Genomic DNA, 144179 nt, shown 5'->3' with positions numbered 1-144179 from the left:
GTATTGCCTCTGCAGGTCAGAGCCCATCAAAAGAAGGGAATATAGCATGCCATCGCCAAGGACGTGCGCCCGGGGGGTCTACGGCAGGCGGAGCACCCACTGTCAGAAATGGGGGGGAGGACCGTAGACGCTGGGCATGGAATACCGCAGAGGCCCAGCTGGGAATGGCCTCCCAACGAGTAAGGGGTGCCTATCGAACCCTGACCCCCCCTGATGGCCCGCATACTGGTGGTGTCCTACCCTGAGCTGGATGGGCACTTGAGGGCATCACAGCAGCCACAAGGGGGTGAGTACAGTGGCTATCATTACAACTTATGGCTGGTGGGGTGGTATCCGGTGGGGGATGTGTTTTAGTGGCTGCCCCTAAGGCCAGGCCAGACATAGCAGCGTAGGTCCTCTGGAGGTTAAGGTTGAATGGAAAATACTGGTTACCTAGCTTGTTAGTATTCACTTCTAGGCAGGGCTGCGTGGGTCCCAGGTGTGCTGCAGTTGCGGTGTGTGCCCCTTCTCATGTCTTGGTGACTAGCCATTTCACTGGTAGTGCAATGCATAGTACGTAGGCCTGTTCCCTGTGTGTGAGGGTGCTGTGTACGTCAACGGTGATGTTGGTGCAGTCATTGACCCAGTGTATCCTTTGTCTCTCTCTCCCCCCCTTTCCTGTTTTGTCATCCAGTCCTTATGTGCATTAGCATCATCTGGCAGAGGAGCAGAGGCACCAGTGACAGAGGGAGCTGCATCCCACAGGACCCTGAAGGCAAAGTCCACCGACGTTGAGGGAACCAGTGGGATGGAGGGCGAGGCGAGCACCACCGCGGAGACTGGAGGGGACAACAGAGACTCTGATACTTCCTCTGATAGGAGCTCCCTGGTGGTGGTGGACACCTCTGTGACCACTCCAGCTGCAGGTACAGCCACCACCCCTGTACCAGCACCAACCTCCCAATAGCACCTTAGTGAGTTGTACATGCCCGCTCACGCAGAAAGGTGGGCATCTCCTTTGCCCCGGGCACCTCAGGCCCTGCCCCAGTGAGCCCTGCTGCCCTGAGTGAGGAGGATATTGACCTCCTAAGATCCATCTCTGTAGGGAAATCAACCATTGTGAATGCCATCCAGGGGCTGGCATCCCAGATGCAGCAATGCAATGCATTCTTGGAGGGCATTCACAGTGGATTTGCGGCCAAACAGAGATCGATTCAGGCTCTGGCCTCCTCTCTGATGGCAGCCATTGTCCCTGGTTCAATCGTGCCCGCACCAACTTCCACTACCCAGTCCCATTCTCCTCAACCCCAACCCATTCCAAGCGCACAGTGTAGGAGGCTGGACTGGCTTGTAGTGAGTACCAAGGGGTACTTGCACCTTGCACCAGGCCCAGTTATCCCTTATTAGTGTATAGGGTGTCTAGCAGCTTAGGCTGATAGATAATGGTAGCTTAGCAAAGCAGCTCAGGCTGAACTAGGAGACGTGTGAAGCTACTACAGTACCACTTAGTGTCATATGCACAATATCATAAGAAAACACAATACACAGTTATACTAAAAATAAAGGTACTTTATTTTTATGACAATATGCCAAAGTATCTTAGAGTGTACCCTCAGTGAGAGGATAGGAAATATACACAAGATATATATACACAATAGCAAAAATATGCAGTATAGTCTTAGAAAACAGTGCAAACAATGTATAGTTACAATAGGATGCAATGGGGAAACATAGGGATAGGGGCAACACAAACCATATACTCCAAAAGTGGAATGCGAACCACGTATGGACCCCAAACCTATGTGACCTTGTAGAGGGTCGCTGGGACTATTAGAAAATAGTGAGAGTTAGAAAAATAACCCTCCCCAAGACCCTGAAAAGTGAGTGCAAAGTGCACTAAAGTTCCCCTAAGGACAAAATAGTTGTGTTAGAGGGAAAATGCAAGGAAAACACAAATCAGCAATGCAACAACGATGGATTCCTGACTGAGGGTACCTGTGGAACAAGGGGACCAAGTCCAAAAGTCACAAGCCACTCGGAGATGGGCAGATGCCCAAGAAATGCCAGCGGTTGGTGCAAAGAAGCTCTTACTGGGCTGAAGAACTGTGAATACTGCAGGAACGACAAGGGCTAGAGACTTCCCCTTTGGAGGATGGAGCCCCCACGCCTTGGAGAGTTGTGCAGAAGTGTTTTCCCGCCGGATGGACGCCAACAAGCCTTGCTACACGCAAATCGTGCGTTTGGCGTTTTTGGACGCTGCTGGGGCCCAGGAGGGACCAGAAGGTCGCAAATTGGACCTGCAGAGAGAGGGGACGTCGAGCAAGACAAAGAGCCCTCACTGAAGCAGGTAGCACCCGGAGAAGTGCCAGAAACAGGCACTACGAGGATGCGTGAAACGGTGCTCGCCGAAGTTGCACAAAGGAGTCCCACGTCGCCGGAGACCAACTTAGAAAGTCGTGCAATGCAGGTTAGAGTGCCGTGGACCCAGGCTTGGCTGTGCACGAAGGATTTCCGCCGGAAGTGCACAGGGGCCGGAGTAGCTTGCAAAGTCGCGGTTCCCAGCAATGCAGCCCAGCGAGGTGAGGCAAGGACTTACCTCCACCAAACTTGGGCTGAAGAGTCACTGGACTGTGGGGGTCACTTGGACGGTGTCGCTGGATTCGAGGGACCTCGCTCGTCGTGCTGAGAGGAGACCCAAGGGACCGGTAATGCAGCTTTTTGGTGCCTGCGGTTGCAGGGGGAAGATTCCGTCGACCCACGGGAGATTTCTTCGGAGCTTCTGGTGCAGAGAGGAGGCAGACTACCCCCACAGCATGCACAAGCAGGAAAACAGTCGAGAAGGCGGCAGGATCAGCGTTACAGAGTTGCAGTAGTCGTCTTTGCTACTATGTTGCAGGTTTGCAGGCTTCCAGCGCGGTCAGCGGTCGATTCCTTATCAGAAGGTGAAGAGGGAGATGCAGAGGAACTCGGCTGAGCTCATGCATTCGTTATCTAAAGTTTCCCCAGAGACAGAGACCCTAAATAGCCAGAAAAGAGGGTTTGGCTACCTAGGAGAGAGGAAAGGCTACTAACACCTGAAGGAGCCTATCAGCAGGAGTCTCTGACGTCACCTGGTGGCACTGGCCACTCAGAGCAGTCCAGTGTGCCAGCAGCACCTCTGTTTCCAAGATGGCAGAGGTCTGGAGCACACTGGAGGAGCTCTGGACACCTCCCAGGGGAGGTGCAGGTCAGGGGAGTGGTCACTCCCCTTTCCTTTGTCCAGTTTCGCGCCAGAGCAGGGGCTAAGGGGTCCCTGAACCGGTGTAGACTGGCTTATGCAGAATTGGGCACATCTGTGCCCAACAAAGCATTTCCAGAGGCTGGGGGAGGCTACTCCTCCCCTGCCTTCACACCATTTTCCAAAGGGAGAGGGTGTCACACCCTCTCTCAGAGGAAGTTCTTTGTTCTGCCATCCTGGGCCAGGCCTGGCTGGACCCCAGGAGGGCAGATGCCTGTCTGAGGGGTTGGCAGCAGCAGCAGCTGCAGTGAAACCCCAGGAAGGGCAGTTTGGCAGTACCAGGGTCTGTGCTACAGACCACTGGGATCATGGGATTGTGCCAACTATGCTAGGATGGCATAGAGGGGGCAATTCCATGATCATAGACATGTTACATGGCCATATTCGGAGTTACCATTGTGAAGCTACATATAGGTAGTGACCTATATGTAGTGCACGCGTGTAATGGTGTCCCCGCACTCACAAAGTTCAGGGAATTGGCTCTGAACAATGTGGGGGCACCTTGGCTAGTGCCAGGGTGCCCTCACACTAAGTAACTTTGCACCTAACCTTTACCAGGTAAAGGTTAGACATATAGGTGACTTATAAGTTACTTAAGTGCAGTGTAAAATGGCTGTGAAATAACGTGGACGTTATTTCACTCAGGCTGCAGTGGCAGGCCTGTGTAAGAATTGTCAGAGCTCCCTATGGGTGGCAAAAGAAATGCTGCAGCCCATAGGGATCTCCTGGAACCCCAATACCCTGGGTACCTCAGTACCATATACTAGGGAATTATAAGGGTGTTCCAGTAAGCCAATGTAAATTGGTAAAAATGGTCACTAGCCTGTTAGTGACAATTTGAAAGTAATGAGAGAGCATAACCACTGAGGTTCTGGTTAGCAGAGCCTCAGTGAGACAGTTAGGCACCACACAGGGAACATATACATGCACACCTATGAGCACTGGGGCCCTGTGTGACAGGGTCCCAGTGACACATACATATAGGCCACAAACCTATGAGCACTGGGGTCCTGACCAGCAGGATCCCAGTGACACATAACAAACATACTGAAACCATAGTGTTTTCACTATGAGCACTGAGGCCTGGCTATCAGGATCCCAGTGAGACAGTGAAAACAGTGACAAACACCCTGACATACACTCACAAACAGGCCAAAAGTGGGGGTAACAAGGCTAGAAAGAGGCTACCTTCTCACACAACCCCCCCCCAAACGAAGGACAATAAGGCTAACCTTGGCCAGTTGAGACTTTATTGTCTAAGTGGTGATAAGTAGAGAGTAGCTCTGCAATAGACTGGTTACTCCCTTTATCATCCACTATATGGTTACTTCCCTGTGGGGATGTAAACCACCCTGTTTGAAGTTTTTTAGCTAAGCAACAATGTGAAGATGTATTTTCAGAGTTTCTATCAGTAAGTTTTAGTTTAGAGCAGTGGGAATTGTCCACTGAACCTATTTGTAGTGATGGAAATGCCAGACAGGGATGCTGTCTCAGAAAAGCCATAGCTGGGCAAAAACTTTGTCCATATGGCTGGAAGAGAGAACAGGGATGCTGTTTCTCTTGGGTTGGAGCAGGGCAGGGATGCTGTCCTATCAGCTCCACACTAGGGCAGGGATGCTGTCCTAAGTGTTGTGAGGCAGTGCAGAGTTTCTGCACTAAAGTTTCTCTGGGAGGGTTGGAGGGATGCTCCATGTTAACTAAAATGGTGCTCTTTTTCTCATCAATGTTAGTTATCCCACAGAGAGGTACTTCCACCTCAGGGAGTCCAGCTTTGCCAGCTGATGATTCCCTTGGAACAGGTGCCACCCCAGGAGAGGTTTCTCCCACCACAGGAATAGTATCCTGAATGGTAGGGTGGTTAGGGGATACTGTGATACCCTTTTTACCTGTTGATGGAGAGGGATCCTGAGTTTTCAGGCCTTCTCTCCTTTGCTTTTTCATTTCACTTGAAATGAGAGGGAACAATTCCTCAGGGATGCCCAGCATGACTGCATGGGCATAAAACTCTACATCAGCCCAACCTGAGGCCTCTAGGTCATTACCTAAGAGACAGTCTACAGGTAAGCTAGGTGATACCACCACCTGCTTAGGGCCAGTAACTCCACCCCAACTAAACTGAATTATAGCTAAGGGAAGAAACTTAGTGGAGTTATGGACATCAATAATCTTATACTGTTGTCCAATGATGTGTTGTTCAGGAGGCACTAGGTTTTCAGTCACCAAAGTGAAACTGGCACCTGTGTCCCTGTAGGCCAAGGCCTCAACACCATTTATTGAAACTGTCTGCCTGTACTTATCCATTGTAAGGGGACAAGCAGCCAGTGTGGCAAGGTCAATGCCACTAGGTGTGACAGAAACTGTCTTGGGACTGATTACATCAGTTTCCACTATGGACCCATAAGTGAACCCAACTACACCCTTTGCTTGACTGTTGCCAGCAGTCCCACCACTAGTACCACTACTGCTACGGGCACTAGAGCTTGATGTATTAGTGGTGGTAGGCTCAGGGGGTTTACCTGGACAGGACTTATCCCCTGGCCTATGGCCTCTATTTTTACACACAAAGCACCAAGGCTTTTTAATGTGTGCAGGTTGGGAAGAAGAGGAAGAATTTGTTTTATCCCCACCCTCTGAAGAGTGTTTAAGATTTGAAGTGGGATCTTTGGTTTTACCCTTATCCCCATGCTTATCTTGAGATTTTTCACCATCTTTCTTCTTATTGCCATCTTTGTCACCCCCTGTATGAACTTTTCTGTTCACCCTTGTTCTGACCCATTTGTCTGCCTTCTTTCCCAATTCTTGGGGAGAGGTCAGATCAGAGTCTACCAGGTACTGGTGCAACAAATCAGACACACAATTAGAGTCTACCAGGTACTGGTGCAACAAATCAGACACACAATTATTAAGTATATGCTCTCTCAGGATTGTGTTATACAGGCTTTCATAATCAGTAACTTTACTGCCATGTAACCACCCCTCCAAGGCCTTCACTGCCTGGTCAATGAAATCAACCCAGTCTTGTGAAGACTCCTTTTTGGTCTCTCTGAACTTTATCCTGTACTGTTCAGTGGTTAAGCCATAACCATCCAGGAGTGCATTCTTAAGAACTTGGAAATTATTGGCATCATTTTCTTTCACTGTAAGGAGCCTATCCCTACCTTTTCCACTAAATGATAGCCATAGGATAGCAGCCCACTGCTTTTGAGGGACATCCTGTACAGCACAGGCCCTCTCAAGTGCAGCAAACCACTTGTTAATGTCATCCCCCTCCTTATAAGGGGGAACTATCTTGTGCAGATTCCTGGAATCATGCTCTTTTGCAGGATGACTATGGGGAATACTGCTGCTGCCACCATGGGTATCTAAACCCATTTTCTGTCTTTCCCTCTCTATTTCTAAAGACTGTCTATCCAAATCCAGCTGTTGCTTCTTGAGCTTCAGTCTGGTTTGCTCCACTCTCAATCTATTGAGCTCCCTTTCCAACAATCTGTCATCAGGGTGGGTGGGAGGGACATTTCTAGACACAGAGGTATGATGGGAATGAACAGAAGGAGACCTGTCCCTTACAGAGGGCACCCTAACAGCTTGGCTACCAGTATAATGTGAGAGCACATCATCAGTATGATGTGATTCAACCTCTGTACCAACTATGCTAGACTGTCTAGTAATGGGCAGGCTGAGAAGTTTCTTTCCTGAACCTTTTCCTGGGGGAGTCCCTGGATCAGATTGAGAACCATTAGCTACTTTTTCTACAGATTGGGCACTTATGGCCTTATCCTGTACTCTAAGCATATTAATTAACAGTTCTAAGGAAGGATTCTTCCCTACACTCAAACCTCTCTCTATGCAGAGACTCCTTGCTCCTTTCCAGCTAAGGTGATCATATGCAAGTTTGGACAGTTCAACTTTTTGGCCTGTGCCAGACATTTTTAGAGAGAGTTAAAGTGATAGACAAAGAGAAAAAAGTTTTCAGAACTTTTTGGAAAGACAGAAAAAATTTTTTTTAAACTTTTAAGAACTTTTTGAAAGTTTAGAAGTACTTTTCAGCACTTAGAAAAGAGTGAAAAGAGGAAATGCAAAACTTTTTGGCTATGTGTATATACACTGACCTTGTTTTGTATATTTTTCTCTTATGAAAAGTACAATGACAAGAGTGGTAAGTAGTCTCAAGCACTTATCCCACCACTGCACAACCAATGTAGGAGGCTGGACTGGCTTGTAGTGAGTACCAAGGGGTACTTGCACCTTGCACCAGGCCCAGTTATCCCTTATTAGTGTATAGGGTGTCTAGCAGCTTAGGCTGATAGATAATGGTAGCTTAGCAAAGCAGCTCAGGCTGAACTAGGAGACGTGTGAAGCTACTACAGTACCACTTAGTGTCATATGCACAATATCATAAGAAAACACAATACACAGTTATACTAAAAATAAAGGTACTTTATTTTTATGACAATATGCCAAAGTATCTTAGAGTGTACCCTCAGTGAGAGGATAGGAAATATACACAAGATATATATACACAATAGCAAAAATATGCAGTATAGTCTTAGAAAACAGTGCAAACAATGTATAGTTACAATAGGATGCAATGGGGAAACATAGGGATAGGGGCAACACAAACCATATACTCCAAAAGTGGAATGCGAACCACGTATGGACCCCAAACCTATGTGACCTTGTAGAGGGTCGCTGGGACTATTAGAAAATAGTGAGAGTTAGAAAAATAACCCTCCCCAAGACCCTGAAAAGTGAGTGCAAAGTGCACTAAAGTTCCCCTAAGGACAAAATAGTTGTGTTAGAGGGAAAATGCAAGGAAAACACAAATCAGCAATGCAACAACGATGGATTCCTGACTGAGGGTACCTGTGGAACAAGGGGACCAAGTCCAAAAGTCACAAGCCACTCGGAGATGGGCAGATGCCCAAGAAATGCCAGCGGTTGGTGCAAAGAAGCTCTTACTAGGCTGAAGAACTGTGAATACTGCAGGAACGACAAGGGCTAGAGACTTCCCCTTTGGAGGATGGAGCCCCCACGCCTTGGAGAGTTGTGCAGAAGTGTTTTCCCGCCGGATGGACGCCAACAAGCCTTGCTACACGCAAATCGTGCGTTTGGCGTTTTTGGACGCTGCTGGGGCCCAGGAGGGACCAGAAGGTCGCAAATTGGACCTGCAGAGAGAGGGGACGTCGAGCAAGACAAAGAGCCCTCACTGAAGCAGGTAGCACCCGGAGAAGTGCCAGAAACAGGCACTACGAGGATGCGTGAAACGGTGCTCGCCGAAGTTGCACAAAGGAGTCCCACGTCGCCGGAGACCAACTTAGAAAGTCGTGCAATGCAGGTTAGAGTGCCGTGGACCCAGGCTTGGCTGTGCACGAAGGATTTCCGCCGGAAGTGCACAGGGGCCGGAGTAGCTTGCAAAGTCGCGGTTCCCAGCAATGCAGCCCAGCGAGGTGAGGCAAGGACTTACCTCCACCAAACTTGGGCTGAAGAGTCACTGGACTGTGGGGGTCACTTGGACGGTGTCGCTGGATTCGAGGGACCTCGCTCGTCGTGCTGAGAGGAGACCCAAGGGACCGGTAATGCAGCTTTTTGGTGCCTGCGGTTGCAGGGGGAAGATTCCGTCGACCCACGGGAGATTTCTTCGGAGCTTCTGGTGCAGAGAGGAGGCAGACTACCCCCACAGCATGCACAAGCAGGAAAACAGTCGAGAAGGCGGCAGGATCAGCGTTACAGAGTTGCAGTAGTCGTCTTTGCTACTATGTTGCAGGTTTGCAGGCTTCCAGCGCGGTCAGCGGTCGATTCCTTATCAGAAGGTGAAGAGGGAGATGCAGAGGAACTCGGCTGAGCTCATGCATTCGTTATCTAAAGTTTCCCCAGAGACAGAGACCCTAAATAGCCAGAAAAGAGGGTTTGGCTACCTAGGAGAGAGGAAAGGCTACTAACACCTGAAGGAGCCTATCAGCAGGAGTCTCTGACGTCACCTGGTGGCACTGGCCACTCAGAGCAGTCCAGTGTGCCAGCAGCACCTCTGTTTCCAAGATGGCAGAGGTCTGGAGCACACTGGAGGAGCTCTCGACACCTCCCAGGGGAGGTGCAGGTCAGGGGAGTGGTCACTCCCCTTTCCTTTGTCCAGTTTCGCGCCAGAGCAGGGGCTAAGGGGTCCCTGAACCGGTGTAGACTGGCTTATGCAGAATTGGGCACATCTGTGCCCAACAAAGCATTTCCAGAGGCTGGGGGAGGCTACTCCTCCCCTGCCTTCACACCATTTTCCAAAGGGAGAGGGTGTCACACCCTCTCTCAGAGGAAGTTCTTTGTTCTGCCATCCTGGGCCAGGCCTGGCTGGACCCCAGGAGGGCAGATGCCTGTCTGAGGGGTTGGCAGCAGCAGCAGCTGCAGTGAAACCCCAGGAAGGGCAGTTTGGCAGTACCAGGGTCTGTGCTACAGACCACTGGGATCATGGGATTGTGCCAACTATGCTAGGATGGCATAGAGGGGGCAATTCCATGATCATAGACATGTTACATGGCCATATTCGGAGTTACCATTGTGAAGCTACATATAGGTAGTGACCTATATGTAGTGCACGCGTGTAATGGTGTCCCCGCACTCACAAAGTTCAGGGAATTGGCTCTGAACAATGTGGGGGCACCTTGGCTAGTGCCAGGGTGCCCTCACACTAAGTAACTTTGCACCTAACCTTTACCAGGTAAAGGTTAGACATATAGGTGACTTATAAGTTACTTAAGTGCAGTGTAAAATGGCTGTGAAATAACGTGGACGTTATTTCACTCAGGCTGCAGTGGCAGGCCTGTGTAAGAATTGTCAGAGCTCCCTATGGGTGGCAAAAGAAATGCTGCAGCCCATAGGGATCTCCTGGAACCCCAATACCCTGGGTACCTCAGTACCATATACTAGGGAATTATAAGGGTGTTCCAGTAAGCCAATGTAAATTGGTAAAAATGGTCACTAGCCTGTTAGTGACAATTTGAAAGTAATGAGAGAGCATAACCACTGAGGTTCTGGTTAGCAGAGCCTCAGTGAGACAGTTAGGCACCACACAGGGAACATATACATGCACACCTATGAGCACTGGGGCCCTGTGTGACAGGGTCCCAGTGACACATACATATAGGCCACAAACCTATGAGCACTGGGGTCCTGACCAGCAGGATCCCAGTGACACATAACAAACATACTGAAACCATAGTGTTTTCACTATGAGCACTGAGGCCTGGCTATCAGGATCCCAGTGAGACAGTGAAAACAGTGACAAACACCCTGACATACACTCACAAACAGGCCAAAAGTGGGGGTAACAAGGCTAGAAAGAGGCTACCTTCTCACACACAGGCAGACAAGCATGCACAAAAGACAAAACACAAGAGTGGCACAGGCAAACACAAGCACCACACTTCATCCCACAAGCACTCACACAAACACCATACAGTTGCAGACATAACAACATCTACTGCCTCCACTCTCTCCCCCTCTACCTCCACCTCCACCTCCCACCCTGTTACGTCCACACTTACACATGCAAGCACTACATTAATATCCACTACCAGCATCACCAGCACACCAAGCAGAACACACACCTCACTGGCAGACACCTCCACAACATCCATTCACGGGTCCCCTGTGTCCTCTCCCACCCTGTCTGTCCCCCCCAAAGGACACAAACGCAAGCACTCAGACACCCAACAGCCATCCACCTCACAACAGCATACAGCGCATGCACCTGCACCCAAATCCAGCAGACATACACCTCCGAAAATCACTCCCTCATCCTCCACTCCCATTACTTCTCCCTCCTCCCACTCCAATGTCCCTAAAAAGCTTTTCCTTTCCCAGATTGACCTCTTCCCCATTCCTTACCCCCATCCTGCACGTATGGGCAGGTTACCAAGGACACAGCCCAGCACCTCAGCCAAACAGTCCACGGGGACAGTGGTAGCACCACCTAGTCATGATGGTAGGGATACCAGACCAAAAACACTGAAGGGGAAGGTGCCAGCACAACCTATGATGAAAGGGAAGAGTCCGGCACCAGCTGTGAGGAAGGGGAAGGCGCCTGCACCACCTGGGATGAAAGAGAAGAGTCCGGCACCAGCTGTGAGGAAGGGGAAGGAGCCTGCACCAACAGGCAGAGAGGGGAAGAGCCCATCCACCCCTGCCAAGAACGATAAGTGACCCCCAACCCAAGGGGACAAGAGGCACTCTGCGCCAGCGGAAGCTGTCAGGCAAACACTGCCACCACCAGCAGCTGTCACGGGGCCCCCACAGCCAGCTGTGGATGTGCAGCTATCAGTGAGTGCCAGGGCTGCCCAGGATCCTCCCCCAACATCCACCACCATGCAGCCATCAGTGAGTGCAGGGGCTGCCCAGAAGCCTCCTCCAACAACCAGCACAATGAAGCCATCAGTAAGTGCAGGGGCTGCCGAGGAGCCTCCCCCAACAACCACCACATGCAGCCATCAGTGAGTGCAGGGACTTCCCAGGAGCCTCCCCTAACCACCACCAGCATGCAGCCATCAGTGAGTGCAGGGGCTGCCAGAATCCTCCCCCAACCACCACCAGTAGGCAGCCATCACCACCGTCGGACGCCATATAGTCCTCCCTCCAGGGGCTACTGTGTGGGCTTCCCCCTCACCCACTCCAGAGACTGTGGCCTTGCACTCCCTAGGACTAAGAGCCATGGGCTTGTTGCCCCACTCCAGAACCAGTGGGAAAGACACCCACTCCAGAGACTGTGGCCTTGCACTACCCAGGACTAAGAGCAATGGGCATGTTGCCCCCTCCAAAACCAGTGGGAAAGACACCTACTCCAGTGACTGTTGCCTTGCACTCCTCAGGACAGAGCAATTGGCATGTTTCCCCTTCTGTAGGAGGCTGGCCTGGCTTATAGTGTAGAATTACAATAGGATGCAATAGGTGAACATAGGTCTAGGGGCAACACAAACCATATACTCCAAAAGCGGAATGCGAATCATGAATGGACCCCAGACCTATGGGAGCTTGTAGAGGGTCGCTGGGACTGTAGGAAAACAGTCAGGGTGTCCAAGATACCTCACCCCAAGACCCTGAAAAGTAGGAGTAAAGTTACCCTACTACCCCAATAGGACACAATAGTCGTGATAGGGGGATTCTGCAAGAACCACAAACACCAGCAAAGCACTGAAGATGGATTCCTGGACCTGAGGACCTGCAAGGCAAGGGGACCAAGTCCAAGAGTCGCAATAGTGTCCGGGGGGGCAGGTGCAAAGAGGCTGCCTCCAGGTGGAAGAAGCCAAGGATTCTGCAACAACGAAAAGGGCTAGGAACTTCTCCTTTGGAAGGAAGATGTCCCACGGCGTGCTGGAGGTTGCAGAAGTGTTTCCACACAGAAATACCGCAAACAAGCCTTGCTAGCTGCAAGGGTCGCAGTAGAGGTTTTTGGGTGTTGCTGGGGACCAGGAAGGACCAGGATTTCGCCCCTTGGAGAAGGAGACAGAGGGGGCACTCAGCAACTCAGAGAGCCCCCGCAGAAGCAGGCAGAACCCGCAGAAGTACCAGAGCAGGCACTTGGAAGTTCTGTGAACTCAGAGTCACAAAAGGAGGGTCCCACGACGTCAGAGTCCAACTCAGAGGGTTGAGCACTGCAGGATGGAGTGCTGGGGACCCAGGCTAGACTGTGCACAAAGGAATCCTTGGAGTAGTGCGCAGAAGCCGGAGCAGCTGCAAATCACACAGGACCCAGCTCCTGTGTTCCAGGGACCGTGCTCGTCAGGATGAGAGGGGACCCAGAGGACCAGTGCCTGCGTTAGCAGGGGGAAGATTCTGTCAACCCACTGGAGATTTCTTCGGGATTTCCAGTGCAGGGTGAAGGCAGACAGCCCCCAGAGCATGCACCACCAGGAAGCAGTCGAGAAAGCGGTCAGGATTAGGCACTGCAATGTTGCTGGTAGTCGTCTTGCTACTTTGTTGTGGTTTTGCAGGCATCCTGGAGCAGTCAGCGGTCGATCCTTGGCAGAAGTCGAAGAGGGAAGTTCAGAGGAACTCTGGTGAGCTCTTGCATTCGTTATCTGAAGAATACCCCAGAGGAGAGACCCTATATAGCCAGAAAAGGAGGTTTGGCTACTAAGAAAGGAGGTTTGGCTACCAAGAGAGGTAAGAACCTATCAGGAGGGGTCTCTGACGTCACCTGCTGGCACTGGCCACTCAGAGCAGTCCAGTGTGTCCCCAACACCTCTGAATCCAAGATGGCAGAGGTATGGGACACACTGGAGGAGCTCTGGGCACCTCCCCTGGGAGGTACTGGTCAGGGGAGTGGTCACTCCCCTTTCCTTTGTCCAGTTTCGAACCAGAGCATGGCTGGCGGATCCCTGAACCAGTGGAGACTGGCTTCTGCAGAGATGGGCACCATCTGTGCCCATCAAAGCATTTCCAGAGGCTGGGGGAGGCTACTCCTCCCCAGCCCTTCACACCTATTTCTAAAGGGAGAGGGTGTAACACCCTCTCTCAGAGGAAATCCTTAGTTCTGCCTTCCTGGGCCGGGGCTGCCCAGACCCCAGGAGGGCAGAATCCTGTCTGAGGGGTTGGCAGCAGCTGCAGTGAAAACCCCAGAAAGGCAGTTTGGCAGTACCCCGGTTCTGTGCTAGAGACCCCGGGGACCAGAACGGTATTGGGGTGACAATTCCATGATCTTAGACATGTTACATGGCCATGTTCGGAGTTACCATGGTGACGCTACACACAGGTAGTGACTTATGTGCAGTGCACACGTGTAATGGTGTGCCCGCACTCACAAAGTTCGGGGAATTTGCCCTGAACGATGTGCGGGCACCTTGGCTAGTGCTAGGGTGCCCACACACTAAGTAACTTGGCACCTAACCTTCACCAAATGAGGGTTAGACATATAGGTGACTTATAAGCTACTTATGTGCAGTGAAAAATGGCTGTGAAATAACGTGGACGTTATTTCACTCAGGCTGCAGTGGCAGTTCTGTGTAAGAATTGTCTGAGCTCCCTATGGGTGGCAAAAGAAATGCTGCAGCCCATAGGGATCTCCTGGAACCCTAATACCCTGGGTACCTAGGTACCATATACAAGGGAATTAAATGGGTGTACCAGTGTGCCAATGAGAATTGGTAAAATTAGTCACTAGCCTGCAGTGACAATTTTAGAAAGCAGAGAGAGCATAAAAACCGAGGTTCTGGTTAGCAGAGTCTCAGTGATACAGTTACGTACCATACAGGGAACACATACAGGCCACAAACTTATGCGCACTGGGGTCCTGGTTAGCAGGATCCCAGTGACACATATCAAACACACTGACAACATAGGGTTTTCACTATGACACTGGGCCCTGGTTAGCAGGATCCCAGCGAGACAGTAAAAACACCCTGACATATACACACAAACAGACCAAAAGTGGGGGTAACAAGGCTAGAAAGAGGCTACCTTCCTACACAACCCCACCCCCCCAAAATGAAGGACAATAAGGCTAACATTGGGCAGTTGAGTCTTTATTGTCTAAGTGGTGATAAGTAGAGAGTAGGTTACTCCCTTTATCATCCACTATATGGTTACTTCCCTGTGGGGATGTAAACCACCCTGTTTGAAGTTTTTTAGCTATCCAACAATGTGAAGTCATAATCTCAGAGTTCCTATTAGTCTGTTTTAGTTTAGAGCAGTGGGAATTGTCCACTGGACCTATATCAAGTGATGAGAATGCCAGACAGGGATGCTGTCTCAATAAAGCCATAGCTGGGCAAAAACTTTGTCTATATGGCTGTAAGAGAGAATAGGGATGCTGTTTCTCTTGAGTTAGAGCAGGGCAGGGATGCTGTCCTATGAGCTCCACACTAGGGCAGGGCTGCTGTCCTAAGTGTTGTGAGGCAGTGCAGAGTTGCTGCACTAAAGTTTCTCTGGGAGGGTTAAAGGGATGCTCCATGTTAACTAAAATGGTGCACTTTTTCCTCACCAATATTAGTTATCCCACAGAGAGGGACTTCTACCTCAGGGAGTTCAGCTGTGCTAGCTGATGGTTCCCTTGGTACAGGTGCCACCCCAGGAGAGGTTTCTCCCACCACAGGACTGGTATCCTGAATGGCAGGGTGGGTAGGGAATACTTTGATGCCCTTTTTACCTGTTGTTGGAGAAGGATGCTGAGTCTTCAGGCCTTTTTCTCTTCTTTGCTTTTTCATTTCAGCTGAAATGAGAGGAAGCAATTCCTCAGGGATACCCAGCATGGCTGCATGGGCATTTAACTCTACCTCAGCCCAACCTGAGGCCTCTAGGTCATTACCTAAGAGGCAGTCTACAGGTAAGCTAGGTGATACTACCACCTGCTTAGGGCCAGTAGCTCCACCCCAACTAAAGTGAATTATTGCTAAGGGAAGGAACTTAGTGGAGTTATGGACATCAATAATCTTGTACTGTTGTCCAATGATGTGTTGTTCAGGAGACATTAAGGGCCAGATGTATGAAACTTTTTTGCACTCGCAAACGGTGCGAATCACAAAAATCTGGCTTTTGTGAGTGCAAAAACGTGGTCTGCGAAGCATGAAAGGCTCTGGTTTTGCGAGTCGCAATTTGCGATTCGGTATTTCCAGTAGGAAATTGCGAGGCGCAAAATGCGATTCGCAAAATCCAAGTCGCAATTCGATGCTGCCAAAAATAGCAAATTGCGATTATTCGCAGAATGGCATTTTGCACATGCAAAATACCACTAAGTAAAACCAGGTGGTAACCAGGTGCAACCTATATAAAGAGGCCCAGAATGCCTCAGACTCTTTTCCACAATGGCTGCACTCTACGTCATTGCGAGGAGGATGAGGATCTTGGCAGGTTTCAGGAGAGGGAGGAGGAGACAGGAGCGCATTTTCAGAGGGCGCATTACACTTTTTAACCTGACAGAGGAGGAAATATATGAGAGGTATAGGTTGAACTCAGCCATGATACTTGATCTGTTAGCTGAACTACAACCCATACTGCAGCGCAGAACACTAAGGACTCACAGCATACCCACCCATGTGCAGGTATTATGCTCCCTCCACCTACTCGCCTCAGGGAGCTATCAAGGGGTCATAGCAGCAGCTGGAGGGGTCTCACAGAGTACCCTCTCCAGATTTTTCAATGCATTTATCAACGCCATGCTGAGCAAACTACACCAGTACATCAGATTCCCCCACACCCCACAGGAAATACAGCAGACAAAAATTGTTTTTTACCAGATAGCACAGTTCCCCCACGTCCTAGGTGCCATAGATGGGACACATGTTGCAATCTGTCCACCATCAGCCACAGAGTATGTGTACCGCAACCGTAAATGCCAACATTTCATGAATATACAGGTGATATGCAATGCCTCATACATCATAACTGATCTTGTGGCCAGGGACCCAGGGAGCACCCATGATTCATACATCTTTCGCCATAGCGGCATACACACAAGACTGCTAGCTGGGGAGTTTGGAGAAGGATATCTATTAGGTATTATCCCTCTATACAATGGCGCATTGATGGCGTGCTGATGTCAGATGGCTCAGTTACTCATCATACCCTCTGTCCCTTCCAGGAGACAGTGCATACGCAGTGCGCACCTACATGATGACGCCCTACCTCAATCCTGCAACACCTGCTGAACGGAGATACAATGCAGCACACAGGGCGACCCGCAACATGGTGGAGCACACATTTGGACTGCTGAAGAGTTGCTTCCGGTGCCTCCACAAAAGTGGAGGGACACTACAGTACAGTCCAGAGACCACATGTAGAATAGTGGCTACTTGTGCAATCTTGCACAATATAGCTACCACCAGGGGCATACCTGTGGAAATATGTGAATCTGAATCTGATGAGGATGATGATCCCATACCACCCCTACAGCCAGCAGACAGGAGCAGTGCAGCAGAGGGAAGGCAAAGGCGTGCTGACATCACACACAACCATTTCAGATGTAAGTATGAATGACACAAATGCACTGACAACTGTACCTGTAGTGAATTAAATTTATTACCTTAATGTCAGGTAATGTTCGTTCTACGAATAGCAAAAAAAATGAAGTGAAAAACTAGAGACAATAGAAGTCCAGAGTAATGCACTATTACGTCATAGTGAACACATTACCCCTCTGTTCGCTACAGTTATTTTTTGCGGCCACGCACACCACTCGGGTGCCCAGTTACCTCACTGGCACCTCTATTGTCCGCCTCAGTGGCAGTGCTGTGCCTGGCACTGCGCCATCTGGTATCCAATGCTGGTACAGCTACACTGCTGAGGCTGGAACTGTCCTCTGTGTCCCCCAGTGCAAGCTCACTAGGTGTGGCTGACCGTTGTCCCAGGATGTTATCAATCACATTAGTGATTTGTACCAGTCCAGTAGCCACATCCCTGCTGCTGTGTGCTGCCTCCACTTGTGCAGCCACTGCACGATGTGCAATCAGTGACGTTGCAGTGGCCACCCTGTTCACAGAGCGACAGAAGCCCCCGAACATGTTAAGGAATCTGCGCTCCTGTCTGCGGTGGTTCACCCTCTCATGGCGCAGCTCCTGGCATCATTCACGCACAGCACAAGTGAGCTCTCTGGTGTCCTGTGATGCCTGCACCTGTCCCTCATGCAGCAGTTCTATGTTAGAATTGAGGGACTCAAGCTGGCGATGCAGGCTCCCCATGTTGGTGTTATGTTGCTGCATATTTTTTTGTAATCCAAAGATCCTTTTGTTTTGTAGGCGCTGCTGCTGCAACATAGCAGCTTCCAGCCCACCAAAGAAGGAGGGACTCTCACCTGTCTCAGTCTGCTGTGCACCAGCATTTGTCGCCATCCTGCGGGGTGCTGTGGTCTGCTGACAACTGGCTTCCTGCATCTGGCTGCGCCTGCCTGTTGGGGATGGTGTAATTGGCCCTTCCTGCTGCTCATCTGAGTCTTGGCTGAGCTCTGGCAGTGGCAGTGCCCTGGGCCTGCGTCTGACAGGCGCAATGGTGAGAGACCCACTTGTGTTGGAATCTGAGGCTGGATGGGTGTCAGTCTCGCCTACACTGGCTGATGCTGTGGCTGCTGGGCCTGGCCCACCTGCAACGACAATATGCAGCATGTCAGTTATGTTTGTTGCAAGTAAGGTCACACAATGGTAATAAAGGTACAGGTACTTCTCTTCACTGTTTTGTGGGTGTTGTGTTCCTCTGGGTGTCGCTCTACTTAAATACATTGTATGTGCTACTTTCAGCTCTGGGTTGTGGACTGCCACTCCCATAATGCATTGTTGTGCTGCTTCTAAGATGTGGCATGGACTACGTCTCAAAATGTTTTACATTACTTGCTAATTCCTAAGGGGCTTTTGTGCATACACATATGGGGTTACAATTCAATATTGCACTTACCTTGGCTGGTACTTGGTGTGCTGGAGGTGTCTATCTCTGTGACCCCAGTCACAGCTTCAGGGAGGAGTGTCAACTCCACTAGGTCCTCTAATGGGGTGGATGGTGCCTCTGTGGATGGACCGCCTCCTGTGCCTCTGGCCTCCTGCAGTCTTCTTGCCACCCTCTCCTTCGCACGGGACCGCAGGTCATACCACCTCTTCTTTATCTCATCGACCGATCGCTGTGCCACTCCAATTGCGCAGATTTTGGATTTAATATCTGCCCAGAGTCTCCTTTTCTCACTCTCCGGCACCTGGAGTGAGCTTTTCCCAAAAAGGCCGTCATGGCTACTGACCACCTCCTCTGTCAGCACCTCAAGCTCTTGCTCGCTGAATTTGAGCTTCCTCTTTCTCTCTCCTTTCCTTGGGCTGAGGTGTCCATCCTTGCTCAGGTATGCTGCCTCCTTCAGAGTGGTGCTCAGTGTTGCTGGGCTGCTCTCTCTCTGGATGCTGGTTTGGGTGTGGCACCTGAAACTGCCTGGGATGACTCACTTCCTGCTTGTGATATCATCAGGCTTCTCCAAGTGTGCCTTCTCAAAAGTTCTCGCAATTTGCGATTTTTTACCCATTCGGTAAAAAGTCACAAATTACGAAAATGCAAATTGCGATTCGGTAAATGGGCCTCGCAAACCACGAATAGCAAATTTTAAGAAATCGCTAATTCCGATTCACAATTTTGTTACATGGCCTATTGCGACTCGGAAATAGCGATTTCTTAAAAATAGTTATTTGCGATTTGCAAGGCAATTTTTTCATACATATGGCCCTAGGTTTTCAGTCACCAAAGTGATACTGACACCTGTGTCCCTGTAGGCCTGAGCCTCAACACCATTTATTGAAACTGTCTGCCGGTACTTATCCATTGTTAGGGGACAAGCAGCCAGTGTGGCAAGGCCAATGCCACCAGGTGTGACAGAAACTGTCTTGGCACTGACTACCCCAGTTTCTATGATGGACCCATAAGTAAACCCAACTACACCCTTATTTTGACTGTTGCCTGCAGTCCCACCACTATTACCACTACTGCTAGGGGAACTAGAGTTTGATGTATTAGTGGTGGTAGGCTCAGGGGGTTTACCTGGGCAGGACTATGGCCTTTATTCTTACACACATAGCACCAAGGCTTTTTAATGTGTGTGTGTTGTGAAGAAGATGAAGAAGTTGATTTATCCCCACCCCCTGAAGAGTGTTTAGGATTTGAAGAAGGATCTTTAGTTTTACCTTTATCCCTATGCCTATCCTGAGATTTCTCACCATCTTTCTTTTTGCCATCCTTGTCACCCCCTGTATGAACTTTTCTGTTCACCCTTGTTCTGACCCATTTGTCTGCCTTCTTTCCCAATTCTTGAGGAGAGGTCAAATCGGAGTCCACTAGGTATTGGTACAACAAGTCAGACACACAATTGTTAAGAATATGCTCTCTCAGAATAAGATTATACAGGCTTTCATAGTCAGAAACTCTACTGCCATGAAACCAACCTCCCAAGGCCTTCACTGAACAGTCCACAAAATCTGTCCAGTCTTGAGAGGACTCTTTTCTGGTGTCTCTGAACTTAATCCTGTATTGTTCAGTGGTTAAGCCAAATCCATCCAAGAGTGCATCTTTCAAAACTTTGTAATTATTGGCATCACTTTCTCTGACAGTAAGGAGCCTATCCCTACCCTTTCCAGTGAAAGATAGCCACAAGATAGCAGCCCACTGCCTTTGAGGGACCAACTGTACCATACAGGCCCTCTCAAGTGCAGCAAACCACTTATTAATGTCATCCCCCTCCTTGTAAGGGGGGACTATCTTATGCAGATTCCTGGAATCTTGCTATCTAACAGGATTGCTATCAGAAATACTGCTGCTGCCACCATGGGGAACTAACCCCAATCTCTGTCTGTCCCTCTCTATGTCGAGGGATCCCCTATCTAAGGCCAGCTGCTGCTGTTTAAGCTTCAGTCTGGTCTCTTCTACCCTCAGCTTTCTGAGTTCCCTTTCCATTAAGTTATCCTCAGGGTGGGTGGGTTGGGAATGTTTGGACACAGCGGAAATGTGTGAATTTTCAGAGAGAGACCTGTCCCTAACTGGCTGGACCCTAGTAACCTGGCCTCTAGGAGTGAAAGATGTCCTACTGATGTGTGACCCTCTAACACTACCAGTGTCACTAGGTGCCCAGCTAGGGGGCAGGACTTTGTAAGAACCCTCCCCAGCTTCTTCGGGGAACTCATCTGAGTCTGACTGGGAAGCTTCCCCTTTTTCTAACCTCTCCTGAGATGGGCCAGACTGGTTCTGGTCATCTTCAATGAGCATGTTAAAGAGAAACTCTTTTGTTGGATTCTTACCTATACTTAAACCTCTATCCAGGCAGAGACCCCTCAAACTTTTATAGTTCAAACTCTCATATGTTGCATTAACAGTTTTGGGAGTGGGCTCTACTACAGACATGAAAGAAAAGGTTTAAGGATAGTGAGAGAAAAAGTTTTAGAACTTTAGAAAGCACAGAGAAAAACACGTTGTCAAACTTTATGAAAACTTTTAGAAGTTTTCAAAACTTTTCAGAAACTTTGTTAAAAGTTTTAGAGTAGAAAAGTAAACAGTTTTGGTTAAGTGCACATATACTGAACTATTTGGTATATGATTTTCTTATGAAAAGCACCAAATGACAAAGCGGTAAAGCAGTTGCAAGTACTTATCCCACTGCTGCACCACCAATGTAGGAGGCTGGCCTGGCTTATAGTGAGTACCTTTCACCCTGTGCCAGGTCCAGTTATTCTTTATTAGTAGAATAGAGGTGTTTCTAGCAGCTTAGGCTGATAGAAGGTAGCTATGGCAAAGCAGCTTAGGCTGAACTAGGAGACATGCAAAGCTCCTACTATACCACTTATATCATATAGTACAATATCATAAGAAAACACAATACTCAGAGTTACTAAAAATAAAGGTACTTTATTTTTATGACAATATGCCACAAGTATCTCAGTGAGTACCCTCAGTTAGAAGGTAAGTAATATACACAAGTTATATGTACACAAACCCAAAACAGGTAAGTAATAGTAAGAAAAGTAATGCAAACAGTGTAGAATTACAATAGGATGCAATAGGTGAATATAGGTCTAGGGGCAACACAAACCATATACTCCAAAAGTGGAATGCGAATCACGAATGGACGCCAGACCTAAGGAAGCTTGTAGAGGATTGCTGGGACTGTAAGAAAACAGTCAGGGTGTCCAAGATACCCCACCCCAAGACCCTGAAAAGTAGGAGTAAAGTTCCCCTACTACCTCAATAGGACACAATAGTCGTGATAAGGGGATTCTGCAAGAACCACAAACACCAGCAAAGCACTGAAGACGGATTCCTGGACCTGAGGACCTGCAAGGCAAGGGGACCAAGTCCAAGAGTCGCAATAGTGTCCAGCGGGGGCAGGAGCCCAGGAAACCCCGGATGAAGGTGCAAAGAGGCTGCCTCTGGGTGGAAGAAGCCAAGGATTCTGCAACAACGAAAAGGGCTAGGAACTTCTCCTTTGGATGGAAGATGTCCCACGACGTGCTGGAGGTTGCAGAAGTATTTCCATGCAGAAATACCACAAACAAGCCTTGCTAGCTGCAAGGGTTGCAGTAGAGGTTTTTGGGTGCTACTGGGGACCAGGAAGGACCAGGATGTCGCCCCTTGGAGGAGGAGACAGAGGAAGTACTCAGCAACGCAGAGAGCCCCCGCATAAGCAGGCAGCACCCGCAGAAGTACTGGAGCAGGCACTTGGAAGTTCTGTGAACTCAGAGTCACAAAAGGAGGGTCCCACGACGTCGGAGTCCAACTCAGAGGGTTGAGCACTGCAGGATGGAGTGCTGGGGACCCAGGCTAGGCTGTGCACAAAGGAATTCTTGGAGCAGTGCACAGAAGCCGGAGCAGCTGCAAATCACGCAGTACACAGCTTTGCTGTCTGGCGTGGGGAGGCAAGGACTTACTTCCACCAAATTTGGACAGAAGGGCCACTGGACTGTGGGAGACACTTGGACCCAGGTCCTGTGTTCCAGGGACCATGTTCGTCAGGATGAGAGGGGACCCAGAGGACCGGTGATGCAGTCTTTTGGTGCCTGCGTTAGCAGGGGGAAGATTCCGTCAACCCACAGGAGATTTCTTCAGGATTTCCAGTGCAGGGTGAAGGCAGACAGCCCTCAGAGCATGCACCACCGGGAAGCATTCGAGAAAGCCGGCAGGATTAGGCGCTACAATGTTGCTGGTAGTCGTCTTGCTACTTTGTTGCAGTTTTGCAGGTGTCTTGGAGCAGTCAGCGGTCGATCCTTGGCAGAAGTCGAAGAGGGAAGTGCAGAGGAACTCTGGTGAGCTCTTGCATTCGTTATCTGAAGAATACCACAGAGGAGAGACACTATATAGCCAGAAAAGGAGGTTTGGCTACCAAGAAAGGAGGTTTGGCTACCAAGAGAGGTAATAACCTATCAGGAGGGGTCTCTGACGTCACCTGCTGGCACTGGCCACTCAGAGCAGTCCAGTGTGCCCCCAACACCTCTGAATCCAAGATGGCAGAGGTCTGGGACACACTGGAGGAGCTCTGGGCACCTCCCCTGGGAGGTACTGGTCAGGGGAGTGGTCACTCCCCTTTCCTTTGTCAAGTTTCACGCCAGAGCAGGTCTGGGGGATCCCTGAACCGGTGTAGACTGGCTTATGCAGAGATGGGCACCATCTGTGCCCATCAAAGCATTTCCAGAGGCTGGGGGAGGCTACTCCTCCCCAGCCCTTCACACCTATTTCCAAAGGGAGATGGTGTAACACCCTCTCTCAGAGGAAATCCTTTGTTCTGCCTTCCTGGGCCAGGGTTGTCCAGACCCTAGGAGGGCAGAATCCTGTCTGAGGGGTTGGCAGCAGCAGCAGCTGCAGTGAAAACCCCGGAAAGGCAGTTTGGCAGTACCTGGGTTCTGTGCTAGAGACCGGGGGGATCATGGAATTGTCCCCCCCAATACCAGAATGGTATTGGGGGTGACAATTCCATGATCTTAGACATGTTACATGGCCATGTTCGGAGTTACCATGGTGACACTACACATAGGTAGTGACCTATGTGCAGTGCACGCTTGTAATGGTGTCCCCGCACTCACAAAGTTTGGGGAATTTGCCCTGAACTATATGAGGGCACCTTGGCTAGTGCCAGGGTGCCCACACACTAAGTAACTTGGCACTTAACCTTCACCAAGTGAGGGTTAGACATATAGGTGACTTATAAGTTACTTATGTGCAGTGAAAAATAGCTGTGAAATAACGTGGATGTTATTTCACTCAGGCTGCAGTGGCATTCCTGTGTAAGAATTGTCTGAGCTCCCTATGGGTGGCAAAAGAAATGCTGCAGCCCATAGGGATCTCCTGGAACCCCAATACCCTGGGTACCTAGGTACCATATACAAGGGAATTATATGGGTGTACCAGAGATTGGTGAGTAAGCTTCTAGTTTCTTTACTATTATCAGGAATGAACGAGCAGCATTGCTTCAAAATTAAGCATTTTACAAACTCCGCCATCCTTTTCTAAAAGAATGTCTAACGCAAGGCGAGTCATAGCTCTTTCAGCAGCTAATTCTGTATCTATCAGGATCATGGCTCCTGAAAAATTTGTCAGCATGCTATCCACAACAGTAGACAACTTTTGAATCTTTATCGAATTCAGAACAACTTCTACTGAGGGAATCATTGCTCCAGAGATATCTCCCACTATACCAGAAGGAGCCTCTCTCCTTTCTCTACCGCGATGTAATTCAGTAATTTTCAGAAATTTCTTTAAGTCGTCTAGTTGGAAAATGTTTGGGAAAACTATCCCCAAATAACAAGTACCATACCATCCTCTTGGAAGACGGTAATAAGCATTAGGCCCACAGATGTAATATATACCAAGAATCGCGGGATCCTGCCCATTCAACATAAATGTCCACTTGCTCTGAAACAAACACACATGTCTACATTCACTCGTTCCTACAAACAAAGTGTTAGCACTAGATTTAGGCCTATACACACACACAAGCTTCCCTACGTGTTGCGCAGCTAAAGCTAATTTCCCTTGTGTTTTTATTGCACTAAAAGCATAATCATTTCTAAAAGCCCTTTTCTCTAAGGCCTTTTCTGCTTCGACTTCAATGCCTCTCTCCTGTCATCTGTGTGATCTAAGAAGCTCTTATCTAAAGGTGTAAGCAAGCATGTCAGGTTATTTCTGTGTGCGTAAGCTGTGCTAAATGTTAACGTAGGCTCGAAGAAACCCCTCACTGATACTATGTCATTATCCTTAGCTACTCTACTCAGGTACCTAATTATAGGGACAAACGAAAACACAACATCATGATTGGAGTAGAAATACTGAATGTACTCCTGATTATACAATTTTGTTAGTAACAGACTACAACTTATCCCATAAGTTAGAGGCAAACTATGATAGTTAACTCCTTCTTCAACTGATGAACGAATCTGCCTACACACAAAACAATTCTTTGCATCTATCATCTCCACATACCATTCAATAAGCTATAGAAGACATTAGAAGAAAGTTCCCCTTGTATGTTATCTACTTTGTAGGAAGCTGACTCTGTATATACCATATCAAAATGGGATATAGGCCCTCATTACAACCCTGGCGGTCGGTGTTAAAGCGGCGGTAATACCGCTAACAGGCCGGCGGAAAACAAAATGGGATCACGACCATGGTGGAAACCGCCAACACAGACAGCCACTTTAACACTCTGACCGCCACGGCAGGTAGAAACAAACACCAGGCGGAAGACAATGTACCGCCCACTGTATTACAAGGCACCAATCCGCCAGGTTTTCCGGGGCGGTACCAACGCCATCAAAAGTACGGCGGAAACAGTACACAGAAGGGAAACCACTCACCTCTCGACACCCTACGAGGAATCAGGACGCCATGGAGCCCGAGTTACAGGTGCTACCAATGCTGGTTTACCTCCTCTTCTACCAGGAGCAGCAAAGACGGCGGTGATGACCACGGTGAGTACTGCACCTAGCACTCAGGGGAGGGGGGGAGGAAAAAGAGAGTGACACACACACACACCCCCACCCTCACCCACAGCACCATACACACAAATACATGCAACAACATTACATATACACCCCGTAACCCTCTGGAAGAGCGCAAGGACAAAAGGAAATGATTGTAACAAGTGTAATCATCAAGAATTCAGATATGGAAACAGGTCTGTAACAGATCATTATATACAAATATGTACAGCAACTACACAAGTCCGGATAGTGTTCCAATCATTGTCCGTGGACCAGTGGTCCCAAAATGCATGGGCGAAGCCCACACATGATACCTGCCTCTAAACGGAGAGAACACTGCTGGAGCATCAGGTCAAAAATAAACAGGCACCTCAGGGGGAAGGGAAGGAGGGGCACCTTAGCCGGATGAAGGGATGAAGCCACTGCTCCACGAGGGGGCTTCATTCCCACAGAATGGTCCTGGGGAGTGCAAAGCCACAGTCTCTCGAGTCTCTCAAGTGGGTGGTTTGCCCACTGATTAGTCCTGGGGAGTGCAAAGCCACAGTCTCTCAAGTTTCTCAAGTGGGTGGGTTGCCCACTGATTGGTCCCGGGGAGTGCAAAGCCACAGTCTCTCAATTCTCTCAAGTGGGTGGGTTGCCCACTGATTGGTCCTGGGGAGTGCAAAGCCACAGTCTTTCAAGTCTCTCAAGTGGGTGGGTTGCCCACTGATTGGCCATGGGGAGTGCAAAGCCACAGTCTCTCAAGTTTCTCAAGTGGGTAGGTTGCCCACTGATTGGTCCTGGGGAGTGCAAAGCCACAGTCTCTCAATTCTCTCAAGTGGGTGGGTTGCCCACTGATTGGTCCTGGGGAGTGCAAAGCCACAGTCTTTCAAGTCTCTCAAGTGGGTGGGTTGCCCACTGATTGGCCATGGGGAGTGCAAAGCCACAGTCTCTCAAGTTTCTCAAGTGGGTGGGTTGCCCACTGATTGGTCCTGGGGAGTGCAAAGCCACAGTCTCTCAATTCTCTCAAGTGGGTGGGTTGCCCACTGATTGGCCATGGGGAGTGCATATCCACAGTCTCTCTCGTGGATGCTTTTCTCTACTGGTTCAGGAGGGGGCTTTGTGCCCAGAGTGCTTCATCCTGCCAAGGACTGGGTGAGTGGATGCTGTTCTCCACTGGTTCTGGAGGGGGCTTGGTGCCCAGAGTGCTTCATCCTGCCAAGGACTGGGTGAGTGGATGCTATTATCCACTGGTTCTGAAGGGGGCTTGGTGCCCAGAGTGCTTCATCCTGCCAAGGACTGGGTAAGTGGATGCTGTTCTCCACTGGTTCTGGAGGGGGCATGGTGCACAGAGTGCTGCACCTGGGGTGTGGCAGTTCCCATTCCCTCACCTGGGTGTGTGTGCCACAAGATTTCCTGAAAACAGGTAGCATGATACTCCATGGAGTCAGAGACACACTCCACCTTGCTGCAACTTTGCCTGCCAACTGCTGGTACTAACAGTGCTGGTTGTGGTGCCTCATGTAGTCTGAGCAGAGTCCAGGACGTCTCCTGCAGCCTCGGACGGCTGCCCACTGGGAATGTTGTCCATGTCGGCTGTGGTGGCACTGTCTATGCACGTCGCGGGGCAGGTGGCGGTGGTTGCGGCGGTGTCTGTGGCGGAGATGGTGCTGGTGGTGCATGTGTCAGCACCTGTGGAGGGAGACAGCAGGACGTCTCCTGCAGCCTCGGACGGCTGCCCACTGGGGATGATGCTAGGGACTGTTGCTGAGGCAGCAGACGTGCAGGTGGCGGTGCAGGTGGCGGTAGTTGCAGCGGTGTCCACCGCCGTACAGGTTGCTGTTCTGTTTGGCAGAAGGGGTGACACCAGTCCCTCAGCCGGAGGCTCCGTGCCCTGAGCCGACTTCCCTTTAGCCTTGTGTCCCTTCCCCACCTTGGAAGTCGCTGCTGGGACCTTGGCACTGTCCCCTTCTGTCTTGGAGGAGGCCTTGCTGGGTGGTTGTTGCGGCTTTTCCCTACGGCATGTGGGCCTCTTCTTCACCTTGGCAGCTGGTGGAATAGGGTGATCCTTGGCCTCGCTAGGTGGCACACTGGCAGCCCTGATGGGTGCAGCCCGCGATGTTACAGGACTTGCAGGGACCACAGTGCTGGTGGATTTGGTGGATGAGGTGCTGGGCTGGGATCTGGACATCCTGGCCCTAGGGGAAGGATGGGGGAGAGGAGGTGTAGCGAATAGGTCAATGTTAGCCAGGAAACGTTTTTTAGACACACTGGGACGGGAAGATGGAGGGGGTTTGGGAGTGGAGGAAGAGGTAGTGGTTGTAGGAGGTGTACGTCTGCTGAGTTTGGGTGAAGGTGCATGGGCTGGAGGCTGTTGTGAGGTGGATGGCTGTTGAGTGGGTGTGTGTCTGCGTTTGTGTAGTTTGGGAGGAGGGCCCCCAGACACACTGGGAGAGGACACAGGGGTCGTGTGAATGGTAGTGGGGGTGGTGGTTGCATGTGAGCGGTGTGTAGTGATGGGGGGCTGGTGATTAGGTAGTGGCTGAGGATGTAGTGCATGCAGATGTGAGTGGAGACGAGACTGGGAGGGAGGAGGAGGATGTGGAGGAGGGGGACACAGTGAAGGCAGTGGATGTTGGTGTGTCTGCATGGGGATGGTGCTTGTGTGAGTGCCTGTGGGATGTGTGGTGCTTATGTTTGCTATGTCCACTCTTGTGTGTTGATGAGTGTGCATGCTGGTCTGATGGTGTGCTTGGGATAGGCTGAGGTAGAGGGCCTGGGGACTGGGTAGTGGAAGTTGGAGGGCGGAGGCTGGACACAGGGACAATGGCTGCCATCAGTGCTGAGGCCAGAGCCTGAAATGCTCTCTATTGGGCTGCCACGCCAGAATGAATGCCCTCCAGGTATGCATTTGTTTGTTGCAAATGCCTCTAGACACCCTGGATGGCATTCAAAATGGTCGATTGCCCAACAGTGAGGGATCTCAGGAGGTCAATAGCCTCCTCACTGAGGGCAGCAGGAATGACTGGGGCAGGGCCTGAGGTGCCTGGGGTGAAGGGGATGCCCACCCTCCAGGGTGAGCAGGCACGGGAAACACGCTTAGGGACTGCTGGGAGGGCGGTACGGGTAGGGGGGTGGTGGTTGTACCTGTTGATGCGGTGGGCACAGAGGTGCCCGCCCCCGCAAGGGAGCTCCCATCAGAGGAGGAGTCGCTGTCGCTGGTGTCTCCTCCTGTCCCCGTCGTGGAGCTCCCCTCGCCCTCCATCCCAGTGGTGCCTTCAGACTCCGTAAATTCACCCTCCAGGGCCATGTGGGTTGCAGCTCTCTCCTGCTCCGGTGCCAATGCTCCTACGTCAGATGATACTAATGCACACAAGGACAGGGTGACAAAACAAAAAGGGGAGGAAAGACAGAAGAGACACATGGTCAATGCCTGCAATACCACTGCCGTTGGCGGACACAACACACAAGGAGCAGCCCTATGCACTAGCCCATGCACTAACAGTTCAGGGGAAAATCACATGCCCATGGGGGACTATGCCTAGACCCATTTGATGCACAGCTGGAACCCACAGGAGCCTGACTAGGTGTAGAGGGCCACTACCACTTTTGGGTTTGGGTTGCCACTGAGCCTGCCAAACAATGGATCTACCTTGGCGTGTCTGCCCTGGCCTAGGGGAACCCACAGCCCACTTCCCCCACCCAGAAACCTCATAAAGCGCTCAGAGTCAGCTGAATGAGACTGTACTCACCCCCTTGTGGCTGCTGTGATGCCCTCAAGTGCCCATCCAACTCAGGATATGCCACCGCAAGGATCCGGTACATCAGGGGGGTCATGGTGCGATGGGCACCCCTTCCACGTTGGGAGGCCATCCCCTGCTGGGCCTCCGCCGTCTTCTTGGTCCAGCGGTGCAAGTCCTCCCATCTTTTCCAGCAGTGGGTGCTCCGTCTATGGTAGACCCCCAGGGTCCGCACTTTCTTGGTGATGGCACACCAAATACCTTTCTTCTGGTGGGCGCTGACCTAGAAGAAAAGTGAAGTAAGAATGGATGTTACTCCCCCGTCCGGTTCTTCTTACTCATTGGACACAAACCTCCCACCCTGGCCCAGAAAAACATACACTCACCATCCTCACATGCTGGCTTCTGCCCCCTCTGTATCTTCCATCCACGCCACTCCATACATTCATGTGCCATGCGTCATGCTCACAGTGTACTCACATGTTTGTCTGGAGGACCGTAGAGTAGCGTGTACTGGGGGAAGACCCCCATCCACCAGCTTGTCCAACTCCTCCCAGTGAAGGCAGGGGCCCTTTCCCCAGACACTGTAGCCATTGTCGCTTCCAGACTCCGGTCACAGCAGCACTTGCAGTGTAGGTCCTCTCCTGTTGAAGGTCAGGTATCAAGTGAGTGAACAGATAGAAAATGGCGGTCATGTCCACAGCGGTGCGTACCACCGTCACCGCCGGCGTACATCGTCATTGGTTCTGGAACCCATAGGGCCCAATGATAACCAATGCTGATTTGCGCCGCGGTCTTCGCCCGCCTACCGCGACGCTGCACAACGCCAGCACAGTTACCTCATTTCCCCTTGTCCCTTCTTACAGGTCAGGCAGTCGTCATTTCAGGGGGGCACATGGCAGGGCAACTAACTGCGTCACAGCACTTTTGGGCAGGAATACGGACAGACAGACAGACAGCGCCACACACTGATTACATCACAATTGTTCTAAACACCCTTGTGAAACCTATGTGGTGTATGACCCTCTGCTCACCCTTCTCCTCCATAGGGCACTTCCGCTGGGGCAGCATATGAGATGGCGTCACCCATCGGTATACAGACCCCTGGTGGACCTGTCGACAATGGAAGACAGACACATCATTATCACCTACAGACTTGATCGTGCCACAATCCATGAACTGTGTGCCCAGTTGGAGCCAGACCTGATGTCAGCTATCCGCCATCCCACAGGAATCCCCCCTCTAGTGCAGGTCCTGTCAGTACTCCATTTCCTGGCCAGTGGGTCCTTTCAAACAACAGTGGCCATGGCATCAGGGATGTCACAGCCAATGTACTCTAACGTGTTGTCCAGAGTGTTGTCTGCCCTGCTGAAACACATGCGCAGCTACATCGTTTTCCCCCAGGTGGAGGATTTGCCCACAGTGAATGGTGACTTCTATGCCCTGGGACATATCCCCAACATCATTGGTGCCATTGATGGTACACATTTGGCATTTGTCCCCCTCGCAGGAATGAACAGGTGTACAGAAACCGCAAAAGCTTCCATTCTATGAATGTGCAGATGGTGTGTTTGGCAGACCAGTACATCTCCCATGTGAATGCCAAGTATCCTGGCTCAGTGCACGACGCTTAAATTTTGAGGAATAGCAGCATCCCTTATGTGATGGGGCAACTCGAGAGGCACCGTGTGTGGCTAATAGGTGAGCCCAAGGTCCCAACACAGTTGACATAGGTGTCTGGGTATGGGAGAGTCCCTAAGGGTTGGAGGATGTCTAACAGTTGTCCCTCGATATTTGCAGGTGACTCTGGTTACCCCAACCTGTCATGGCTACTGACCCCAGTGAGGAATCCCAGGACAAAGGCAGAGGAACTCTACAATGAGGCACATGGGCGAACTAGGAGGATAATAGAGCACACCTTCGGCCTCCTGAAGGCAGATTCCGGTGCCTCCATCTGACAGGTGGCTCCCTATACTACTCACCCAAGAAGGTGTGCCAGATCATCGTGGCATGCTGTATGTTGCACAACCTGGCTTTGCAACGCCAGGTGCCTTTTCTGCAGGAGGATGGGCCTGATGTTGGTCTTGTGGCAGCTGTGGAGCCTGTGGACAGTGAAGAAGAGGAGGCAGAAGAAGAAGATATAGACAACCGAAACAACATCATCATGCAATACTTCCAGTGGGACACAGGTAAGAGACTGGCACTGCTCCTCTCATATCATACTACTGTTGGACATTGCCTGAACTTGCCTTTTTACCTTTGCGTGTGGACCTTGACATGTCACTTTGGCTTTCCATTTCACAGATCTGGGTCACATTTTCTGCCTTCTGCTATGTTTACTGATGCCCAACAACTGTTGAACATTGGTATGTGAACATGTACATTGACATTGCTATATTTCTGAGAGGTTGCAATTACACATTTGTGAAAGTACCGACTGACTCCAGATTGATTTGTGATTCAAGGGTGTTTATTTCAGTGCTAATAAGTGGAGGGGCTGTGCAATGGGCTGGGGTGATGGTGGAGGAATGTCCATGGTAGAGTCCAGTCTCTTTGTATCACAGGTGCATTGTCCAAGGGGGCATAGGAAGTGGAGTAATGGCAGTTCAAAGTTGTCAGGGTGACAAAGTGGTACAAAAGGGTGACATTCAAGAGAGTGTTATTTCCTGGCGGGGGTCTTGTCAATGTTCTTTGTCTTGTTCCTGGATCTCAGGGACCGTTTGCGGGCTGGTTCTCCTTCTGCAGTGGGTGGGGTGCTGGTGGCCTGTTGGTCCTGTGGCAGGACCTCCTGTCCACTAGCGCCAGCGGAGGTGGAGGACTGTTCATCATTCAGGCTAGTGTCAGGGACCCGTTTGTGTGTCACTGTGTCCCTCATGGTATTGGCCATGTCTGCCAGCACCCCTGCAATGGTGACCAGGGTGGTGTTGATGGACTTCAAGTCCTCTCTGATCCCCAGGTAGTGTTCCTCCTGCAGCCGCTGGGTCTCCTGAAACTTGGCCAGTTCCGTGCCCATGGTCTCCTGGGAATGATGGTATGCTCCCATGATGTTGAAGAGTGCCTCGTGGAGAGTGGGTTCCCTGGGCCTGTCCTCCCCCTGTTGTGCAGCAGTCCTCCCAGTTTCCCTTTCATCCTGTGCCTCTGTCCCCTGAACCGTGTGCCCAATGCCACTGACCCCAGGTCCCTGATTGTCTTGGGTTGGTGGGTTTGCTTGGTGTCCCTGTAGTGGTGGACACACTGCTGATTGACGTGTCCTGGGGACAGAAGGATGGGCCCGCTGGGTAGGTGCTGTGGTGGTGTTTCCTGAGGGGGGAGGTACAGTGCTGGTTTGTGACTGTGGCAGGGGAACCGACTGTCCAGAGGTCCCTGATGGGCCGGGCTGGTCATCTTGATCCAGGCGTGCAGAGCTGCTGTCATCACTGTGGGCTTCTTCTGTGGGGGAACTGGATATGTCTGGCACCTCCTGCCCGGTGACGTTGGGTGTGGGTCCTGTTGGGGTGTAAATGCATAGTTATTATATCTGTGTGTGCCATCTTGTGCAATGGGTGAGTTTCCCTCTACTCCTGTGCTTGCATTAATGTGTTTTCCCTTGGGTGATTAGTGATGTTGGGGTCTAGGTGGGTATCTGTACTGGACATGCTTTAGTGATGGGGTCTATGCATAGGTGTTGCATGCAGGGCTTGGTATTGGGATGGGTGGGTTGTGATGGTGGGGCATATGTGAGGTGTTGGAGTGATGGGCTGAGGGTGAGGGTGGGGGTATGTAATGGCATGCAGGTGGGGTGGGGACATAGTAGTAAAGATTTGACTTACCAGAGTCCAGTCCTCCTGCTACTCCTGTGAGGCCCTCAGGATGCATGATTGCCAAGACTTGCTCCTCCCATGTTGTGAGTTGTGGGGGAGAAGGTGGGGGTCCACCGCCAGTCCTCTGTACTGCTACCTGGTGTCTGGATACCACGGAACGCACCTTACCCCGTAGGTCGTTCCACCTCTTCCTGATGTCATCCTGTTTTCTGGGGTGCTGTCCCACTGCGTTGACCCTGCCGACGATTCTCCGCCATAGCTCCATATTCCCAGCAATGGATGTCTGCTGCACCTGTGATCCGAAAAGCTGTGGCTCTACCCGGATGATTTCCTCCACCATGACCCTGAGCTCCTCCTCAGAAAACCTGGGGTGTCTTTGAGGTGCCATAATGTGGTGTGGGTGATGTGTGAGGTGCTGTTTGTTATGCTGTATGATGTGTTGTGTTGGTGTGTGTTCTTTGAGGTGCATGGATGTTGTATGACTGATGGTGTTGTGTGCCTGTGGATGCTGGTGTTGTGATTGCTATTGTCTCTCTCTGCTTTTTGAAAAAATGTTGTTGTAAGGGGTTGTTGGTAATGTGGGTGTGTGTTTTATAGTGGTGTGAGTGTGTGGGTGTGGTGTATGTATGTGTATCAGGTGTGTGTATTTTTAATTGTCCAATGTAGTTGTGTTTTGTAAATGTGTGTGTATTTTGAGCGTGGCGGTGTGTACCACCAATGAATTACCGCGGTTGAAAGACCGCTGCGTTGATTCATGGGTTGTGATAGTGTGGGCGTATTACTGTTGGCGTGACGGTGTAGGTTTTGGTATCGCCAGTTTATCACTGACCTTTGGTGTGGCGGACTTGTGTGGGTGTCTGTATTGTGGCGGATTACCAGATGTGGGTCATAATACCTGTAGCAGATTCCCGCCGCGGCCACGGTATGTTGGCGGCCTACAGCACGGCGGTAAGCGGGATTTACCGGCAGGTTTGTAATGAGGGCCATAGTGTGCACAGATTCCAGGAGTTCCCCAAGAGGCTTGACAGAGGGAATAATAGATAATACTAATGCTCTATTTGTGGTAGTGTGGTCGAGCAGTTAGGCTTATCAGAGGGTAGTGTTAAGCATTTGTTGTTCACACACAAGCAATAAGTGAAAACACACACTCAATGACTTAACTCTAGGCCAATAGGTTTTTATATAGAAAAATATTATTTTGTTAATTTATTTTTAAAACCACAAGATTCATTTAGCAGGTAAGTACATTAAATGAAAGGTACTTTGCATAGTAATAGTTGAGACTTTGAATAGATTCAATATTGTACACAGTTTTCATTAAAATGGCAAATAGCTATTTTAAAAGTGGGCACAGTGCAATTTTCAACAGTTCCTGTGAGAGGTAAGTACAGTACAGTTTCAGAGGTAAGTACCACACTTACTGGTTCAGTCTCTGGGGCATAGGTAGCCTACCGTTTGGAGTTCAAGGCTACTCCAAGCATCCAGCACAAGCAACACTGGACCGGTCGGGTGCAGAGGTCAAACAGGAGCCAAAATAATGTGCCGCCTATAGAGACAGGGGGCACTCTGGTTCCAATCTGCTTGCAGGTAAGTACCCACATTGTCGGAGGGCAGACCAGGGGGTTTGGAGGAGTACTGGAGGGGCCCAAAGTAGGCACAAAAACCACACCCTCAGCGGCACGGGGGAGGTCGGGTGCAGTGTGCGGACAGTGCGGCGGGTTGTCATTAGAACTCTATGGAGGGAACCGGGGGTCACTTAGGCGCTGCATGCAGGGCACAGAGTGGCCTCTCGGGTAGCCACCAACTGGGCAAGAGTGAGGGCCACCTGCTGGTCGTTGCCGCACTGGCAGTCGGTTTCTTATGGGCCTGGGGACTGCGGGTGCAGTGCTTCTCCAAGCGTCACATATCTTCGTCGGGGGCAGTGACGGTCAGGGAGGTCCTCGGGATTCCCTCTGCAGACGTCATCGTGGGGGTGCACAGAGGTCCGCCCAGGGTGGACACGTCGTCAAAGTCAACTGGGGGTCCTCTCTGGATGGTTAGTTTCTCTGGAAACGGGCCGGGCGTCAGGTGCAGAGTAGGGCGGACTCACGCTTCTAGAGTGAGGTGGGAGTCCCTTTAAAAATGGATGTCTTTTATTCTGGTTGGGCAGAACCGCAGCCCATCGGAGTTCCTGGTCCTCGGTTTTGCAGGCAGTCCCCTGTAGGCTTTTCAGGGGTTGCCTGCCCTGTGAACACGTTGCTTTTCAGTTGCAGGGTCTTTGAAGCAGGAAACAGGCCGCTAGGGCTGGGGCCAAGTCAGTTGTCATCTCCTTCTCTTCTCTGAGGGGTTTTCAGCTAAACAGTCCTTTTTCTTTTGTGAGGTCATCAGGACTCTGATGATCTGGGTTCAGGGTCCCCCTAAATATAAAATTTAGGGGTGTGTTAGGGTCGGGGGATGAGCCAGTGGCTACTGTCCCTGAGGGTGGCTACACCCTCCTTGTGCACAATCCCTCTGGGGAGGGGGGGCACATCCCTATCCCTATTGGTCCTAATCCTCCAAAGAAAGATGGAGGATTTCTCAAGGAGGGGGTCACTTCAGCTCTGGACACCTTAGGGGTGGTCCTGGCTGAGGGGGTGACTCCTCCTTGTTTTTCTCATTATCCCTCTGGACTTGCTGCCAAAAGTGGGGGCTCGTACAGGGGGAGGGCATCTCCACTGGCTGGAGTGCCCTTGGGGTATTGTAATACCAGGCCTGAGCCTTTGAGGCTCACCACTAGGTGTTACAGTTCCTGCAGGGTGGAGGTGTGAAGAACCTCCACCCAGTGCAGGCTTGGTTTCTGGCTCCAGAGAGAACAAAGGCTCTCACCCCAGGGGGTCAGAAACGTGTCTCTCAATGGCAGGCTGGCACAGACCAGTCAGTCCTGCACTGAAGGATTGGGTAAAATACAGGGGGCATCTCTAAGATGCCCTCTGCGTGCATTTTTTAAAATAAATCCAACACTGGCATCAGTGTGGGTTTATTATTCTGAGAAGTTTGATACCAAACTTCCCAGTATTCAGTGTAGTCATTATGGAACTGTGGAGTTCGTTTTGACAAACTCCCAGACCATACATTTAATAAGGCCACACTGTACCTACAATATCTAAGAATGGTCTCAAACACAGTAGGGGCATATTGTGCATGCAGCTATGCCCTCACCTGTGGTATAGTGCACCCTGCCTTAGGGCTTTAAGGCCTGCTAGAGGGGTGACTTACCTATGCCACAGGCAGTCTTTTGTGTGCATGGCACCCTGAGAAGGATGCCATGTCGACATTGCCTTTTTCTCCCCACCAACACACACAATCTGCAATGGCAGTGTGTATTTGGTAGGTGAGGGTTTCCTTAGGGTGGCACAACACATGCTGCAGCCCTAAGGGACCTTCCCTGGTCACAGGGCCCTTGGTACCACTGGTACCTTTTACAAGGAACTTATCTGTGTGCCAGGGGTGTGCCAGTTGTGGAAACAATGATACATTATTGGTGAAAGAATACTGGTGCTGGGGCCTGGTTAGCATTGTCCCAGCACACACTCAGTCAAGTCAGCATCAATATCAGACAAAAAGTGGGGGGGTAACTGCAACAAGGAGCCATTTTTCTACACACGTGCAGATACCATTCATCTAACCTAAACCTCTCTATTACTTTTAATGCAGTAGTTTTTCCTCTAAAGCTGAAGTATGGATGGCTTTACTCTTGTCAAGAACAGTCATACCCACAACTAATGTCACACACAATATTACACACACAATTGCCAAACCAACACTCTTATATTTACAGCACCTGTTCTTCCTACCCTACTGGCTAATGTTACTCATGATCTGTAAAGAATCAGAAAGTAGAAGAGAAAAAATTAGAACTTATGCAGCAAAAATCAAAAACAAAAATCTTCTTTCAGCAGTTATATACATCTTTCAGTCTCACTTCCAGGATCCTTTTTCCAAAATCAGTAAGCTTGTCAAAATTGGTTTAGCAACTAGTCAAATCAGGGTAGCTTGTCTTCTCAAGTTACTTTTAACAGTCTCTTTTTCTTCGTAATTTTCTCACTTTGTCTCAAAAGTTCAGTTTGTTAATTTACTTCAAGTACCAAAATATTGACCTGGAATGTCTTGATCAAAACATAAAGACAAAAATTATCTCTGCCATTCACTTGTTTTTGCATACCCCCATTCAGGACCTGCGTAACTTCAACTTGCTATCCTCTTTCTTTTCAACTTTCGATCTCCATTCAATTGTCCTTCACTTAGATCTCTCCTAGTCATATCTACTTCTTCCTCTATTGTTATCACAACAACTACTTCCTTTCTCTTTGCTTGTGACTCCAGCCACTTATCTCCTTTCAGTGGAACCTTTGTCAATGCTCTTTTCAGTGTTGAACTTGAAACTTCTTCTTGCTCTGCAGGATTTTCTCTTAACTGACCTGCAACTGGTTCAGGAGGAGTCAGACCACATTGGCTTTAATCTGCCTCAACTCCTTCCCCCTCGGGTATGGCAGTTGCTCTGTTTGTCTCTCAAATTCGTCTACTTCTGGGAGAGCCCTCCTCTGGCTAGACTCTCCTTCATCTCTCAAAGGAGTGACTAAACCATCCTCAATGAGTTCAGATCCAGCTTCAGATCCTCTTTCTTCTCTTTCCGGCTCTGAGGCTTATCTGGTCGTTGTTGGTACTCTCAACAACTCCATTTCATCGTCCAAAGGACATGCCACTTTTCTTGTGTGGCTTCCATAAATCCAGTTCGGAACTCCAGCACACTTCACAGCTGTGGTAGTAATCAAAACTACCTGGAACGGGCCTTTCCAGCGAGGCTCCAAACACGTCTTCCGCATGTGTTTCCGGACCACCACCCAGTCACCCGCCCTCAGGGTGTGTCCTTGATCTTGGATCGGTGGCAGTGTGGTGGCTTTCACCTGCTGAGACAAAGAGCAAACCACATCAGCCAGACCTTTGCAGTAGTCCGACACCATATCATCTGTAAAGTTCGCAAGTGCATTTGCAGGCACCGCTGGCAACCTCATTGCTCTGCCCATGAGGATTTCATGCAGTGAGAATCCTGTCTTCCTGTCTGGTGTGTTTCTCATCGTCATCAGAACTAAAGGCAGTGTGTCAGGCCATTTCAGATTTGTGGACGCACACATCATTGCCATTCTTGACTTCAAGGTACCATTCATCTGTTCTACTAGTCCTGATGCTTCAGGGCGGTAAATACAATGCAACTTCTGCCCAATGTTCAATGCTGCAAACAGTAATTTAACTACTTCATTGTTGAAGTGACTTCTCCTATCTGATTCTAAAGAGATCGGAAACCCAAAACGTGGTATCAGTTCCCTACTAGTAATTTCACAACTGTGAGGCTGTCATTTCTCTGTGTAGGGTACGCTTCAATCCAGTGACTAGAGATCCAGACAATCAACAACACATATCTCAAACCTCCACACACAGGCATCTCAATAAAATCCATTTGCATTCTGCTGAATGTACCTCCTGCTCTTCCAGTGTAGCTCAAATTAACCACTGTCTCTTTTCCCGCGCTCATTTGCTGGCAAATGACGCAATGATGGCAAACTGCTTCAGCAACTTGTCTAAACCTTGGATTGAACCAATTATGCCTGAACAGACGAATCTTGGCATCCCTCACAACCTGTGCTTGACCAAGATAATATCTAGCCATTTGGGACAACAGACTGTTGGGCAAAACCAATTAACCCTCTTCTGAAACCCACAATTCATCTTGTCGCTGTACGCATTTCATCTTGCTCCATGAACGTTTTTCTTCCCTGTCAACATTATTCTGCAATGTTTTCAATTCTTCCAATGTATCTATTACTTTCAATGCAAAACTTGGACATGTTTCATCTTCTTCGGGTAACAATTCCCACTTATCTTTGGACGATATGCAGTTCAATGCGCAAAACCTTGCGACTTGATCGACATATCCATTTCCCATTGACACAAAGTGTTGCGATTTCAGATGTGCACTGCGTTTCACCACGGCAACCTATTCAGCCATTTGGATAGCATGCAACAGCTCTTTAATTCTCTCACCATTTCTCACTGGTGAACCAGAAGAGGTCATGAAACCTCTCTGTGACCACAAGTGGCCAAAGTCATGGACCATTCCAAATCTATACTTGTTATCCATATAGATGGTAACTGTAAACTGAGCAGAAACATGGCACGCTCTAGTAAGATCTGCCAGTTCTGCTACTTGTGCAGAATATACTCCTCGAAGCCAAGACGCTTCGAGGATACCAGTAATTGTGCACTGTGCATATCCTGCCCTCTGTGTTCCCATATTGTCTCTTAGACATGAGCCATCAAAAAAGATAATTTGATAATTTTCTTCTAATTGGTGTCTCTAATATCAGGTCTCGGTTTTTTGCACAGATCAGTTACTTCAAGACAATCATACTCAATGTCTTCCAATTTTTCAATTTCAACATTTTCATTTGGAAGTAAGGTTGCAGGGTTAAGCACTGTACATCATTTCAATGACACATTTGGTGACCCCAAAATACTCGTCTCAGAACGGGTCAATCTGGCACCTGTTAGGTACTGGGTTTTTGTTCCATCACAATGTCTTCACACTGTGCGCGGGATCTGTCCAACCACTGCAACTGCACGCAAACTGCCTGGTAAAGCTGCTGTGACTGGTTCCAAAGTAGCTCAAAAATATGCTACTGGGCCTCCATGGGCCTGCGTCAAGACAGACAAAGAACATGCATCTAGCTCATGACAAAACAACGTGAAGGACTTAGTGTAATCAGGCACACCTAAAGCCGGAGCTTTACACAGACTCTCTCTCAATTCAGAAAACGCTTTCATGCATGCCTGGTCTAACACTAGGGGATCAGTAATCTCCTTATGGGTCAGCTTCTGCAAAGGCTTGGAAATGACTGAAAACTTGGGGATCAATTGGCGGCAGTAGCCTACCATCCCTAAGAACATCCTGACATCTCTCTGTGTGACTGGGAGACTCATCTGCAATATAGCTGTAACCCATTCTCTGGATATTTTCCTCGACCCCTTCTCAATCTTGTGACCCAAGTATTTCACTTCCTTCTGACAGTGTTGCAATTTAAGTGGAAACACTTTATGGCCCTTCTTTCCCAAATGGTTCAGTAAGGCAATCTTGTCATAGTTGCACTCGTCCCTTGTTTCGGACGCAATCAATAAGTCATCAATGTACTGTACCGAAGTTGATTGGAAAGGCAATTCCAACAACTCCTAATTCTTTTTCAAGATCTGGTTGAGTATGGAAGGTGACTCTGAAAACTCTTGAGGAATTCAACACCAACAGTAAACTCTGTCTACAAATTTCAAGCAAAATAGAAATTGTCTGTCCTCATGAAGAGGCACAGAAAAGAAGGCTTGTGACAAGTCTATGACAGTGAACCATACAGCATCACATGGCATCTGAAACATAATCATGGCTGGATTTGGCACCATGGGGCAACATTTGATCACAATGCTATTTATTTTTCTCAAATCTTGGACAATTCAAACTTTCCCACAGGGCTTTTTCAATCACATTATCGGTGAATTACACGGGCTGCTCAACATTTCTTTCAAAACTCCTTGTTTTACAAATCCCGCAATTATTTGGGCAACCTTTATAAGCATATCCGGTGGCATGTGGTACTGGGGTATCTGGGGGAAAACTCTGTTTGGCTTTACAGGAACTTTAACTGCCTCAACTCCCTTTATCAGGCCAATCTGCTTCCCTGTCAGATTCTACACTTTCTCTTTAACTGTTCCCTGTAAATCATGAGGAAGCTCCTTCACTGTGAACACTGGAAAGAAATTTATCAGGGGGTACTCCTCATTTATTGTTTCACACTCTGTCTCTGGAATTGGGTCATCTTCATCATCACTGTTCGTCTGTATCTTGATTCCATCATTTGAGCAAGTAATCGAGCACCTTGTTTTACACAGCAAGTCTCTACTGAGTAGGGATATCAGACTTGAATCACAGACTACGAATTTGTGCAATCCTTTAAAGTTCCCAATTTTGTCCTATACTGGTTCTGTAATGAGTTGGTCACATATTGATTTGCTACTCCTACAATCTGGACTGTCTTTACTGAAAGGGGCAAGCTTGGAACGTCTGCAGCTCTTACTGTAGAGTGTGTAGCTCCTGTGTCAACCATGAATGAAACTTTGTGACCCATTTCCTTTCCTTTCACATATGGGCCTTTCTGGTCTACTTCTAACAAAGCTGCAAGCGCACATTTCTCTTCATCTGAACTCTCGCTCACCCAATCATTGTTAATCCATTCTCACTGTGTAACGGAAATTGGTGTATAGTGTTCTTACTTTGGTTAGACCTCTGACCAGTTGAGGAAGCATAACCTGCTGCTGTTCCATTCGGGCTTGAGGTATTTGAATTTGCTGTCTAGGTACCATTGGAACCTGCTGTTGCATTGACTGCATCTGTGCCATTTGTACACGTGGCATTTGCACCTGCTGCATGGGATCAAAATTCTGCATTTAATTCACATTATTATGAACATTCGGATTATGACATCTCACTCTCAGTCCTCTCATGTTTTGAAACAAGTTGATGTCATTTGTGTGCTGAATGACACCTTCCTGAACCATCGTCGGACACTCCCATTTCCAATGTTTGAGCACTCCGCAAGTGTGACAAGGCAACACCCTCTTAATTCCCTGCACATCATTCTGAACCACTACAGTATTCAAATCAGGACTACGGTTTCCATTGTCTCCGTGACCTCTACCTCTCATCTGATTTTGAAATACCACATTTCCGTGCTACTGCTATGGAAAATTTCCCTGCATCCCTGTCTGTGCCACTTTAATATGCATCACCATCACCTTTTCCTTCAACTTTCTCTGCTTCAACTTAATCTCGTCACTACAGTACTTTGCACACTATAACACCTCATCAATCGGCTTTGCTTGCCAGCAAATCAAATGACTCTTAATCATCTGGCTAATTTCAGGTCTCAATCCTTCCACAAACCTGAACACAAAATTAATCATATCTTTCAATTCAATTGTCTCTGTACCACTGTAATGCTTGAACGCCTGCAACAATCTCTCATAATACGGATGTACTGACTCCTTTGCCTCCTGAGATGTCCTGTCTATTCTCCGCCAATCAATGTTTTTGGGCGAAAGTCTCGTCTTCAAAAATGCAATCACTTTATAGTAATATTTCATTACCCCAGGAGACGGTGCACCCGTAACCTGATCTCTCACTGGTTCTTTTGTCGGCCAATCTATACTCCTCCACAGATCAGCTAGAACTACTATCTCTAATAGAGTGTTCAAGTCCTCCCACAGGCACTTCACAAGTTTCACAGACCTGTCTGTCTGCTGGTACCATTCTACTGGCTTCTCTATCAACCTGGGATAATCATTTATAAAGGGCAGAATATCATTTCTGCACCATCTGGTTATCGTGTGGGCCGCTGGCTGCTGGCTCCCCCGCTGTGGGTGTTAGCATGGCTGCCGCCGGCTGTCACAGATGTTTGATTGGCTTGGTCTGCAACCTGGTTCCAGTGTGGTACGATGGCTACCCCGCTGTGAGCCGTGGGTTAGCACAGCTGTCGCCGGCTATCGCGGCTGTTTGGTCCACCATTCGGCACCCCATCCAAGCCCACCCACATCCCATGTGGGAACTGAACATCGGATATCGGAGCTTGGTGCCTGGCTGGCAGCGAGGAGCCCCGAGCAGCCCCGAGCAGCCCTGAGGAGCCCTGAGGAGCCCTGAGAGCTCTGAGGAGCTGTGAGGAGACGTAGGAGCCACAAGTAAACAGAGGAGTGCGCAGAAGTGTGGATCTAGGTGTGGCCACAGTTTCTACAGCCATAACACCCACAACATCCATAACAGCGCCCCGCAGTGTGGTGCACCTGATATCGGGAACCGGCGGCAGGGTGATTCCGAGGTGCCCTGTCTTTGCTGCCACGTGCCTGCACTTTCCTCTAGCTGGTCGTAGGTGGATCTCACAGCAATGTTGCCTTCTCCTGCTCCACTCTGCTAGTTGGGCACTGGACCGGCATCAGTTGCTGAGAGGAGGTTGTTGGCCATCGCACTAGAGGGGAACTACTGGAGCAAGAGGTGGAAATTCTCTCGCCTGTCTATTTACCTGCATCTGTTTCAGCTCCTGTGCCTGCCTTTTTCGGTGCTTCCTGTTCACCCATGCTATAAGGTACTGTTGACTCGTCAGTTCATACTGCCTCTGTTTATTTTTAATGGCAACTTTGTTGTGCTTCTCTCACTTAACTGATATCTGTGACCCAGGCCCTCCACCAGAGTTTCGCGCTTATTGGATCTTTTTTTGGTGTGGCCCAAGAAAAACATCTATTAAAACCTTGTAAGGCATAATGACTGCTAAAGAATTGAGATCTGGCCGTCTACGGCCGGGGAGATCTTGTTCGCAACAAGGGAGCAGCCGTGCCAGGCCTAATTTGCAGAAACCAAGGCCCATATTTATACTTTTTGACGCAAAACTGCGCTAACGCAGTTTTGCACCAAAAAAATTAGCGCCGGCTAACGCCATTCTGAAGCGCCATGCGGGCGCCGTATTTATTGAATGGCGTTAGCCGACCGGCGCTGCCTGGTGTGCGTGAAAAAAAACCACGTACACCAGACAGCGCCGGCGTAGGGAAAAATGGCGTTTGGGCGTCCAAAAATGGGGCAAGTCAGGCTGAGGCAAAAAAATCATCTTAACCCGATTTGTGCCATTTTTTTACGACGCCCATCCCCCATTGAAATGACTCCTGTCTTAGCAAAGACAGGAGTCATGCCCCCTTGCCCAATGGCCATGCCCAGGGGACTTCTGTCCCCTGGGCATGGTCATTGGGCATAGTGGCATGTAGGGGGGCACAAATCAGGCCCCCCTATGCCACAAAAAAAATAAAAAAAATACTTACCACAACTTACCTTCTCTTCCCTGGGGTGGGTCCCTCCATCCTTGGGTGTCCTCCTGGGGTGGGCAAGGGTGGCAGGGGGTGTCCCTGGGGGCTTGGGAGGGCACCTCTGGGCTCATTCTGAGCCCACAGGTCCCTTAACGCCTGCCCTGACCCAGGCGCTAAAATCCGGCGCAAATGCGGGTTTTTTAGTCCCGCCCACTCCCGGGCGCCATTTTTGCCAGGGAGTATAAATACGACGCATATGTAACGCAGTCATTTTTTAAGACGGGAATGCCTACCTTGCATATCATTAACGCAAGGAAGGTGTTCACGCAAAAAAATGACGCTAACTCCATGAACTTTGGCGCTAGACGCGTCTAACGCCAAAGTATAAATATGGAGTTAGTTTTGCGTCGAATTTGCGTCGAAAAAAATGACGCAAATTCGGTGCAAGCGGAGTATAAATATGCCCCCAAATTTTCTCTCTGTGGGACAAAGAGAAGGCTCCCCCTAACCTCTCCAAGCCTGGATCTCTGGATTTTACCATCAGGAGAATCTCTTCATCTTAGTCCTCGCCCTAAGGAGTCAGCACGTTTCAATGTTTTGGAAGAATCAATCCGAGGCTCTTCCACGCCCCTAACATCTCCCTCTAATATCGAGGTTCCTGCTTCCTACAAAGCTGCCTCGTGGTATCCTAATGCAATCCTTCCTTCAATCTATGACTCCACCTGTTCGGCCTCTGCAAGGGAGGACTCACCTCTCGGAACTATTAATAAAACCCCTCTACAATATATTGGCCTGGAAAACCCTCTGGTTGGCTTTGCCCTTCCTGATTTACACTTGGAGCTTTTTAAAAGATATGGGTCTTGTCGAGGAGGGAAATCTCTCTCGCCCCCCTCCCTTCTTCCATCCACGGGTTTGCAGCTCTTTAGTAGCACTCCATCCAACTACACTTCATTATGTTCACATCTCTCAGTAACTCCCAATTTGAGCTTAAATGTTAATCCCCTAAGTAATCCCCCTGACCAAAACATGTTGGTCTCGTCCTCCCTTTAAAGCTTGGAGCGACTTTTATCCTACATTTTAAATCTTTTAGAAAAAATGGTTGGGGATCTGACTATCTTCGACTCCGTAACAGCCATATTAAAAGAACTAATCAACGGCAAAGGAGTTAACTCTGAATTATCTGCACCACAACGGAAAGATCCATTAGCACAGCCATGTGCTTCTGTGGACACGGATATATTTCTCTGTACTGACTTTTGTTCCCAGGCTGGTGCACCCCACATTGATATACCGCCTAAGAATCTAGTTTTCTCAGAGAGCCCAGTATACTCCATTAGATTTTTATTGAGCGATTTCTCATCAGGGAAAAGCCCAGATCTAGATCTTCAAAGCTCAGAGCAAGATATGTTTCCCATCTTCAAAGCTCGACCAAAGGCAAAATCTATGATCGGGGTCCCTTGACTTTCAGAGCAAATGCTAACATGTAAAAGGAAAAAACCTCAGAGGGCTAAAAAAACAATCCTAAGGTTCTCCAAAAAAGGTCGGAGAAAGGTGCGATTCTTTGAGGATTACTTTGAGCCATAAGAACCTCTTACCCCGGAGGCTCCAGTTCTACAACATCACGCCGCAATTACTGACTCTAGAGTAATGGACGTGCCTTTACATTCCACTAGCATGCCAGATCAGGATGACTCAATTTTGATCCAAGATTTGTCCATATCTCAATCAAATAGGCTACCTTTCAATCCCCTAGCACAACCTTTTGGAGTTCCTCCTGGGCTGAATTTTAAGCCGGTTTTGTCACAACACTCAAAAAGGGAAAAGAGACGAAATTCTAAGGATACTTTGATTCTAGATTTAATGTTAATATTTGATACAGATCTTTTTTTTAAAAGATCTCAATTGTTAAAGTGTTTTTCAGAGATAGAACCGCTCAGATTGAGTGAAAGTAGTGATTTATACGTGGTTACTCTGGAGGATTTGGGTTTTGGTCCCAAGTTTAGAGTGTCCTTTCATTCAAAACTGATTGTTAACAAAATTATAAATAATTCAGAATGTTTGCAATATAAAGGTATCGATGTGGTACCTGTCTTGAGTGATATGGGAAGCATGTTAGCCGATAGGGCCTCACAGCATCTTTACGATGGTGTGAGGAAACGAAGCTTTATGTTTATTTCCACCAGATAATTTTGACAACTATCCCTCTGATAATCAGGGTTTAAAAATCTTCTTGGGGGAATATTGCCGGGAAGTGTGATTTACGGATCCTCCAACGCGTTCCGTCTATTATTTAAGTATTAATTCCTATTCTTGGAACTGGCTACTGGCTGCATTAAGTAGCTCTGTCACAACTCCTCATCCAGCAGCACTATCACAGTAGCAATGAGCTTACCATCGTATCCTGGAACACAGCAGGTATAAACGGTAAGGGGGAAAAATTGAATTTTTGAACTCTTTAAATGCTGACCTAATTTGCCTCCAAGAAACTTGGTCCACTGGGGAGTTACTGTGTGATAAATATTACTCTCTCTGTTGTAATGCTACCCCCTCAAAGAGAGGTTATGCTAAGGGTGGGGTAGCATGTTTGCTGTCCGATAGGTTTCATTGGCAGTATGAATGCCATAGAGACCCCATCAATCTGTTTTTAGCAATAATTCTACACAGCACCGGTGAAGGAGCTGAGGTAATTTCACTGGCATTGATAAACTCTTATGTCCCCCCAGGTATCCCTTTTGACAGCCTCTTAGCTAAGGTATTTTGTTTTATTAAGGATTTTTGTGATAGGGAGCCAGCTATGCGAGTTATTATGGTTGGTGATCTAAATTGTAAAATGTCTAATTTAGTCCTCTCATCTTTCTGGGACAAGGAAAAAGAGGATGCAATTGGGACACCAACCTGTATTTTCCCCCATAAAATAAGGTCTGATAAGCGTGGAAAGCTTTTCCTTGAGCACCTGAAGGTACATGATTGCATTGTAGCAAATTATAGATTTCCATCTGATTCTCCAGCCCACTTTACGCACAAATCTCCTGGGGGTGCTGCTATTTTGGATTACGTGGTAACGAGGTATCAGGCATTTTCCTTGGTACAGGACATAAAAGTATTAGAGACCACTCTTAGAGTTTATAACATTTTGGTTGTTTCTCTTGACTTGAAGGTCCTCCTTGTTGATCCCTGGAGTTTGGAAGGGCAGAATTCTTAGTTTAATATAAAAATGGGCAGAATGCATTGGTTCCTCGGCAGGCTTGATGGGCTTAAAGAAATCTTAGAGACCATCTTGAATGACCTTGGTAATTGGGTAGGAAAAGTTTTGGAGAGATTCACTGTGTTTATGCAGCAGCTAACTTTGACCACCAGTCAGAAGACCCAGAGAAAATATATGGTAGAATCTCACCCTCTACTTTTACTTTTACTTGTTAAGGAAATGAACAATTATCCTCCTAATTGTGGCACATGTTCAATACAGATCACATTGTGAAGAGCACATGTTTTGGCAGTTACAGTTGAGACAAGTTTAGCAGGTGGAATACAATGTGTAAAATCAGCCAGCATTAGTTATAATAAATGAGACATTTAACAAAGCATTGGTTATTGCAAACTTGATGTTCAAGGATGTAATGAATATTCCCAAATAAGTCTGAATGTTGCAAACAACAGCACCTGAAATCGATGTCATGGATGTGCTAGTGTACCCACAACAAATACTAACATGTGCCCGTGTGCAAAACCCACATTCCAGAAGGCACAAAAGTGGTTTGTGACAGGAATTTGTACCCGTGTGGGATTCACCAAAGAGGTCTGATAGAAGCACTAACTTCATGTTGTGAAGTCAATTTGGATTGAGTGTGGAGTAACTTATAAGTTCTACCACCTCTATCACCCCCAAACCATCAGTCTTGTAAAGAGACTGTGGAGGGCATGATAATTGGCCTTCCTGAGCCCATGCAGCGTAAGTGGGATGTCCTCCTGTCATGCCTTCTCACAGCGCATCCAAGGCTCCGGTCTTTGCATCGCAAGCCCTCATCGATGGGGTGTTCCATAACGATGCAGCAGGACCTCGCACCACATCTCAGAACTGCCGCCTCACTGTGGTTGCGAGACGAATCTTCGATGTGAATCCTCGCAAGGCTACTCAAACCAGGATTGAAGGTACTTTGTTCAGCAGGCCTAACTGGATCCATGTAGCCGATCCGCGCTCCATCACTGTTGGCCTGCACTTGTGTCATTGTCACAGTGTGGCAGCACCAGATATCTACAGGTGGTGCTTTATACTTTTTAGTACTATTCTTACTAAAATCTTTAAAATTTTACACCTTTTAGTACTATTCTTACTAAAATCTATAAAATTGAATATCTCTGGTTCTACTAATTAGAGTTTTGTCATTTCGGTCTTGTTTTATTTAATAAAAAATACTCTACTTTTCTAACTCTGATGTGGGCTACCTTTTTGGTGGGTTTTCTCTGTGTTACTGTTTAAAGCGTTGCACAAATATTTTACACATCACCTCTGAGTTAAGCCTGACTGCTCTATGGCAAGCTACCAACAGCTGAGTACAGGTTAATTAAGGGCTTGCTTATGCCGTCACCCTGAGGAGAATTGTGGTTGCTTCTTGAGAAGGGTTTCACCCCACCCCTAACTAATAACCCAATTGATTATGGGAGTTAAACAGGTTATGTCTAAAAAAGGTCATAGAACCCATCCTGTGCACATTCCAGCTAGAGTTACTCTTAGATGAAGGATCCTTGAATTCATTCCCAAAGTGTGCAGGAGTCACCAAGCACATAAGCACAGCAAACGCAAACACGAGCACTACACTGGTCCTGTGTACAGGTATCGCCACTTCGGCTCTAATAACCTCTCCAAGACCATTCTCTCACCAGCTACATACAAGTTTGGACAAATATCAACACTCCTCTACCTTTGTGAAATATCAACACCCTTCCACACGATAATGTTTACAGAGTGGACGCATCAATATTGTTTTAAAAATAGCAACAGGAGGATCATGAGTAGTCAGCATCAGATGAGGGTAAGTACTTGGAAGTTTCTTATAGCCTCAGTACCTTGCCACACTAACTACATTCATTAGGTTGATTTATCCAATTTATAAGCATGTTGCACATTATAATAGACAACCTGATTGAGACCAATTGATGATGTTACCTGATGGCAACCATAAAGTCCATTCTGCAAATACTTCTTATGAAACGCACAAACAGTGAAATGGCTTTGACTAAGGATCTCATCAACAACAATAGGATCTTCGATAGATTGACCTGACATATAATTGAGAGGCAAGGTAGCCAACGTTCCAAACAATAGTGTCATAGTGATGATGAAGGACGAAGTTTACCACATAGAGGGGAGCAGTTTTGGAGCGAAAGGGAGAGCGGCATGGTGATTTTAATTTTTAATTTTGACAGTGACTGCACAGCTGCTGTTTTATATATATATATGTATAAATATATATATAAGTTCTGTGGCTTACTGGCATGCTGCCTGAACGTCAAATGCCCTTCAACATTTACCACTATTCTCCACATCAGGAGAAAGCCTGCACTCGAAATCTTGAGAATTTTCCATTTATTTGTAGACAGCACTTGAAATAGGAATGGTTTCAGCTGTTCAAACAGCCTTTGTCAATCCCAAAAAATATATATAGATAAATAAATACATACAATATATATATATTTCGCACCCTCTCCATACACTGCTAATTACCCCAGATATTACAGCTCTTATGACAACTTCTATATCATCATTAAAAATGCAGGGCACAAGTTATAGTTACCTTAGGGCGCAAGTTATAGTTACTTGAAATAACTATAACTGCAGAATATCTATGGGATTTTGTGTAAGTAACTATAACGTCCTTGTGACCTTTGTTTTTTTCAGTGAAATAAGAAATATATATATATATATATATATAAAACCAAAGGTTACAGGGTTGTTATAGTTAGATTCAGATTTTTCATACAGAAAACCATAGAAATTCATCAGTTTTAGTTGTAGTTATCTCAAGTAACTATGGGCCAAATGTAGGAAGCCTTTTGCGCGTCGCAAACTGCGAAAAACGCAGTTTGCGACGCGCAAAAGGCTTAACGCGATGCACAACCTCAAATTACGAGTCGGTACCGACTCGCAATTTGAGGCTGCGACACGCAAATAGGAAGGGGTGTTCCCTTCCTATTTGCGACCGCATCGCCATGCTGAGTTGGTTTGTGACCGCGAATGCGGTCGCAAACCAACTCACAGTTACCATCCACTTGAAGTGGATGGTAACACATTTGCAAAAAAACAGCCTATGGACCACTGCCTGCTCTGAAAAAAACGAAACCAAATGGTTTCGGAAGTTTTTCTTTTTGCAGCTCGTTTTCCTTTAAGGAAAACGAGCTGCAAAAAGAAAAAAAAAAACTGCTTTATTAAAAAAAGCAGTCACAGACATGGTGCTCTGCTGTCTCCAGCAGGCCACCATCCCTGTGAGTGCAGGGACTCGCTATGGGGTCGCAAACTACGACCCACCTCATGAATATTCATGAGGTGGGTCTTTGCGACCCCATAGCGAGTCGCAGAAGGTGTCTGAGACACCTTTCTGCATAATATTTTGCGAGTTGCAATTTGCGAGTCGCTGTGACTCACAAATTGCAAGTCGCAAAATATTGTTTTGCTACATCTGGCCCTATAACTTGTGACCTAAGGTAACTATAAGTCGCGCCCCCACCAAGCATAGTTTTCTCACCAATAATTTCACTGCAAATGTTGTAGTGATATTATCAATGATGTCATAGAAGATGTCATGAGTGATGTAATGTGGGGTAATTAGCAGTGCATGGCGAGGGCATGAGTTATAGTTACTTATATACGTACCTATATGTAGAAAATGTAATTGAAGGTCTGCTGACTGTAGTCCTGCATGTGAAGAACAACAGTGATGAAGTGCATGCTGGGGAGGTGGTCAGGCCTGAGTGTGAGGCCGATATTGGTGGAAGAAAACTTGTGATATTGGCAGACTCTGGTTCCCCATTTACCATGATCGAGAACAAGTTGTGGGATGACAACTTTCCCAATGAGAAATTACTTTCTCCAGATATCAACTCTGTTAGTTATGGTGACACACACATTGATGTGGTGGGTTACGTCGTAAAAAGGATCGAGTTCAAGGATAGGGAAACCATTGGGAAGATCTTTGTGGCCAAAAGAGGGGATAACCTCTTAGATTAGAGGCATCAAAAAGATATGGTGATTATCTTAAATGCCAATGCAAGGAATGCACATGACCAAGTCATGCTGATTGATGAGTGTGGAGGAGGGGAACATTTTTACAAAGAGTTTCTGGAGGCATTCAGGGGTAAGTTGTGGCAACTCAATATGCTGCTTAAACCGTTGAAGGAAGAGTTGGACAGGTTATTGGGCTTGAAGGTTATCAAAGAGATTGAATCATATGAGTGGTGGCACCAGTGGTTTTGGCACCCAAGGATGGAGGGAATCCATCGGGACATGTGTAGACTTGAGGGGTTTCAATAAGTGGATTTGGGTAGACCTCCAACCACGCCCCAACATCTCAAAATCTATTACGATGTTGAAGAGAGCTGCCGATGCGCAGAGGGAATCATGATCGCCACGATTTTTAATTAACCTTGCCCCAATTAAAGATAGCAGCCACACGTCATGCACAATTACATCAGCATCATGACGAGGCCGTCCTTCTGTCAAAAGTCTTGTCACTGAGCGTGCTGGATTGTGCAGACTCCAGGAAATCTGTTGTTGATCTAATCATGTCTCCAATGAGTTGGATCATGCAGACGCCAGTGCAAGGAAAACAGCTGTTGAGCTCCTTGTTCCTCCAGTGAGTGTACCGTGATGGCACCAGTAGTACAGTCAGCTAAAATCACTCAATTTTAAGGTAAACATTCCTCAGTCAGACCTTCCTTCCAGTGCTGTAATTTTCCGATTAAGGCCTCCTTTCAGTGTTCTCTTCTGTGGATGCTAGGACTTAAGTTTAGTTCAAAACACATAGTAGTCCATATGAAAATTCACTCATGGCTCCTTAGGGGAATTGGTGGTGTGTACTTGTCCCCCAAGCTTGTCACTCATCTCCAGTGTAAAAAGCCAAAATCAATATAGATTTCATGAAGTATTTATTGGATGAATCGTACACCTCAAAGGACGTCAGCCTGTCAGTGCAGCTCCCAGTCTCCAGCTGACACTTAACGGAACTACATTTCTATGGTGTTGGAGTGTGTCTTTTAAAATTAATATTAATATGAAAAGCTTGCAATATACTGTGTAATGAAACTGCATAGAAAATGTGTTAACATAAAAAATAATGCACATGTTTGAAATGTGCCCAAGGGGAGTGGCCACCAATGTAAACGAAGACTAATGAAACTTATTAATGATTAATTAATTATGTACTAATGTTTGAATTTGTATTAGCATAACAGAATTAGAGTTATGTATTAGGGTTTTGCTAAATTAATTACTAGGCCTTAGTTAGCAAGGGTCTGGGCCTAGCTGCCTGGTCTCATATTAAACTGTGTTTTTCCTAACGTGCAATGTGCTGTCTTCCTGAAGCACACGAAACTGTACTTTTCCAGAAGCTAGAGATGTGTGTGTAGCCATAGTAAATTATTTCTCATTGGACCCGACTTGCTCAAGGAGACATTCTTGCTGAATGCAACAGTGTAATTTGTAACAGGTACAAGGCTGCCTGGAGTACTGACTGGAGCGTAAAGTGTAACTTTTCTTACCTGACATTCCACCTGATAACGCGTCCAGCCCTTATAAATTACCTGTACCTGGACACGTTGGAGGTCGGTGAACCTTTTTAGCCGAGTTGGGCTCTCCTCATCCTTGAATAGTCGGGTCACTTAAATCAATAATCAATAACTTTTGTAACCGATAACCAATACTCAATTAATAGATCGAAATAACATATTAGGAATCAATAACAGTTGGTATTTTGACGCACCATGACCTTTCAGTCATGAATAACCACACCGGTTTATTAAAAGTTAGTGAATTTATTTCCCTATATTAACAAAGCTAGCACAATGTATATAAGTCTCAAAACCAAATGATATATGTATACGAACATTACTAGCTGTCCATAACGGCGGAAGAAACGCAATCTACGCAAAATCTGAATTATGATACATTCAGTTATGGCAATGCAAATCACTAATATGAGTAACTGTATTTGACTAATCTCGTACATTGGTCAGCATAACAAGACTTCAATTCGACATGGTGCATCAAGTTCATACCTCGACTAACCTCTAATTAGCATTAGCATGTGGGGCTTCATGCAAAACGAATTTAGTCAACACAAATTTGGAAAACTTCTAGGTTGGGCCCTATCAAAATAGCAGTTGGTACCTAAAAGGAAAAACACAATGCATAATACAATTATCCTTTCATATTTACCAATTACATTCAGCATTCAAGAAAGTCTTCGTCCTTCAGGTACCGGTTCGACAGCATGGGGCAGAATTTCAAAAGGGCAAAGTTAAGGGCAAGTTTCCTTGCAGCAGCAAGGAGAATGGGCAAGGTTACTGCATGGGCAAGATGGGGCAAATTAAGGTTAAAGTCTCTAGGGTGAGAATTCTCAAAGTCTCTTTCTCAGTAATAGAGAAAAGGGCATCAGGATGTCGTCTAAGATGGCGTCTGGCGTTTGGCTTCAAAGATGGCATCAAGGAAAAATGGCTGACTTCCCTTTGTCCGGTGGGTTTAAGTAAGAAACATTCCAAATTCTGCAGGGTCTTCCATTGAAGGGTTCATAGGGTAGCTTCAAATTGACCAATGAAAAATGTCTTTCTACAAGTACTCTTTTATGCATACATTGTCCTTGGAGCCTTGGAACGCAAGCTGCAACATGGTTTGCCAATTAGTTTGATAACTGTACCCTCATTGTCCGCACCTGCAGACTGACCTTGGATCAGAGGGGATGAAACCGGCCTAGCACGAAACCTTGGAGATAAGTGTATTAGTCATCTCTACTGGAAAAATACAACTTTAAGCAAGAATATATGGTACATTAGTTCAAGGAAAAGCCACACAGTCAGAATTTGAGACCAGGCAACTAGGCCAAAGCCTCTACTAAATTTAAGCTAAGCACAAACAGTTTTAATAAGAAATCATGGCACACATTTACAGTTATGACGGATTACTACACTTTTCAATTCTTCATGATTAATAAAGCACGTTTATAATATTGACGAACTACTCCGAGGGCACAATTTCCCTCGTACATTATTTTCTTTACTAAAATCACACTACATTACACGATTTTGGCTATATGATATGTGAATATATGTAGGACCCTGTTTTTCTGCGTCATCAATCCCTCCTCTGATGACTAATTACGTCATCACATCAAATCTTCCCACAAATTTTATCCCATTAAAATTCTGTTTAGTAATTTGGCATTTCAGTTAATTCCCTCTTTCTTTTGGTTCCCTTTGATTTTTCTCTGTATATTTCTATTTTGTTTTCTATTTTCTCTTCTCTTTTCCTTTCGTTCCTTGCTTTCAACATTTTGATAGCTTTCCATATTCCCCAAATGCCTAATACACAAATTAATATTATTAATATTCCCTTTATTATTTTCAGTAATAATCCGTTCCAAACGTTGCTGAGCCAATTTCCCACCGAAGCAAATCCTTTTCCAACCTTCTCCCATACTCCTGGTTCTTTCAATTCCTTTAAATCTGTACTTTCGTTAGTTAAGTTAGTAAGCATCTTTCTAATTCGCCCACTGCTGTCTGGTATATATGTACAACAGTGACGAGTACCAAGCATTTTGCAAACGCCGCCATCCTTTGCTAAAAGAATGTCTAAGGCAAGCCGATTTTGAAGAGCCATAGCTCTTTCTGCAGAAAGTTCAGCATCCATCAGGATTATAGCTCCTGAGAATTTTGTCAGCATGTTATCCACAATAGTAGACAACTTTCGTATTTTGATTGAATTCAATATGACTCCCACTGAAGGAATCAAAGCTCCAAATATATCTCCTACCACACCAGTGGCTGTCTCTCTCTTCTGAACATGATGTGATTCAGACAGCTTTGGAAATTTCTTTAAGTCGTCTAGTTGATAAATCTTTGGGAACACTATTCCCAAATAACATCTCCCATACCATCCTTTAGGAAGACGATAATAGGCGTTAAGTCCACAAATGTAATATATCCCTGGAACAACTGGGTCTTGTCCATTCAGCATGAACGTCCATTTAGGTTGAAACAAAAACGTGTGTTTACATTCACTCGTTCCCACAAAAACTGTCTCATAATATGATTTATGTCTATGTTTACAGAATCTCCCTATGTGTAATGTATCTAAAGCTATTTTCCCTTGTGTCTTTATCGCAGCAAAAGCATAGTTATCTACAGATGTCCTTTTGTGTAATTCCCTTTCCAATTCCTCCTTCATTTCTTTCCTCCTATCGTCAGTGCGGTCTAAAAAGTTTATCTCCAGCGGTGAAAGCAAGCATGTAAGGTTCTCTCTATGTGCGTGAGCTGTGTGAAAAGGTGACAACGGCTCAAAGAAGTCCCTCATCAATTTTATATAATAATCTCTGGCTACTTTACTCAGGTACTCGATTATGGGGACATATGCAAATGTAACATCATAATTAGAGTAAAAATAATGAATGTACTGCTGACCATAAAATCTGGACATTATTATACTACATGTAATTCCATACGTAAGAGGCATGCTATGATACGTCACCCCTTCCACTACTGAGGTAGGTATTTGTGTGCACACATAACAATCTTTCGCATCCATGGTCTCAACATACTCACTCAACAAGAGATAGAAAACATTAGACGAAAGTTCCTTTTTATCATCCAGATGCCTTTCATCTTGTTTGAGTCTCTTTAAAGCTGTTAGTTCAGTAGTAGTAGCAGGTCTAGAAGTATAAGCATCATTCGTCCCTCTCTCATCCTTTCCATGCATTCCAAGAACTATTGCTACAATTATTAGTACGCATGCAGTTATTAGACCTATACACATGTATTTACAACACCTTATTTTATGCCCCTGTGTAGTGTAGCCTGCCATGATCTATATAGAATCAGAAAGTTGAAGACACTTTATCAAATTGGATTTGCGGATATATACAAAGCTGAACGAGTTCAATGTTCACACAGTTTTCTTTAGCAGCTTCGTCTTTTATCGGTTAGCAGCTTTGTCTCAAAATCAGTTTCAAAGTCAATCAAGTTTAGCAATGTCTTAGCCGGTTTTAAAAGTCAATCAGGTTATCAAATTCTTATTCGATACAATGCGTGGAGTTTCACTTCTCAAGCGCCAAAGTGAAGTTCTACCTCTTCGTTCTCGAGACTGAGGGATACAAATTCATCTGACCAATCGTTAGCGGCTATGTATGCCCACTCCGGACCAGAATACCTTCTGCTCGGTATTCTTTTTCTTTTCAATTTTGCATCTCCCTTTGATTCTCTCTCACGGGTGCTTTCTTCCTTGGTCAGGTCTTCCTCTTCACTTGGTGTTGCTATTGCGACAGACACTTCTTTTCTCTTTCAACTTTGGCTCTTCATTCTCATTCGGTATTTCTTTAGTCCTTGTTTCACTGGTGATATACTTTGCCTCCGTTTCGCACTGTTTTCACCTGAGGGACCTGCAACTGGTTCCAGAAGGGGTTGAGCGATTTCACTTTGTCCCTCCTCTTTTATTTCCTCCAGGAGGTCGATCAGATTTTCCTTTTCTTTTCCTGTATCGTCCGCTTCTGGGAAAGCCCTCCTCTGATCAGGCTCTCCTGCTTCTTCACTTGTTGCAGGCTCTTTGTCACCCTCAGGGTCTCCGTCACTCTCGGATGTCTCTCCTCCGTTCTCCTCAAATGGATCGGCTGTTTCTTCCTCAGAGAGTATCTCTCCCTCCTCTAATTCTGCTTGTTCACCTCTAGGTTCTCGTTGCTTTGTCTCGGTGCCTGATACTTTCTTGTCAGTCACTGGTGATTTCAGTGCTTCAGCTTCCTCTTCTGTGGGGCACGTCACCCTTTTCGTGTGACTGGCGTGAATCCAGTTGGGAACTCCTGCACACTTCACAGCTGTAGTAGTCGTCAGAATCACTTGGAAAGGCCCTTTCCAATGAGGTTCCAGACACGACTTCCTCACGTGCTTCTTTATCACGACCCAGTCGCCTGCTTTCAGGGCGTGTCCTGGACCTTGGATCGGTGGCAAGGTGGTTGCCTCCACCTGGTGAGAAAAAGAGCGCACCACATCAGCTAGACCTTTGCAGTAGTCCAACACCATATCATTTGTAATATTCAAAAGAGCATTTGCTGGAACTGCTGGAAGTCTCATGGCCCTGCCCATGAGGATCTCGTGCGGGGACAGTCCAGTTTTCCTATCAGGGGTGTTTCTCATAGACATTAATACCAGGGGCAATGCGTCAGGCCATTTCAAGTTTGTTGATGCACATATTTTCGCCATCCTTGACTTCAATGTGCCGTTCATTTGCTCCACTAGACCTGAGGCTTCAGGGCGGTAGCTACAATGCAACTTTTGCTCAATGTTCAGCGCTGCACACAGTAATTTTATTACCTCGTTATTGAAGTGACTTCCCCTATCTGATTCTAAAGAGATCGGAAATCCGAAACGTGGTATTAGTTCCCTCAAGAGTAATCTGGCAACTGTGAGACTGTCATTTCTACGTGTGGGGTATGCTTCAATCCAGTGACTAAAAATACACACAATCACCAACACATACTTCAAGCCTCCATGCACAGGCATTTCAATAAAATCCATTTGCATCCTGCTGAATGGACCTCCAGCTCTCCCAATGTGGCTAAAATTTACTACTGTTCCTTTCCCCGCGTTCATTTGTTGACAAATGACGCAACGGTGGCAAACTGCTTCAGCAACTTGACGGAATTTGGGGTTAAACCAATCAGTTTTGAATAGCCTGACCATGGCGTCCCTTCCAAGATGAGCCTGTCCATGGTAGAACCTGGCCAATTGTGTCAACAGGCTGTTAGGCAGAACCAATTTCCCTTCACTTGAGACCCACAAATCATCTGGTTTCTTTACACATTGCAATTTACTCCATGAGAGTTTCTCATCTCCACTAACGTCGTTCTGTAAAGACTTCAATTCATCTATTGTATCTACAACCTTTAGAGCAAAGGCTTCGCTTGGTTCAAGTTCTGGCTCATTTATCAAGTTCCATTCGTCCCTGAGCAATATACAGTTCAATGCGCAAAACCTTGCGACTTGATCTGCATACCCATTTCCCAAAGAAACATAGTCTTGTGATTTTGAGTGTGCACTGCATTTTACCACTGCTACTTCTCCTGGCAACTGAATGGCATGTAACAACTCTCTTATTCTTTCACCATTTTTCACTGGTGATCCTGAAGAAGTCATGTAGCCTCTCTGTGACCACAATTGTCCAAAGTCATGCACTATTCCAAATCCGTACTGGCTGTCAGTATAAATGGTGACTTTCATCAATGCGGAAAGTTGGCAAGCTCTAGTAAGTGCTACCAATTCCGCTACTTGTGCGGAGTAAACTCCTTGAAGCCAAGATGCTTCCAGAACACCTGTTATCGTACATACAGCATATCCTGCTTCAATATTCCCAGTGCATCTCTTAAACATGAACCATCGACAAAAAGGACTTGATCATTTTCTTCCAACCGGGTGTCTTTAATATCAGGTCTTGGTTTTGTACAAAATTCAGTCACCTGAAGACAGTCGTGCTCGACGTCTTCAGCGTTCTCAATTTTGACATTCTCACTGGGAAACAAGGTTGCTGGATTCAACGTAGTGCACCTTTTCACCTGCACATTTGGTGAACCCAAAATTATTGTCTCGTACCTTGTAAGCCTAGCACCAGTCATGTGCTGTGTTCAAGAACGTGTCAAAAGTATCTCCACTGAGTGAGGGACCATGACTGTTAAAGGATGTCCCATCACTATTCCTTCACTCTGGGTTAGGCTGATACCAACTGCTGCTACGGCACGCAAGTACCCTGGCAGTGCTGCTGCGACCGGATCCAAAGTAGCTGAAAAATATGCTACTGGTCTATTAACGCCACCATGGGCTTGAGTCAAGACAGACAAGGAACATGCATCACATTCATGACAAAACAATGTGAAAGGCTTTGTGTAATCAGGCCTACCTAACGCTGGAGCCCTGCACATGCATTCCTTTAATTCAATAAAAGCATCCATCTCATCTCCCTTCAACTCTATTTCATCCAACGCATCTTTCTGGGTCAGTTTCAATAAAGGTTTTGCTAGAGTCGAGAAATTGGGAATCCACTGGCGACAATAGCTCACCATTCCCAAAAACTTCCTCACCTCTCTTCTCGTCTTCGGTGGACTCATCTGAAGTACACTTGTTATTTTTTCTTTCATAATTCTTCGCAACCCTTTCTCTATTTGGTGACCCAAATATTTCACTTTATTCTGGCAGAATTGTAATTTCGAAGGGGACACTTTGTGTCCGTTCCTTCCCAAATGGTTCAATAGGGCAATGGTATCTGGTGTACAGTCACTTTGGGCCATATTTATACTTTTTGACGCAAAGCTGCGCCGCCGCAGTTTTGCATCAAAAATGTAACCGCCGGCTAACGCCATTTCGATGCGCCGTGCGGGCGTCAAATTTATACTTTGACGCACGGCAGCGCAATCAACAGGTGGGAGTCATTTTTTTTTACGCACATCGTGGCATCAAGTCGTAAAGGAAAACGACGTTAACGCGACGTAAATGACTGTGGGTCGATTTACGACACCGCAACCCGGATATGCGCCGTTTTATTTGACGCAATAGCGTCAAAAATACCCGCGAACACTGCCCTTTCAGCAGAGGAGAGCCAAAATGGATCCCAGATGCCACTACAGACCCCAGGAAGATGACAGCAGACCAGGAACCAGCCAGGATGATCCATACATGAACCAGGACATATATAGAAAAAAAAGGAAATTGTCGCTTCAGTGCAGAGGAGCAGGAAATCCTGGTTAAAGAGGTAACGGAACACCAGCACCAACTGTTCATCACCTCTAAGTTGCCAATCAGTAGGAGAGAGGCCATATGGCAACAAATTGTTGACAAGATCAACAGTGTGGCTGAAGTACGCAGGACAGTCACCGAGTGTAAGAAACGCTGGCATGACTGCAAACGTAGGACAAAGGAAAAAATGGCCAGGAACAGGAAGGCAGCACTGCAGACTGGAGATGGGAGTCCAGCACACCAGGAGGCCCTGGACCACATGGAGGAGATGGTCGCAGCCGTCATCTCTGAGGAGATTGTCACAGGGATTCAAGGACAGGACAGTGCAGACTACCACGAGACAACACACATGCAGGGTAAGTTGCATGGGGATTTAAAATACAATAATGTTGACTGTAAGCAGGGGGGAAATACCTACTACACATTGCATGTAAGTCAGCATATACATGGAGTGGCATGGGTAAAGGGGTATGGCAGGGGGGCATGCCCTGCACATACAGAAGCTGGGGCACAACATAACACAACACCAACAACAGTCCCATGGGGGCATCCTGTCATGACAACAATGGAGCTAAGGGAAAGCCTCGACAGGAGGGAAGGCCACTACGTCAAACTTCCATCCTGGCACTCGTCAGCCAAAATATCTCCTACATTAACTAGGGCCCTATCAGCAATCCTCTAGCCAAAACAACAACTGCAATGTAACTGCAACAACAGTTGACACTAACACCTCTGATCTCTGTGCAGCTATAGTAGCCAATGGCAGTAACCTCCCCATGGAACATACATACCTAAATTAGGGGGTGATGATGACATCTGCAACAATCTCCTGAAACAAGACAAAGGCCCCAGTACACTCATATGTCAATGCCCATAGTTGTCACATACATCAGCCAAAGTAAACAGCAATAGGAGCGACACAGCACTAAGGACACACACATGCTGCATATGTCAGGGTCCTTCACGTGCCTGGCTAACAAGGCAACATCACAAATGTCATACTGCTCAGACAACAGCATTGAGGAGGGGACACATGCAACTGGTCAATGAAATACACCTGCACAGTCAGAGGACCAAATAGGACATTGATACGATAAACAAGGCAATCCAATGTAACACACATTACCCAACATCAGCAGGGCACATTAACAATGTCTACATCCATATCACATCATAACATTGCCATGCATAGGATATGCCACATGTCAATTACATTTAAGTCAATGTGAACAATCAGGGATTGGGGCAGGTCCTGAGAGGCAAGTGTGCTGCCAGGGCAATCAGAACACCCACAGCCAGTGAAAGGTCTCACCATAAGAATGGTTATACACGGAGGGTCGAGTAGGACAAAAAGATGGCTATTCCCTATTTGGTACAAAGCAACACCTAGAGGCGATTAGGCAGACAAGTCTGATAACTCAATATCATACATGTGACACACAGGTGGGCCATAGGCCTATAACAATGCCCATATGAAGGGCAGCAGATACCAATACCAAACAAGATCACAAAGTAAATTCATCAAAAGGCTGGCATGTTACGTAAAAATTGTCACAATACAGACACACTAATTGTACCCTGTTTCATTGCAGAGGAACATGGATCTCCTGCCGATATGCCTGTCCCTGATTTCCCTGATGACATGGATGACGAGTTGCAATTTGCGAGTCGCTGTGACTCACAAATTGCAAGTCGCAAAATATTGTTTTGCTACATCTGGCCCTATAACTTGTGACCTAAGGTAACTATAAGTCGCGCCCCCACCAAGCATAGTTTTCTCACCAATAATTTCACTGCAAATGTTGTTGTGATATTATCAATGATGTCATAGAAGATGTCATGAGTGATGTAATGTGGGGTAATTAGCAGTGCATGGCGAGGGCATGAGTTATAGTTACTTATATACGTACCTATATGTAGAAAATGTAATTGAAGGTCTGCTGACTGTAGTCCTGCATGTGAAGAACAACAGTGATGAAGTGCATGCTGGGGAGGTGGTCAGGCCTGAGCGTGAGGCCGATATTGGTGGAAGAAAACTTGTGATATTGGCAGACTCTGGTTCCCCATTTACCATGATCGAGAACAAGTTGTGGGATGACAACTTTCCCAATGAGAAATTACTTTCTCCAGATATCAACTCTGTTAGTTATGGTGACACACACATTGATGTGGTGGGTTACGTCGTAAAAAGGATCGAGTTCAAGGATAGGGAAACCATTGGGAAGATCTTTGTGGCCAAAAGAGGGGATAACCTCTTAGATTAGAGGCATCAAAAAGATATGGTGATTATCTTAAATGCCAATGCAAGGAATGCACATGACCAAGTCATGCTGATTGATGAGTGTGGAGGAGGGGAACATTTTTACAAAGAGTTTCTGGAGGCATTCAGGGGTAAGTTGTGGCAACTCAATATGCTGCTTAAACCGTTGAAGGAAGAGTTGGACAGGTTATTGGGCTTGAAGGTTATCAAAGAGATTGAATCATCTGAGTGGTGGCACCAGTGGTTTTGGCACCCAAGGATGGAGGGAATCCATTGGGACATGTGTAGACTTGAGGGGTTTCAATAAGTGGATTTGGGTAGACCTCCAACCACGCCCCAACATCTCAAAATCTATTACGATGTTGAAGAGAGCTGCCGATGCGCAGAGGGAATCATGATCGCCACGATTTTTAATTAACCTTGCCCCAATTAAAGATAGCAGCCACACGTCATGCACAATTACATCAGCATCATGACGAGGCCGTCCTTCTGTCAAAAGTCTTGTCACTGAGCGTGCTGGATTGTGCAGACTCCAGGAAATCTGTTGTTGATCTAATCATGTCTCCAATGAGTTGGATCATGCAGACGCCAGTGCAAGGAAAACAGCTGTTGAGCTCCTTGTTCCTCCAGTGAGTGTACCGTGATGGCACCAGGAGTACAGTCAGCTAAAATCACTCAATTTTAAGGTAAACATTCCTCAGTCAGACCTTCCTTCCAGTGCTGTAATTTTCCGATTAAGGCCTCCTTTCAGTGTTCTCTTCTGTGGATGCTAGGACTTAAGTTTAGTTCAAAACACATAGTAGTCCATATGAAAATTCACTCATGGCTCCTTAGGGGAATTGGTGGTGTGTACTTGTCCCCCAAGCTTGTCACTCATCTCCAGTGTAAAAAGCCAAAATCAATATAGATTTCATGAAGTATTTATTGGATGAATCGTACACCTCAAAGGACGTCAGCCTGTCAGTGCAGCTCCCAGTCTCCAGCTGACACTTAACGGAACTACATTTCTATGGTGTTGGAGTGTGTCTTTTAAAATTAATATTAATATGAAAAGCTTGCAATATACTGTGTAATGAAACTGCATAGAAAATGTGTTAACATAAAAAATAATGCACATGTTTGAAATGTGCCCAAGGGGAGTGGCCACCAATGTATACGAAGACTAATGAAACTTATTAATGATTAATTAATTATGTACTAATGTTTGAATTTGTATTAGCATAACAGAATTAGAGTTATGTATTAGGGTTTTGCTAAATTAATTACTAGGCCTTAGTTAGCAAGGGTCTGGGCCTAGCTGCCTGGTCTCATAATAAACTGTGTTTTTCCTAACGTGCAATGTGCTGTCTTCCTGAAGCACACGAAACTGTACTTTTCCCGAAGCTAGAGATGTGTGTGTAGCCATAGTAAATTATTTCTCATTGGACCTGACTTGCTCAAGGAGACATTCTTGCTGAATGCAACAGTGTAATTTGTAACAGGTGCAAGGCTGCCTGGAGTACTGACTGGAGCGTAAAGTGTAACTTTTCTTACCTGACATTCCACCTGATAACGCGTCCAGCCCTTATAAATTACCTGTACCTGGACACGTTGGAGGTCGGTGAACCTTTTTAGCCGAGTTGGGCTCTCCTCATCCTTGAATAGTCGGGTCACTTAAATCAATAATCAATAACTTTTGTAACCGATAACCAATACTCAATTAATAGGTCGAAATAACATATTAGGAATCAATAACAGTTGGTATTTTGACGCACCATGACCTTTCAGTCATGAATAACCACACCGGTTTATTAAAAGTTAGTGAATTTATTTCCCTATATTAACAAAGCTAGCACAATGTATATAAGTCTCAAAACCAAATGATATATGTATACGAACATTACTAACTGTCCATAACGGCGGAAGAAACGCAATCTACACAAAATCTGAATTATGATACATTCAGTTATGGCAATGCAAATCACTAATATGAGTAACTGTATTTGACTAATCTCGTACATTGGTCAGCATAACAAGACTTCAATTCGACATGGTGCATCAAGTTCATACCTCGACTAACCTCTAATTAGCATTAGCATGTGGGGCTTCATGCAAAACGAATTTAGTCAACACAAATTTGGAAAACTTCTAGGTTGGGCCCTATCAAAATAGCAGTTGGTACCTAAAAGGAAAAACACAATGCATAATACAATTATCCTTTCATATTTACCAATTACATTCAGCATTCAAGAAAGTCTTCGTCCTTCAGGTACCGGTTCGACAGCATGGGGCAGAATTTCAAAAGGGCAAAGTTAAGGGCAAGTTTCCTTGCAGCAGCAAGGAGAATGGGCAAGGTTACTGCATGGGCAAGACGGGGCAAATTAAGGTTAAAGTCTCTAGGGTGAGAATTCTCAAAGTCTCTTTCTCAGTAATAGAGAAAAGGGCATCAGGATGTCGTCTAAGATGGCGTCTGGCGTTTGGCTTCAAAGATGGCATCAAGGAAAAATGGCTGACTTCCCTTTGTCCGGTGGGTTTAAGTAAGAAACATTCCAAATTCTGCAGGGTCTTCCATTGAAGGGTTCATAGGGTAGCTTCAAATTGACCAATGAAAAATGTCTTTCTACAAGTACTCTTTTATGCATACATTGTCCTTGGAGCCTTGGAACGCAAGCTGCAACATGGTTTACCAATTAGTTTGATAACTGTACCCTCATTGTCCGCACCTGCAGACTGACCTTGGATCAGAGGGGATGAAACCGGCCTAGCACGAAACCTTGGAGATAAGTGTATTAGTCATCTCTACTGGAAAAATACAACTTTAAGCAAGAATATATGGTACATTAGTTCAAGGAAAAGCCACACAGTCAGAATTTGAGACCAGGCAACTAGGCCAAAGCCTCTACTAAATTTAAGCTAAGCACAAACAGTTTTAATAAGAAATCATGGCACACATTTACAGTTATGACGAATTACTACACTTTTCAATTCTTCATGATTAATAAAGCACGTTTATAATATTGACGAACTACTCCGAGGGCACAATTTCCCTCGTACATTATTTTCTTTACTAAAATCACACTACATTACACGATTTTGGCTATATGATATGTGAATATATGTAGGACCCTGTTTTTCTGCGTCATCAATCCCTCCTCTGATGACTAATTACGTCATCACATCAAATCTTCCCACAAATTTTATCCCATTAAAATTCTGTTTAGTAATTTGGCATTTCAGTTAATTCCCTCTTTCTTTTGGTTCCCTTTGATTTTTCTCTGTATATTTCTATTTTGTTTTCTATTTTCTCTTCTCTTTTCCTTTCGTTCCTTGCTTTCAACATTTTGATAGCTTTCCATATTCCCCAAATGCCTAATACACAAATTAATATTATTAATATTCCCTTTATTATTTTCAGTAATAATCCGTTCCAAACGTTGCTGAGCCAATTTCCCACCGAAGCAAATCCTTTTCCAACCTTCTCCCATACTCCTGGTTCTTTCAATTCCTTTAAATCTGTACTTTCGTTAGTTAAGTTAGTAAGCATCTTTCTAATTCGCCCACTGCTGTCTGGTATATATGTACAACAGTGACGAGTACCAAGCATTTTGCAAACGCCGCCATCCTTTGCTAAAAGAATGTCTAAGGCAAGCCGATTTTGAAGAGCCATAGCTCTTTCTGCAGAAAGTTCAGCATCCATCAGGATTATAGCTCCTGAGAATTTTGTCAGCATGTTATCCACAATAGTAGACAACTTTCGTATTTTGATTGAATTCAATATGACTCCCACTGAAGGAATCAAAGCTCCAAATATATCTCCTACCACACCAGTGGCTGTCTCTCTCTTCTGAACATGATGTGATTCAGACAGCTTTGGAAATTTCTTTAAGTCGTCTAGTTGATAAATCTTTGGGAACACTATTCCCAAATAACATCTCCCATACCATCCTTTAGGAAGACGATAATAGGCGTTAAGTCCACAAATGTAATATATCCCTGGAACAACTGGGTCTTGTCCATTCAGCATGAACGTCCATTTAGGTTGAAACAAAAACGTGTGTTTACATTCACTCGTTCCCACAAAAACTGTCTCATAATATGATTTATGTCTATGTTTACAGAATCTCCCTATGTGTAATGTATCTAAAGCTATTTTCCCTTGTGTCTTTATCGCAGCAAAAGCATAGTTATCTACAGATGTCCTTTTGTGTAATTCCCTTTCCAATTCCTCCTTCATTTCTTTCCTCCTATCGTCAGTGCGGTCTAAAAAGTTTATCTCCAGCGGTGAAAGCAAGCATGTAAGGTTCTCTCTATGTGCGTGAGCTGTGTGAAAAGGTGACCACGGCTCAAAGAAGTCCCTCATCAATTTTATATAATAATCTCTGGCTACTTTACTCAGGTACTCGATTATGGGGACATATGCAAATGTAACATCATGATTAGAGTAAAAATAATGAATGTACTGCTGACCATAAAATCTGGACATTATTATACTACATGTAATTCCATACGTAAGAGGCATGCTATGATACGTCACCCCTTCCACTACTGAGGTAGGTATTTGTGTGCACACATAACAATCTTTCGCATCCATGGTCTCAACATACTCACTCAACAAGAGATAGAAAACATTAGACGAAAGTTCCTTTTTATCATCCAGATGCCTTTCATCTTGTTTGAGTCTCTTTAAAGCTGTTAGTTCAGTAGTAGTAGCAGGTCTAGAAGTATAAGCATCATTCGTCCCTCTCTCATCCTTTCCATGCATTCCAAGAACTATTGCTACAATTATTAGTACGCATGCAGTTATTAGACCTATACACATGTATTTACAACACCTTATTTTATGCCCCTGTGTAGTGTAGCCTGCCATGATCTATATAGAATCAGAAAGTTGAAGACACTTTATCAAATTGGATTTGCGGATATATACAAAGCTGAACGAGTTCAATGTTCACACAGTTTTCTTTAGCAGCTTCGTCTTTTATCGGTTAGCAGCTTTGTCTCAAAATCAGTTTCAAAGTCAATCAAGTTTAGCAATGTCTTAGCCGGTTTTAAAAGTCAATCAGGTTATCAATGTCTTATTCGATACAATGCGTGGAGTTTCACTTCTCAAGTGCCAAAGTGAAGTTCTACCTCTTCGTTCTCGAGACTGAGGGATACAAATTCATCTGACCAATCGTTAGCGGCTATGTATGCCCACTCCGGACCAGAATACCTTCTGCTCGGTATTCTTTTTCTTTTCAATTTTGCATCTCCCTTTGATTCTCTCTCGCGGGTGCTTTCTTCCTTGGTCAGGTCTTCCTCTTCACTTGGTGTTGCTATTGCGACAGACACTTCTTTTCTCTTTCAACTTTGGTTCTTCATTCTCATTCGGTATTTCTTTAGTCCTTAGTTTCACTGGTGATATACTTTGCCTCCGTTTCGCACTGTTTTCACCTGAGGGACCTGCAACTGGTTCCAGAAGGGGTTGAGCGATTTCACTTTGTCCCTCCTCTTTTATTTCCTCCAGGAGGTCGATCAGATTTTCCTTTTCTTTTCCTGTATCGTCCGCTTCTGGGAAAGCCCTCCTCTGATCAGGCTCTCCTGCTTCTTCACTTGTTGCAGGCTCTTTGTCACCCTCAGGGTCTCCGTCACTCTCGGATGTCTCTCCTCCGTTCTCCTCAAATGGATCGGCTGTTTCTTCCTCAGAGAGTATCTCTCCCTCCTCTAATTCTGCTTGTTCACCTCTAGGTTCTCGTTGCTTTGTCTCGGTGCCTGATACTTTCTTGTCAGTCACTGGTGATTTCAGTGCTTCAGCTTCCTCTTCTGTGGGGCACGTCACCCTTTTCGTGTGACTGGCGTGAATCCAGTTGGGAACTCCCGCACACTTCACAGCTGTAGTAGTCGTCAGAATCACTTGGAAAGGCCCTTTCCAATGAGGTTCCAGACACGACTTCCTCACGTGCTTCTTTATCACGACCCAGTCGCCTGCTTTCAGGGCGTGTCCTGGACCTTGGATCGGTGGCAAGGTGGTTGCCTCCACCTGGTGAGAAAAAGAGCGCACCACATCAGCTAGACCTTTGCAGTAGTCCAACACCATATCATCTGTAATATTCAAAAGAGCATTTGCTGGAACTGCTGGAAGTCTCATGGCCCTGCCCATGAGGATCTCGTGCGGGGACAGTCCAGTTTTCCTATCAGGGGTGTTTCTCATAGACATTAATACCAGGGGCAATGCGTCAGGCCATTTCAAGTTTGTTGATGCACATATTTTCGCCATGCTTGACTTCAATTTGCCGTTCATTTGCTCCACTAGACCTGAGGCTTCAGGGCGGTAGCTACAATGCAACTTTTGCTCAATGTTCAGCGCTGCACACAGTAATTTTATTACCTCGTTATTGAAGTGACTTCCCCTATCTGATTCTAAAGAGATCGGAAATCCGAAACGTGGTATTAGTTCCCTCAAGAGTAATCTGGCAACTGTGAGACTGTCATTTCTACGTGTGGGGTATGCTTCAATCCAGTGACTAAAAATACACACAATCACCAACACATACTTCAAGCCTCCATGCACAGGCATTTCAATAAAATCCATTTGCATCCTGCTGAATGGACCTCCAGCTCTCCCAATGTGGCTCAAATTTACTACTGTTCCTTTCCCCGCGTTCATTTGTTGACAAATGACGCAACGGTGGCAAACTGCTTCAGCAACTTGACGGAATTTGGGGTTAAACCAATCAGTTTTGAATAGCCTGACCATGGCGTCCCTTCCAAGATGAGCCTGTCCATGGTAGAACCTGGCCAATTGTGTCAACAGGCTGTTAGGCAGAACCAATTTCCCTTCACTTGAGACCCACAAATCATCTGGTTTCTTTACACATTGCAATTTACTCCATGAGAGTTTCTCATCTCCACTAACGTCGTTCTGTAAAGACTTCAATTCATCTATTGTATCTACAACCTTTAGAGCAAAGGCTTCGCTTGGTTCAAGTTCTGGCTCATTTATCAAGTTCCATTCGTCCCTGAGCAATATACAGTTCAATGCGCAAAACCTTGCGACTTGATCTGCATACCCATTTCCCAAAGAAACATAGTCTTGTGATTTTGAGTGTGCACTGCATTTTACCACTGCTACTTCTCCTGGCAACTGAATGGCATGTAACAACTCTCTTATTCTTTCACCATTTTTCACTGGTGTTCCTGAAGAAGTCATGTAGCCTCTCTGTGACCACAATTGTCCAAAGTCATGCACTATTCCAAATCCGTACTGGCTGTCAGTATAAATGGTGACTTTCATCAATGCGGAAAGTTGGCAAGCTCTAGTAAGTGCTACCAATTCCGCTACTTGTGCGGAGTAAACTCCTTGAAGCCAAGATGCTTCCAGAACACCTGTTATCGTACATACAGCATATCCTGCTTCAATATTCCCAGTGCATCTCTTAAACATGAACCATCGACAAAAAGGACTTGATCATTTTCTTCCAACCGGGTGTCTTTAATATCAGGTCTTGGTTTTGTACAAAATTCAGTCACCTGAAGACAGTCGTGCTCGACGTCTTCAGCGTTCTCAATTTTGACATTCTCACTGGGAAACAAGGTTGCTGGATTCAACGTAGTGCACCTTTTCACCTGCACATTTGGTGAACCCAAAATTATTGTCTCGTACCTTGTAAGCCTAGCACCAGTCATGTGCTGTGTTCAAGAACGTGTCAAAAGTATCTCCACTGAGTGAGGGACCATGACTGTTAAAGGATGTCCCATCACTATTCCTTCACTCTGGGTTAGGCTGATACCAACTGCTGCTACGGCACGCAAGTACCCTGGCAGTGCTGCTGCGACCGGATCCAAAGTAGCTGAAAAATATGCTACTGGTCTATTAACGCCACCATGGGCTTGAGTCAAGACAGACAAGGAACATGCATCACATTCATGACAAAACAATGTGAAAGGCTTTGTGTAATCAGGCCTACCTAACGCTGGAGCCCTGCACATGCATTCCTTTAATTCAATAAAAGCATCCATCTCATCTCCCTTCAACTCTATTTCATCCAACGCATCTTTCTGGGTCAGTTTCAATAAAGGTTTTGCTAGAGTCGAGAAATTGGGAATCCACTGGCGACAATAGCTCACCATTCCCAAAAACTTCCTCACCTCTCTTCTCGTCTTCGGTGGACTCATCTGAAGTACACTTGTTATTTTTTCTTTCATAATTCTTCGCAACCCTTTCTCTATTTGGTGACCCAAATATTTCACTTTATTCTGGCAGAATTGTAATTTCGAAGGGGACACTTTGTGTCCGTTCCTTCCCAAATGGTTCAATAGGGCAATGGTATCTGCTGTACAGTCACTTTGGGCCATATTTATACTTTTTGACGCAAAGCTGCGCCGCCGCAGTTTTGCATCAAAAATGTAACCGCCGGCTAACGCCATTTCGATGCGCCGTGCGGGCGTCAAATTTATACTTTGACGCACGGCGGCGCAATCAACAGGTGGGAGTCATTTTTTTTTACGCACATCGTGGCATCAAGTCGTAAAGGAAAACGACGTTAACGCGACGTAAATGACTGTGGGTTGATTTACGACACCGCAACCCGGATATGCGCCGTTTTATTTGACGCAATAGCGTCAAAAATACCCGCGAACACTGCCCTTTCAGCAGAGGAGAGCCAAAATGGATCCCAGATGCCACTACAGACCCCAGGAAGATGACAGCAGACCAGGAACCAGCCAGGATGATCCATACAAGAACCAGGACATATATAGAAAAAAAAGGAAATTGTCGCTTCAGTGCAGAGGAGCAGGAAATCCTGGTTAAAGAGGTAACGGAACACCAGCACCAACTGTTCATCACCTCTAAGTTGCCAATCAGTAGGAGAGAGGCCATATGGCAACAAATTGTTGACAAGATCAACAGTGTGGCTGAAGTACGCAGGACAGTCACCGAGTGTAAGAAACGCTGGCATGACTGCAAACGTAGGACAAAGGAAAAAATGGCCAGGAACAGGAAGGCAGCACTGCAGACTGGAGATGGGAGTCCAGCACACCAGGAGGCCCTGGACCACATGGAGGAGATGGTCGCAGCCGTCATCTCTGAGGAGATTGTCACAGGGATTCAAGGACAGGACAGTGCAGACTACCACGAGACAACACACATGCAGGGTAAGTTGCATGGGGATTTAAAATACAATAATGTTGACTGTAAGCAGGGGGGAAATACCTACTACACATTGCATGTAAGTCAGCATATACATGGAGTGGCATGGGTAAAGGGGTATGGCAGGGGGGCATGCCCTGCACATACAGAAGCTGGGGCACAACATAACACAACACCAACAACAGTCCCATGGGGGCATCCTGTCATGACAACAATGGAGCTAAGGGAAAGCCTCGACAGGAGGGAAGGCCACTACGTCAAACTTCCATCCTGGCACTCGTCAGCCAAAATATCTCCTACATTAACTAGGGCCCTATCAGCAATCCTCTAGCCAAAACAACAACTGCAATGTAACTGCAACAACAGTTGACACTAACACCTCTGATCTCTGTGCAGCTATAGTAGCCAATGGCAGTAACCTCCCCATGGAACATACATACCTAAATTAGGGGGTGATGATGACATCTGCAACAATCTCCTGAAACAAGACAAAGGCCCCAGTACACTCATATGTCAATGCCCATAGTTGTCACATACATCAGCCAAAGTAAACAGCAATAGGAGCGACACAGCACTAAGGACACACACATGCTGCATATGTCAGGGTCCTTCACGTGCCTGGCTAACAAGGCAACATCACAAATGTCATACTGCTCAGACAACAGCATTGAGGAGGGGACACATGCAACTGGTCAATGAAATACACCTGCACAGTCAGAGGACCAAATAGGACATTGATACGATAAACAGGGCAATCCAATGTAACACACATTACCCAACATCAGCAGGGCACATTAACAATGTCTACATCCATATCACATCATAACATTGCCATGCATAGGATATGCCACATGTCAATTACATTTAAGTCAATGTGAACAATCAGGGATTGGGGCAGGTCCTGAGAGGCAAGTGTGCTGCCAGGGCAATCAGAACACCCACAGCCAGTGAAAGGTCTCACCATAAGAATGGTTATACACGGAGGGTCGAGTAGGACAAAAAGATGGCTATTCCCTATTTGGTACAAAGCAACACCTAGAGGCGATTAGGCAGACAAGTCTGATAACTCAATATCATACATGTGACACACAGGTGGGCCATAGGCCTATAACAATGCCCATATGAAGGGCAGCAGATACCAATACCAAACAAGATCACAAAGTAAATTCATCAAAAGGCTGGCATGTTACGTAAAAATTGTCACAATACAGACACACTAATTGTACCCTGTTTCATTGCAGAGGAACATGGATCTCCTGCCGATATGCCTGTCCCTGATTTCCCTGATGACATGGATGACGAGTTGCAATTTGCGAGTCGCTGTGACTCACAAATTGCAAGTCGCAAAATATTGTTTTGCTACATCTGGCCCTATAACTTGTGACCTAAGGTAACTATAAGTCGCGCCCCCACCAAGCATAGTTTTCTCACCAATAATTTCACTGCAAATGTTGTTGTGATATTATCAATGATGTCATAGAAGATGTCATGAGTGATGTAATGTGGGGTAATTAGCAGTGCATGGCGAGGGCATGAGTTATAGTTACTTATATACGTACCTATATGTAGAAAATGTAATTGAAGGTCTGCTGACTGTAGTCCTGCATGTGAAGAACAACAGTGATGAAGTGCATGCTGGGGAGGTGGTCAGGCCTGAGCGTGAGGCCGATATTGGTGGAAGAAAACTTGTGATATTGGCAGACTCTGGTTCCCCATTTACCATGATCGAGAACAAGTTGTGGGATGACAACTTTCCCAATGAGAAATTACTTTCTCCAGATATCAACTCTGTTAGTTATGGTGACACACACATTGATGTGGTGGGTTACGTCGTAAAAAGGATCGAGTTCAAGGATAGGGAAACCATTGGGAAGATCTTTGTGGCCAAAAGAGGGGATAACCTCTTAGATTAGAGGCATCAAAAAGATATGGTGATTATCTTAAATGCCAATGCAAGGAATGCACATGACCAAGTCATGCTGATTGATGAGTGTGGAGGAGGGGAACATTTTTACAAAGAGTTTCTGGAGGCATTCAGGGGTAAGTTGTGGCAACTCAATATGCTGCTTAAACCGTTGAAGGAAGAGTTGGACAGGTTATTGGGCTTGAAGGTTATCAAAGAGATTGAATCATCTGAGTGGTGGCACCAGTGGTTTTGGCACCCAAGGATGGAGGGAATCCATTGGGACATGTGTAGACTTGAGGGGTTTCAATAAGTGGACTTGGGTAGACCTCCAACCACGCCCCAACATCTCAAAATCTATTACGATGTTGAAGAGAGCTGCCGATGCGCAGAGGGAATCATGATCGCCACGATTTTTAATTAACCTTGCCCCAATTAAAGATAGCAGCCACACGTCATGCACAATTACATCAGCATCATGACGAGGCCGTCCTTCTGTCAAAAGTCTTGTCACTGAGCGTGCTGGATTGTGCAGACTCCAGGAAATCTGTTGTTGATCTAATCATGTCTCCAATGAGTTGGATCATGCAGACGCCAGTGCAAGGAAAACAGCTGTTGAGCTCCTTGTTCCTCCAGTGAGTGTACCGTGATGGCACCAGGAGTACAGTCAGCTAAAATCACTCAATTTTAAGGTAAACATTCCTCAGTCAGACCTTCCTTCCAGTGCTGTAATTTTCCGATTAAGGCCTCCTTTCAGTGTTCTCTTCTGTGGATGCTAGGACTTAAGTTTAGTTCAAAACACATAGTAGTCCATATGAAAATTCACTCATGGCTCCTTAGGGGAATTGGTGGTGTGTACTTGTCCCCCAAGCTTGTCACTCATCTCCAGTGTAAAAAGCCAAAATCAATATAGATTTCATGAAGTATTTATTGGATGAATCGTACACCTCAAAGGACGTCAGCCTGTCAGTGCAGCTCCCAGTCTCCAGCTGACACTTAACGGAACTACATTTCTATGGTGTTGGAGTGTGTCTTTTAAAATTAATATTAATATGAAAAGCTTGCAATATACTGTGTAATGAAACTGCATAGAAAATGTGTTAACATAAAAAATAATGCACATGTTTGAAATGTGCCCAAGGGGAGTGGCCACCAATGTATACGAAGACTAATGAAACTTATTAATGATTAATTAATTATGTACTAATGTTTGAATTTGTATTAGCATAACAGAATTAGAGTTATGTATTAGGGTTTTGCTAAATTAATTACTAGGCCTTAGTTAGCAAGGGTCTGGGCCTAGCTGCCTGGTCTCATAATAAACTGTGTTTTTCCTAACGTGCAATGTGCTGTCTTCCTGAAGCACACGAAACTGTACTTTTCCAGAAGCTAGAGATGTGTGTGTAGCCATAGTAAATTATTTCTCATTGGACCTGACTTGCTCAAGGAGACATTCTTGCTGAATGCAACAGTGTAATTTGTAACAGGTGCAAGGCTGCCTGGAGTACTGACTGGAGCGTAAAGTGTAACTTTTCTTACCTGACATTCCACCTGATAACGCGTCCAGCCCTTATAAATTACCTGTACCTGGACACGTTGGAGGTCGGTGAACCTTTTTAGCCGAGTTGGGCTCTCCTCATCCTTGAATAGTCGGGTCACTTAAATCAATAATCAATAACTTTTGTAACCGATAACCAATACTCAATTAATAGGTCGAAATAACATATTAGGAATCAATAACAGTTGGTATTTTGACGCACCATGACCTTTCAGTCATGAATAACCACACCGGTTTATTAAAAGTTAGTGAATTTATTTCCCTATATTAACAAAGCTAGCACAATGTATATAAGTCTCAAAACCAAATGATATATGTATACGAACATTACTAGCTGTCCATAACGGCGGAAGAAACGCAATCTACGCAAAATCTGAATTATGATACATTCAGTTATGGCAATGCAAATCACTAATATGAGTAACTGTATTTGACTAATCTCGTACATTGGTCAGCATAACAAGACTTCAATTCGACATGGTGCATCAAGTTCATACCTCGACTAACCTCTAATTAGCATTAGCATGTGGGGCTTCATGCAAAACGAATTTAGTCAACACAAATTTGGAAAACTTCTAGGTTGGGCCCTATCAAAATAGCAGTTGGTACCTAAAAGGAAAAACACAATGCATAATACAATTATCCTTTCATATTTACCAATTACATTCAGCATTCAAGAAAGTCTTCGTCCTTCAGGTACCGGTTCGACAGCATGGGGCAGAATTTCAAAAGGGCAAAGTTAAGGGCAAGTTTCCTTGCAGCAGCAAGGAGAATGGGCAAGGTTACTGCATGGGCAAGACGGGGCAAATTAAGGTTAAAGTCTCTAGGGTGAGAATTCTCAAAGTCTCTTTCTCAGTAATAGAGAAAAGGGCATCAGGATGTCGTCTAAGATGGCGTCTGGCGTTTGGCTTCAAAGATGGCATCAAGGAAAAATGGCTGACTTTCCTTTGTCCGGTGGGTTTAAGTAAGAAACATTCCAAATTCTGCAGGGTCTTCCATTGAAGGGTTCATAGGGTAGCTTCAAATTGACCAATGAAAAATGTCTTTCTACAAGTACTCTTTTATGCATACATTGTCCTTGGAGCCTTGGAACGCAAGCTGCAACATGGTTTGCCAATTAGTTTGATAACTGTACCCTCATTGTCCGCACCTGCAGACTGACCTTGGATCAGAGGGGATGAAACCGGCCTGGCACGAAACCTTGGAGATAAGTGTATTAGTCATCTCTACTGGAAAAATACAACTTTAAGCAAGAATATATGGTACATTAGTTCAAGGAAAAGCCACACAGTCAGAATTTGAGACCAGGCAACTAGGCCAAAGCCTCTACTAAATTTAAGCTAAGCACAAACAGTTTTAATAAGAAATCATGGCACACATTTACAGTTATGACGAATTACTACACTTTTCAATTCTTCATGATTAATAAAGCACGTTTATAATATTGACGAACTACTCCGAGGGCACAATTTCCCTCGTACATTATTTTCTTTACTAAAATCACACTACATTACACGATTTTGGCTATATGATATGTGAATATATGTAGGACCCTGTTTTTCTGCGTCATCAATCCCTCCTCTGATGACTAATTACGTCATCACATCAAATCTTCCCACAAATTTTATCCCATTAACATTCTGTTTAGTAATTTGGCATTTCAGTTAATTCCCTCTTTCTTTTGGTTCCCTTTGATTTTTCTCTGTATATTTCTATTTTGTTTTCTATTTTCTCTTCTCTTTTCCTTTCGTTCCTTGCTTTCAACATTTTGATAGCTTTCCATATTCCCCAAATGCCTAATACACAAATTAATATTATTAATATTCCCTTTATTATTTTCAGTAATAATCCGTTCCAAACGTTGCTGAGCCAATTTCCCACCGAAGCAAATCCTTTTCCAACCTTCTCCCATACTCCTGGTTCTTTCAATTCCTTTAAATCTGTACTTTCGTTAGTTAAGTTAGTAAGCATCTTTCTAATTCGCCCACTGCTGTCTGGTATATATGTACAACAGTGACGAGTACCAAGCATTTTGCAAACGCCGCCATCCTTTGCTAAAAGAATGCCTAAGGCAAGCCGATTTTGAAGAGCCATAGCTCTTTCTGCAGAAAGTTCAGCATCCATCAGGATTATAGCTCCTGAGAATTTTGTCAGCATGTTATCCACAATAGTAGACAACTTTCGTATTTTGATTGAATTCAATATGACTCCCACTGAAGGAATCAAAGCTCCAAATATATCTCCTACCACACCAGTGGCTGTCTCTCTCTTCTGAACATGATGTGATTCAGACAGCTTTGGAAATTTCTTTAAGTCGTCTAGTTGATAAATCTTTGGGAACACTATTCCCAAATAACATCTCCCATACCATCCTTTAGGAAGACGATAATAGGCGTTAAGTCCACAAATGTAATATATCCCTGGAACAACTGGGTCTTGTCCATTCAGCATGAACGTCCATTTAGGTTGAAACAAAAACGTGTGTTTACATTCACTCGTTCCCACAAAAACTGTCTCATAATATGATTTATGTCTATGTTTACAGAATCTCCCTATGTGTAATGTATCTAAAGCTATTTTCCCTTGTGTCTTTATCGCAGCAAAAGCATAGTTATCTACAGATGTCCTTTTGTGTAATTCCCTTTCCAATTCCTCCTTCATTTCTTTCCTCCTATCGTCAGTGCGGTCTAAAAAGTTTATCTCCAGCGGTGAAAGCAAGCATGTAAGGTTCTCTCTATGTGCGTGAGCTGTGTGAAAAGGTGACCACGGCTCAAAGAAGTCCCTCATCAATTTTATATAATAATCTCTGGCTACTTTACTCAGGTACTCGATTATGGGGACATATGCAAATGTAACATCATAATTAGAGTAAAAATAATGAATGTACTGCTGACCATAAAATCTGGACATTATTATACTACATGTAATTCCATACGTAAGAGGCATGCTATGATACGTCACCCCTTCCACTACTGAGGTAGGTATTTGTGTGCACACATAACAATCTTTCGCATCCATGGTCTCAACATACTCACTCAACAAGAGATAGAAAACATTAGACGAAAGTTCCTTTTTATCATCCAGATGCCTTTCATCTTGTTTGAGTCTCTTTAAAGCTGTTAGTTCAGTAGTAGTAGCAGGTCTAGAAGTATAAGCATCATTCGTCCCTCTCTCATCCTTTCCATGCATTCCAAGAACTATTGCTACAATTATTAGTACGCATGCAGTTATTAGACCTATACACATGTATTTACAACACCTTATTTTATGCCCCTGTGTAGTGTAGCCTGCCATGATCTATATAGAATCAGAAAGTTGAAGACACTTTATCAAATTGGATTTGCGGATATATACAAAGCTGAACGAGTTCAATGTTCACACAGTTTTCTTTAGCAGCTTCGTCTTTTATCGGTTAGCAGCTTTGTCTCAAAATCAGTTTCAAAGTCAATCAAGTTTAGCAATGTCTTAGCCGGTTTTAAAAGTCAATCAGGTTATCAATGTCTTATTCGATACAATGCGTGGAGTTTCACTTCTCAAGTGCCAAAGTGAAGTTCTACCTCTTCGTTCTCGAGACTGAGGGATACAAATTCATCTGACCAATCGTTAGCGGCTATGTATGCCCACTCCGGACCAGAATACCTTCTGCTCGGTATTCTTTTTCTTTTCAATTTTGCATCTCCCTTTGATTCTCTCTCGCGGGTGCTTTCTTCCTTGGTCAGGTCTTCCTCTTCACTTGGTGTTGCTATTGCGACAGACACTTCTTTTCTCTTTCAACTTTGGCTCTTCATTCTCATTCGGTATTTCTTTAGTCCTTAGTTTCACTGGTGATATACTTTGCCTCCGTTTCGCACTGTTTTCACCTGAGGGACCTGCAACTGGTTCCAGAAGGGGTTGAGCGATTTCACTTTGTCCCTCCTCTTTTATTTCCTCCAGGAGGTCGATCAGATTTTCCTTTTCTTTTCCTGTATCGTCCGCTTCTGGGAAAGCCCTCCTCTGATCAGGCTCTCCTGCTTCTTCACTTGTTGCAGGCTCTTTGTCACCCTCAGGGTCTCCGTCACTCTCGGATGTCTCTCCTCCGTTCTCCTCAAATGGATCGGCTGTTTCTTCCTCAGAGAGTATCTCTCCCTCCTCTAATTCTGCTTGTTCACCTCTAGGTTCTCGTTGCTTTGTCTCGGTGCCTGATACTTTCTTGTCAGTCACTGGTGATTTCAGTGCTTCAGCTTCCTCTTCTGTGGGGCACGTCACCCTTTTCGTGTGACTGGCGTGAATCCAGTTGGGAACTCCCGCACACTTCACAGCTGTAGTAGTCGTCAGAATCACTTGGAAAGGCCCTTTCCAATGAGGTTCCAGACACGACTTCCTCACGTGCTTCTTTATCACGACCCAGTCGCCTGCTTTCAGGGCGTGTCCTGGACCTTGGATCGGTGGCAAGGTGGTTGCCTCCACCTGGTGAGAAAAAGAGCGCACCACATCAGCTAGACCTTTGCAGTAGTCCAACACCATATCATCTGTAATATTCAAAAGAGCATTTGCTGGAACTGCTGGAAGTCTCATGGCCCTGCCCATGAGGATCTCGTGCGGGGACAGTCCAGTTTTCCTATCAGGGGTGTTTCTCATAGACATTAATACCAGGGGCAATGCGTCAGGCCATTTCAAGTTTGTTGATGCACATATTTTCGCCATCCTTGACTTCAATGTGCCATTCATTTGCTCCACTAGACCTGAGGCTTCAGGGCGGTAGCTACAATGCAACTTTTGCTCAATGTTCAGCGCTGCACACAGTAATTTTATTACCTCGTTATTGAAGTGACTTCCCCTATCTGATTCTAAAGAGATCGGAAATCCGAAACGTGGTATTAGTTCCCTCAAGAGTAATCTGGCAACTGTGAGACTGTCATTTCTACGTGTGGGGTATGCTTCAATCCAGTGACTAAAAATACACACAATCACCAACACATACTTCAAGCCTCCATGCACAGGCATTTCAATAAAATCCATTTGCATCCTGCTGAATGGACCTCCAGCTCTCCCAATGTGGCTCAAATTTACTACTGTTCCTTTCCCCGCGTTCATTTGTTGACAAATGACGCAACAGTGGCAAACTGCTTCAGCAACTTGACGGAATTTGGGGTTAAACCAATCAGTTTTGAATAGCCTGACCATGGCGTCCCTTCCAAGATGAGCCTGTCCATGGTAGAACCTGGCCAATTGTGTCAACAGGCTGTTAGGCAGAACCAATTTCCCTTCACTTGAGACCCACAAATCATCTGGTTTCTTTACACATTGCAATTTACTCCATGAGAGTTTCTCATCTCCACTAACGTCGTTCTGTAAAGACTTCAATTCATCTATTGTATCTACAACCTTTAGAGCAAAGGCTTCGCTTGGTTCAAGTTCTGGCTCATTTATCAAGTTCCATTCGTCCCTGAGCAATATACAGTTCAATGCGCAAAACCTTGCGACTTGATCTGCAAACCCATTTCCCAAAGAAACATAGTCTTGTGATTTTGAGTGTGCACTGCATTTTACCACTGCTACTTCTCCTGGCAACTGAATGGCATGTAACAACTCTCTTATTCTTTCACCATTTTTCACTGGTGATCCTGAAGAAGTCATGTAGCCTCTCTGTGACCACAATTGTCCAAAGTCATGCACTATTCCAAATCCGTACTGGCTGTCAGTATAAATGGTGACTTTCATCAATGCGGAAAGTTGGCAAGCTCTAGTAAGTGCTACCAATTCCGCTACTTGTGCGGAGTAAACTCCTTGAAGCCAAGATGCTTCCAGAACACCTGTTATCGTACATACAGCATATCCTGCTTCAATATTCCCAGTGCATCTCTTAAACATGAACCATCGACAAAAAGGACTTGATCATTTTCTTCCAACCGGGTGTCTTTAATATCAGGTCTTGGTTTTGTACAAAATTCAGTCACCTGAAGACAGTCGTGCTCGACGTCTTCAGCGTTCTCAATTTTGACATTCTCACTGGGAAACAAGGTTGCTGGATTCAACGTAGTGCACCTTTTCACCTGCACATTTGGTGAACCCAAAATTATTGTCTCGTACCTTGTAAGCCTAGCACCAGTCATGTGCTGTGTTCAAGAACGTGTCAAAAGTATCTCCACTGAGTGAGGGACCATGACTGTTAAAGGATGTCCCATCACTATTCCTTCACTCTGGGTTAGGCTGATACCAACTGCTGCTACGGCACGCAAGTACCCTGGCAGTGCTGCTGCGACCGGATCCAAAGTAGCTGAAAAATATGCTACTGGTCTATTAACGCCACCATGGGCTTGAGTCAAGACAGACAAGGAACATGCATCACATTCATGACAAAACAATGTGAAAGGCTTTGTGTAATCAGGCCTACCTAACGCTGGAGCCCTGCACATGCATTCCTTTAATTCAATAAAAGCATCCATCTCATCTCCCTTCAACTCTATTTCATCCAACGCATCTTTCTGGGTCAGTTTCAATAAAGGTTTTGCTAGAGTCGAGAAATTGGGAATCCACTGGCGACAATAGCTCACCATTCCCAAAAACTTCCTCACCTCTCTTCTCGTCTTCGGTGGACTCATCTGAAGTACACTTGTTATTTTTTCTTTCATAATTCTTCGCAACCCTTTCTCTATTTGGTGACCCAAATATTTCACTTTATTCTGGCAGAATTGTAATTTCGAAGGGGACACTTTGTGTCCGTTCCTTCCCAAATGGTTCAATAGGGCAATGGTATCTGCTGTACAGTCACTTTGGGCCATATTTATACTTTTTGACGCAAAGCTGCGCCGCCGCAGTTTTGCATCAAAAATGTAACCGCCGGCTAACGCCATTTCGATGCGCCGTGCGGGCGTCAAATTTATACTTTGACGCACGGCGGCGCAATCAACAGGTGGGAGTCATTTTTTTTTACGCACATCGTGGCATCAAGTCGTAAAGGAAAATGACGTTAACGCGACGTAAATGACTGTGGGTCGATTTACGACACCGCAACCCGGATATGCGCCGTTTTATTTGACGCAATAGCGTCAAAAATACCCGCGAACACTGCCCTTTCAGCAGAGGAGAGCCAAAATGGATCCCAGATGCCACTACAGACCCCAGGAAGATGACAGCAGACCAGGAACCAGCCAGGATGATCCATACAAGAACCAGGACATATATAGAAAAAAAAGGAAAGTGTCGCTTCAGTGCAGAGGAGCAGGAAATCCTGGTTAAAGAGGTAACGGAACACCAGCACCAACTGTTCATCACCTCTAAGTTGCCAATCAGTAGGAGAGAGGCCATATGGCAACAAATTGTTGACAAGATCAACAGTGTGGCTGAAGTACGCAGGACAGTCACCGAGTGTAAGAAACGCTGGCATGACTGCAAACGTAGGACAAAGGAAAAAATGGCCAGGAACAGGAAGGCAGCACTGCAGACTGGAGATGGGAGTCCAGCACACCAGGAGGCCCTGGACCACATGGAGGAGATGGTCGCAGCCGTCATCTCTGAGGAGATTGTCACAGGGATTCAAGGACAGGACAGTGCAGACTACCACGAGACAACACACATGCAGGGTAAGTTGCATGGGGATTTAAAATACAATAATGTTGACTGTAAGCAGGGGGGAAATACCTACTACACATTGCATGTAAGTCAGCATATACATGGAGTGGCATGGGTAAAGGGGTATGGCAGGGGGGCATGCCCTGCACATACAGAAGCTGGGGCACAACATAACACAACACCAACAACAGTCCCATGGGGGCATCCTGTCATGACAACAATGGAGCTAAGGGAAAGCCTCGACAGGAGGGAAGGCCACTACGTCAAACTTCCATCCTGGCACTCGTCAGCCAAAATATCTCCTACATTAACTAGGGCCCTATCAGCAATCCTCTAGCCAAAACAACAACTGCAATGTAACTGCAACAACAGTTGACACTAACACCTCTGATCTCTGTGCAGCTATAGTAGCCAATGGCAGTAACCTCCCCATGGAACATACATACCTAAATTAGGGGGTGATGATGACATCTGCAACAATCTCCTGAAACAAGACAAAGGCCCCAGTACACTCATATGTCAATGCCCATAGTTGTCACATACATCAGCCAAAGTAAACAGCAATAGGAGCGACACAGCACTAAGGACACACACATGCTGCATATGTCAGGGTCCTTCACGTGCCTGGCTAACAAGGCAACATCACAAATGTCATACTGCTCAGACAACAGCATTGAGGAGGGGACACATGCAACTGGTCAATGAAATACACCTGCACAGTCAGAGGACCAAATAGGACATTGATACGATAAACAGGGCAATCCAATGTAACACACATTACCCAACATCAGCAGGGCACATTAACAATGTCTACATCCATATCACATCATAACATTGCCATGCATAGGATATGCCACATGTCAATTACATTTAAGTCAATGTGAACAATCAGGGATTGGGGCAGGTCCTGAGAGGCAAGTGTGCTGCCAGGGCAATCAGAACACCCACAGCCAGTGAAAGGTCTCACCATAAGAATGGTTATACACGGAGGGTCGAGTAGGACAAAAAGATGGCTATTCCCTATTTGGTACAAAGCAACACCTAGAGGCGATTAGGCAGACAAGTCTGATAACTCAATATCATACATGTGACACACAGGTGGGCCATAGGCCTATAACAATGCCCATATGAAGGGCAGCAGATACCAATACCAAACAAGATCACAAAGTAAATTCATCAAAAGGCTGGCATGTTACGTAAAAATTGTCACAATACAGACACACTAATTGTACCCTGTTTCATTGCAGAGGAACATGGATCTCCTGCCGATATGCCTGTCCCTGATTTCCCTGATGACATGGATGACGAGTTGCAATTTGCGAGTCGCTGTGACTCACAAATTGCAAGTCGCAAAATATTGTTTTGCTACATCTGGCCCTATAACTTGTGACCTAAGGTAACTATAAGTCGCGCCCCCACCAAGCATAGTTTTCTCACCAATAATTTCACTGCAAATGTTGTTGTGATATTATCAATGATGTCATAGAAGATGTCATGAGTGATGTAATGTGGGGTAATTAGCAGTGCATGGCGAGGGCATGAGTTATAGTTACTTATATACGTACCTATATGTAGAAAATGTAATTGAAGGTCTGCTGACTGTAGTCCTGCATGTGAAGAACAACAGTGATGAAGTGCATGCTGGGGAGGTGGTCAGGCCTGAGCGTGAGGCCGATATTGGTGGAAGAAAACTTGTGATATTGGCAGACTCTGGTTCCCCATTTACCATGATCGAGAACAAGTTGTGGGATGACAACTTTCCCAATGAGAAATTACTTTCTCCAGATATCAACTCTGTTAGTTATGGTGACACACACATTGATGTGGTGGGTTACGTCGTAAAAAGGATCGAGTTCAAGGATAGGGAAACCATTGGGAAGATCTTTGTGGCCAAAAGAGGGGATAACCTCTTAGATTAGAGGCATCAAAAAGATATGGTGATTATCTTAAATGCCAATGCAAGGAATGCACATGACCAAGTCATGCTGATTGATGAGTGTGGAGGAGGGGAACATTTTTACAAAGAGTTTCTGGAGGCATTCAGGGGTAAGTTGTGGCAACTCAATATGCTGCTTAAACCGTTGAAGGAAGAGTTGGACAGGTTATTGGGCTTGAAGGTTATCAAAGAGATTGAATCATCTGAGTGGTGGCACCAGTGGTTTTGGCACCCAAGGATGGAGGGAATCCATTGGGACATGTGTAGACTTGAGGGGTTTCAATAAGTGGATTTGGGTAGACCTCCAACCACGCCCCAACATCTCAAAATCTATTACGATGTTGAAGAGAGCTGCCGATGCGCAGAGGGAATCATGATCGCCACGATTTTTAATTAACCTTGCCCCAATTAAAGATAGCAGCCACACGTCATGCACAATTACATCAGCATCATGACGAGGCCGTCCTTCTGTCAAAAGTCTTGTCACTGAGCGTGCTGGATTGTGCAGACTCCAGGAAATCTGTTGTTGATCTAATCATGTCTCCAATGAGTTGGATCATGCAGACGCCAGTGCAAGGAAAACAGCTGTTGAGCTCCTTGTTCCTCCAGTGAGTGTACCGTGATGGCACCAGGAGTACAGTCAGCTAAAATCACTCAATTTTAAGGTAAACATTCCTCAGTCAGACCTTCCTTCCAGTGCTGTAATTTTCCGATTAAGGCCTCCTTTCAGTGTTCTCTTCTGTGGATGCTAGGACTTAAGTTTAGTTCAAAACACATAGTAGTCCATATGAAAATTCACTCATGGCTCCTTAGGGGAATTGGTGGTGTGTACTTGTCCCCCAAGCTTGTCACTCATCTCCAGTGTAAAAAGCCAAAATCAATATAGATTTCATGAAGTATTTATTGGATGAATCGTACACCTCAAAGGACGTCAGCCTGTCAGTGCAGCTCCCAGTCTCCAGCTGACACTTAACGGAACTACATTTCTATGGTGTTGGAGTGTGTCTTTTAAAATTAATATTAATATGAAAAGCTTGCAATATACTGTGTAATGAAACTGCATAGAAAATGTGTTAACATAAAAAATAATGCACATGTTTGAAATGTGCCCAAGGGGAGTGGCCACCAATGTATACGAAGACTAATGAAACTTATTAATGATTAATTAATTATGTACTAATGTTTGAATTTGTATTAGCATAACAGAATTAGAGTTATGTATTAGGGTTTTGCTAAATTAATTACTAGGCCTTAGTTAGCAAGGGTCTGGGCCTAGCTGCCTGGTCTCATATTAAACTGTGTTTTTCCTAACGTGCAATGTGCTGTCTTCCTGAAGCACACAAAACTGTACTTTTCCAGAAGCTAGAGATGTGTGTGTAGCCATAGTAAATTATTTCTCATTGGACCTGACTTGCTCAAGGAGACATTCTTGCTGAATGCAACAGTGTAATTTGTAACAGGTGCAAGGCTGCCTGGAGTACTGACTGGAGCGTAAAGTGTAACTTTTCTTACCTGACATTCCACCTGATAACGCGTCCAGCCCTTATAAATTACCTGTACCTGGACACGTTGGAGGTCGGTGAACCTTTTTAGCCGAGTTGGGCTCTCCTCATCCTTGAATAGTCGGGTCACTTAAATCAATAATCAATAACTTTTGTAACCGATAACCAATACTCAATTAATAGGTCGAAATAACATATTAGGAATCAATAACAGTTGGTATTTTGACGCACCATGACCTTTCAGTCATGAATAACCACACCGGTTTATTAAAAGTTAGTGAATTTATTTCCCTATATTAACAAAGCTAGCACAATGTATATAAGTCTCAAAACCAAATGATATATGTATACGAACATTACTAGCTGTCCATAACGGCGGAAGAAACGCAATCTACGCAAAATCTGAATTATGATACATTCAGTTATGGCAATGCAAATCACTAATATGAGTAACTGTATTTGACTAATCTCGTACATTGGTCAGCATAACAAGACTTCAATTCGACATGGTGCATCAAGTTCATACCTCGACTAACCTCTAATTAGCATTAGCATGTGGGGCTTCATGCAAAACGAATTTAGTCAACACAAATTTGGAAAACTTCTAGGTTGGGCCCTATCAAAATAGCAGTTGGTACCTAAAAGGAAAAACACAATGCATAATACAATTATCCTTTCATATTTACCAATTACATTCAGCATTCAAGAAAGTCTTCGTCCTTCAGGTACCGGTTCGACAGCATGGGGCAGAATTTCAAAAGGGCAAAGTTAAGGGCAAGTTTCCTTGCAGCAGCAAGGAGAATGGGCAAGGTTACTGCATGGGCAAGACGGGGCAAATTAAGGTTAAAGTCTCTAGGGTGAGAATTCTCAAAGTCTCTTTCTCAGTAATAGAGAAAAGGGCATCAGGATGTCGTCTAAGATGGCGTCTGGCGTTTGGCTTCAAAGATGGCATCAAGGAAAAATGGCTGACTTCCCTTTGTCCGGTGGGTTTAAGTAAGAAACATTCCAAATTCTGCAGGGTCTTCCATTGAAGGGTTCATAGGGTAGCTTCAAATTGACCAATGAAAAATGTCTTTCTACAAGTACTCTTTTATGCATACATTGTCCTTGGAGCCTTGGAACGCAAGCTGCAACATGGTTTGCCAATTAGTTTGATAACTGTACCCTCATTGTCCGCACCTGCAGACTGACCTTGGATCAGAGGGGATGAAACCGGCCTAGCACGAAACCTTGGAGATAAGTGTATTAGTCATCTCTACTGGAAAAATACAACTTTAAGCAAGAATATATGGTACATTAGTTCAAGGAAAAGCCACACAGTCAGAATTTGAGACCAGGCAACTAGGCCAAAGCCTCTACTAAATTTAAGCTAAGCACAAACAGTTTTAATAAGAAATCATGGCACACATTTACAGTTATGACGAATTACTACACTTTTCAATTCTTCATGATTAATAAAGCACGTTTATAATATTGACGAACTACTCCGAGGGCACAATTTCCCTCGTACATTATTTTCTTTACTAAAATCACACTACATTACACGATTTTGGCTATATGATATGTGAATATATGTAGGACCCTGTTTTTCTGCGTCATCAATCCCTCCTCTGATGACTAATTACGTCATCACATCAAATCTTCCCACAAATTTTATCCCATTAAAATTCTGTTTAGTAATTTGGCATTTCAGTTAATTCCCTCTTTCTTTTGGTTCCCTTTGATTTTTCTCTGTATATTTCTATTTTGTTTTCTATTTTCTCTTCTCTTTTCCTTTCGTTCCTTGCTTTCAACATTTTGATAGCTTTCCATATTCCCCAAATGCCTAATACACAAATTAATATTATTAATATTCCCTTTATTATTTTCAGTAATAATCCGTTCCAAACGTTGCTGAGCCAATTTCCCACCGAAGCAAATCCTTTTCCAACCTTCTCCCATACTCCTGGTTCTTTCAATTCCTTTAAATCTGTACTTTCGTTAGTTAAGTTAGTAAGCATCTTTCTAATTCGCCCACTGCTGTCTGGTATATATGTACAACAGTGACGAGTACCAAGCATTTTGCAAACGCCGCCATCCTTTGCTAAAAGAATGTCTAAGGCAAGCCGATTTTGAAGAGCCATAGCTCTTTCTGCAGAAAGTTCAGCATCCATCAGGATTATAGCTCCTGAGAATTTTGTCAGCATGTTATCCACAATAGTAGACAACTTTCGTATTTTGATTGAATTCAATATGACTCCCACTGAAGGAATCAAAGCTCCAAATATATCTCCTACCACACCAGTGGCTGTCTCTCTCTTCTGAACATGATGTGATTCAGACAGCTTTGGAAATTTCTTTAAGTCGTCTAGTTGATAAATCTTTGGGAACACTATTCCCAAATAACATCTCCCATACCATCCTTTAGGAAGACGATAATAGGCGTTAAGTCCACAAATGTAATATATCCCTGGAACAACTGGGTCTTGTCCATTCAGCATGAACGTCCATTTAGGTTGAAACAAAAACGTGTGTTTACATTCACTCGTTCCCACAAAAACTGTCTCATAATATGATTTATGTCTATGTTTACAGAATCTCCCTATGTGTAATGTATCTAAAGCTATTTTCCCTTGTGTCTTTATCGCAGCAAAAGCATAGTTATCTACAGATGTCCTTTTGTGTAATTCCCTTTCCAATTCCTCCTTCATTTCTTTCCTCCTATCGTCAGTGCGGTCTAAAAAGTTTATCTCCAGCGGTGAAAGCAAGCATGTAAGGTTCTCTCTATGTGCGTGAGCTGTGTGAAAAGGTGACCACGGCTCAAAGAAGTCCCTCATCAATTTTATATAATAATCTCTGGCTACTTTACTCAGGTACTCGATTATGGGGACATATGCAAATGTAACATCATAATTAGAGTAAAAATAATGAATGTACTGCTGACCATAAAATCTGGACATTATTATACTACATGTAATTCCATACGTAAGAGGCATGCTATGATACGTCACCCCTTCCACTACTGAGGTAGGTATTTGTGTGCACACATAACAATCTTTCGCATCCATGGTCTCAACATACTCACTCAACAAGAGATAGAAAACATTAGACGAAAGTTCCTTTTTATCATCCAGATGCCTTTCATCTTGTTTGAGTCTCTTTAAAGCTGTTAGTTCAGTAGTAGTAGCAGGTCTAGAAGTATAAGCATCATTCGTCCCTCTCTCATCCTTTCCATGCATTCCAAGAACTATTGCTACAATTATTAGTACGCATGCAGTTATTAGACCTATACACATGTATTTACAACACCTTATTTTATGCCCCTGTGTAGTGTAGCCTGCCATGATCTATATAGAATCAGAAAGTTGAAGACACTTTATCAAATTGGATTTGCGGATATATACAAAGCTGAACGAGTTCAATGTTCACACAGTTTTCTTTAGCAGCTTCGTCTTTTATCGGTTAGCAGCTTTGTCTCAAAATCAGTTTCAAAGTCAATCAAGTTTAGCAATGTCTTAGCCGGTTTTAAAAGTCAATCAGGTTATCAATGTCTTATTCGATACAATGCGTGGAGTTTCACTTCTCAAGTGCCAAAGTGAAGTTCTACCTCTTCGTTCTCGAGACTGAGGGATACAAATTCATCTGACCAATCGTTAGCGGCTATGTATGCCCACTCCGGACCAGAATACCTTCTGCTCGGTATTCTTTTTCTTTTCAATTTTGCATCTCCCTTTGATTCTCTCTCGCGGGTGCTTTCTTCCTTGGTCAGGTCTTCCTCTTCACTTGGTGTTGCTATTGCGACAGACACTTCTTTTCTCTTTCAACTTTGGCTCTTCATTCTCATTCGGTATTTCTTTAGTCCTTAGTTTCACTGGTGATATACTTTGCCTCCGTTTCGCACTGTTTTCACCTGAGGGACCTGCAACTGGTTCCAGAAGGGGTTGAGCGATTTCACTTTGTCCCTCCTCTTTTATTTCCTCCAGGAGGTCGATCAGATTTTCCTTTTCTTTTCCTGTATCGTCCGCTTCTGGGAAAGCCCTCCTCTGATCAGGCTCTCCTGCTTCTTCACTTGTTGCAGGCTCTTTGTCACCCTCAGGGTCTCCGTCACTCTCGGATGTCTCTCCTCCGTTCTCCTCAAATGGATCGGCTGTTTCTTCCTCAGAGAGTATCTCTCCCTCCTCTAATTCTGCTTGTTCACCTCTAGGTTCTCGTTGCTTTGTCTCGGTGCCTGATACTTTCTTGTCAGTCACTGGTGATTTCAGTGCTTCAGCTTCCTCTTCTGTGGGGCACGTCACCCTTTTCGTGTGACTGGCGTGAATCCAGTTGGGAACTCCCGCACACTTCACAGCTGTAGTAGTCGTCAGAATCACTTGGAAAGGCCCTTTCCAATGAGGTTCCAGACACGACTTCCTCACGTGCTTCTTTATCACGACCCAGTCGCCTGCTTTCAGGGCGTGTCCTGGACCTTGGATCGGTGGCAAGGTGGTTGCCTCCACCTGGTGAGAAAAAGAGCGCACCACATCAGCTAGACCTTTGCAGTAGTCCAACACCATATCATCTGTAATATTCAAAAGAGCATTTGCTGGAACTGCTGGAAGTCTCATGGCCCTGCCCATGAGGATCTCGTGCGGGGACAGTCCAGTTTTCCTATCAGGGGTGTTTCTCATAGACATTAATACCAGGGGCAATGCGTCAGGCCATTTCAAGTTTGTTGATGCACATATTTTCGCCATCCTTGACTTCAATGTGCCGTTCATTTGCTCCACTAGACCTGAGGCTTCAGGGCGGTAGCTACAATGCAACTTTTGCTCAATGTTCAGCGCTGCACACAGTAATTTTATTACCTCGTTATTGAAGTGACTTCCCCTATCTGATTCTAAAGAGATCGGAAATCCGAAACGTGGTATTGGTTCCCTCAAGAGTAATCTGGCAACTGTGAGACTGTCATTTCTACGTGTGGGGTATGCTTCAATCCAGTGACTAAAAATACACACAATCACCAACACATACTTCAAGCCTCCATGCACATGCATTTCAATAAAATCCATTTGCATCCTGCTGAATGGACCTCCAGCTCTCCCAATGTGGCTCAAATTTACTACTGTTCCTTTCCCCGCGTTCATTTGTTGACAAATGACGCAACGGTGGCAAACTGCTTCAGCAACTTGACGGAATTTGGGGTTAAACCAATCAGTTTTGAATAGCCTGACCATGGCGTCCCTTCCAAGATGAGCCTGTCCATGGTAGAACCTGGCCAATTGTGTCAACAGGCTGTTAGGCAGAACCAATTTCCCTTCACTTGAGACCCACAAATCATCTGGTTTCTTTACACATTGCAATTTACTCCATGAGAGTTTCTCATCTCCACTAACGTCGTTCTGTAAAGACTTCAATTCATCTATTGTATCTACAACCTTTAGAGCAAAGGCTTCGCTTGGTTCAAGTTCTGGCTCATTTATCAAGTTCCATTCGTCCCTGAGCAATATACAGTTCAATGCGCAAAACCTTGCGACTTGATCTGCATACCCATTTCCCAAAGAAACATAGTCTTGTGATTTTGAGTGTGCACTGCATTTTACCACTGCTACTTCTCCTGGCAACTGAATGGCATGTAACAACTCTCTTATTCTTTCACCATTTTTCACTGGTGATCCTGAAGAAGTCATGTAGCCTCTCTGTGACCACAATTGTCCAAAGTCATGCACTATTCCAAATCCGTACTGGCTGTCAGTATAAATGGTGACTTTCATCAATGCGGAAAGTTGGCAAGCTCTAGTAAGTGCTACCAATTCCGCTACTTGTGCGGAGTAAACTCCTTGAAGCCAAGATGCTTCCAGAACACCTGTTATCGTACATACAGCATATCCTGCTTCAATATTCCCAGTGCATCTCTTAAACATGAACCATCGACAAAAAGGACTTGATCATTTTCTTCCAACCGGGTGTCTTTAATATCAGGTCTTGGTTTTGTACAAAATTCAGTCACCTGAAGACAGTCGTGCTCGACGTCTTCAGCGTTCTCAATTTTGACATTCTCACTGGGAAACAAGGTTGCTGGATTCAACGTAGTGCACCTTTTCACCTGCACATTTGGTGAACCCAAAATTATTGTCTCGTACCTTGTAAGCCTAGCACCAGTCATGTGCTGTGTTCAAGAACGTGTCAAAAGTATCTCCACTGAGTGAGGGACCATGACTGTTAAAGGATGTCCCATCACTATTCCTTCACTCTGGGTTAGGCTGATACCAACTGCTGCTACGGCACGCAAGTACCCTGGCAGTGCTGCTGCGACCGGATCCAAAGTAGCTGAAAAATATGCTACTGGTCTATTAACGCCACCATGGGCTTGAGTCAAGACAGACAAGGAACATGCATCACATTCATGACAAAACAATGTGAAAGGCTTTGTGTAATCAGGCCTACCTAACGCTGGAGCCCTGCACATGCATTCCTTTAATTCAATAAAAGCATCCATCTCATCTCCCTTCAACTCTATTTCATCCAACGCATCTTTCTGGGTCAGTTTCAATAAAGGTTTTGCTAGAGTCGAGAAATTGGGAATCCACTGGCGACAATAGCTCACCATTCCCAAAAACTTCCTCACCTCTCTTCTCGTCTTCGGTGGACTCATCTGAAGTACACTTGTTATTTTTTCTTTCATAATTCTTCGCAACCCTTTCTCTATTTGGTGACCCAAATATTTCACTTTATTCTGGCAGAATTGTAATTTCGAAGGGGACACTTTGTGTCCGTTCCTTCCCAAATGGTTCAATAGGGCAATGGTATCTGCTGTACAGTCACTTTGGGCCATATTTATACTTTTTGACGCAAAGCTGCGCCGCCGCAGTTTTGCATCAAAAATGTAACCGCCGGCTAACGCCATTTCGATGCGCCGTGCGGGCGTCAAATTTATACTTTGACGCACGGCGGCGCAATCAACAGGTGGGAGTCATTTTTTTTTACGCACATCGTGGCATCAAGTCGTAAAGGAAAACGACGTTAACGCGACGTAAATGACTGTGGGTCGATTTACGACACCGCAACCCGGATATGCGCCGTTTTATTTGACGCAATAGCGTCAAAAATACCCGCGAACACTGCCCTTTCAGCAGAGGAGAGCCAAAATGGATCCCAGATGCCACTACAGACCCCAGGAAGATGACAGCAGACCAGGAACCAGCCAGGATGATCCATACAAGAACCAGGACATATATAGAAAAAAAAGGAAATTGTCGCTTCAGTGCAGAGGAGCAGGAAATCCTGGTTAAAGAGGTAACGGAACACCAGCACCAACTGTTCATCACCTCTAAGTTGCCAATCAGTAGGAGAGAGGCCATATGGCAACAAATTGTTGACAAGATCAACAGTGTGGCTGAAGTACGCAGGACAGTCACCGAGTGTAAGAAACGCTGGCATGACTGCAAACGTAGGACAAAGGAAAAAATGGCCAGGAACAGGAAGGCAGCACTGCAGACTGGAGATGGGAGTCCAGCACACCAGGAGGCCCTGGACCACATGGAGGAGATGGTCGCAGCCGTCATCTCTGAGGAGATTGTCACAGGGATTCAAGGACAGGACAGTGCAGACTACCACGAGACAACACACATGCAGGGTAAGTTGCATGGGGATTTAAAATACAATAATGTTGACTGTAAGCAGGGGGGAAATACCTACTACACATTGCATGTAAGTCAGCATATACATGGAGTGGCATGGGTAAAGGGGTATGGCAGGGGGGCATGCCCTGCACATACAGAAGCTGGGGCACAACATAACACAACACCAACAACAGTCCCATGGGGGCATCCTGTCATGACAACAATGGAGCTAAGGGAAAGCCTCGACAGGAGGGAAGGCCACTACGTCAAACTTCCATCCTGGCACTCGTCAGCCAAAATATCTCCTACATTAACTAGGGCCCTATCAGCAATCCTCTAGCCAAAACAACAACTGCAATGTAACTGCAACAACAGTTGACACTAACACCTCTGATCTCTGTGCAGCTATAGTAGCCAATGGCAGTAACCTCCCCATGGAACATACATACCTAAATTAGGGGGTGATGATGACATCTGCAACAATCTCCTGAAACAAGACAAAGGCCCCAGTACACTCATATGTCAATGCCCATAGTTGTCACATACATCAGCCAAAGTAAACAGCAATAGGAGCGACACAGCACTAAGGACACACACATGCTGCATATGTCAGGGTCCTTCACGTGCCTGGCTAACAAGGCAACATCACAAATGTCATACTGCTCAGACAACAGCATTGAGGAGGGGACACATGCAACTGGTCAATGAAATACACCTGCACAGTCAGAGGACCAAATAGGACATTGATACGATAAACAGGGCAATCCAATGTAACACACATTACCCAACATCAGCAGGGCACATTAACAATGTCTACATCCATATCACATCATAACATTGCCATGCATAGGATATGCCACATGTCAATTACATTTAAGTCAATGTGAACAATCAGGGATTGGGGCAGGTCCTGAGAGGCAAGTGTGCTGCCAGGGCAATCAGAACACCCACAGCCAGTGAAAGGTCTCACCATAAGAATGGTTATACACGGAGGGTCGAGTAGGACAAAAAGATGGCTATTCCCTATTTGGTACAAAGCAACACCTAGAGGCGATTAGGCAGACAAGTCTGATAACTCAATATCATACATGTGACACACAGGTGGGCCATAGGCCTATAACAATGCCCATATGAAGGGCAGCAGATACCAATACCAAACAAGATCACAAAGTAAATTCATCAAAAGGCTGGCATGTTACGTAAAAATTGTCACAATACAGACACACTAATTGTACCCTGTTTCATTGCAGAGGAACATGGATCTCCTGCCGATATGCCTGTCCCTGATTTCCCTGATGACATGGATGACGAGTTGCAATTTGCGAGTCGCTGTGACTCACAAATTGCAAGTCGCAAAATATTGTTTTGCTACATCTGGCCCATAACTTGTGACCTAAGGTAACTATAAGTCGCGCCCCCACCAAGCATAGTTTTCTCACCAATAATTTCACTGCAAATGTTGTTGTGATATTATCAATGATGTCATAGAAGATGTCATGAGTGATGTAATGTGGGGTAATTAGCAGTGCATGGCGAGGGCATGAGTTATAGTTACTTATATACGTACCTATATGTAGAAAATGTAATTGAAGGTCTGCTGACTGTAGTCCTGCATGTGAAGAACAACAGTGATGAAGTGCATGCTGGGGAGGTGGTCAGGCCTGAGCGTGAGGCCGATATTGGTGGAAGAAAACTTGTGATATTGGCAGACTCTGGTTCCCCATTTACCATGATCGAGAACAAGTTGTGGGATGACAACTTTCCCAATGAGAAATTACTTTCTCCAGATATCAACTCTGTTAGTTATGGTGACACACACATTGATGTGGTGGGTTACGTCGTAAAAAGGATCGAGTTCAAGGATAGGGAAACCATTGGGAAGATCTTTGTGGCCAAAAGAGGGGATAACCTCTTAGATTAGAGGCATCAAAAAGATATGGTGATTATCTTAAATGCCAATGCAAGGAATGCACATGACCAAGTCATGCTGATTGATGAGTGTGGAGGAGGGGAACATTTTTACAAAGAGTTTCTGGAGGCATTCAGGGGTAAGTTGTGGCAACTCAATATGCTGCTTAAACCGTTGAAGGAAGAGTTGGACAGGTTATTGGGCTTGAAGGTTATCAAAGAGATTGAATCATCTGAGTGGTGGCACCAGTGGTTTTGGCACCCAAGGATGGAGGGAATCCATTGGGACATGTGTAGACTTGAGGGGTTTCAATAAGTGGACTTGGGTAGACCTCCAACCACGCCCCAACATCTCAAAATCTATTACGATGTTGAAGAGAGCTGCCGATGCGCAGAGGGAATCATGATCGCCACGATTTTTAATTAACCTTGCCCCAATTAAAGATAGCAGCCACACGTCATGCACAATTACATCAGCATCATGACGAGGCCGTCCTTCTGTCAAAAGTCTTGTCACTGAGCGTGCTGGATTGTGCAGACTCCAGGAAATCTGTTGTTGATCTAATCATGTCTCCAATGAGTTGGATCATGCAGACGCCAGTGCAAGGAAAACAGCTGTTGAGCTCCTTGTTCCTCCAGTGAGTGTACCGTGATGGCACCAGGAGTACAGTCAGCTAAAATCACTCAATTTTAAGGTAAACATTCCTCAGTCAGACCTTCCTTCCAGTGCTGTAATTTTCCGATTAAGGCCTCCTTTCAGTGTTCTCTTCTGTGGATGCTAGGACTTAAGTTTAGTTCAAAACACATAGTAGTCCATATGAAAATTCACTCATGGCTCCTTAGGGGAATTGGTGGTGTGTACTTGTCCCCCAAGCTTGTCACTCATCTCCAGTGTAAAAAGCCAAAATCAATATAGATTTCATGAAGTATTTATTGGATGAATCGTACACCTCAAAGGACGTCAGCCTGTCAGTGCAGCTCCCAGTCTCCAGCTGACACTTAACGGAACTACATTTCTATGGTGTTGGAGTGTGTCTTTTAAAATTAATATTAATATGAAAAGCTTGCAATATACTGTGTAGTGAAACTGCATAGAAAATGTGTTAACATAAAAAATAATGCACATGTTTGAAATGTGCCCAAGGGGAGTGGCCACCAATGTATACGAAGACTAATGAAACTTATTAATGATTAATTAATTATGTACTAATGTTTGAATTTGTATTAGCATAACAGAATTAGAGTTATGTATTAGGGTTTTGCTAAATTAATTACTAGGCCTTAGTTAGCAAGGGTCTGGGCCTAGCTGCCTGGTCTCATAATAAACTGTGTTTTTCCTAACGTGCAATGTGCTGTCTTCCTGAAGCACACGAAACTGTACTTTTCCAGAAGCTAGAGATGTGTGTGTAGCCATAGTAAATTATTTCTCATTGGACCTGACTTGCTCAAGGAGACATTCTTGCTGAATGCAACAGTGTAATTTGTAACAGGTGCAAGGCTGCCTGGAGTACTGACTGGAGCGTAAAGTGTAACTTTTCTTACCTGACATTCCACCTGATAACGCGTCCAGCCCTTATAAATTACCTGTACCTGGACACGTTGGAGGTCGGTGAACCTTTTTAGCCGAGTTGGGCTCTCCTCATCCTTGAATAGTCGGGTCACTTAAATCAATAATCAATAACTTTTGTAACCGATAACCAATACTCAATTAATAGGTCGAAATAACATATTAGGAATCAATAACAGTTGGTATTTTGACGCACCATGACCTTTCAGTCATGAATAACCACACCGGTTTATTAAAAGTTAGTGAATTTATTTCCCTATATTAACAAAGCTAGCACAATGTATATAAGTCTCAAAACCAAATGATATATGTATACGAACATTACTAGCTGTCCATAACGGCGGAAGAAACGCAATCTACGCAAAATCTGAATTATGATACATTCAGTTATGGCAATGCAAATCACTAATATGAGTAACTGTATTTGACTAATCTCGTACATTGGTCAGCATAACAAGACTTCAATTCGACATGGTGCATCAAGTTCATACCTCGACTAACCTCTAATTAGCATTAGCATGTGGGGCTTCATGCAAAACGAATTTAGTCAACACAAATTTGGAAAACTTCTAGGTTGGGCCCTATCAAAATAGCAGTTGGTACCTAAAAGGAAAAACACAATGCATAATACAATTATCCTTTCATATTTACCAATTACATTCAGCATTCAAGAAAGTCTTCGTCCTTCAGGTACCGGTTCGACAGCATGGGGCAGAATTTCAAAAGGGCAAAGTTAAGGGCAAGTTTCCTTGCAGCAGCAAGGAGAATGGGCAAGGTTACTGCATGGGCAAGACGGGGCAAATTAAGGTTAAAGTCTCTAGGGTGAGAATTCTCAAAGTCTCTTTCTCAGTAATAGAGAAAAGGGCATCAGGATGTCGTCTAAGATGGCGTCTGGCGTTTGGCTTCAAAGATGGCATCAAGGAAAAATGGCTGACTTCCCTTTGTCCGGTGGGTTTAAGTAAGAAACATTCCAAATTCTGCAGGGTCTTCCATTGAAGGGTTCATAGGGTAGCTTCAAATTGACCAATGAAAAATGTCTTTCTACAAGTACTCTTTTATGCATACATTGTCCTTGGAGCCTTGGAACGCAAGCTGCAACATGGTTTGCCAATTAGTTTGATAACTGTACCCTCATTGTCCGCACCTGCAGACTGACCTTGGATCAGAGGGGATGAAACCGGCCTAGCACGAAACCTTGGAGATAAGTGTATTAGTCATCTCTACTGGAAAAATACAACTTTAAGCAAGAATATATGGTACATTAGTTCAAGGAAAAGCCACACAGTCAGAATTTGAGACCAGGCAACTAGGCCAAAGCCTCTACTAAATTTAAGCTAAGCACAAACAGTTTTAATAAGAAATCATGGCACACATTTACAGTTATGACGAATTACTACACTTTTCAATTCTTCATGATTAATAAAGCACGTTTATAATATTGACGAACTACTCCGAGGGCACAATTTCCCTCGTACATTATTTTCTTTACTAAAATCACACTACATTACACGATTTTGGCTATATGATATGTGAATATATGTAGGACCCTGTTTTTCTGCGTCATCAATCCCTCCTCTGATGACTAATTACGTCATCACATCAAATCTTCCCACAAATTTTATCCCATTAAAATTCTGTTTAGTAATTTGGCATTTCAGTTAATTCCCTCTTTCTTTTGGTTCCCTTTGATTTTTCTCTGTATATTTCTATTTTGTTTTCTATTTTCTCTTCTCTTTTCCTTTCGTTCCTTGCTTTCAACATTTTGATAGCTTTCCATATTCCCCAAATGCCTAATACACAAATTAATATTATTAATATTCCCTTTATTATTTTCAGTAATAATCCGTTCCAAACGTTGCTGAGCCAATTTCCCACCGAAGCAAATCCTTTTCCAACCTTCTCCCATACTCCTGGTTCTTTCAATTCCTTTAAATCTGTACTTTCGTTAGTTAAGTTAGTAAGCATCTTTCTAATTCGCCCACTGCTGTCTGGTATATATGTACAACAGTGACGAGTACCAAGCATTTTGCAAACGCCGCCATCCTTTGCTAAAAGAATGTCTAAGGCAAGCCGATTTTGAAGAGCCATAGCTCTTTCTGCAGAAAGTTCAGCATCCATCAGGATTATAGCTCCTGAGAATTTTGTCAGCATGTTATCCACAATAGTAGACAACTTTCGTATTTTGATTGAATTCAATATGACTCCCACTGAAGGAATCAAAGCTCCAAATATATCTCCTACCACACCAGTGGCTGTCTCTCTCTTCTGAACATGATGTGATTCAGACAGCTTTGGAAATTTCTTTAAGTCGTCTAGTTGATAAATCTTTGGGAACACTATTCCCAAATAACATCTCCCATACCATCCTTTAGGAAGACGATAATAGGCGTTAAGTCCACAAATGTAATATATCCCTGGAACAACTGGGTCTTGTCCATTCAGCATGAACGTCCATTTAGGTTGAAACAAAAATGTGTGTTTACATTCACTCGTTCCCACAAAAACTGTCTCATAATATGATTTATGTCTATGTTTACAGAATCTCCCTATGTGTAATGTATCTAAAGCTATTTTCCCTTGTGTCTTTATCGCAGCAAAAGCATAGTTATCTACAGATGTCCTTTTGTGTAATTCCCTTTCCAATTCCTCCTTCATTTCTTTCCTCCTATCGTCAGTGCGGTCTAAAAAGTTTATCTCCAGCGGTGAAAGCAAGCATGTAAGGTTCTCTCTATGTGCGTGAGCTGTGTGAAAAGGTGACCACGGCTCAAAGAAGTCCCTCATCAATTTTATATAATAATCTCTGGCTACTTTACTCAGGTACTCGATTATGGGGACATATGCAAATGTAACATCATAATTAGAGTAAAAATAATGAATGTACTGCTGACCATAAAATCTGGACATTATTATACTACATGTAATTCCATACGTAAGAGGCATGCTATGATACGTCACCCCTTCCACTACTGAGGTAGGTATTTGTGTGCACACATAACAATCTTTCGCATCCATGGTCTCAACATACTCACTCAACAAGAGATAGAAAACATTAGACGAAAGTTCCTTTTTATCATCCAGATGCCTTTCATCTTGTTTGAGTCTCTTTAAAGCTGTTAGTTCAGTAGTAGTAGCAGGTCTAGAAGTATAAGCATCATTCGTCCCTCTCTCATCCTTTCCATGCATTCCAAGAACTATTGCTACAATTATTAGTACGCATGCAGTTATTAGACCTATACACATGTATTTACAACACCTTATTTTATGCCCCTGTGTAGTGTAGCCTGCCATGATCTATATAGAATCAGAAAGTTGAAGACACTTTATCAAATTGGATTTGCGGATATATACAAAGCTGAACGAGTTCAATGTTCACACAGTTTTCTTTAGCAGCTTCGTCTTTTATCGGTTAGCAGCTTTGTCTCAAAATCAGTTTCAAAGTCAATCAAGTTTAGCAATGTCTTAGCCGGTTTTAAAAGTCAATCAGGTTATCAATGTCTTATTCGATACAATGCGTGGAGTTTCACTTCTCAAGTGCCAAAGTGAAGTTCTACCTCTTCGTTCTCGAGACTGAGGGATACAAATTCATCTGACCAATCGTTAGCGGCTATGTATGCCCACTCCGGACCAGAATACCTTCTGCTCGGTATTCTTTTTCTTTTCAATTTTGCATCTCCCTTTGATTCTCTCTCGCAGGTGCTTTCTTCCTTGGTCAGGTCTTCCTCTTCACTTGGTGTTGCTATTGCGACAGACACTTCTTTTCTCTTTCAACTTTGGCTCTTCATTCTCATTCGGTATTTCTTTAGTCCTTAGTTTCACTGGTGATATACTTTGCCTCCGTTTCGCACTGTTTTCACCTGAGGGACCTGCAACTGGTTCCAGAAGGGGTTGAGCGATTTCACTTTGTCCCTCCTCTTTTATTTCCTCCAGGAGGTCGATCAGATTTTCCTTTTCTTTTCCTGTATCGTCCGCTTCTGGGAAAGCCCTCCTCTGATCAGGCTCTCCTGCTTCTTCACTTGTTGCAGGCTCTTTGTCACCCTCAGGGTCTCCGTCACTCTCGGATGTCTCTCCTCCGTTCTCCTCAAATGGATCGGCTGTTTCTTCCTCAGAGAGTATCTCTCCCTCCTCTAATTCTGCTTGTTCACCTCTAGGTTCTCGTTGCTTTGTCTCGGTGCCTGATACTTTCTTGTCAGTCACTGGTGATTTCAGTGCTTCAGCTTCCTCTTCTGTGGGGCACGTCACCCTTTTCGTGTGACTGGCGTGAATCCAGTTGGGAACTCCCGCACACTTCACAGCTGTAGTAGTCGTCAGAATCACTTGGAAAGGCCCTTTCCAATGAGGTTCCAGACACGACTTCCTCACGTGCTTCTTTATCACGACCCAGTCGCCTGCTTTCAGGGCGTGTCCTGGACCTTGGATCGGTGGCAAGGTGGTTGCCTCCACCTGGTGAGAAAAAGAGCGCACCACATCAGCTAGACCTTTGCAGTAGTCCAACACCATATCATCTGTAATATTCAAAAGAGCATTTGCTGGAACTGCTGGAAGTCTCATGGCCCTGCCCATGAGGATCTCGTGCGGGGACAGTCCAGTTTTCCTATCAGGGGTGTTTCTCATAGACATTAATACCAGGGGCAATGCGTCAGGCCATTTCAAGTTTGTTGATGCACATATTTTCGCCATCCTTGACTTCAATGTGCCGTTCATTTGCTCCACTAGACCTGAGGCTTCAGGGCGGTAGCTACAATGCAACTTTTGCTCAATGTTCAGCGCTGCACACAGTAATTTTATTACCTCGTTATTGAAGTGACTTCCCCTATCTGATTCTAAAGAGATCGGAAATCCGAAACGTGGTATTAGTTCCCTCAAGAGTAATCTGGCAACTGTGAGACTGTCATTTCTACGTGTGGGGTATGCTTCAATCCAGTGACTAAAAATACACACAATCACCAACACATACTTCAAGCCTCCATGCACAGGCATTTCAATAAAATCCATTTGCATCCTGCTGAATGGACCTCCAGCTCTCCCAATGTGGCTCAAATTTACTACTGTTCCTTTCCCCGCGTTCATTTGTTGACAAATGACGCAACAGTGGCAAACTGCTTCAGCAACTTGACGGAATTTGGGGTTAAACCAATCAGTTTTGAATAGCCTGACCATGGCGTCCCTTCCAAGATGAGCCTGTCCATGGTAGAACCTGGCCAATTGTGTCAACAGGCTGTTAGGCAGAACCAATTTCCCTTCACTTGAGACCCACAAATCATCTGGTTTCTTTACACATTGCAATTTACTCCATGAGAGTTTCTCATCTCCACTAACGTCGTTCTGTAAAGACTTCAATTCATCTATTGTATCTACAACCTTTAGAGCAAAAGCTTCGCTTGGTTCAAGTTCTGGCTCATTTATCAAGTTCCATTCGTCCCTGAGCAATATACAGTTCAATGCGCAAAACCTTGCGACTTGATCTGCATACCCATTTCCCAAAGAAACATAGTCTTGTGATTTTGAGTGTGCACTGCATTTTACCACTGCTACTTCTCCTGGCAACTGAATGGCATGTAACAACTCTCTTATTCTTTCACCATTTTTCACTGGTGATCCTGAAGAAGTCATGTAGCCTCTCTGTGACCACAATTGTCCAAAGTCATGCACTATTCCAAATCCGTACTGGCTGTCAGTATAAATGGTGACTTTCATCAATGCGGAAAGTTGGCAAGCTCTAGTAAGTGCTACCAATTCCGCTACTTGTGCGGAGTAAACTCCTTGAAGCCAAGATGCTTCCAGAACACCTGTTATCGTACATACAGCATATCCTGCTTCAATATTCCCAGTGCATCTCTTAAACATGAACCATCGACAAAAAGGACTTGATCATTTTCTTCCAACCGGGTGTCTTTAATATCAGGTCTTGGTTTTGTACAAAATTCAGTCACCTGAAGACAGTCGTGCTCGACGTCTTCAGCGTTCTCAATTTTGACATTCTCACTGGGAAACAAGGTTGCTGGATTCAACGTAGTGCACCTTTTCACCTGCACATTTGGTGAACCCAAAATTATTGTCTCGTACCTTGTAAGCCTAGCACCAGTCATGTGCTGTGTTCAAGAACGTGTCAAAAGTATCTCCACTGAGTGAGGGACCATGACTGTTAAAGGATGTCCCATCACTATTCCTTCACTCTGGGTTAGGCTGATACCAACTGCTGCTACGGCACGCAAGTACCCTGGCAGTGCTGCTGCGACCGGATCCAAAGTAGCTGAAAAATATGCTACTGGTCTATTAACGCCACCATGGGCTTGAGTCAAGACAGACAAGGAACATGCATCACATTCATGACAAAACAATGTGAAAGGCTTTGTGTAATCAGGCCTACCTAACGCTGGAGCCCTGCACATGCATTCCTTTAATTCAATAAAAGCATCCATCTCATCTCCCTTCAACTCTATTTCATCCAACGCATCTTTCTGGGTCAGTTTCAATAAAGGTTTTGCTAGAGTCGAGAAATTGGGAATCCACTGGCGACAATAGCTCACCATTCCCAAAAACTTCCTCACCTCTCTTCTCGTCTTCGGTGGACTCATCTGAAGTACACTTGTTATTTTTTCTTTCATAATTCTTCGCAACCCTTTCTCTATTTGGTGACCCAAATATTTCACTTTATTCTGGCAGAATTGTAATTTCGAAGGGGACACTTTGTGTCCGTTCCTTCCCAAATGGTTCAATAGGGCAATGGTATCTGCTGTACAGTCACTTTGGGCCATATTTATACTTTTTGACGCAAAGCTGCGCCGCCGCAGTTTTGCATCAAAAATGTAACCGCCGGCTAACGCCATTTCGATGCGCCGTGCGGGCGTCAAATTTATACTTTGACGCACGGCGGCGCAATCAACAGGTGGGAGTCATTTTTTTTTACGCACATCGTGGCATCAAGTCGTAAAGGAAAACGACGTTAACGCGACGTAAATGACTGTGGGTCGATTTACGACACCGCAACCCGGATATGCGCCGTTTTATTTGACGCAATAGCGTCAAAAATACCCGCGAACACTGCCCTTTCAGCAGAGGAGAGCCAAAATGGATCCCAGATGCCACTACAGACCCCAGGAAGATGACAGCAGACCAGGAACCAGCCAGGATGATCCATACAAGAACCAGGACATATATAGAAAAAAAAGGAAAGTGTTGCTTCAGTGCAGAGGAGCAGGAAATCCTGGTTAAAGAGGTAACGGAACACCAGCACCAACTGTTCATCACCTCTAAGTTGCCAATCAGTAGGAGAGAGGCCATATGGCAACAAATTGTTGACAAGATCAACAGTGTGGCTGAAGTACGCAGGACAGTCACCGAGTGTAAGAAACGCTGGCATGACTGCAAACGTAGGACAAAGGAAAAAATGGCCAGGAACAGGAAGGCAGCACTGCAGACTGGAGATGGGAGTCCAGCACACCAGGAGGCCCTGGACCACATGGAGGAGATGGTCGCAGCCGTCATCTCTGAGGAGATTGTCACAGGGATTCAAGGACAGGACAGTGCAGACTACCACGAGACAACACACATGCAGGGTAAGTTGCATGGGGATTTAAAATACAATAATGTTGACTGTAAGCAGAGGGGAAATACCTACTACACATTGCATGTAAGTCAGCATATACATGGAGTGGCATGGGTAAAGGGGTATGGCAGGGGGGCATGCCCTGCACATACAGAAGCTGGGGCACAACATAACACAACACCAACAACAGTCCCATGGGGGCATCCTGTCATGACAACAATGGAGCTAAGGGAAAGCCTCGACAGGAGGGAAGGCCACTACGTCAAACTTCCATCCTGGCACTCGTCAGCCAAAATATCTCCTACATTAACTAGGGCCCTATCAGCAATCCTCTAGCCAAAACAACAACTGCAATGTAACTGCAACAACAGTTGACACTAACACCTCTGATCTCTGTGCAGCTATAGTAGCCAATGGCAGTAACCTCCCCATGGAACATACATACCTAAATTAGGGGGTGATGATGACATCTGCAACAATCTCCTGAAACAAGACAAAGGCCCCAGTACACTCATATGTCAATGCCCATAGTTGTCACATACATCAGCCAAAGTAAACAGCAATAGGAGCGACACAGCACTAAGGACACACACATGCTGCATATGTCAGGGTCCTTCACGTGCCTGGCTAACAAGGCAACATCACAAATGTCATACTGCTCAGACAACAGCATTGAGGAGGGGACACATGCAACTGGTCAATGAAATACACCTGCACAGTCAGAGGACCAAATAGGACATTGATACGATAAACAGGGCAATCCAATGTAACACACATTACCCAACATCAGCAGGGCACATTAACAATGTCTACATCCATATCACATCATAACATTGCCATGCATAGGATATGCCACATGTCAATTACATTTAAGTCAATGTGAACAATCAGGGATTGGGGCAGGTCCTGAGAGGCAAGTGTGCTGCCAGGGCAATCAGAACACCCACAGCCAGTGAAAGGTCTCACCATAAGAATGGTTATACACGGAGGGTCGAGTAGGACAAAAAGATGGCTATTCCCTATTTGGTACAAAGCAACACCTAGAGGCGATTAGGCAGACAAGTCTGATAACTCAATATCATACATGTGACACACAGGTGGGCCATAGGCCTATAACAATGCCCATATGAAGGGCAGCAGATACCAATACCAAACAAGATCACAAAGTAAATTCATCAAAAGGCTGGCATGTTACGTAAAAATTGTCACAATACAGACACACTAATTGTACCCTGTTTCATTGCAGAGGAACATGGATCTCCTGCCGATATGCCTGTCCCTGATTTCCCTGATGACATGGATGACGAGTTGCAATTTGCGAGTCGCTGTGACTCACAAATTGCAAGTCGCAAAATATTGTTTTGCTACATCTGGCCCTATAACTTGTGACCTAAGGTAACTATAAGTCGCGCCCCCACCAAGCATAGTTTTCTCACCAATAATTTCACTGCAAATGTTGTTGTGATATTATCAATGATGTCATAGAAGATGTCATGAGTGATGTAATGTGGGGTAATTAGCAGTGCATGGCGAGGGCATGAGTTATAGTTACTTATATACGTACCTATATGTAGAAAATGTAATTGAAGGTCTGCTGACTGTAGTCCTGCATGTGAAGAACAACAGTGATGAAGTGCATGCTGGGGAGGTGGTCAGGCCTGAGCGTGAGGCCGATATTGGTGGAAGAAAACTTGTGATATTGGCAGACTCTGGTTCCCCATTTACCATGATCGAGAACAAGTTGTGGGATGACAACTTTCCCAATGAGAAATTACTTTCTCCAGATATCAACTCTGTTAGTTATGGTGACACACACATTGATGTGGTGGGTTACGTCGTAAAAAGGATCGAGTTCAAGGATAGGGAAACCATTGGGAAGATCTTTGTGGCCAAAAGAGGGGATAACCTCTTAGATTAGAGGCATCAAAAAGATATGGTGATTATCTTAAATGCCAATGCAAGGAATGCACATGACCAAGTCATGCTGATTGATGAGTGTGGAGGAGGGGAACATTTTTACAAAGAGTTTCTGCAGGCATTCAGGGGTAAGTTGTGGCAACTCAATATGCTGCTTAAACCGTTGAAGGAAGAGTTGGACAGGTTATTGGGCTTGAAGGTTATCAAAGAGATTGAATCATCTGAGTGGTGGCACCAGTGGTTTTGGCACCCAAGGATGGAGGGAATCCATTGGGACATGTGTAGACTTGAGGGGTTTCAATAAGTGGATTTGGGTAGACCTCCAACCACGCCCCAACATCTCAAAATCTATTACGATGTTGAAGAGAGCTGCCGATGCGCAGAGGGAATCATGATCGCCACGATTTTTAATTAACCTTGCCCCAATTAAAGATAGCAGCCACACGTCATGCACAATTACATCAGCATCATGACGAGGCCGTCCTTCTGTCAAAAGTCTTGTCACTGAGCGTGCTGGATTGTGCAGACTCCAGGAAATCTGTTGTTGATCTAATCATGTCTCCAATGAGTTGGATCATGCAGACGCCAGTGCAAGGAAAACAGCTGTTGAGCTCCTTGTTCCTCCAGTGAGTGTACCGTGATGGCACCAGGAGTACAGTCAGCTAAAATCACTCAATTTTAAGGTAAACATTCCTCAGTCAGACCTTCCTTCCAGTGCTGTAATTTTCCGATTAAGGCCTCCTTTCAGTGTTCTCTTCTGTGGATGCTAGGACTTAAGTTTAGTTCAAAACACATAGTAGTCCATATGAAAATTCACTCATGGCTCCTTAGGGGAATTGGTGGTGTGTACTTGTCCCCCAAGCTTGTCACTCATCTCCAGTGTAAAAAGCCAAAATCAATATAGATTTCATGAAGTATTTATTGGATGAATCGTACACCTCAAAGGACGTCAGCCTGTCAGTGCAGCTCCCAGTCTCCAGCTGACACTTAACGGAACTACATTTCTATGGTGTTGGAGTGTGTCTTTTAAAATTAATATTAATATGAAAAGCTTGCAATATACTGTGTAATGAAACTGCATAGAAAATGTGTTAACATAAAAAATAATGCACATGTTTGAAATGTGCCCAAGGGGAGTGGCCACCAATGTATACGAAGACTAATGAAACTTATTAATGATTAATTAATTATGTACTAATGTTTGAATTTGTATTAGCATAACAGAATTAGAGTTATGTATTAGGGTTTTGCTAAATTAATTACTAGGCCTTAGTTAGCAAGGGTCTGGGCCTAGCTGCCTGGTCTCATAATAAACTGTGTTTTTCCTAACGTGCAATGTGCTGTCTTCCTGAAGCACACGAAACTGTACTTTTCCAGAAGCTAGAGATGTGTGTGTAGCCATAGTAAATTATTTCTCATTGGACCTGACTTGCTCAAGGAGACATTCTTGCTGAATGCAACAGTGTAATTTGTAACAGGTGCAAGGCTGCCTGGAGTACTGACTGGAGCGTAAAGTGTAACTTTTCTTACCTGACATTCCACCTGATAACGCGTCCAGCCCTTATAAATTACCTGTACCTGGACACGTTGGAGGTCGGTGAACCTTTTTAGCCGAGTTGGGCTCTCCTCATCCTTGAATAGTCGGGTCACTTAAATCAATAATCAATAACTTTTGTAACCGATAACCAATACTCAATTAATAGGTCGAAATAACATATTAGGAATCAATAACAGTTGGTATTTTGACGCACCATGACCTTTCAGTCATGAATAACCACACCGGTTTATTAAAAGTTAGTGAATTTATTTCCCTATATTAACAAAGCTAGCACAATGTATATAAGTCTCAAAACCAAATGATATATGTATACGAACATTACTAGCTGTCCATAACGGCGGAAGAAACGCAATCTACGCAAAATCTGAATTATGATACATTCAGTTATGGCAATGCAAATCACTAATATGAGTAACTGTATTTGACTAATCTCGTACATTGGTCAGCATAACAAGACTTCAATTCGACATGGTGCATCAAGTTCATACCTCGACTAACCTCTAATTAGCATTAGCATGTGGGGCTTCATGCAAAACGAATTTAGTCAACACAAATTTGGAAAACTTCTAGGTTGGGCCCTATCAAAATAGCAGTTGGTACCTAAAAGGAAAAACACAATGCATAATACAATTATCCTTTCATATTTACCAATTACATTCAGCATTCAAGAAAGTCTTCGTCCTTCAGGTACCGGTTCGACAGCATGGGGCAGAATTTCAAAAGGGCAAAGTTAAGGGCAAGTTTCCTTGCAGCAGCAAGGAGAATGGGCAAGGTTACTGCATGGGCAAGACGGGGCAAATTAAGGTTAAAGTCTCTAGGGTGAGAATTCTCAAAGTCTCTTTCTCAGTAATAGAGAAAAGGGCATCAGGATGTCGTCTAAGATGGCGTCTGGCGTTTGGCTTCAAAGATGGCATCAAGGAAAAATGGCTGACTTCCCTTTGTCCGGTGGGTTTAAGTAAGAAACATTCCAAATTCTGCAGGGTCTTCCATTGAAGGGTTCATAGGGTAGCTTCAAATTGACCAATGAAAAATGTCTTTCTACAAGTACTCTTTTATGCATACATTGTCCTTGGAGCCTTGGAACGCAAGCTGCAACATGGTTTGCCAATTAGTTTGATAACTGTACCCTCATTGTCCGCACCTGCAGACTGACCTTGGATCAGAGGGGATGAAACCGGCCTAGCACGAAACCTTGGAGATAAGTGTATTAGTCATCTCTACTGGAAAAATACAACTTTAAGCAAGAATATATGGTACATTAGTTCAAGGAAAAGCCACACAGTCAGAATTTGAGACCAGGCAACTAGGCCAAAGCCTCTACTAAATTTAAGCTAAGCACAAACAGTTTTAATAAGAAATCATGGCACACATTTACAGTTATGACGAATTACTACACTTTTCAATTCTTCATGATTAATAAAGCACGTTTATAATATTGACGAACTACTCCGAGGGCACAATTTCCCTCGTACATTATTTTCTTTACTAAAATCACACTACATTACACGATTTTGGCTATATGATATGTGAATATATGTAGGACCCTGTTTTTCTGCGTCATCAATCCCTCCTCTGATGACTAATTACGTCATCACATCAAATCTTCCCACAAATTTTATCCCATTAAAATTCTGTTTAGTAATTTGGCATTTCAGTTAATTCCCTCTTTCTTTTGGTTCCCTTTGATTTTTTTCTGTATATTTCTATTTTGTTTTCTATTTTCTCTTCTCTTTTCCTTTCGTTCCTTGCTTTCAACATTTTGATAGCTTTCCATATTCCCCAAATGCCTAATACACAAATTAATATTATTAATATTCCCTTTATTATTTTCAGTAATAATCCGTTCCAAACGTTGCTGAGCCAATTTCCCACCGAAGCAAATCCTTTTCCAACCTTCTCCCATACTCCTGGTTCTTTCAATTCCTTTAAATCTGTACTTTCGTTAGTTAAGTTAGTAAGCATCTTTCTAATTCGCCCACTGCTGTCTGGTATATATGTACAACAGTGACGAGTACCAAGCATTTTGCAAACGCCGCCATCCTTTGCTAAAAGAATGTCTAAGGCAAGCCGATTTTGAAGAGCCATAGCTCTTTCTGCAGAAAGTTCAGCATCCATCAGGATTATAGCTCCTGAGAATTTTGTCAGCATGTTATCCACAATAGTAGACAACTTTCGTATTTTGATTGAATTCAATATGACTCCCACTGAAGGAATCAAAGCTCCAAATATATCTCCTACCACACCAGTGGCTGTCTCTCTCTTCTGAACATGATGTGATTCAGACAGCTTTGGAAATTTCTTTAAGTCGTCTAGTTGATAAATCTTTGGGAACACTATTCCCAAATAACATCTCCCATACCATCCTTTAGGAAGACGATAATAGGCGTTAAGTCCACAAATGTAATATATCCCTGGAACAACTGGGTCTTGTCCATTCAGCATGAACGTCCATTTAGGTTGAAACAAAAATGTGTGTTTACATTCACTCGTTCCCACAAAAACTGTCTCATAATATGATTTATGTCTATGTTTACAGAATCTCCCTATGTGTAATGTATCTAAAGCTATTTTCCCTTGTGTCTTTATCGCAGCAAAAGCATAGTTATCTACAGATGTCCTTTTGTGTAATTCCCTTTCCAATTCCTCCTTCATTTCTTTCCTCCTATCGTCAGTGCGGTCTAAAAAGTTTATCTCCAGCGGTGAAAGCAAGCATGTAAGGTTCTCTCTATGTGCGTGAGCTGTGTGAAAAGGTGACCACGGCTCAAAGAAGTCCCTCATCAATTTTATATAATAATCTCTGGCTACTTTACTCAGGTACTCGATTATGGGGACATATGCAAATGTAACATCATAATTAGAGTAAAAATAATGAATGTACTGCTGACCATAAAATCTGGACATTATTATACTACATGTAATTCCATACGTAAGAGGCATGCTATGATACGTCACCCCTTCCACTACTGAGGTAGGTATTTGTGTGCACACATAACAATCTTTCGCATCCATGGTCTCAACATACTCACTCAACAAGAGATAGAAAACATTAGACGAAAGTTCCTTTTTATCATCCAGATGCCTTTCATCTTGTTTGAGTCTCTTTAAAGCTGTTAGTTCAGTAGTAGTAGCAGGTCTAGAAGTATAAGCATCATTCGTCCCTCTCTCATCCTTTCCATGCATTCCAAGAACTATTGCTACAATTATTAGTACGCATGCAGTTATTAGACCTATACACATGTATTTACAACACCTTATTTTATGCCCCTGTGTAGTGTAGCCTGCCATGATCTATATAGAATCAGAAAGTTGAAGACACTTTATCAAATTGGATTTGCGGATATATACAAAGCTGAACGAGTTCAATGTTCACACAGTTTTCTTTAGCAGCTTCGTCTTTTATCGGTTAGCAGCTTTGTCTCAAAATCAGTTTCAAAGTCAATCAAGTTTAGCAATGTCTTAGCCGGTTTTAAAAGTCAATCAGGTTATCAATGTCTTATTCGATACAATGCGTGGAGTTTCACTTCTCAAGTGCCAAAGTGAAGTTCTACCTCTTCGTTCTCGAGACTGAGGGATACAAATTCATCTGACCAATCGTTAGCGGCTATGTATGCCCACTCCGGACCAGAATACCTTCTGCTCGGTAATCTTTTTCTTTTCAATTTTGCATCTCCCTTTGATTCTCTCTCGCAGGTGCTTTCTTCCTTGGTCAGGTCTTCCTCTTCACTTGGTGTTGCTATTGCGACAGACACTTCTTTTCTCTTTCAACTTTGGCTCTTCATTCTCATTCGGTATTTCTTTAGTCCTTAGTTTCACTGGTGATATACTTTGCCTCCGTTTCGCACTGTTTTCACCTGAGGGACCTGCAACTGGTTCCAGAAGGGGTTGAGCGATTTCACTTTGTCCCTCCTCTTTTATTTCCTCCAGGAGGTCGATCAGATTTTCCTTTTCTTTTCCTGTATCGTCCGCTTCTGGGAAAGCCCTCCTCTGATCAGGCTCTCCTGCTTCTTCACTTGTTGCAGGCTCTTTGTCACCCTCAGGGTCTCCGTCACTCTCGGATGTCTCTCCTCCGTTCTCCTCAAATGGATCGGCTGTTTCTTCCTCAGAGAGTATCTCTCCCTCCTCTAATTCTGCTTGTTCACCTCTAGGTTCTCGTTGCTTTGTCTCGGTGCCTGATACTTTCTTGTCAGTCACTGGTGATTTCAGTGCTTCAGCTTCCTCTTCTGTGGGGCACGTCACCCTTTTCGTGTGACTGGCGTGAATCCAGTTGGGAACTCCCGCACACTTCACAGCTGTAGTAGTCGTCAGAATCACTTGGAAAGGCCCTTTCCAATGAGGTTCCAGACACGACTTCCTCACGTGCTTCTTTATCACGACCCAGTCGCCTGCTTTCAGGGCGTGTCCTGGACCTTGGATCGGTGGCAAGGTGGTTGCCTCCACCTGGTGAGAAAAAGAGCGCACCACATCAGCTAGACCTTTGCAGTAGTCCAACACCATATCATCTGTAATATTCAAAAGAGCATTTGCTGGAACTGCTGGAAGTCTCATGGCCCTGCCCATGAGGATCTCGTGCGGGGACAGTCCAGTTTTCCTATCAGGGGTGTTTCTCATAGACATTAATACCAGGGGCAATGCGTCAGGCCATTTCAAGTTTGTTGATGCACATATTTTCGCCATCCTTGACTTCAATGTGCCGTTCATTTGCTCCACTAGACCTGAGGCTTCAGGGCGGTAGCTACAATGCAACTTTTGCTCAATGTTCAGCGCTGCACACAGTAATTTTATTACCTCGTTATTGAAGTGACTTCCCCTATCTGATTCTAAAGAGATCGGAAATCCGAAACGTGGTATTAGTTCCCTCAAGAGTAATCTGGCAACTGTGAGACTGTCATTTCTACGTGTGGGGTATGCTTCAATCCAGTGACTAAAAATACACACAATCACCAACACATACTTCAAGCCTCCATGCACAGGCATTTCAATAAAATCCATTTGCATCCTGCTGAATGGACCTCCAGCTCTCCCAATGTGGCTCAAATTTACTACTGTTCCTTTCCCCGCGTTCATTTGTTGACAAATGACGCAACAGTGGCAAACTGCTTCAGCAACTTGACGGAATTTGGGGTTAAACCAATCAGTTTTGAATAGCCTGACCATGGCGTCCCTTCCAAGATGAGCCTGTCCATGGTAGAACCTGGCCAATTGTGTCAACAGGCTGTTAGGCAGAACCAATTTCCCTTCACTTGAGACCCACAAATCATCTGGTTTCTTTACACATTGCAATTTACTCCATGAGAGTTTCTCATCTCCACTAACGTCGTTCTGTAAAGACTTCAATTCATCTATTGTATCTACAACCTTTAGAGCAAAGGCTTCGCTTGGTTCAAGTTCTGGCTCATTTATCAAGTTCCATTCGTCCCTGAGCAATATACAGTTCAATGCGCAAAACCTTGCGACTTGATCTGCATACCCATTTCCCAAAGAAACATAGTCTTGTGATTTTGAGTGTGCACTGCATTTTACCACTGCTACTTCTCCTGGCAACTGAATGGCATGTAACAACTCTCTTATTCTTTCACCATTTTTCACTGGTGATCCTGAAGAAGTCATGTAGCCTCTCTGTGACCACAATTGTCCAAAGTCATGCACTATTCCAAATCCGTACTGGCTGTCAGTATAAATGGTGACTTTCATCAATGCGGAAAGTTGGCAAGCTCTAGTAAGTGCTACCAATTCCGCTACTTGTGCGGAGTAAACTCCTTGAAGCCAAGATGCTTCCAGAACACCTGTTATCGTACATACAGCATATCCTGCTTCAATATTCCCAGTGCATCTCTTAAACATGAACCATCGACAAAAAGGACTTGATCATTTTCTTCCAACCGGGTGTCTTTAATATCAGGTCTTGGTTTTGTACAAAATTCAGTCACCTGAAGACAGTCGTGCTCGACGTCTTCAGCGTTCTCAATTTTGACATTCTCACTGGGAAACAAGGTTGCTGGATTCAACGTAGTGCACCTTTTCACCTGCACATTTGGTGAACCCAAAATTATTGTCTCGTACCTTGTAAGCCTAGCACCAGTCATGTGCTGTGTTCAAGAACGTGTCAAAAGTATCTCCACTGAGTGAGGGACCATGACTGTTAAAGGATGTCCCATCACTATTCCTTCACTCTGGGTTAGGCTGATACCAACTGCTGCTACGGCACGCAAGTACCCTGGCAGTGCTGCTGCGACCGGATCCAAAGTAGCTGAAAAATATGCTACTGGTCTATTAACGCCACCATGGGCTTGAGTCAAGACAGACAAGGAACATGCATCACATTCATGACAAAACAATGTGAAAGGCTTTGTGTAATCAGGCCTACCTAACGCTGGAGCCCTGCACATGCATTCCTTTAATTCAATAAAAGCATCCATCTCATCTCCCTTCAACTCTATTTCATCCAACGCATCTTTCTGGGTCAGTTTCAATAAAGGTTTTGCTAGAGTCGAGAAATTGGGAATCCACTGGCGACAATAGCTCACCATTCCCAAAAACTTCCTCACCTCTCTTCTCGTCTTCGGTGGACTCATCTGAAGTACACTTGTTATTTTTTCTTTCATAATTCTTCGCAACCCTTTCTCTATTTGGTGACCCAAATATTTCACTTTATTCTGGCAGAATTGTAATTTCGAAGGGGACACTTTGTGTCCGTTCCTTCCCAAATGGTTCAATAGGGCAATGGTATCTGCTGTACAGTCACTTTGGGCCATATTTATACTTTTTGACGCAAAGCTGCGCCGCCGCAGTTTTGCATCAAAAATGTAACCGCCGGCTAACGCCATTTCGATGCGCCGTGCGGGCGTCAAATTTATACTTTGACGCACGGCGGCGCAATCAACAGGTGGGAGTCATTTTTTTTTACGCACATCGTGGCATCAAGTCGTAAAGGAAAACGACGTTAACGCGACGTAAATGACTGTGGGTCGATTTACGACACCGCAACCCGGATATGCGCCGTTTTATTTGACGCAATAGCGTCAAAAATACCCGCGAACACTGCCCTTTCAGCAGAGGAGAGCCAAAATGGATCCCAGATGCCACTACAGACCCCAGGAAGATGACAGCAGACCAGGAACCAGCCAGGATGATCCATACAAGAACCAGGACATATATAGAAAAAAAAGGAAAGTGTCGCTTCAGTGCAGAGGAGCAGGAAATCCTGGTTAAAGAGGTAACGGAACACCAGCACCAACTGTTCATCACCTCTAAGTTGCCAATCAGTAGGAGAGAGGCCATATGGCAACAAATTGTTGACAAGATCAACAGTGTGGCTGAAGTACGCAGGACAGTCACCGAGTGTAAGAAACGCTGGCATGACTGCAAACGTAGGACAAAGGAAAAAATGGCCAGGAACAGGAAGGCAGCACTGCAGACTGGAGATGGGAGTCCAGCACACCAGGAGGCCCTGGACCACATGGAGGAGATGGTCGCAGCCGTCATCTCTGAGGAGATTGTCACAGGGATTCAAGGACAGGACAGTGCAGACTACCACGAGACAACACACATGCAGGGTAAGTTGCATGGGGATTTAAAATACAATAATGTTGACTGTAAGCAGAGGGGAAATACCTACTACACATTGCATGTAAGTCAGCATATACATGGAGTGGCATGGGTAAAGGGGTATGGCAGGGGGGCATGCCCTGCACATACAGAAGCTGGGGCACAACATAACACAACACCAACAACAGTCCCATGGGGGCATCCTGTCATGACAACAATGGAGCTAAGGGAAAGCCTCGACAGGAGGGAAGGCCACTACGTCAAACTTCCATCCTGGCACTCGTCAGCCAAAATATCTCCTACATTAACTAGGGCCCTATCAGCAATCCTCTAGCCAAAACAACAACTGCAATGTAACTGCAACAACAGTTGACACTAACACCTCTGATCTCTGTGCAGCTATAGTAGCCAATGGCAGTAACCTCCCCATGGAACATACATACCTAAATTAGGGGGTGATGATGACATCTGCAACAATCTCCTGAAACAAGACAAAGGCCCCAGTACACTCATATGTCAATGCCCATAGTTGTCACATACATCAGCCAAAGTAAACAGCAATAGGAGCGACACAGCACTAAGGACACACACATGCTGCATATGTCAGGGTCCTTCACGTGCCTGGCTAACAAGGCAACATCACAAATGTCATACTGCTCAGACAACAGCATTGAGGAGGGGACACATGCAACTGGTCAATGAAATACACCTGCACAGTCAGAGGACCAAATAGGACATTGATACGATAAACAGGGCAATCCAATGTAACACACATTACCCAACATCAGCAGGGCACATTAACAATGTCTACATCCATATCACATCATAACATTGCCATGCATAGGATATGCCACATGTCAATTACATTTAAGTCAATGTGAACAATCAGGGATTGGGGCAGGTCCTGAGAGGCAAGTGTGCTGCCAGGGCAATCAGAACACCCACAGCCAGTGAAAGGTCTCACCATAAGAATGGTTATACACGGAGGGTCGAGTAGGACAAAAAGATGGCTATTCCCTATTTGGTACAAAGCAACACCTAGAGGCGATAAGGCAGACAAGTCTGATAACTCAATATCATACATGTGACACACAGGTGGGCCATAGGCCTATAACAATGCCCATATGAAGGGCAGCAGATACCAATACCAAACAAGATCACAAAGTAAATTCATCAAAAGGCTGGCATGTTACGTAAAAATTGTCACAATACAGACACACTAATTGTACCCTGTTTCATTGCAGAGGAACATGGATCTCCTGCCGATATGCCTGTCCCTGATTTCCCTGATGACATGGATGACGAGTTGCAATTTGCGAGTCGCTGTGACTCACAAATTGCAAGTCGCAAAATATTGTTTTGCTACATCTGGCCCTATAACTTGTGACCTAAGGTAACTATAAGTCGCGCCCCCACCAAGCATAGTTTTCTCACCAATAATTTCACTGCAAATGTTGTTGTGATATTATCAATGATGTCATAGAAGATGTCATGAGTGATGTAATGTGGGGTAATTAGCAGTGCATGGCGAGGGCATGAGTTATAGTTACTTATATACGTACCTATATGTAGAAAATGTAATTGAAGGTCTGCTGACTGTAGTCCTGCATGTGAAGAACAACAGTGATGAAGTGCATGCTGGGGAGGTGGTCAGGCCTGAGCGTGAGGCCGATATTGGTGGAAGAAAACTTGTGATATTGGCAGACTCTGGTTCCCCATTTACCATGATCGAGAACAAGTTGTGGGATGACAACTTTCCCAATGAGAAATTACTTTCTCCAGATATCAACTCTGTTAGTTATGGTGACACACACATTGATGTGGTGGGTTACGTCGTAAAAAGGATCGAGTTCAAGGATAGGGAAACCATTGGGAAGATCTTTGTGGCCAAAAGAGGGGATAACCTCTTAGATTAGAGGCATCAAAAAGATATGGTGATTATCTTAAATGCCAATGCAAGGAATGCACATGACCAAGTCATGCTGATTGATGAGTGTGGAGGAGGGGAACATTTTTACAAAGAGTTTCTGGAGGCATTCAGGGGTAAGTTGTGGCAACTCAATATGCTGCTTAAACCGTTGAAGGAAGAGTTGGACAGGTTATTGGGCTTGAAGGTTATCAAAGAGATTGAATCATCTGAGTGGTGGCACCAGTGGTTTTGGCACCCAAGGATGGAGGGAATCCATTGGGACATGTGTAGACTTGAGGGGTTTCAATAAGTGGATTTGGGTAGACCTCCAACCACGCCCCAACATCTCAAAATCTATTACGATGTTGAAGAGAGCTGCCGATGCGCAGAGGGAATCATGATCGCCACGATTTTTAATTAACCTTGCCCCAATTAAAGATAGCAGCCACACGTCATGCACAATTACATCAGCATCATGACGAGGCCGTCCTTCTGTCAAAAGTCTTGTCACTGAGCGTGCTGGATTGTGCAGACTCCAGGAAATCTGTTGTTGATCTAATCATGTCTCCAATGAGTTGGATCATGCAGACGCCAGTGCAAGGAAAACAGCTGTTGAGCTCCTTGTTCCTCCAGTGAGTGTACCGTGATGGCACCAGGAGTACAGTCAGCTAAAATCACTCAATTTTAAGGTAAACATTCCTCAGTCAGACCTTCCTTCCAGTGCTGTAATTTTCCGATTAAGGCCTCCTTTCAGTGTTCTCTTCTGTGGATGCTAGGACTTAAGTTTAGTTCAAAACACATAGTAGTCCATATGAAAATTCACTCATGGCTCCTTAGGGGAATTGGTGGTGTGTACTTGTCCCCCAAGCTTGTCACTCATCTCCAGTGTAAAAAGCCAAAATCAATATAGATTTCATGAAGTATTTATTGGATGAATCGTACACCTCAAAGGACGTCAGCCTGTCAGTGCAGCTCCCAGTCTCCAGCTGACACTTAACGGAACTACATTTCTATGGTGTTGGAGTGTGTCTTTTAAAATTAATATTAATATGAAAAGCTTGCAATATACTGTGTAATGAAACTGCATAGAAAATGTGTTAACATAAAAAATAATGCACATGTTTGAAATGTGCCCAAGGGGAGTGGCCACCAATGTATACGAAGACTAATGAAACTTATTAATGATTAATTAATTATGTACTAATGTTTGAATTTGTATTAGCATAACAGAATTAGAGTTATGTATTAGGGTTTTGCTAAATTAATTACTAGGCCTTAGTTAGCAAGGGTCTGGGCCTAGCTGCCTGGTCTCATAATAAACTGTGTTTTTCCTAACGTGCAATGTGCTGTCTTCCTGAAGCACACGAAACTGTACTTTTCCAGAAGCTAGAGATGTGTGTGTAGCCATAGTAAATTATTTCTCATTGGACCTGACTTGCTCAAGGAGACATTCTTGCTGAATGCAACAGTGTAATTTGTAACAGGTGCAAGGCTGCCTGGAGTACTGACTGGAGCGTAAAGTGTAACTTTTCTTACCTGACATTCCACCTGATAACGCGTCCAGCCCTTATAAATTACCTGTACCTGGACACGTTGGAGGTCGGTGAACCTTTTTAGCCGAGTTGGGCTCTCCTCATCCTTGAATAGTCGGGTCACTTAAATCAATAATCAATAACTTTTGTAACCGATAACCAATACTCAATTAATAGGTCGAAATAACATATTAGGAATCAATAACAGTTGGTATTTTGACGCACCATGACCTTTCAGTCATGAATAACCACACCGGTTTATTAAAAGTTAGTGAATTTATTTCCCTATATTAACAAAGCTAGCACAATGTATATAAGTCTCAAAACCAAATGATATATGTATACGAACATTACTAGCTGTCCATAACGGCGGAAGAAACGCAATCTACGCAAAATCTGAATTATGATACATTCAGTTATGGCAATGCAAATCACTAATATGAGTAACTGTATTTGACTAATCTCGTACATTGGTCAGCATAACAAGACTTCAATTCGACATGGTGCATCAAGTTCATACCTCGACTAACCTCTAATTAGCATTAGCATGTGGGGCTTCATGCAAAACGAATTTAGTCAACACAAATTTGGAAAACTTCTAGGTTGGGCCCTATCAAAATAGCAGTTGGTACCTAAAAGGAAAAACACAATGCATAATACAATTATCCTTTCATATTTACCAATTACATTCAGCATTCAAGAAAGTCTTCGTCCTTCAGGTACCGGTTCGACAGCATGGGGCAGAATTTCAAAAGGGCAAAGTTAAGGGCAAGTTTCCTTGCAGCAGCAAGGAGAATGGGCAAGGTTACTGCATGGGCAAGACGGGGCAAATTAAGGTTAAAGTCTCTAGGGTGAGAATTCTCAAAGTCTCTTTCTCAGTAATAGAGAAAAGGGCATCAGGATGTCGTCTAAGATGGCGTCTGGCGTTTGGCTTCAAAGATGGCATCAAGGAAAAATGGCTGACTTCCCTTTGTCCGGTGGGTTTAAGTAAGAAACATTCCAAATTCTGCAGGGTCTTCCATTGAAGGGTTCATAGGGTAGCTTCAAATTGACCAATGAAAAATGTCTTTCTACAAGTACTCTTTTATGCATACATTGTCCTTGGAGCCTTGGAACGCAAGCTGCAACATGGTTTGCCAATTAGTTTGATAACTGTACCCTCATTGTCCGCACCTGCAGACTGACCTTGGATCAGAGGGGATGAAACCGGCCTAGCACGAAACCTTGGAGATAAGTGTATTAGTCATCTCTACTGGAAAAATACAACTTTAAGCAAGAATATATGGTACATTAGTTCAAGGAAAAGCCACACAGTCAGAATTTGAGACCAGGCAACTAGGCCAAAGCCTCTACTAAATTTAAGCTAAGCACAAACAGTTTTAATAAGAAATCATGGCACACATTTACAGTTATGACGAATTACTACACTTTTCAATTCTTCATGATTAATAAAGCACGTTTATAATATTGACGAACTACTCCGAGGGCACAATTTCCCTCGTACATTATTTTCTTTACTAAAATCACACTACATTACACGATTTTGGCTATATGATATGTGAATATATGTAGGACCCTGTTTTTCTGCGTCATCAATCCCTCCTCTGATGACTAATTACGTCATCACATCAAATCTTCCCACAAATTTTATCCCATTAAAATTCTGTTTAGTAATTTGGCATTTCAGTTAATTCCCTCTTTCTTTTGGTTCCCTTTGATTTTTCTCTGTATATTTCTATTTTGTTTTCTATTTTCTCTTCTCTTTTCCTTTCGTTCCTTGCTTTCAACATTTTGATAGCTTTCCATATTCCCCAAATGCCTAATACACAAATTAATATTATTAATATTCCCTTTATTATTTTCAGTAATAATCCGTTCCAAACGTTGCTGAGCCAATTTCCCACCGAAGCAAATCCTTTTCCAACCTTCTCCCATACTCCTGGTTCTTTCAATTCCTTTAAATCTGTACTTTCGTTAGTTAAGTTAGTAAGCATCTTTCTAATTCGCCCACTGCTGTCTGGTATATATGTACAACAGTGACGAGTACCAAGCATTTTGCAAACGCCGCCATCCTTTGCTAAAAGAATGTCTAAGGCAAGCCGATTTTGAAGAGCCATAGCTCTTTCTGCAGAAAGTTCAGCATCCATCAGGATTATAGCTCCTGAGAATTTTGTCAGCATGTTATCCACAATAGTAGACAACTTTCGTATTTTGATTGAATTCAATATGACTCCCACTGAAGGAATCAAAGCTCCAAATATATCTCCTACCACACCAGTGGCTGTCTCTCTCTTCTGAACATGATGTGATTCAGACAGCTTTGGAAATTTCTTTAAGTCGTCTAGTTGATAAATCTTTGGGAACACTATTCCCAAATAACATCTCCCATACCATCCTTTAGGAAGACGATAATAGGCGTTAAGTCCACAAATGTAATATATCCCTGGAACAACTGGGTCTTGTCCATTCAGCATGAACGTCCATTTAGGTTGAAACAAAAACGTGTGTTTACATTCACTCGTTCCCACAAAAACTGTCTCATAATATGATTTATGTCTATGTTTACAGAATCTCCCTATGTGTAATGTATCTAAAGCTATTTTCCCTTGTGTCTTTATCGCAGCAAAAGCATAGTTATCTACAGATGTCCTTTTGTGTAATTCCCTTTCCAATTCCTCCTTCATTTCTTTCCTCCTATCGTCAGTGCGGTCTAAAAAGTTTATCTCCAGCGGTGAAAGCAAGCATGTAAGGTTCTCTCTATGTGCGTGAGCTGTGTGAAAAGGTGACCACGGCTCAAAGAAGTCCCTCATCAATTTTATATAATAATCTCTGGCTACTTTACTCAGGTACTCGATTATGGGGACATATGCAAATGTAACATCATAATTAGAGTAAAAATAATGAATGTACTGCTGACCATAAAATCTGGACATTATTATACTACATGTAATTCCATACGTAAGAGGCATGCTATGATACGTCACCCCTTCCACTACTGAGGTAGGTATTTGTGTGCACACATAACAATCTTTCGCATCCATGGTCTCAACATACTCACTCAACAAGAGATAGAAAACATTAGACGAAAGTTCCTTTTTATCATCCAGATGCCTTTCATCTTGTTTGAGTCTCTTTAAAGCTGTTAGTTCAGTAGTAGTAGCAGGTCTAGAAGTATAAGCATCATTCGTCCCTCTCTCATCCTTTCCATGCATTCCAAGAACTATTGCTACAATTATTAGTACGCATGCAGTTATTAGACCTATACACATGTATTTACAACACCTTATTTTATGCCCCTGTGTAGTGTAGCCTGCCATGATCTATATAGAATCAGAAAGTTGAAGACACTTTATCAAATTGGATTTGCGGATATATACAAAGCTGAACGAGTTCAATGTTCACACAGTTTTCTTTAGCAGCTTCGTCTTTTATCGGTTAGCAGCTTTGTCTCAAAATCAGTTTCAAAGTCAATCAAGTTTAGCAATGTCTTAGCCGGTTTTAAAAGTCAATCAGGTTATCAATGTCTTATTCGATACAATGCGTGGAGTTTCACTTCTCAAGTGCCAAAGTGAAGTTCTACCTCTTCGTTCTCGAGACTGAGGGATACAAATTCATCTGACCAATCGTTAGCGGCTATGTATGCCCACTCCGGACCAGAATACCTTCTGCTCGGTATTCTTTTTCTTTTCAATTTTGCATCTCCCTTTGATTCTCTCTCACGGGTGCTTTCTTCCTTGGTCAGGTCTTCCTCTTCACTTGGTGTTGCTATTGCGACAGACACTTCTTTTCTCTTTCAACTTTGGCTCTTCATTCTCATTCGGTATTTCTTTAGTCCTTAGTTTCACTGGTGATATACTTTGCCTCCGTTTCGCTCTGTTTTCACCTGAGGGACCTGCAACTGGTTCCAGAAGGGGTTGAGCGATTTCACTTTGTCCCTCCTCTTTTATTTCCTCCAGGAGGTCGATCAGATTTTCCTTTTCTTTTCCTGTATCGTCCGCTTCTGGGAAAGCCCTCCTCTGATCAGGCTCTCCTGCTTCTTCACTTGTTGCAGGCTCTTTGTCACCCTCAGGGTCTCCGTCACTCTCGGATGTCTCTCCTCCGTTCTCCTCAAATGGATCGGCTGTTTCTTCCTCAGAGAGTATCTCTCCCTCCTCTAATTCTGCTTGTTCACCTCTAGGTTCTCGTTGCTTTGTCTCGGTGCCTGATACTTTCTTGTCAGTCACTGGTGATTTCAGTGCTTCAGCTTCCTCTTCTGTGGGGCACGTCACCCTTTTCGTGTGACTGGCGTGAATCCAGTTGGGAACTCCCGCACACTTCACAGCTGTAGTAGTCGTCAGAATCACTTGGAAAGGCCCTTTCCAATGAGGTTCCAGACACGACTTCCTCACGTGCTTCTTTATCACGACCCAGTCGCCTGCTTTCAGGGCGTGTCCTGGACCTTGGATCGGTGGCAAGGTGGTTGCCTCCACCTGGTGAGAAAAAGAGCGCACCACATCAGCTAGACCTTTGCAGTAGTCCAACACCATATCATCTGTAATATTCAAAAGAGCATTTGCTGGAACTGCTGGAAGTCTCATGGCCCTGCCCATGAGGATCTCGTGCGGGGACAGTCCAGTTTTCCTATCAGGGGTGTTTCTCATAGACATTAATACCAGGGGCAATGCGTCAGGCCATTTCAAGTTTGTTGATGCACATATTTTCGCCATCCTTGACTTCAATGTGCCGTTCATTTGCTCCACTAGACCTGAGGCTTCAGGGCGGTAGCTACAATGCAACTTTTGCTCAATGTTCAGCGCTGCACACAGTAATTTTATTACCTCGTTATTGAAGTGACTTCCCCTATCTGATTCTAAAGAGATCGGAAATCCGAAACGTGGTATTAGTTCCCTCAAGAGTAATCTGGCAACTGTGAGACTGTCATTTCTACGTGTGGGGTATGCTTCAATCCAGTGACTAAAAATACACACAATCACCAACACATACTTCAAGCCTCCATGCACAGGCATTTCAATAAAATCCATTTGCATCCTGCTGAATGGACCTCCAGCTCTCCCAATGTGGCTCAAATTTACTACTGTTCCTTTCCCCGCGTTCATTTGTTGACAAATGACGCAACAGTGGCAAACTGCTTCAGCAACTTGACGGAATTTGGGGTTAAACCAATCAGTTTTGAATAGCCTGACCATGGCGTCCCTTCCAAGATGAGCCTGTCCATGGTAGAACCTGGCCAATTGTGTCAACAGGCTGTTAGGCAGAACCAATTTCCCTTCACTTGAGACCCACAAATCATCTGGTTTCTTTACACATTGCAATTTACTCCATGAGAGTTTCTCATCTCCACTAACGTCGTTCTGTAAAGACTTCAATTCATCTATTGTATCTACAACCTTTAGAGCAAAGGCTTCGCTTGGTTCAAGTTCTGGCTCATTTATCAAGTTCCATTCGTCCCTGAGCAATATACAGTTCAATGCGCAAAACCTTGCGACTTGATCTGCATACCCATTTCCCAAAGAAACATAGTCTTGTGATTTTGAGTGTGCACTGCATTTTACCACTGCTACTTCTCCTGGCAACTGAATGGCATGTAACAACTCTCTTATTCTTTCACCATTTTTCACTGGTGATCCTGAAGAAGTCATGTAGCCTCTCTGTGACCACAATTGTCCAAAGTCATGCACTATTCCAAATCCGTACTGGCTGTCAGTATAAATGGTGACTTTCATCAATGCGGAAAGTTGGCAAGCTCTAGTAAGTGCTACCAATTCCGCTACTTGTGCGGAGTAAACTCCTTGAAGCCAAGATGCTTCCAGAACACCTGTTATCGTACATACAGCATATCCTGCTTCAATATTCCCAGTGCATCTCTTAAACATGAACCATCGACAAAAAGGACTTGATCATTTTCTTCCAACCGGGTGTCTTTAATATCAGGTCTTGGTTTTGTACAAAATTCAGTCACCTGAAGACAGTCGTGCTCGACGTCTTCAGCGTTCTCAATTTTGACATTCTCACTGGGAAACAAGGTTGCTGGATTCAACGTAGTGCACCTTTTCACCTGCACATTTGGTGAACCCAAAATTATTGTCTCGTACCTTGTAAGCCTAGCACCAGTCATGTGCTGTGTTCAAGAACGTGTCAAAAGTATCTCCACTGAGTGAGGGACCATGACTGTTAAAGGATGTCCCATCACTATTCCTTCACTCTGGGTTAGGCTGATACCAACTGCTGCTACGGCACGCAAGTACCCTGGCAGTGCTGCTGCGACCGGATCCAAAGTAGCTGAAAAATATGCTACTGGTCTGTTAACGCCACCATGGGCTTGAGTCAAGACAGACAAGGAACATGCATCACATTCATGACAAAACAATGTGAAAGGCTTTGTGTAATCAGGCCTACCTAACGCTGGAGCCCTGCACATGCATTCCTTTAATTCAATAAAAGCATCCATCTCATCTCCCTTCAACTCTATTTCATCCAACGCATCTTTCTGGGTCAGTTTCAATAAAGGTTTTGCTAGAGTCGAGAAATTGGGAATCCACTGGCGACAATAGCTCACCATTCCCAAAAACTTCCTCACCTCTCTTCTCGTCTTCGGTGGACTCATCTGAAGTACACTTGTTATTTTTTCTTTCATAATTCTTCGCAACCCTTTCTCTATTTGGTGACCCAAATATTTCACTTTATTCTGGCAGAATTGTAATTTCGAAGGGGACACTTTGTGTCCGTTCCTTCCCAAATGGTTCAATAGGGCAATGGTATCTGCTGTACAGTCACTTTGGGCCATATTTATACTTTTTGACGCAAAGCTGCGCCGCCGCAGTTTTGCATCAAAAATGTAACCGCCGGCTAACGCCATTTCGATGCGCCGTGCGGGCGTCAAATTTATACTTTGACGCACGGCGGCGCAATCAACAGGTGGGAGTCATTTTTTTTTACGCACATCGTGGCATCAAGTCGTAAAGGAAAACGACGTTAACGCGACGTAAATGACTGTGGGTCGATTTACGACACCGCAACCCGGATATGCGCCGTTTTATTTGACGCAATAGCGTCAAAAATACCCGCGAACACTGCCCTTTCAGCAGAGGAGAGCCAAAATGGATCCCAGATGCCACTACAGACCCCAGGAAGATAACAGCAGACCAGGAACCAGCCAGGATGATCCATACAAGAACCAGGACATATATAGAAAAAAAAGGAAAGTGTCGCTTCAGTGCAGAGGAGCAGGAAATCCTGGTTAAAGAGGTAACGGAACACCAGCACCAACTGTTCATCACCTCTAAGTTGCCAATCAGTAGGAGAGAGGCCATATGGCAACAAATTGTTGACAAGATCAACAGTGTGGCTGAAGTACGCAGGACAGTCACCGAGTGTAAGAAACGCTGGCATGACTGCAAACGTAGGACAAAGGAAAAAATGGCCAGGAACAGGAAGGCAGCACTGCAGACTGGAGATGGGAGTCCAGCACACCAGGAGGCCCTGGACCACATGGAGGAGATGGTCGCAGCCGTCATCTCTGAGGAGTTTGTCACAGGGATTCAAGGACAGGACAGTGCAGACTACCACGAGACAACACACATGCAGGGTAAGTTGCATGGGGATTTAAAATACAATAATGTTGACTGTAAGCAGGGGGGAAATACCTACTACACATTGCATGTAAGTCAGCATATACATGGAGTGGCATGGGTAAAGGGGTATGGCAGGGGGGCATGCCCTGCACATACAGAAGCTGGGGCACAACATAACACAACACCAACAACAGTCCCATGGGGGCATCCTGTCATGACAACAATGGAGCTAAGGGAAAGCCTCGACAGGAGGGAAGGCCACTACGTCAAACTTCCATCCTGGCACTCGTCAGCCAAAATATCTCCTACATTAACTAGGGCCCTATCAGCAATCCTCTAGCCAAAACAACAACTGCAATGTAACTGCAACAACAGTTGACACTAACACCTCTGATCTCTGTGCAGCTATAGTAGCCAATGGCAGTAACCTCCCCATGGAACATACATACCTAAATTAGGGGGTGATGATGACATCTACAACAATCTCCTGAAACAAGACAAAGGCCCCAGTACACTCATATGTCAATGCCCATAGTTGTCACATACATCAGCCAAAGTAAACAGCAATAGGAGCGACACAGCACTAAGGACACACACATGCTGCATATGTCAGGGTCCTTCACGTGCCTGGCTAACAAGGCAACATCACAAATGTCATACTGCTCAGACAACAGCATTGAGGAGGGGACACATGCAACTGGTCAATGAAATACACCTGCACAGTCAGAGGACCAAATAGGACATTGATACGATAAACAGGGCAATCCAATGTAACACACATTACCCAACATCAGCAGGGCACATTAACAATGTCTACATCCATATCACATCATAACATTGCCATGCATAGGATATGCCACATGTCAATTACATTTAAGTCAATGTGAACAATCAGGGATTGGGGCAGGTCCTGAGAGGCAAGTGTGCTGCCAGGGCAATCAGAACACCCACAGCCAGTGAAAGGTCTCACCATAAGAATGGTTATACACGGAGGGTCGAGTAGGACAAAAAGATGGCTATTCCCTATTTGGTACAAAGCAACACCTAGAGGCGATTAGGCAGACAAGTCTGATAACTCAATATCATACATGTGACACACAGGTGGGCCATAGGCCTATAACAATGCCCATATGAAGGGCAGCAGATACCAATACCAAACAAGATCACAAAGTAAATTCATCAAAAGGCTGGCATGTTACGTAACAATTGTCACAATACAGACACACTAATTGTACCCTGTTTCATTGCAGAGGAACATGGATCTCCTGCCGATATGCCTGTCCCTGATTTCCCTGATGACATGGATGACGAGCCCATAAACATTCCCCAGGAGACCATCCAAAAGGTCCTTGTAACCCTCCAGACCCCACCTTCAGTCACAAGGAGGAGCACAGAACAAGCAGCCATCACAGAAGAACCACCCACCACCCCAATTGCAAGACCTGCCAGCTCCTACACAGCTGAGGACTCTGACGACACTGGCACCAGCTTTGAAAGAACTGTAGTTGGAGTACAGGGGGAGCTGGCGAAGGAGGTGCGGGTGGTGATGCAAAATATGGCAGCCAGCCTTGAGGGGGTGCGCTCTTGCATGATGTCATCTGCAGATCAGGCAGCAGCTATGCAAGCCCTAACATCCATACTGCAAGGACTACAAGAAACTATAAAGGAATTCACCACTGCAGTAAGGGAGTTGCCACAACACCTCGCACCCCAAACTTTCCACTGCATGCACGAATGCAATCATGACTCCCTCAGGGCCGACCTGGCTGCCTACCATCGTGATGTAGCTGCTATTCTCAAAAACCAGCAGGCCCTCCTTGCTGCAGTACTACCCTTAAGACCTTCACAGGGAGCAGCCACCGGGATGTCTGACTCCACGTCTTCTAACACTGAGGTGTGTGTTGCCCCTTCACAACCAACAACAACAAGGACAAAGCAGGCAACACACACATCAGAAGAAGAAGACATGGAACAGATCACATTCACACGGAAGAGTACCCGGAAGCACTAGTCCCTGCACCATGGTCTACTTTGACCAAGGTCCTACGTTTTGTCAATTGCCAGTCTCACTACAGCTATACTCAATGACTGTTCTGCTAACCACTGTATGACTTGTCAGCATTGCCAGTGAATGTCTCTCTCCTACTAATCGGCAAATCCTGTCCCTCTGCACTGTCTGTAACATCACCCCAGCATGTCAGGAGCATCATCCACACCCCTTCTGTAGGATCACCATGTAAGAATGCACTAGAACGGACTCAGCAAACATGGATAATGTACATTTTGCACTACAGCACCTATCAATAAATAGCACTTGCACACCTAATATGTCTCTGTGTAATTTGACACATCAACTGTGCAGTAGATAACTCAAAAGTACCTGTGTGACAACCATGTAGCTTGTCAATACAACTGTCCTGACATCATGTAGTCAGATACATCTGTGCAGTGGTCAGGATTGCATCATAGCCTGACCATCCTGAGGAGAATAACTGATGAAGGGAGAAACCACACACAATCATGCTGTGTTGGACAGAATAATGCTCCATCAATAGCAATCAAAGTCAACTAATGGTGGCTGATAAATGTAGGCACCATGCAATACTAAAACATTAAATTATACAGTCTAATCTAAGCAAACACAACTAAACACAGCATCAATCACCCTTTCTGAGTATACTTCCAAGAAGGGAAGTCATGCTGAATTATTGCACACATGATCTATGTCAGTAATGAAGACAAGAAGACAAGAGTGTTAACAACACCTCATCTACAAAGATGTCCCTGAACATCACACTGCAGTCCGACCTAATTAATTTCCCACAATACCAAGTCTGGAAGCACACTTTGTGATGTAGAAAACATACTCATCAACACAAATCCTTTGTGATCCATGTAAACTCCAAATGGTGGTTCTATCAAATGGTGGATACTTACCAAGTTAGCACAGGGGTAGCTGCCATTTTAAACCTCTTTTTTCTTCGGTTTGTAGAATAGGACACAAATGTCATAGAACAACAATCACCTACACTGATGGCAAGGCCATGATCAAGTAGCAGTTAACACATAATGCAAAGGGTTAACTATATATTTATTCATAAGTATTCACACCAGAGGCAACTAAGGGAAAAGTCAAACCTACACTAATCTAACCTGACTACTCCTAACCCACAACTGTCCCTAACTAACCTAAGCTAAACTTACTCTACACATATAACGAATCGATCTAAACATCAACCCCCCACCCACCATTATGAGACAGGACACATGCAGGACAACACATACTAACCTACACACATAGTATACTATCCTAAACAATCATATATTTTTTTGTATTTTTTTTATAAATTGTTTTTTATTTTTTTATTTTTTTTCTAAACAGACAGGAATCCCAACATTGACAGACCCACCCACCCACCCACACACTCAAAAATGAAAAATAGAAAGAATAAGGACCCCCCACCCTCCTCCCTAACACTAACTAAGCTAACAACCTATACTAACCTAACACTAATCCCCAAAACCCACCTATCATGATAAAAAGGAAAGAGGAGAGAGGGGAGGGATAAATTAAAAAAGACCATATAAGTCCTAGAGGTTGGCCCTCCGTAGGGTCCGCCTGATGGACCTGACCCGCTTCTTTATGTACGCCACATCCTGGCTCAGCTTGTCCACCTGCCGAATGAACTTGTCCATTTTGCGGTCTAAAGCCTGGAATGCTGCAGGGTCAATTGGAGGTGCTGCTGCTGTCTGTGTGCTGGCAGAGGTGCTCTGTGTCGGAGTTGTTTGTAGCCCACTGGACTGTCCTGCAGCTCTTATATTGCTGGGTCCTGGTCGTGCTGCAGAGGCAGGGACAACTGTCCCCACCGTTGCTGGGGCCACTTGGGGAGAACTGGTGGTTGTGGTGGTGGTGGCTGTAGTGGTAAACGTTGGGCCACCCAGTGGTGAAGCCCACCATGCTCCGGAGGCCCGATCCGCCTGGTATTTTCGGGCCATCCGTCGGAACCCCGACTGCACCTGCAGGATGTGCCGGTATCTCATGGCCCGCCTCTCAAATTCATGCCTCTGTGCGGCACTCATGTTTGCAGCTGTGAAGAGAAAGGGCAACTATTTACCATAGGAAATGCATTGGGTGGAATAGCACAATGGGTCAATTGGAAATTACTTTTACTGTAGTTGTAACAGCTCATATCACCATATAGATCATTGAAAGTCTCAGAGGAAGTACATGGGAAGCCTGCATACAAAGGGCATCTCACACATAGCATATACAATTATCTACATGATGGGTGACATCAGCCTAAACTTCTCATCATAAAAATTAGTAATGCAGCTGACATTATGGCTGCACCTCCTCCGCCTATTGCCTGGACTACATATGTCAGTGTACGTGATAACAATCATAACCCTCAATATCTGCGATTTGCAATTGGATTTGCTAGTATAGAACTCATCTGCCATAACCGAGTGTGTACCCTAGGTTCAAAACAAAGTTTCAAATGGTCACAAGTATGTGTAACATACTGGTTGCTACAGTCCTAGGTACCCTATTCCAAAACACATGGCTGACTTTGAGGGGGGGTGGGAAGAACATCCAACAATCCCATAATCAATGCACACCCAGGAGTGTATAGAAAGCTCAACATGTTTTTGCCTCCACACACACACCACCAGTGAAGGGCTAGCAACAAATCGGAGTCAGCTAAACCTTGTCCTATCCAAGGTCCACACATGTCAAAATGTACTGACTTAGGCCAACATCACATACTACCAGTGAGGCATATTTTTCTTCAGACACAGAGGAGCAAGAACACCCATGATCATGAGTAGCATGTACACCTAGGCCATTGCACTGTAGCCCCACACACTTCTAGTACAACTTGTGGAAGTACATGCCCCCGGAAGATCCAACCTACAGTGTACTCAGTCCATCGTTAACTAGGGAAGCAGCAGATTTCAGACAAGCCATTTGCAGAAGCTATCTGGGAGAATGTCAGTCTGAAATGCAGACTCAGTCCGAGACAAGTCCCAGAGCAACTCTTACATTAACCAGTGTATTCCACAAGACTCACCCCATTCCCCATAGCGGGCCCTACTGGAATGGCCTACAGACCCAAAATCTGAGAAATGGATAAGCATAGGTCAACTCAAAATGAAGTGATAACTGAAATCCCACTAATGGAACAATACTAATGAATGGGCAGCGCATCAAACCTTGAATTCTGTTGAACATACAGTAGTCCATCATGCATCACCAGCAAACATTAAAAATAGCACACATGCAACACTCACTGTAGGTGTCGGGGTCCTCAAAATGAGCCACCTCTCCCACTGTGTACGGTGCAGGTCCACCTGTAAAGCATGGAAGGAAGAATATACTCAGAATCCGTGCACTGACAAACAATTGCAATTACAAAGACAATGTGAGAATATGACATGAGTAATGAAACCCTTTCACACATGCTCATACTGCATGGAATTATTCATGAGCAACATTTACATTGGATTAGTCTCCTGCTACAGTTACACACCCTACTACACACATGCAGTGGCCTGGACAGTCATGTGGTGGCAAAGATGCACCTCCATTAGTATGCACCAACAATATAGGGGTGCATTCATCTCATCATGTGCATCCAAGAGAGACATCCAAAAGCTGGTTACTTGAGGACTGCATGACCTCTCAAACTCAAACAGCCTATGTGGTCATGACACATATGTGACTGATAGGTACATGGTACAGAGGGCCAGGTACTTTGGCAATACCTCATGTTGTTACAGTTTCATACATTGATGTGTCCTAACTATAGTGATTGGCACCAAACATAGATGTTTGTACCCTAGTCCAGACCTTTGGACTGCAATCCCTATTCTGATTTGGGCACAAGTGACAATAAATACCAGTCTAATATGTTAGCTGAGGGCACCTGAGTCCTTAACAAATATGGTTCATGCTCAGATCAGGCATGTAACAATTAGATGTGAAGGAACACATTTATCACAACAAGGCATAGCACTTCCATGAACATTTTCCATACACACCAACCAGACACACATGTGACATATGTGTGGACAACATTGCTAACTTCAATTGACGTGAAGGCAGCACTCATTTATAACATCATGTAGGGTTTACAAATGTCAGTCTAGCTATGGCGTCTACATATGTAGGTATGATGTTTCAACATCCATTTTTCACTGGCTATTGTGACCTGTAGAGTCCTAATTGCGTCATTAATGTGTCGCTTGTCTGACACAAAGGCATCACTACATTACATTCTGCTACAGGCAACTGGTATGTGTAGAAAACATTAGCTACCTGACTGTTAGCATTTGTCTTCCTTCACATTGTGCATCAATTACCCAGTAGGTTTCCCTAGCATTACACACAGTCATCTACTTATCTGCAGATTGGGTAACAATCATCACATGTCACCACACAGCTTTAAATTGTGCACATGTAATTGATCTGTACTCACCAACATGGCCACCAATCCCGATTCCCAGGTAGTCCAGCAGATCTTGCTCCCTGGATATCAGATCAGCCCAGCGGTGCTTCAGTTGATGGTCATTCCTTTGGCTACCATATAGACGGACCAAGTGATGGCGCACCTTCCCCCACCGGACTTTACGGGCCTCCGTGTGATACCCCTGTATCACCCTACCCCCAGCCTCAAGCATGAGTGGGAGGAAATGGCAAACAAGACATATAAATCCCCCCAATTCCTCCTCACCCATCCTGGAAAGCCGTGGCCTACCAGACATGTCAGCACTGACAAAGGGGAAAAAGTTGTAGAAAAAGGAAAAGGGGGAAATGGGGAAAGGTAGAGTGGTGAAATACAAAGAAAACTTAAGAAGAAGAGACCAACTAACCCCTATATTACAGTACCCACAACAGACTCCCATAGACAATAAATAAAACACTGGACTTGACAAAATAATACAACACAGACTCAGACAGTATTCAACAACAAGACAATGATGACAAAAGCACAATTGAGATGGTACACTGGACACAAAAGCACTAATACACAGGACAACACTTTCCACACAGCCACACAGTCTAGAATAATCTGAGACTGCAAAGTGAAAGTGAAAGTACACCCACTGTACAGATTCTGTAAACAGGATATCCTATTACATCACATCCTGCATAAAATGGCCGCCTTTTTTTCCCCGCTATGCGTAATTTTTTCATGCATACAGCTTGTGCGTCATATATTTTGACGCATAGGAGTGCAAATACTGCAGAGTCAAAAAAAAATCTTCATTGGTCTATTATATTTGTTTGAGGCATATTTTACAGTTCTAGAGTTGAAAATTAAGCCGCTGGAAAATATGATATCTAAATATGAAAAATATTTTTGACTCTGCATTATCTGCACTCCTGTGCGTCAAAAATTATGACGCACAAGCTGTATGCGTGGAAATATGACGCATTATGGAAAAAAATGGAGGCCATGTTATGCAGGATATTATGATATCTATTTTTGAAATAATTTTTTGACTCTGCATTATCTGCACTCCTGAGCGTCAAAAATTATGACGCACAAGCTGTATGCGTGGAAATATGACGCATTATGACAAATATGTCTTTCATTTGTCAAATTGAGAAATGAATTTTGTCATGACCAAACGGTGCTAAGTGATACACATTTGGGGTTAGCTATGGAAAATGTCCCTTATAGGATGTATAGAAGGTATTCACAGTGCAATGGTAATGATTGGTCAGAATGGATATTACTCATAATTGTACACATATGTGGGTAATTGCTGATGGCTATTTTCAAAATATGAATGGGATACCAGGATGTATTCCTTAGCAAAAATGTGACCACATTTATCAAGGTAATCAAAATTATATAAAGGCCAAATAGGTAGTGCAATTGTCGTCTACACTTTTTTAGGGGGTAACCATGTCCTAATTACGAGTTAATGTATCTAAAATGTGTTTTACTTTTGGCATGTAGGGCACACATGCACCTTATGCATGTGTGTGCTTCACATGTGCATAAATAATGTATATTTGGGGGGCAGTAGAGGTGGACTTAGGCCCCCAGCACCCTAGGGTGTGCTCTTCCATACTTGCAAATTTATCAAAGGGTTTCCCAAATTCAGTCATGCTAAACCTTCAGCAGCAGGCCCATGGAAACAAATAGGGTATGATTCACTGTTTGCCATTCTGTAATCCCATTTGCCCATTTTACGTTTGCCCTATTGATTCTTTGGAGAAATCTGACATACCACTTTGCATTGATATTTTTTGCCAAATCTCAACGTTCCTCATGTCATGATAGCAAATAGGTTGTTGATGTATGTGGCCCTTTATGCATTACCTGGTTTAGTGGCATGTTTCATTCTTCCTGCTAGGTTACAACTGGGACACTACTGTGATCGGCTGCTTGCAAATATTTTGTTGATTGGATGGTACATGTACATGTGTGTGGTCCAATATTGATCCAGTATCAACTGTCAGGGTGTATGTTGTCACTGTAACGTCCAGGTCTCCTCATGAGTTAGTGGCAGCTAATCTTGTTTCTATTGGGTATTGTTTGTAGCAAATTTTGAGAGAAGCCATTGAGGACATGGTCACCTACACATGGATGGTCCCACCCTGTCACTGAAAACGTGTAATGAGACTTTCAACTGGGCAACCTTGGTGTGCTGAGTGAGAGAATGTCTCAGGTGTCTGGATCCGGCATGTGTCATTGCAACATTTGTACTCCAGTTGGCCTCTGTGGATGGTAATGTATCAGGAAACATCATAGCCTCTGTGCAGAAGTAAATGGCTGGTATTCAACACACACGACTCATCTTTATCATTTGAACAATGTTACTCAGCGTTTGAACAGTCAGGGTCCTCATATGTGTTGACTTTTCATGGACATTATCTGAGGTTGCTGGTTTTGATGGAGGCCATTTAGACCATCATACACTATGGTCCAGATCCACTGTCACACTTTGTAGTTTAGGCATTAATGAGGGCCAGACAACGGAAGGGCCAAGATTTGGCTATTCAAGGGCACTGTCACAAATCGGATGCAAATAACAGTCAGATGATGCAATACTATGTATTTGAGTATACATTGATGAGGCTAATGACAAATTAGTGTCTGAGGTACAAGAGGTTTTGGACAGCACGTGTGGTCCATAGCTGGACCCCAGGTATCTGTAGAGTGACCCACGGACAGGTGCCAGTCAGGCTGACAGGATGCTGGGTCAATCAGGAGCAAGTTCTTTCAGTAATTACATGATCAGTGTTCTGACTAGGACTGGTCAGAGGGAGCAGTAGACAGTTGAGATGTCACACTGTGTATGTCCTGTGTTGTTTTGAAGGTGACACATGAACCCTGATAAAGTGTTCTACGGCAACATTAGTAGCAATGCTTAGTGATGTAATAGCTCAAATTCCAACATGTATGCAGTAGGAGGCATCAGCAGGGACGGGGCATGTACATTTGGGTGGTGTGCATGGAGGGGATCACTGGTGTGGCCTCCATCAGTGGCTCACTAGTCCTGTCAGTTGGGATTTGCTGATAATTAGCCTATAGTACCTTTCACAGAAGAATCAATCTACAGGTGATTCCAGCCCTTAAAAACTCCAAGCCAGTGTATTATATGAGCTGAGTTCCATGCAGTGAGATGGTACTATGACAATGGTAGGCATAGGAAAGGGTGTGGCACACTGGATGACTCTTGTGAGTGTGTGTGTGTGTAGATGAGGGAATCTCAGTGTACACACATCGGCATTCCAGGGACCTCTTCAGACAGGTGGGGTGTGAGCAGCTGCAAGTGTGTGTAATGTTTTTAGAAAAGGGCTGACATGTAGATGGGATGTGATGTGCTGGATGCTTGTCATAGGTGTAGCACTTGTACTGTGTATGTTCTGCTTATGTGTAACTCTAGTGACAGATAGTCATTGCAATTATAGTAAGTAGTTGGAATTACTGTTGGCAAGAGTCTAGTACTACATTCCTGTTCCTGAAGCATTAGCATGTGAACTGCCTGATGTATGAGGCCTGTTTTCCCCTAGTTGAGTGATGGTGTTTTAGTTGTGTGCCATCTGCTGCGATGATCCATGTTTACTACATGTATGTGAGTCATATGTGTGGTCCTCAGCTATTGCCCTTCAAAGGTGAACTGTACAGGATGTCTGTCATTTACATTGTGTGTGTATTTGACCATTGTATGGTGGCCATTACATTTGTAGTGTATTTTTTTGTGTCATGATTGTTATATCATTATTGCTCAATGAGACGACATTCTTCTTCAGATATTTCAAGCTAAAGGTGGGCAGAAATGAATAGGCCAAACCATGATGTGGTGTTTGTTATCAGTGTTTATTTACAATAGTGCATTAAGGCGGTCATTCTGACCTTGGCGGACGGCGGAGGCCGTCCGCCAAGGTACCGCCGTCAGAACACCGCACCGCGGTCGAAAGACTGCGGCGGTGATTCTGACATTTGCCCTGGGCTGGCGGGCGGCCGCCAAAAGGCCGCCCGCCAGCCCAGGGCAAATCAACCTTCCCACTAGGATGCCGGCTCAGAATTGAGCCGGCGGAGTGGGAAGGTGCGACGGGTGCAGTTGCACCCGTCGCGTATTTCAGTGTCTGCTGGGCAGACACTGAAATACTTTTTGGGGCCCTCTTACGGGGGCCCCTGCCGTGCCCATGCCATTGGCATGGGCACGGCAGGGGCCCCCAGGGGCCCCGCAGCACCCCCTACCGCCATCCTGTTCATGGCGGGAGAGCCGCCATGAACAGGATGGCGGTAGGGGGTGTCAGAATCCCCATGGCGGCGGAGCGCGCTCCGCCGCCATGGAGGATTCTCAAGGGCAGCGGAAAGTCGGCGGTACACCGCCGACTTTCCGTTTCTGGCCGCGGCTGAACCGCCGCGGTCAGAATGCCCAGCGGTGCACCGCCAGCCTGTTGGCGGTGCTACCGCCGACCTCCGCCATGGCGGTAATTACCGCCAGGGTCAGAATGACCCCCTAAGTGGTGATGGTGATAATTATGCAAAGAAATTATTTACAATGTGTTGGCGCCTACGCACTCCAGCAGCTGTGTTTGGTTGTTCCCCCTCCTGTTGCAGGCCAGCATCCTCCTTTTCTTCGTCTTCAGGCATGTATGGGTCTGGTTCGAGGAGGGGAATGTTCCTTTTTACACAAATGTTGTGCAATATTGCACATGTGAGTATGATCCTACAGACCATCTCGGGGGAATATAGTAGGCTACCGCCAGTGATGTCAAGGCAGCGGAACCTTGACTTGAGGATCCCAAAGGTCCGCTCGACAATGCTGCGTGTCCTCTTATGGGCGTCGTTGTATGCCCGCTCTGCAGCAGTACTCGGGTTCCCAAATGGTGTCATTAGCCATGGCTGGATGCCATACCCCTGATCAGCTTAAAGAAAAACACAGAATGGGATCATGTAGATGTAGCTGGCACTATTGAAAAGACCTTTAATGGCAGTAGTTGTCTTGTGTTGTCTGTGACTCTTTTGTGTACTAATGTGACATCCTATACTTGTAGGCTATACCATCTGCATTGTGTTGTTTCCTTGGCTGAGCAAGTGTTTGTCTGCTAACTGTTTGTCAGCAGTATGTTTTGGGATTTGCAGTACAGTGTGCCCTCCCTAGCATTGGTACTTGTGATACAGGTGTCTGTGTGTCTTCACTGAGGGTGAGATGATAGTTCCATGCACATTTAAATTTGAAAGTGTTGTTAACACGTTCATATCAAAGTACCCTGGACATCCCATACCTTGAAACTTATGCAATGTATTAATGTAAAGGTCATTGTGACACTTACAATTTGAAGGTGACATTTCGGCAACCACACTCATTAATGTCTTCACATTAGGCTGTACAGTAAATTCCGATGTGTGACAGGTTCAATGGTGAGTTAAGAAACATGGCTAGTGATGTCAGGACCTCAGTGTGTTCCTGTCTAGATGTTGCTGTTGTGGTGTATGTGTTGTGTGTCCTAGAGGGTTGCTGTGCAGTGTGTATATAAGTAGGTTTTTGTACTTACAAACAAGTAGTCCATTGCCATACCGTCCATCCTGAAAGTGTTGGTTGATGGTGCAGTGACGGAAGATGAATGAGTCATGTACACTCCCAGGATATTTTGCCACGATGTTGGTGATCAATCCCTGGTGATCGACTATGGCCTGCACGTTGATTGAATGTGTGTGCTTCCTGTTGCGGTAGAGGTGTTCTGTTGCAGCAGGTGGCACAAGGCGTACGTGTGTGCAGTCGATTGCACCAAGGACGTGTGGGAAGCCACTGATGAGGTAGAACCCCTGTTTTGTTTCCTGCTGCTTCTGCAGTGTGTTAGGGAAGCAGATGTGGAGGGGTGTCAGGCGAATGATGGCATCCAGTACTTTTGGCAGAAATGCGGAGAATGATGGTTGTGATATTCCGCCAACCAGGGCACCAGTTGTTTGAAATGAGCCACTTGCCAGCATGTGAAGTACGGCAAGCAGCTTTGTTTCTGTTGGTATGGTGCGGGGTGTCACCAAAGTGGGGGCCAACTGCTGTTCAATGTTTTGCAGCAGCTGCTGAATGGCCTGCCAGTTCAACCGGTACCTCTGTATGATGTCGTGTTCCCTGAGGCCATGCAGGGTTGTTCTTGGGCGGAATATCCTCTCCTGCCTTCTGCGCTGCCTTTGGGGTCCCTGCTGGTGTTGTGCTAGCTGCTGTTGTTGCTGCTGAGCTCTGCGTCTGCGTGCACGCTGGATAAGAATCACATCCATGTCTCCCTGTTGCTGCTCTGCTGTTCTGCTGCTCTGCTGTTTGTTCTGTGTGTTCTGATTAAATACAGGTGTGTTTGCCCCATTTTAACGCCTGCCCTGACCCAGGCGTTAAATTTTGACGCACATCGGGCTGTGCGTCATTTTTTTGCTCCGCCTCCCGGCCGAGAGTCATTTTTGCCCGGAAGCATAAATACGATGCACGGCCGTTTGCGTCGTTTTTTGGACGGGAACGCCTACCCTGCATATCATTAACGCAGGGCAGGTTGCCGCATCCAAGAAATGACGCACACGGCGGAATTTTGTCATCCGCAGACTCGGGCGTCAGAGTTTAAATATGGGGCAACGTTTGCGCTGATTGTGCGTCAAATTTATTGACGCACAATCGGCGCAAACGGAGTATAAATATGCCCCTTTCTGTCTTAGATGCGATTAGCAAATCGTCAATGTACTGCACCAGTGTTGTTTCAAATGGTAACTCCAACGATTCCAAATCTTTCTTTAGAATCTGATTGAATATTGATGGTGACTCCGAAAACCCGTGCGGAATTCGACACCAACTGTAGACCCTGTCCAGGAATTTGAAACAAAAGAGAAATTGGCTGTCCTCATGAAGAGGCACAGAAAAGAATGCTTGTGACAAGTCGATGACTGAGAACCACTCAGCATCACAGGGAACTTGAAACATTTTCACAGCTGGATTTGGTACTTCGGGACAAAATTTGACTATTATGTCATTTATCTTCCTCAAATCCTGAACAATCCGGACCTTTCCACTCGGTTTTATCAGTCCCATAATTGGTGAATTACATGGACTGCTTAACACTTCTTTTAGTACTCCCTGTTTTACGAACTCATCAATGAGTTGGGCGACTTTCATGAGGGTGTCTTGGGCCATATGGTATTGTGGGGTCTGGGGAAAAGTTACATTGGGTTTCACAGTCACTTTCACTGGTTCTACCCCTTTGACCAATCCTACTTCTTTCCCTGTCATATATCACACTTCCTTTCCGACTGTTTCCTGTAACTCAGCAGGAATGTCTGCTTCAGTGAGCATTGGGTAAAGAGTAATCAGGGGATACTCTTCATCGACAGTTTCCACTTCGTCCCCTCCTATACTGTCCTCTTCTTCCCCATCACTGTTTGTTTGGATTTTAATTCCATCATTAGAACACATAATCGAACATCCCTATTTGCACAATAGGTCTCTCCCTAACAGTGATATCGGGCTTAAGTCACACACCACAAATTTATGTGACCCTTGATAGTTACCAATTCTGACTTCCACTGGATCAGTGATTGGGTTTGTCAGGTACCTATTTGCTACTCCCACTACTTGAACTGTTCTCCCTGAAAGTGGAAAGTTTGGTACTTCGATGCTCCTAACAGTAGAGCGTGTAGCTCCCGTGTCAACCAAGAATGAAACGCGATGACCCATAACTCTTCCTTCCACATACGGACCCTTTTGATCAACTTCCAAAGATGCTGCAAGCATACAATTTCCCTCCTCATCTGAACTTTCACTCTCCCATACATCGTTTATTCCATCCTCACTGTGTAAAGGGAATTGGTGTACTTTGTCATTTTGGTTCATCACTTGACCCGTGACCTGTTGAGAAAGCATTACTTGTTGCTGATTCATTGGTGCTAAGGGTATTTGCATTTGCTGATTAGGTACCATGGGAAACTGCTGTTGCATTGGCTGCAACTGCGCCATTTGCGCACGGGGCATTTGCATCTGTTGCGGTTGTATGGGTTGTAAACCCTGCATCTGATTCATATTATTCTGGAAATTTGGATTTGGACCCCTCAATTTCGGTCCTCTCATATTCTGAAATGCATTGACATCACTGTTTTGCTGACCTACCCCTTCCTGCACCATCATTGGGCACTCCTGTTTCCAATGCCCGACGATTCCGCACGTGTGACATGGCATCACCTTCTTCATTGCCTGTATACCATTTGGAATCATAACAGTATTTATGTCAGGACCATTATTCACAAAACCTCCTCGACCTCTGCCTCTCATCTGCGGCTGAAACATAGCATTTCCCTGCTGTTGCTGCTGCGGCATCTGTTGTTGAAAACCTTGCAAACCTGTCTGAGCTGCTCTAAGCTGCGTCACCATCACCTTTTCCTTCAACCTTTTCTGTTTTGTCTCAATCTCATCACTGCAGTATTTTGCATAGTTCAACACTTCATCGATCGATTTTGACTGCCAACAAATCAAATGCATTTTAATCATCTGACTGACCTCGGGTCTCAACCCTTCCACAAATCTGAACACGAAATGGAGCATGTCCTTTGCCTCAATCGTCTCCGTGCCACTGTAATTTTTAAACGCTTTCAACAATCTCTCATAGTACGCATGTATCGATTCTTTAGCCTCTTGTGCTGTTCTGTCAATCCTCTGCCAATCCACATTTTTCGACGCAACCTTGGTTTTCAAGTGCTCGATCACCTTATGGTATAAACTCATTACCGTAGGCGATGGTGCACCTGTGTCCCTATCTCTCTCTGGTTCACTCGTCGGCCAACCTACAGCTCTTTTACAGTCTTCCCATAAATCTGCCGGAACCCCTATTTCAAATAAAGTATTCAGGTCTTCCCAGAGACATTTTGCGAGTTTCACAAACCTATCTGTCTGTTGATACCATTCAATCGGTTTCTCCCTCAATTTGGGGAAATCATCCGTAAAGGATTGAATATCGCACCTGTGCCATGGTACATGTACAAGTTTTCCCCCTGCTGTCTCTCTCATTGGCAACATGGTTATCAGATCGTCATTCTGTTGTGCCTTTTCATTCCGATCTGGGGTACTTTCCTTCTTTTTGTCCTTTTTCTTAACCCACCTGCTTTCCCACTTATCTAGGCATCTCCAGACCTGCGCACTCTGCAGTATCTCCTTGAGGTGCGTTTTCATCCCTGCCGACCTCATGTGTTCAAAATCTTTTGTCTCAAAGTCTAGCCTGTAACTTCTGCTCAAGTGTTTAGTTTTACCTATATCGATCCTGTTTCTGTCTGCAATTTCTTGCAACTTCTTATGTATGCTGCTCACTTCTCTTGTAATCCTAGGGCACATGTACCTCAGCTCTTCTTCTGTGTATGATTCTAACCTGTTCAGGCCCATTGTTCCCTCCACTAGTTCATCAGCCTCCATGCCCAATCTTATTTTATTCAGGTATTCTTCTCCCTTCCCGCTGGATGTACTCTGTGGGGAGTTCAGACTGTTGAACCATTGTGTTAGCTGTCGTGCGTTCAGTCCCATCAATGTAGCACTTACATCAACTGCTACTGATGGTTGCGGTAACGTTTCAGTCTTTGAAGTTAACGGTATTAATAGTGGTGGACTTGACCTTACCACAGTCGACGGAGCACAAATTGGAATTGGACTAAATTCCGACAACGACCCAGATCCATTTGGCAGTGTTGCTATCGGAGTTGTTTCTGGAGTAATTTCTATGCATCTTCTCCCTGTCTCACTTTGTGTCATTACCCCTTGATCGCATACGTTTGGGTTTGCCTGTATATATAGTGGTACTGGCGGACCCACAGTAATAGGCAGAGATATTGCATCTGGATTCTGTCTGTTCCCTGAATTCTGTGGCATGTTAATCCCCACATTATGGTTCATCATTGCCGGCATACCTGATTGGCTTTCTGTTACTAGAGTATGCCTCAGCACTTCTTGTACCTGCTTTTGAGGTATCAAGAATTGTGTTGATTCGGCTTGAATCAATGTCGGTCTTTGGTAACTCTGTCCTCCCTGATCCCCTAAGTTATGTTCATCACAGCAGTGCCTTTGAACCTGCGGCTGATACGTATCGACAGGTTTCAATTTAGGCACGTCAGGATATATCCTCTGGACTTGTGGTATCTGTGGTGAAAAAGGCATATCGGGACTGTTCCGTCTTTGTGATATTCTCAAGTTCGGTGTTACATTACCCTGTGTTGGCTCTGGAGGGGCAGTACTAATGGTTGATCCTTTTTCGCTTTCCACATATGGTGGCGGGCGGTCATTCAGCAATTGTATAATAAACTCCTCATCGTCTGACTCGTCTGACCTTTTCGAGCTTCTGTTATTTTCTCTATCTCTGGACTGGCTCCTGTTTGTTTTATAAGTAGCTTTCCTTCCTTCCGCTTCTGCTTCATCAGTAATTGCCGGGAACAATTTAATTCCCTGCAACACGTCTGATCTCCAAACTTTTTGTGTGCTATCCCATCTAGCATCCGGTAGTGTCTTTTCTACTTTTCTTATTCTTGTCTCAAATTTCTTTTGTTGTTGGTTTCTAGCTATTAGCTCCCAAATTGCTAGTGCCTCAAACTGTGCTGGTCTTGGAGGTACTTTCATGTCGTTTAGCGCGAATCTTAAATTCTCCAAAACCCTTAGGTTAAACGACCCATGGATAGGGAACGCTACACTTCCATGCTTCTCTGTTAATTTGCACCATTGCTTTAGCCAAAGACATGGTGCTACTCCCTTTTCCTCAATCACGATGTAAGCTGGTGTACCTTCAGGCGGTGTTTCTTCTCCCACATTTGCCTTAATGTAAGCATCTCCCCTCATGGCACCCTTAAATGCTTTGAAAATGTTCATCTTTCCGTCTTTTATTTTTCTCAAATAAGTTATCAATAAGTGACTTTAATTCCCGGAATACTCTTCGCTTGCCTTTCCCCACCAACTGCGCTTTCACGGACTGCGTCCAATCCGTGCGCGACCCTTCTCACCAACCAACCTATCCCAGCACGGCTCCTAGTGACGTCACACCCACACACTGCGGCTGACAAAGTCCTGTGGCTTGTCCTCTTTCATTCAACTTCACTCGAAACTAATTGCTGCAATATATCGCGAGCACTAACCAAAAAGAAGAAAACAAATCTGTCGGTTTACTACAGGAAGGGTAACACACTCGCTTCAGAAACCTTAGGGATTTTTCA

The sequence above is a fragment of the Pleurodeles waltl genome, chromosome 1_2 (assembly GCF_031143425.1).
Source record: "Pleurodeles waltl isolate 20211129_DDA chromosome 1_2, aPleWal1.hap1.20221129, whole genome shotgun sequence".
NCBI lineage: Eukaryota > Metazoa > Chordata > Amphibia > Caudata > Salamandridae > Pleurodeles > Pleurodeles waltl.
The sequence above is the reverse complement of the archived record's forward strand: the minus strand, read 5'-3'. Positions refer to the sequence as shown.